Source organism: Megascapheus bottae, chromosome 12, assembly GCF_031878675.1.
Source record: "Megascapheus bottae isolate mThoBot1 chromosome 12, mThoBot2.hap1, whole genome shotgun sequence".
Classification (NCBI taxonomy): Eukaryota; Metazoa; Chordata; class Mammalia; order Rodentia; family Geomyidae; genus Megascapheus; species Megascapheus bottae.
The window spans coordinates 8637648-8759543 of NC_143520.1; the positions used below are offsets into that span (position 1 = coordinate 8637648).

At 37.2% G+C, this 121896-nt stretch overlaps 2 protein-coding genes, 1 non-coding gene and 2 pseudogenes across 4 annotated transcripts; 3 read left to right on the forward strand and 2 right to left on the reverse strand.

Moving 5' to 3' along the window:
- Positions 1 to 18011: 18011 nt before the first annotated feature.
- Atp5mc3 (ATP synthase membrane subunit c locus 3) lies at positions 18012 to 20813 on the forward strand. The gene is made up of 4 exons (XM_090342599.1): positions 18012 to 18098; positions 19175 to 19252; positions 19922 to 20115; positions 20555 to 20813. Exons 1-4 carry the CDS (start codon positions 18060 to 18062, stop codon positions 20667 to 20669), a joined length of 426 nt encoding a protein of 141 aa, XP_090198725.1. The 5' UTR covers positions 18012 to 18059; the 3' UTR covers positions 20670 to 20813.
- Positions 20814 to 30790: 9977 nt separating this feature from the next.
- Atf2 (activating transcription factor 2) lies at positions 30791 to 109637 on the forward strand. 2 transcript variants are annotated; one of them, XM_090342600.1, is made up of 14 exons: positions 30791 to 30924; positions 43203 to 43307; positions 51188 to 51262; positions 53990 to 54059; positions 63595 to 63691; positions 66319 to 66437; positions 66902 to 67030; positions 69915 to 70093; positions 70850 to 70964; positions 73378 to 73464; positions 86772 to 86921; positions 89307 to 89513; positions 100728 to 100833; positions 107118 to 109637. In XM_090342600.1, exons 3-14 carry the CDS (start codon positions 51231 to 51233, stop codon positions 107342 to 107344), a joined length of 1518 nt encoding a protein of 505 aa, XP_090198726.1. In that variant the 5' UTR covers positions 30791 to 30924; positions 43203 to 43307; positions 51188 to 51230; the 3' UTR covers positions 107345 to 109637. The 2 variants fall into 2 exon arrangements, with proteins under 2 accessions (XP_090198726.1, XP_090198727.1); XM_090342601.1 differs by lacking the exons at positions 69915 to 70093; positions 70850 to 70964.
- Positions 83967 to 84615, forward strand: LOC150056175 (replication protein A 14 kDa subunit pseudogene; annotated as a pseudogene).
- Positions 109638 to 118693: 9056 nt separating the features above from the next.
- LOC150056176 (large ribosomal subunit protein uL16-like) lies at positions 118694 to 119056 on the reverse strand (annotated as a pseudogene).
- A 52-nt stretch (positions 119057 to 119108) lies between these two features.
- On the reverse strand, positions 119109 to 119242 carry LOC150056177 (small nucleolar RNA SNORA70). Its single transcript, XR_016537365.1, has one exon. It is a non-coding gene; the product is annotated as a small nucleolar RNA SNORA70 (small nucleolar RNA).
- Positions 119243 to 121896: the final 2654 nt, after the last annotated feature.

Sequence of the window (121896 nt, forward strand, 5' to 3'; positions counted from 1 at the left end):
ATGGCCAGGGAATGAGACAACTCACCAGAAACAGAACTTGAGCACAAAAACATTAAAAAAAAAAAAAGCATTAAGGACAGACTCATGCCTATAATCCTAGCTACTCAGGAGGCTGAGGTCTGAGGATGACAATTTGAAGCCAGTCCAGGCAAGAAAGTCCATGAGACTCTTATCTCCAATTAACCAGCAAAAAGCTGGACATGGAACTGTGGCACAAGTGTCAGAGTACTAGTCTGAAGCAAAAAAAAGCCCAGAAACAGTGCCCAGGTCCCCTAAGTTAAAGCTCAGGAGTCTCTCTCTCTCTCCCTCTGTTTCTCCCTCTCTCTCTCTCTTTATCTGTCTCTCTCTGTCTCTGTCTCTCTGACTCTGTCTCTCTGTCTCTGTCTCTCTCTGTCTGTCTCTCTCTCTCTCTCTCTCTCTCTCTCTCTCTCTCTCTCTCTCTCTCTCTCTCTGTCTCACACACACACACACACACACACACACGCACACCATTTAGCTTGATTTTATGTACCTCTCTTTCCCTTGCTGATAAATTATTTTGCTCTTAATTTTTGTACAACCTAAACCCAAACATAATTTTTTGCCAGTCCTGGGCTTGAACTCAGGGCTTGAGCACTGTTCTTGGGCTTTCTCAAGGATCGTGCTCTTCCACTTGAGCCACAGAACCACTTCCAGCTTTTTCTATGTATGTGGTACCAAGGAACCCCAGTCTTCATGCATGCTAGGCAAGAACTCTATCACTAAGCTAAGGTTAAAGCCCCAAATATATAATTTTTAACTTAAAAATTATTTGTAGTTCTTGATCTTTTATTAAAATCTAACAACACATTTAACACATTTGGCCTGCCACAAAATGTAGGAATCATTAATGTTTTTAAGCAGTCACATAATAGCTTCTTATTCAGGCAAAAAACTAAGGTGTTCCTCAGACTTGGAGGAAGAAAGGAGCAATGCCCTGAGACATAGGATCTGGCTGTGTAAGTCCTATAGAGAAGACTGAACTCGTGAGCTGGCTCAATTCCAGCTCTGTGGGGCCTGAAGCTTGTAGGCAAAACAGGCAGAAAAGCTGCATTGTAGGTGCCCCCAAGTGGGTACACGTTGATGTGCACGCTGAGGATTTTCAGTCTCTCTAGCATTAGGTCACGTCTACACACTGTTCTTTAAAATGAGAAAGTGCATGGATTTTTTAGTGTACATTTGTCAAAATCATATATTAAATAAAATAATATTTAATGTCTGTTACTACAGATAATTTATTTTTAGCAAATATTTTAACTGAAAGATTTTTAAGTGAGGCTGCCTTATGAATGCATGATGTAGAAAAAAAGATAAGCTTGACTCAAAAGAAAAAAATACAAAGTTTGTGTTGAACACTAGTTTGACCAGTTATTAGTTGTATGATCTTTGGGAAATCTACTTAATTTTTCTTGCTGGTTATCTAATTATTTATTTTTAATAAAGTAGCAATATTGTAGGAGATGACCCTAATTTGGTAATATATGGTATTATTATTTTTGTTTGCTTCTTTTTAGTCAACTTTAGGATTAAGGATTTTAATCACATAAGAGGGTTTTTCTGTTTGGTTGGTTGGTTGGTTTTTGTTTGTTTGTTGCCAGTCCTGGGGCTTGAACTCAGGACCTGGGCACTGTCCTTGGACACTTTTTGCTCAAGGCTAGCACTCCGCCATTTGAGCCAAAGCACTACTTCTGGCTTCTTCTATGTATGTGGCTCCAGGGAATCGAACCCATGGCTTTGTGTATGCTAGGCGAGCATGCTACCACTAGGCCACGCTCTCGACTCACACATAAGGGTTTTTTTTACGCATATGTTAGTTGTCCACAGGGATTTCACTGTGATGTTTCCATACGTGTATTCAATGTAGTCTATCAAACACATACAGATATCACTCCGCTATCTCCTATCTCCTTCTTAGAACAATTTCAACAAGTTCAGTTTTATTTTCATAAATGTATATCAAATACTTTAATTAAATTCACTCTTTTTAATGTATTTAAAAATATCTCATGGGGCCGGGAGTTTGGCCTAGTGGTTAAAGTTCTTGCCTAGCATGCATGAAAACCCGGGTTCGATTCCTCGGTATCACATATAGAAAAAAGCCAGAAGTGGTGCTGAGGCTCAAGTGATAGAGCTCTAGCCTTGAGAAAGTCCAAGGACAGTGCTCAGGCCCTGAGCTCAAGCCCAGGACTGGCAAAAAAAAAAAAATCTCACAATGCTATATATTGTGTGTAACAATATATGTACTATAATAGGACAGTGTCCAGAATTTTGTCAGTACTTAGTAAGTACTAGTCATCATTATTATTTGTAAATAATACTGTTATATGCATATATAACATATTCAAAATTAAATATATGTATTATGATAATTTTATATTCAAACTATAGATGTTCCCCAATAGCTTTACAATAGATTCCTACTTTAATCAACCTGAAGTAAGTGGGAGCTGAGCAATACATATAGTTATAAGAGCAATATTGACTTTTATTCTTCAAAAATATCAAGTCATGATACATGAACCCCTTTTGCAACTATCATATGCTAATAAAATTTTACAATGTATTTTTATAACTTCATAATGCAAAAACTGTCACTATCATGGAATAAAGACAGGCTAATGAAATGTTCTAGATTATAATAATTAAAGAGATATAACTAAAGATAGTATGTGATTTTCCACTGGATCTTATATTACAAAAGAAAAATCCCATAAAAGACATTGTTTGAATAATAGATAAAATTCATGGATTACAGATTGGAGTGCTAGTAGCTCACTCCTTTAGTCCTACTTAGGAGACCGAGACCTGAGGATTGTGGTTTGAAGCTAGCCAGGTAAAAAAGTGCATAATACTCATCTCCAATTATCTCTAGAAAGCTAGAAATGGTGCTGTAGTTCAAATGGTAGAGCAATACCATTCAGCAAAAAGCCCAGATAAATTGACTAAGTCCTAAGTTCAAGCCCCAAGAGCAACACTCACGAAAAAAAGTAATATACTTTATATAAATGTTAAATTGTAACTGTACTGTAGAACTTATGGAAATCTTGTTCTTAGGGAACAGGTACAGAAATATTATGAACATGATGCAAACTATTTTCAAATGGCTTAGGAAAAAATTTTTGAAAATGTATAGAAGCCTATATGTATGTCTAAGATAATAGCTGCATAGATGTATATGAATACAAGACAATACTATATTGGGTATAGAGTAGACAGAGAAAGAAAAAATATTTAAAATGCAAAAAACAGTATAAAAAGAGTTAGTGAAGAATAAAAATGGCAGCTTTTGTTCTCTTTATGAAATTTTTAAATTTCTTAATTTAAAGATTTTAAGTTTGAAATCTAAAATTTTTAATTACAGAAAAAAATAGAAGATAGTAATCTCTGGGGAAAAAATTGCTAACTATACAGAATTGTGAGGCAGACCTGTAAAATTACTGTAAACTTTTCAGCAAATACTGTATGTTTGGTTACCATCTAATCTTCAAAAACAGTGAAATATATTATTTGAGGCTCATTTTTGAAAACTGAGAATTAAAAACATTACTAAACAAGAAAAGTTATAAACTATAAGCGCTTATAAAAGCTTAGTTTATTTTTTGTTTGTTTGTTAGAACAGGGAAGGTCTTCTGGATTTTGGTTTTGTGTCAGTACTGAGTCTTAAACTCGGTGCCTGGGTAATATCCATTAGCTTTTTCCACTTAGGCTGGTTGTCTACCACTTGAGCTTTTTTAGTCATAAACTGACCAAAATTTCTCAGATTTGTCTGCCAAGGCTAGCTTCAAACCCAAATCCTATTTCTCAATCTCCTGAGTCACTAGTGTTACAGACATAAATCCCCACTCCTGGCAAGAATGTAATTTGTAAGATACCATCTCACAGAACAGGGTCCAGATTTCTTTCAAAAATGGGAGTTTGGCCTAGTGGTAGAGTACTTGCCTAGCATGCACGAAGACCCGGGTTCGATTCCTTGGTACCCCATACGAAGAGAAAAGCTGGAAGTGGTGCTGAAGCTCAAGTGGTAGAGCTCTAGCCTTGAGAAAGTCCAAGGACAATGATCAGGCCCTGAGCCCAACCCAGGACTGGCAAAAAAATAAAATAAAATAAAGGGGGGGGGGGGGAAATGATCCAATTTCCCTTAAGTAAGTATTGCCCTCTCTTGCCTTATGGGATGAATCTTTCTGTCCTCATTTCCTGATGATTCAAAATTATATGTATCACTCATTGTGAAAGCTAGTAAATAAAGAAAATAACCTGCAATTTATCATGCTTTTTCTGTTCTAATTTAATATGAGTTAATAAAACTAGTTAACAACAGAAAATTATTTGTAAACTAATTCTAGCTGGTAAGTGAAAAAAGACATGATAGAAAAAGAGTACTGTTACTTTTAATTCTAATGAAATCATGTATTAGGCAGTAATCATCAATGAGCACTAAAATCACTAAGTGAAAAGTTATGGGAACTTGATGATAAATAAGGTTGACCTCACTGAAGCTGACATCAATGATCAATTTAATGCCAGAAGAAAAGCAATCAAATATTGTGTGTTTCCTAAATAGCACCTCCTAATGGAAGTGCCCCCATACCATCTGTGTAAACTATTTTAGCAGAGTAAAAGACCAAGTCTGACTAGGCTGGTCGATCTAACTACCAATTTATTGGAACTCCAATTAATAAATAGAGTTCTGAGAAACAGGTTAAATGGCATCATGAAGAAAAATAGCCAAAGTTCAGAATACATAAAATTATATGACAACACAGTTTCTTCAAGTCAAGAATTTAAAAGAGGAAAACAGGAGAAACTATAGATTAAAAGACAATTGAAAGATATAAACCAAAAGTATATATAGCCCATGTGTAGCTGTTCAGGAAGTTGAAATCTGAAGACTGTGGTTCAAAGCCAGCTCTAGCAGGAAAGCCTTGTGGGCTGTGTACCTCCAATTAACGACCAAATAAAATAAATAAAAAACTGAAAGTGGAGCTGGACTCAAGTGTACAGCCCTTGAGTGAAAAGCTCAGCAATGGTACTCAGTCCCTGAGTTAGCTATATGCTTACTGAGACAGAAAGTAGATTGTGGGTATCTGTATATGGTTCCGAGGAGATGCCTTGAGTAAATAACACATATCCTCATGATGTATGGAGTTCAGTATAGTGTTACTGATGCTTGATTCTTTTTTCCCACCAAGACACTCAACCTCTACTAAAGCAACAAATCTGAAATTTTCACTCTATCACTTAAATGAAATGCATTAGCTTTTGTCTTGTTTGGGGAGCACCACTTGTTTTGGGAGAGCTCCATTTTTACAAAATTAAGGGTCAGGGCTAGCTTCAAACCAAAATCCTCACTTGTCAACCTCCTGACTTTTTTAAAGATCTAATACTGTCTGATTGTTGGTTTGGGGTTGCATTGTTTTGTTTTGTTACAGTTTGACTATGTTATTCAGGCTGGACTCCAACTTCTGGTGGTTTGGTGGTACATACTTGTAATCCTGGCTTCTTAGGACGCAGATACAGGAAGATTGCCAGATTTGAGTATAGAATAAGGAAAATTATGACTGTCTCAAAAGACAAGATGAAGGAAGGAAGGAAGGAAGGATGGATGGAAAGAAGAAAGGAAGGAAGGAAGGAAGGAAGGAAGGAAGGAAGGAAGGAAGGAAGGAAGGAAGGAAGGAAGGAAGGAAGGAGGGAGGGAGGGAGGGAAGGAAGGAAGGAAGGAAGGAAAGAAGGAATCAAATGCCTTTATAAAGTTTCATTGGTACTTTAAGGCGTTACTCTGACAGGAAATCTGTCTGTGCTCCTTTGCAGGTAGGAGTTCTCTAACAGAACAAGTTGAGAGAACTCCCTTAAACAGTCAAGAAGGACCGAGCAGACAGAATCTGATTTAAAATAAAAACCAGAAACAATGGATAGAATCTACAATTAATAAACATGTGGTCACCCTGAACACAGAGCCCCTCTCCTGAAATCATGACCAGCTGGCTAAAAATAAAAAATAAAATCCAGATAAAACAAGCACTTTACAAGTGGGAATGTTCTTAACTTAGTGAAGGACTCAAACCTGCTACATTAAAGCCTTTAATTTCTAAATGCTTTACTTTGTTGTGGTTATTGATTGTGGATGTTCGCCTGTTCATGTTTCTGTTTCAAGCTCAAATATGTTTGCATACGTAAAACTTGCAGCATTTGCTTAGTTCTAAACAAGGAAGCCAACCCCAGCACCATCTAATTTGGCCCATAAACAAAACTTGATAATTCCACTTACACAACCTGTTTTAGAATGTTCCCTTTATTGCTTTGCTTCCAAAAGTGCATTTTCCATAAAATTTTCAGATAGCCATTATTACTTCAAGCCAATTTACTGGCTTGAGGATATGACGTAGATCAGAGATTCTTATAAAGGTGAGATGGGTAAGGAAGGTAGATTAAAAATCAGTCACAGAAAACAGTTGTAAGTGAGGCATGACTTAGTACTGTGCATGCATGTTTACTCCTTTTGAGGACCATGATAATCCAAAAGCAGATCATCATGCTTTACAATGTGGAAAGTAAAAATTCTCTAATTAATGTGGCAGCCTTATACATCATATAGTCCGAAGTCTCAAAACACAACCCTCAAATACTTCACTGGGTCTAGTGTTGAGGGAAAAAATCGGTACAGGAGTGCTCTGAAATGTTTTGTTACTGTTATAAAAATCTGTTATCTCTTAGCCAGAAGTTGAATATCTAGGTCTGCTAAATATAAATGGTCTTAATTTATTGAAGGACAATGCAGATTTAAACTATTTACTTTCTTTTGTAAAAGGTAAATGAAATTCATATAATGTTCTTATATAGATAAGTAACACCAGCCAAAATACATAGGAAGGTGCATGTGTGTGCACACATGTGTAAACACACACACACACACACACACACACTCACAAAGTGCTTTCAAATAGATGCCTATTTGAGCACAATTTGAAGAGCACTAAATAGGGCTATTACCTAAAGTATACCCAAGACCATCCTCAGAAACTGAAACAAAGCATTTAGTCATAATTACCTTTGGTTAAATAATGTAACCAAATGTTGCAACCAAGGGTTGCATTATAAATCTTATCAATTATTATGCATTACTAAAACAATTCCACACACAATGGTGCTTGTGTGTGTGTGTACCAGCCCTGAAGCTTGAACTCAGGATGTGGGCACTGTCCCAGGAACAGCAAAGAAGCCAGTGTTGAGGAGGCAGAATGAGCAAGGAGTTGTCTTTCTACACTTTTATGCAAACTATGCATTTGCTCTGTGTAATATGCTACCCACAATGTATGGTTAAAATCCTTTACTTTTTTTTTCCTTTTGCCAGTCCTGGGACTTATATTTAGGGCCTGAGTACTATCCCTGAGCTTCTTTGTTGCTCAAGGCTAGCACTTTACCACTTGAGCCATAGCTCCACTTGCAGCTTTTTCTGTTTATCTGGTATTGAGGAATCAAACCCAGAACTTCATGCATGCTAGGCAAGCACTCTACAACTAAAGCACATTCCTAGCCCCCACCCCTTTATTTCAAGTTGTAGAGATTGTAGAGTTTAAGTTTCTTCCTTGTTGTTCACTTGCCCTCAGCCACAGATAATAGCTGTTCCCACAGTACTATGCTTATCATTGTACCCATTAGAGACCACTCTGTGCCTCTTAAAAGACACCTCTCAGTGGTTAGCAACGTTTTATGTCAAATTGTCCCTGTTTTAATGTCAATGGCTTCTATCTCTTGATTGGTGCCTAGAAGACAAATCATTGAACAAGGAAGAAAGGACAGATGTAAAATAATAGGCTGTCCAGTTATGATCACAGCTCAAGACCAAACAGCTCCAAGGACAAAATCCTACAGAATTATTTTGTTAGATTTGATTGCATACAACAGAACTGAGCTCAGAGGCTTAACCAAATAGATGTGTCATATACTATTAAATACAATTAATAAGTAGCTATGGGCTGCTGTGGCTACTCAAAGGGGAAAAAATATTAGTTTCCACCTTTTCCATACTTAATGTGTGGCTATTGCCTTCCTCGTAGCAGGACTAGTGTTTCACTTCCAATCTTTGGATTCATATTCCAGGTAGAGAAAAGCAAGGGTAGTAGGACAAAAATGCATTCATCTCCTTTCTAAGATTTCACCAAAGAATTCAAGTCTTCTGTCATTAACAATTTGTAACTGTTAAGGAATCTTCCCTTTTGTGTGTGTGGGTTATGGGGCTTGATCCCTGGGCCTAGATGCTGTCCCTGAGCTATTCAGCTCAAGGCTAACACCCTACCCCTTGAGCCACAGCCCCACTTCTCATTTTCTGGTGATTGATTGGAGATAAGAGTCTCATATTCTTTAGTGCCCAGGCAGGCTTTGAACCTTGATCCTCAGATCTCAGCCTCCTGAGTAGCTAGGATTACAGGCCTGAGCCACTAGAGACTCCAAGATAGCTTCAGTCACATAGGTTTGAAATTCCATTTCTCTTTTATGAGGCTTTTTGGAGTTTTGTCCATTGTAATTTCTAAATGTTCCACAGTCTAATCCATAGTCTTTACATAGTGGCTGTCTTACTCAAAAAAAAAGGTCAAAACCCACCAAGACCTTTAGAGGCTTAGGCTTAGAGATATCATTGTCATTGCTGATGTATCCTTTGGCTCAAGGCAAGTCACATGGCCAGCCTAGCTCTAATGAGAATAGAAATAGACTTTACTGCTTGATGAAATGAGTGGCAGAGACATATTGCATTCGGATATAATGGAGGGTGGGTGCTCCGGGGTGGGGGAGGGTGATGGGTGCCAAGACATGTGAAAGGGTATCAATGTATGTGAATTAATGCACCTTCTATCTGGCAAATATCATGTAACCCTTCTATTAATTACAATAAAAAAATTATAAAAAAAGAAAAAAGGGTATAATGGATAAAACAAATGGATGGAATTATTTAGAAACTATCATATTTTTTTTTAGAAACTATCATACTAACCAGGTGAAAAAGTCCATAACACTCATCTCCAATTATCACTAGAAAGCTAGAAATGGTGCTGTAGTTCAAATGGTAGAGCAATACCATTCAGCAAAAAGCCCAGATAAAATGACTATGCCCTAGGTTCAAGCCCCAAGAGCAACACTCACAAAAAAAGTAACACATTTTATATAAATGTTAAATTTTAACTGTACTTTAGAACTGTATGGAAATCTTGTTCTTGGAGAACAGGTACAGAAGTATTATGGACATGACGAAAACTATTTTCAAATGGCTTAGGAAAAAATTTTTGAAAATGTATAGAAGCCTATATGTATGTCTAAGATAATAGCTGCATAGATGTATATGAATACAAGACAATACTATATTGGGTATAGAGTAGACAGAGAAAGAAAAAATATTTAAAATGCAAAAAACAGTATAAAAAGAGTTAGTGAAGAATAAAAATGGCAGCTTTTGTTCTCTTTATGAAATTTTTAAATTTCTTAATTTAAAGATTTTAAGTTTGAAATCTAAAATTTTTAATTACAGAAAAAAATAGAAGATAGTAATCTCTGGGGAAAAAATTGCTAACTATACAGAATTGTGAGGCAGACCTGTAAAATTACTGTAAACTTTTCAGCAAATACTGTATGTTTGGTTACCATCTAATCTTCAAAAACAGTGAAATATATTATTTGAGGCTCATTTTTGAAAACTGAGAATTAAAAACATTACTAAACAAGAAAAGTTATAAACTATAAGCGCTTATAAAAGCTTAGTTTATTTTTTGTTTGTTTGTTAGAACAGGGAAGGTCTTCTGGATTTTGGTTTTGTGTCAGTACTGAGTCTTAAACTCGGTGCCTGGGTAATATCCATTAGCTTTTTCCACTTAGGCTGGTTGTCTACCACTTGAGCTTTTTTAGTCATAAACTGACCAAAATTTCTCAGATTTGTCTGCCAAGGCTAGCTTCAAACCCAAATCCTATTTCTCAATCTCCTGAGTCACTAGTGTTACAGACATAAATCCCCACTCCTGGCAAGAATGTAATTTGTAAGATACCATCTCACAGAACAGGGTCCAGATTTCTTTCAAAAATGGGAGTTTGGCCTAGTGGTAGAGTACTTGCCTAGCATGCACGAAGACCCGGGTTCGATTCCTTGGTACCCCATACGAAGAGAAAAGCTGGAAGTGGTGCTGAAGCTCAAGTGGTAGAGCTCTAGCCTTGAGAAAGTCCAAGGACAATGATCAGGCCCTGAGCCCAACCCAGGACTGGCAAAAAAATAAAATAAAATAAAGGGGGGGGGGGGAAATGATCCAATTTCCCTTAAGTAAGTATTGCCCTCTCTTGCCTTATGGGATGAATCTTTCTGTCCTCATTTCCTGATGATTCAAAATTATATGTATCACTCATTGTGAAAGCTAGTAAATAAAGAAAATAACCTGCAATTTATCATGCTTTTTCTGTTCTAATTTAATATGAGTTAATAAAACTAGTTAACAACAGAAAATTATTTGTAAACTAATTCTAGCTGGTAAGTGAAAAAAGACATGATAGAAAAAGAGTACTGTTACTTTTAATTCTAATGAAATCATGTATTAGGCAGTAATCATCAATGAGCACTAAAATCACTAAGTGAAAAGTTATGGGAACTTGATGATAAATAAGGTTGACCTCACTGAAGCTGACATCAATGATCAATTTAATGCCAGAAGAAAAGCAATCAAATATTGTGTGTTTCCTAAATAGCACCTCCTAATGGAAGTGCCCCCATACCATCTGTGTAAACTATTTTAGCAGAGTAAAAGACCAAGTCTGACTAGGCTGGTCGATCTAACTACCAATTTATTGGAACTCCAATTAATAAATAGAGTTCTGAGAAACAGGTTAAATGGCATCATGAAGAAAAATAGCCAAAGTTCAGAATACATAAAATTATATGACAACACAGTTTCTTCAAGTCAAGAATTTAAAAGAGGAAAACAGGAGAAACTATAGATTAAAAGACAATTGAAAGATATAAACCAAAAGTATATATAGCCCATGTGTAGCTGTTCAGGAAGTTGAAATCTGAAGACTGTGGTTCAAAGCCAGCTCTAGCAGGAAAGCCTTGTGGGCTGTGTACCTCCAATTAACGACCAAATAAAATAAATAAAAAACTGAAAGTGGAGCTGGACTCAAGTGTACAGCCCTTGAGTGAAAAGCTCAGCAATGGTACTCAGTCCCTGAGTTAGCTATATGCTTACTGAGACAGAAAGTAGATTGTGGGTATCTGTATATGGTTCCGAGGAGATGCCTTGAGTAAATAACACATATCCTCATGATGTATGGAGTTCAGTATAGTGTTACTGATGCTTGATTCTTTTTTCCCACCAAGACACTCAACCTCTACTAAAGCAACAAATCTGAAATTTTCACTCTATCACTTAAATGAAATGCATTAGCTTTTGTCTTGTTTGGGGAGCACCACTTGTTTTGGGAGAGCTCCATTTTTACAAAATTAAGGGTCAGGGCTAGCTTCAAACCAAAATCCTCACTTGTCAACCTCCTGACTTTTTTAAAGATCTAATACTGTCTGATTGTTGGTTTGGGGTTGCATTGTTTTGTTTTGTTACAGTTTGACTATGTTATTCAGGCTGGACTCCAACTTCTGGTGGTTTGGTGGTACATACTTGTAATCCTGGCTTCTTAGGACGCAGATACAGGAAGATTGCCAGATTTGAGTATAGAATAAGGAAAATTATGACTGTCTCAAAAGACAAGATGAAGGAAGGAAGGAAGGAAGGATGGATGGAAAGAAGAAAGGAAGGAAGGAAGGAAGGAAGGAAGGAAGGAAGGAAGGAAGGAAAGAAGGAAGGAAGGAAGGAAGGAAGGAAGGAAGGAAGGAAGGAGGGAGGGAAGGAAGGAAGGAAGGAAGGAAGGAAGGAAAGAAGGAATCAAATGCCTTTATAAAGTTTCATTGGTACTTTAAGGCGTTACTCTGACAGGAAATCTGTCTGTGCTCCTTTGCAGGTAGGAGTTCTCTAACAGAACAAGTTGAGAGAACTCCCTTAAACAGTCAAGAAGGACCGAGCAGACAGAATCTGATTTAAAATAAAAACCAGAAACAATGGATAGAATCTACAATTAATAAACATGTGGTCACCCTGAACACAGAGCCCCTCTCCTGAAATCATGACCAGCTGGCTAAAAATAAAAAATAAAATCCAGATAAAACAAGCACTTTACAAGTGGGAATGTTCTTAACTTAGTGAAGGACTCAAACCTGCTACATTAAAGCCTTTAATTTCTAAATGCTTTACTTTGTTGTGGTTATTGATTGTGGATGTTCGCCTGTTCATGTTTCTGTTTCAAGCTCAAATATGTTTGCATACGTAAAACTTGCAGCATTTGCTTAGTTCTAAACAAGGAAGCCAACCCCAGCACCATCTAATTTGGCCCATAAACAAAACTTGATAATTCCACTTACACAACCTGTTTTAGAATGTTCCCTTTATTGCTTTGCTTCCAAAAGTGCATTTTCCATAAAATTTTCAGATAGCCATTATTACTTCAAGCCAATTTACTGGCTTGAGGATATGACGTAGATCAGAGATTCTTATAAAGGTGAGATGGGTAAGGAAGGTAGATTAAAAATCAGTCACAGAAAACAGTTGTAAGTGAGGCATGACTTAGTACTGTGCATGCATGTTTACTCCTTTTGAGGACCATGATAATCCAAAAGCAGATCATCATGCTTTACAATGTGGAAAGTAAAAATTCTCTAATTAATGTGGCAGCCTTATACATCATATAGTCCGAAGTCTCAAAACACAACCCTCAAATACTTCACTGGGTCTAGTGTTGAGGGAAAAAATCGGTACAGGAGTGCTCTGAAATGTTTTGTTACTGTTATAAAAATCTGTTATCTCTTAGCCAGAAGTTGAATATCTAGGTCTGCTAAATATAAATGGTCTTAATTTATTGAAGGACAATGCAGATTTAAACTATTTACTTTCTTTTGTAAAAGGTAAATGAAATTCATATAATGTTCTTATATAGATAAGTAACACCAGCCAAAATACATAGGAAGGTGCATGTGTGTGCACACATGTGTAAACACACACACACACACACACACACACTCACAAAGTGCTTTCAAATAGATGCCTATTTGAGCACAATTTGAAGAGCACTAAATAGGGCTATTACCTAAAGTATACCCAAGACCATCCTCAGAAACTGAAACAAAGCATTTAGTCATAATTACCTTTGGTTAAATAATGTAACCAAATGTTGCAACCAAGGGTTGCATTATAAATCTTATCAATTATTATGCATTACTAAAACAATTCCACACACAATGGTGCTTGTGTGTGTGTGTACCAGCCCTGAAGCTTGAACTCAGGATGTGGGCACTGTCCCAGGAACAGCAAAGAAGCCAGTGTTGAGGAGGCAGAATGAGCAAGGAGTTGTCTTTCTACACTTTTATGCAAACTATGCATTTGCTCTGTGTAATATGCTACCCACAATGTATGGTTAAAATCCTTTACTTTTTTTTTCCTTTTGCCAGTCCTGGGACTTATATTTAGGGCCTGAGTACTATCCCTGAGCTTCTTTGTTGCTCAAGGCTAGCACTTTACCACTTGAGCCATAGCTCCACTTGCAGCTTTTTCTGTTTATCTGGTATTGAGGAATCAAACCCAGAACTTCATGCATGCTAGGCAAGCACTCTACAACTAAAGCACATTCCTAGCCCCCACCCCTTTATTTCAAGTTGTAGAGATTGTAGAGTTTAAGTTTCTTCCTTGTTGTTCACTTGCCCTCAGCCACAGATAATAGCTGTTCCCACAGTACTATGCTTATCATTGTACCCATTAGAGACCACTCTGTGCCTCTTAAAAGACACCTCTCAGTGGTTAGCAACGTTTTATGTCAAATTGTCCCTGTTTTAATGTCAATGGCTTCTATCTCTTGATTGGTGCCTAGAAGACAAATCATTGAACAAGGAAGAAAGGACAGATGTAAAATAATAGGCTGTCCAGTTATGATCACAGCTCAAGACCAAACAGCTCCAAGGACAAAATCCTACAGAATTATTTTGTTAGATTTGATTGCATACAACAGAACTGAGCTCAGAGGCTTAACCAAATAGATGTGTCATATACTATTAAATACAATTAATAAGTAGCTATGGGCTGCTGTGGCTACTCAAAGGGGAAAAAATATTAGTTTCCACCTTTTCCATACTTAATGTGTGGCTATTGCCTTCCTCGTAGCAGGACTAGTGTTTCACTTCCAATCTTTGGATTCATATTCCAGGTAGAGAAAAGCAAGGGTAGTAGGACAAAAATGCATTCATCTCCTTTCTAAGATTTCACCAAAGAATTCAAGTCTTCTGTCATTAACAATTTGTAACTGTTAAGGAATCTTCCCTTTTGTGTGTGTGGGTTATGGGGCTTGATCCCTGGGCCTAGATGCTGTCCCTGAGCTATTCAGCTCAAGGCTAACACCCTACCCCTTGAGCCACAGCCCCACTTCTCATTTTCTGGTGATTGATTGGAGATAAGAGTCTCATATTCTTTAGTGCCCAGGCAGGCTTTGAACTTTGATCCTCAGATCTCAGCCACCTGAGTAGCTAGGATTACAGGCCTGAGCCACTAGAGACTCCAAGATAGCTTCAGTCACATAGGTTTGAAATTCCATTTCTCTTTTATGAGGCTTTTTGGAGTTTTGTCCATTGTAATTCCTTAATGTTCCACAGTCTAATCCATAGTCTTAACAAAATGGCTGTCTTACTCAAAAAAAAGAACACAAGCCACCAAGACCTTTAGAGGCTTAGGCTTAGAGATATCATTGTCATTGCTGATGTATCCTTTGGCTCAAGGCAAGTCACATGGCCAGCCTAGCTCTAATGAGAATAGAAATAGACTTTACTGCTTGATGAAATGAGTAGCAGAGACACATTGCATACGGGTATAATGCACAAAACAGATGGATGGAATTATTTAGAAACTATCATACTTTTTTTTTAGAAACTATCATACTTTTTATTGAATCAATCCTTTCTTCTTGACATCATCATCTGGCATTATCATGTATTAACAAATCATGAGGTGTTTTAACTTATGATTGTCCCCATTGCCCAAGAAAAAAGAAACAGAAAATTAGACAGTTCTCAGGCAGCCACTATGACCTTCAGCTCTCATACTTGTGAGTAGCTAGGATTACAGGTGTGAGTCATTGGCGTGCAGGTAAAATTTATTTTTTCAGGATACTGATGGCTCATGCCTGTAATCCTAGCTATCAGGAGGTTGATCTCAGGATCTTAGTTTGAAGCTGGCTGGGACAGGAAAGTCCATGAGACTTTCTGGGTTGTAATAATAAACCACTTTGTTAAATGGAAGCTCTACTGTACAAACTACTTAAAGTTAATAAAAGCCGGGGGCCTATAATCCTACCTACTCAGGAGGCTGAGATCTCAGAATTTCTGTTCAAAGCCAGCCAGGGCACTGAAGTCTGTGAGACGCTTATCTCCAATTAACCACCAGAAAACTGGAAGTGGCACTGTGGCTAAAAGTGTTAAAGTTCTAACCTTGAGCTAAAGAGCTCAGGGACAACATCCAAGACCTGAGTCCTAGCCCCAGTACCTATATAAATATAAATATAAATATATTGTCTTTAAATAGTTGTACAAAGAGGTTTTCATTGAACACATCAATTTATGAGTATAATGTTAATCAGCGTCACCTCTTCCATCATTTTCCTTCTCCATCTATCCTACCCACTTACTGACATTACCAAGTTCCATTTTCACATATGTACATGACTGTATTCATCCATCAGTCTTCTTTTCATTCATCTGCCCTTTCCCTTAAGACTTCAGACAAGATTTTGTTGTTGTTGTTGTTTCCTTTTAAATTTTATTGTCAGGGTGTTGTACAGAGTGGTTACAGTTACATATGTAAGATCTCTGAGTATATTTTCTCAAACACTGTTACCCCCTCCCATATTTTTCTCCCACTTTCCCTCCCCCAACCCCTACCTTTCCACCAACTTGTAACGTTTATTTTTTTATTAAAGAATTTATTAACATTGATTTTTACATTGTATTTTAAATGACAAGTTTAACAAACAAGTGTTCAGGGAGGGAATCTCTATTTACAATCTCTGGGACTTAGTATTTAGAACCTAATCAAAATTAGGCTAAGGGTTTATATGTCATAGAAAGATATTAATTTATGAAATAAAACATATGTCTATAGAGTCATAGATTTTTATGTCTATATAGTTGTTTATATTTCCATTACCATGTCCATAGCTTTGGGTATGCAGTTATTGAGTCTTCTCGTACTATTTGGATCTAATAGCCACGTATTAAGGATACCATGGGCCTTTTGTTCCTTAGGTCTTGACTTGTCTCACTCAACATAATTCGCTCTAGATTCATCCACTTCCCTGCGAATGCCATTATTTTATCTTGTCTGTTGGATATGTAGAATTCCATTGTGTATATATACCACATTTTCTGTATCCATTCATCTGCAGTAGGGCATCTGGATTGTTTCCATCGCCTGGCTATTGTGAATAGTGCAGAGATGAACATAGCTGAGCAAGTGTCCTTATCATATCTTGGGTCATGATGTTCAGGACAGATACCCAGAAGTGGTATGGCGGGATTGTAGGGAAGGTCTATTTTCAGTTCTTTAAGAAACCTCCACACTGCTTTCCAGAGTGGCTGAACTATCGCACCAGCAATGTAGTAGGGTTCCTTTTTCTCCACAACCCCACCATAACGTTTATTTTTAACATCATACAAGGCTTTTTTCTTTCTTTCTTTCCTTCTCATTCTTTCTCTTTTTCTTTCTTTCTCTTTTGCTTTCTTTCTCTCTTTCTTTCTTTTTTCTTTCTTTCTTTCTCTTCGGTTGTGGGACTTGAACTCTGGGCCTGGGCATTGCCTCTGAACTCTTCAGCTCAAGGCTGCCACTCTATTCCTTGAGCCACAGTACCACCTCTGGGGGTTTTTTTGGTGGTTAATTGGAGATAAGCGCCTCACTGATTTTAGTGCCCCAGCTGGCTTTGAACAGAAATTCTAAGATCTCAGCCTCCTGAGTAGCTAGGATTATAGGCGTGAGCCAACGCGCCCGGCTTTTTATTAACTTTAGGTAGTTTGTACCACGGAGCTGCCATTTAACGAAGTGGTTTACTATTACAACCCATCGTGACCGGTGTCACCCCTTTAACATTTTCACACCTCTTCCCTCCCCAATATGATACCTTAATTCTTCCAATTCTAGACATGCATGAAAAGCTTACCAACCTCACTTTGCCTAAAGACAACGATCACTGGCTCATACTTCTGTCTAGCCCTTCTAGTTGAGGTCCTCAATTAGCTAAAAGGATTAGTCATTATCATGGCTCCCCGAAAGAAAACATGTTGAGGATGCTAATTTCTTGTCAAGTATTAAAGATCAAGAAAGGGACCGTCAGGTAAACAGCAGCGACAATCTGTAGAAGGCCACAAATCGTAAAGTGTGAAAATAAAGAAAGCGGATCTCTATCGTCTACCCAACTCGGATATCAAAGGCAAAAGACACCGTCCTGTCCTTCCGGCACGGGCGAGTCTGTCCATGTCCTTTCCGGCAGGTTACCAATAAAGTTATTACAAAGTGACCTTGAGCGTCTTCCCAGCGCGCTCCACACCCCGCCTTCTCCATCCGGGTGCTGCGGCGCGGATAAGAGCCGGACCGCGCCTGCGCGCCCAGCCCCTCAGCTTCGACCTCTGCCGCCGCCGCCACCGCCGCCGCCGCCGCCGCCGCCGCCATCTCCCAGGAAGGTAAGTGGAGGGCGCGGGAGTCGGGCCTGGCCTGGGCGGAGCAGCGGCCCGGAGGGACCTTTCATTCGGCTGGCGAGTCGCTGGGCACGGGGCCCGGGCTGACAGGCTTGCACGGGAGTCCTTGGGGCCCGGGCGGGACGGACAGGCCCCTGGAGGGCACTTGACCTTAAGCCTCTTTACCTCCGCAGAAGGGGAGCGGGAGAGGAGCCCACGTTGCCTGTCACCCACATCCAGCCACCGCGCCTCTCGAGAGCCGAAGATGTTCGCCTGCGCCAAGCTCGCCTGCACCCCCGCGCTGGTGCGTGACCCGTGCCGGGCCTGGGGACCGAGGGCCCGGCCTCCGGGCCAGGGCGTCCACGCTGTTGAATGGGCAGCCAGCGGGCGGGCGGGCGGGGCGCCCTGCCCTCTCGGCGCAGCTCCCCCGTCACCCTTAGTCGGTGCCCTTTCCACTCGCTTCCACCTAGGCTCGGGGCACCTCGGGCGGCAGAGAGTAGCCGAGGCCTAGTTGTCGGCCCCGCTCGGGTCGGTCAAATCTTCCTGCTCCTCATCCGGAAGCCGCTCCTCCCCCACCGTTTCTGTCAGAGCCTCTCAGGGGCTGGGGGTCAAAGCGAAGAGTGGGGTCCTGAGTGATGGAGAAGAGAGGAGAGGCCGCCGCTGAGGCCTAGCTGACTGCGGCTGTGCGCTCTGTGGCCTATCTGTAGGTCAAACTGGCTGCTGCAGAGGGAGGGACTTGGGCTCACCAGCGTGGGCAGAGGAAGATGCGGGGCAGCCCCAGGCTTTCTCCCTGCCTCTGGGGTAGTCTCTCCATAAAGGTTTTGGAGGGTTTAAGTGAAGTCTACATCTCGAGGATTTATAGTAGGGAATCTGAGGGGAGTTCCTGTGACCTTAGTGTAGTGGACACTCAAGGGCAGAGAGTATCTCACTGAGTATTCTTAAACAGATGTAGAATTGCTCAAGCTCCTTTTTAAATTTTATGATTAGTGGGTTTAGAGGAATACGTGGGAATTCCTGTTAACTGATGGGCCATTTTTAATGCAGTGTTCATCCTGACATTCTTAATATAATGATCCACAGTAACCAAAGTATGTGGGGTGACAGACAACCTACGTGGTGGCACTATAGTAATTAAGATTTTAAGAGCAATATTGTGTATTTTTGATCAGAGTATTACAGGTAGTTCATATAACAACTTTTACAATTTCATGAGAATGAAGCTTTATTAAAATTGCTTCATGTCTTGAAAAATGGCCAAGCATGATTAAAGTTAATACATAAGTCTCTGAACCATTTTTGCTGCTTGTTGTTTTAGAGCTCATGGTTCAAGAAAGAACCTTGAGGTCTTCTCTTATTAATACTCCACATTTTTATTAATAGATCCGAGCTGGATCCAGAATGGCATACAGACCAATTTCTGCATCGGTGTTAACTCGACCAGAGACTAGGAGTGGAGAGGTGAGAACCCCTTAATAATAGCAATTAGGTAACACTACTTACTACACTTCTGAGGAGTATGTTTTACCATGGTTTAGACTGGGGATGGGGGAGGGATGTGTTGGATTGGAAGCTCATTAATGAGGGGGGTTCAGGGAGATTTCTCAACTTGTTTATGAAATAAAATATGTAGAGAATGACTTAATAAGAGAAACTTTTGAGGGCCAGGAGTTTGGCCTAGTGGTTAAAGTGCTTGCCTAGCATGCATGAAGACCCAGGTTCAATTCCTCGGTACCACATACGTAGAAAAAAGCTGGAAGTGGTGCTGAGGCTCAAGTGGTAGAGATCTAGCCTTGAGAAAGTCCAAGGACAGTGCTCAGGCCCTGAGCTCAAGCCCAGGACTGGCAAAAAAAAAAAAAAGAGAGAAACTTTTGAGTTGCTTGTATTTAAGATTAAAATAGCAACTTATTGAAAGCCCTACTCTATTGAAAAGCATATTTTCCTTCATTTTTTAAGTCTTAAAAATATACATACCATATCTTGCAGAATCAAAATTACTCTAAACTGCTTTTTTTAATGTGTTGTATAATTACCTATTCACACTCAGCTATAATAGTTATTTTGACAGTACAGTAATTAAAATAGCTGTGATTACTGGTTTGACCTTTGCCTTTATTTCCTGTTCTCTAGGGCTCTACGGTATTTAATGGGGCCCAGAATGCTGTGTGCCAGCCTATCTCAAGAGAATTTCAGACCAGTGCAATCAGCAGGGACATTGATACTGCTGCCAAATTTATTGGTGCAGGTGCTGCAACAGTAGGAGTTGCTGGTTCTGGTGCTGGTATTGGAACAGTCTTTGGCAGTCTTATCATTGGTTATGCCAGGTAATTGAAATGGTTAAGTTAAACAGTTGGAAATGGTGTTTATAATAATTGGAAACAGAAAGCTAATGAAATAATAGCCATTTTGTACTAAGTGCCTCCTGTGTCTTACATTATATTTTGAGGGATTTTGAGAAAGTACGGTGGTAATCCTAGCTACCCAAAACACTTGACACAAGAGGAGGATCACAAGTTTGAGGTCAGCCTTAAAAGAGCTCAGGACCTCTGATAGCAGATATAAATGGATGTAACATAGATATAAGAACATACAGATAGCTCCCCACCTTTATGCCATATATATGATTAGAATTCAGGAGAAATGTGAGAAGTAAAAGTAGACTTTTCAGTTTACAAACATCCTACTAGGAATCTGTTTCTTTAACGTTGACCAAAGAAATTGACATTATTTTAAAGTAACAGTCCTGTGTTGTATCTTTTTTAGAAACCCTTCGCTGAAGCAGCAGCTGTTCTCATATGCTATCCTGGGATTTGCCTTGTCTGAAGCTATGGGTCTTTTTTGTTTGATGGTTGCTTTCTTGATCTTGTTTGCCATGTAACAAATTACTGCTTCAAATGTTGGCATTCATGACAATTACGGATGTAATTCTGTGTATCTTACTGTGACTCCCAAAACTGTAGTGTTGGTGTCATGGAAATGTGCATTATTTCCAAAGTCATTTCATTAAAGATGAAAAGTTTAATTTTTTGCTGTGATTTGTACTTACCTAAATTTAGATCATCACAGAGACCATTCATTCAGGTAAATGCTGTCCAATTCAGAGGGCACTTCAGCAGTTGCCTTAGAACCTAATGTAATTCTTTTTAAGGTGCTTTGCACATAATGATTTCTGGGGCTTTTGTTTATCATATAGGAACATTTTCATCCTGTAGAATATTTCCATTCTGTAAAACATGATCAAGATAGTTGCTTGAGATAGGGTGTGTTTTTAAGGGTTAACATTAGAATACTTATAAAGACCTTCCAAGTTTACTTGGCTGAACTCACACAACTGGATCCAAAAACCATGTCTGCTTTTATGTCTTGAAACCTTAAACTGGGAGGAAATCGGTTTTGGGGGGATTTCTAAATTTTCATTGTTGTTCTTCAGTAAATCACATTAAGCAAACACATGTGTTTGTAATGAATTACCATCTGTCTTCTGAAAGTGGATTTATACTAACTAGCAACTAGTTATTTTTTTTCCTCTCATTTGTTTTCTTTTTTTTTTGTTGTTGTGGGGCTTGAAATCTGGGTCTGGGTGCTGTCCCTGAGCTCTTCAGCTCAAGGCTAGCAGATACTGTAACAATATGAGATTAACCAAAGGACAACACAACAGAGAAAAACATAAGACATATAGAATAACAGTCACATAATTAAGCTCTTGTTTCCATGTCCTGGAGGTCCATTAATTTGGCCTCATCCTATAAGGCCTTATGTATCTAGGGTTTGAGCTATTGTAGCCCTCTGCTAGGAGAGTTCTAGATGTGTACTAATTATTACAGATGAGGGAAACCATTGAGCCTATGTTCCTTTGGGTCTGGCTTACTTCAATTAATATTTTTTCTAAGTCTTTCCATTTCCTTACAAATAGCGCAATGTCATTCTTTCTGATGGTGGCCTAGAATTCTGTTGTGTATAAATACCGCATCTCAACTGAGGGACATCTGAGTTGATTCCATATCTTTGCTATGGTAAATAGTGCTGCAATCAACATTGTTGTGCTAGTGGATTTAGTATGTCCTTGTTTCTGGGCCAATGGGTAAGTGCCCAGTAGTGGAATTGCTGGGTCACAGGGGAGCTCTATGTTTAGTCTTTTGAGGAACCGCCATACTGCTTTCCATAGTGGTTGAATGAGTTTACACTTCCACCAACAGTGTAGTAGCTATCCCTCCTGGCCACATCCCCGCCAGCATCTATTGTTGAATTTCTTGATCATGGCCATTCTAATGGGAGTGAGGTGGAATCTCAGAGTTGTTTTGATTTGCAATTTCTTTCATGGCCAGAGATGTGGAGCATTTCTTCATGAGTCTATTGGCCATTCTTAGTTCATCAGAGAAGTCCCTCTTTAAGCCTTTGACCCATCTTTTAATGGGATGGTTTTTTTCTTTGGAGATTTATTTTGGAGAGATTAAATTTTTTTAGCTGTTGATATATTTTAGATATGAGGCCTTTGTCTGTTGTATGGTTAGTGAAGATCTCCCACTCTGTGGGCTTTCTATTTAACTTGCTACCTATGTCCTTTGCCATACAGAAGCTTGCAATTTAATGCAGTCCCATTTGTCCAAGCTATCTTTAATTTGTTGTGTTTCTGGATCTTTATTAAGAAAGTTTCAACCTGTGCCAGGGAGGCCTAGTGTATCTCCTATTCCTTCTTGTAAAGTTTTTAGGGTTTCTGCTTTTACCTCGTGGTCTTTGATCCATTTGGAATTAATCCTGGCATAGGGGGACATAGAAGGATCCAACTTTAGCTTTCTGCAGATACTTAACCAGTTCTGCCAGCACTACTTGTATGAAGAGGCTGTCTTTCTTCCATTCTAGCTTTTTGGCTCCCTTATCAAAGATTAGGTGGCCACAGGTCTGTGGGTTGATTTCTGGGACTTCAGTTCTTTTCCATTGGTCCTCAGATCAGTTCTTGTGCCAATGGCTACATTTTTTTTTTAAGAGTGAAAAATTGTTACGGCAGTGCTTATAGCTGCAGCTAACATGTTTATAGTTGGAATCCTAGGAATGACGGTTTGTTGAACAGTATTTTGTTGCATCTTAGCCAGATTTTCCTATTATAAGGAAGAAAATGGTACTAATTTAGAAAGATTGTATTTTTCCCCTAGCAATTTTTTTTTAATGTACCATTAGGTTGTCGCCTGTGGTTACGGTTTGTGGAAAGGTTAAGAGAATTAAGAATAGGACAATACAAATATTACATTTTTCTCATTTTGTGCCACTGCCTCATTTCAACTGAAAAAGAGTAACCAGACAAAAGAAAATCTTAAGTCTAGTAGGAAGGCCTTCTTAGTCAGAATCAGTTATGAGCTAGGTACCAATATGATTATAATCCCAGCTACTTAGGAGGCTGAGACCTGAGAGTCAAGGTTCAAAGCCAGCCGGGGCAGCAAAGTACAAGACTTGCCTCCAATTAACCACCAAAAAAGTGGAGCTATGGTTCAAGTGGTAGAGCACCAACTTTGAGCAAAAAAAGCTGAGGGATAGTATCAAAGCCCCGAGTTTAAATGCCAGTAACTGGCATAAAACAAAAACAATCACCTATAGTGCTTGTGAAAAATACAAATTCTTCAGCCATGAGATTTCAGAATATGCACTTAAACGTTTTCCCAGGTGATTTTTCTATATAAGAGTTTGAGAGGGGCCTGGAGTGGTAGAGTGCTTACCTAGCATACACAAAGCCCTGGGTTCAATTCCTTGGTACCACATACACAGGAAAAACTGGTAGTGGTGCTGTGGCTCAAGTGGTAGAGTACCAGTACAAAACAACCAAGAAAGCACAAGGCCCTGAATTCTAGTCCCAGGACAAACACAGGTATGTACACAGACACAGACACACACACAAGATTTGGTATACACTGCAAAGTAATGTAAATAAAAGTTCATAACAGCCATGTGCTCACACCCCTGTAATCCTAGCTACTCAGGAGGCTGAGGTCTAAGGATCATAGTTTGAAGCCAACCCTGGCAGAAAACTTCTGAGACTCTTGCTTCCAGTTGGCCAACAAAAACCTAGAAATGGAGATATGGTTCAAGGGACAGAGAACCATCCTTGAGCAATAAGTGAAAGTATGGCGCTCATGCTCTGAGCTCAAGCCCCAGTACCAGCACAGAAAACTTCACAGCACCGGTAAAGATGCTGCTCTACATATATAACAAATCTGTACTGAGCCTTACTAACCTAGATTTGTGATTTTTCTGGCAGTGTTGTAAAGTTTGTTAACACAAACTCATAGAAAAAATAGTTATTAGGGCTGGGTACTGGCAAAAAGAAGTAACAGGTCAAAGATATTGCACTCAGCAAACAATATATTGTTCAGCAAATTGGTATAAAAAAAAAGGAGGGTCAAGTGCCCAGAATTCTCTGAAATTGAAAAACTCTTTCAAGAAGCTAAAATGTGACCAAAAAGTTTAAAGAGTATCAGAGTTGAAGATCTTAGACTTAATGTAAGTTCAAGAAATGAGAAGAATGTGTGGCCAAATTGATGTACTGGGCTGGGAGCATGGCCTACAGGTAGATTGCTTGCCTTACATGCAGGAAGTCCTGGGTTAGATTTCCCAGTACCACATACAGAGAAAAGACCAGAAGTGGTGCTCTGGCTCAAGTGATAAAGCTCTAGGCTTGAGAAAGCCAAGAACAGGGCCCAGGCCCTGAGTTCAAACCCCAGGACTGGCAAAAAATACAAAAAGTTTATACCCAAAGTTGAATATAAAAACAAGTAATTGCAGTTAATCTTAATGAAAGATTGTATATAAATAATAAACTTACAAGAACAAAATTAACTATAGCTGTGCTACTGCTGGTATTTTTAAGTTGTGTTAGGTAGGGTTAGCTGATGTGGTTTGGTTTGGGTATTAGGGGTTTCATAACAACAAAAAAGGTATTGATACTGTATTACATTTGCAAAGCCTTTAAATATGTGATAAGAAATTTACGTGATGAGCATCACAATTTAGTAATATCTTATTACTCTACTGATAACATGATGTCCATAAGACCTAAAAATGAGGTCCATCAGCTACTTGTCCAATTCTTTACATTATTAAGGGCAAACTTTTTTTTTCAGATTTAACACCAGCATCCTCTCCCTCAATAAATGTAGTTGCATTCTGTGTCTGCCACCAGCAACATTATACCTTGGTTTGGAAATAGTTATAATATCCAAACCTTGTCATAGTACAGTATTTAGAATCCTTAAAATACATAATTTTCTTATGTATCTCTATCCTTTCACATGCTTACCCTCCACCCCCATTTCAGCCTCCCTTCCACATTCTTATTCTGTAAATAGGAAATAACTTTTAATAATAAACTTTTGGTGATGAATATTTCATAATATACTAGAGATTACTAATCCAAGCAAGACCCATGAATTAGGAACTCTGGGCATCATTTGGCACCTTGCTAGAAATGCTAGTTTTAGACCTTCATGCCAAACCTACTAAATCTGCATTTGAAGAAAGATCTCAGATTTTTTTTGTATAGTTATTAAGCTTAGTAAAACACTGTACTGGAGTATATTTCCTAGCATGCCATGGCCCAGACTCCTCTCTTTCAAAACACAGTCAATTCATTCACAGGGAAAGATATTTTCTTCTGCATTATAATGTACTACTAGTCCAGTGATGCTCAAACTATGCTCCGATGACTTCTGAAGGCTTTAAAACCCTTTCAGTAGTTCACAAGGTCTATTCTTTTCCACATAAAGAGATTTAATCATATATTTCACAATATCATATCACACAAAATTTTAAACATAGAAGCAGTTATAATAATGCAATTATCTTCTAAGCATAATATAAAAACTTAAAAATGGAAATGTCATTCTATTTTTGTTTTTAGGAAATACAAAATTTTTAGAAAATACAGGGTTATGATGTGCACAGGCATCCAAGATCTCAAAATCAGAAAATTGCTGACACATTAGTAAGAAAACAGGCCCTAATACATGACATTTCACTTATAACTCCAGAGAAATGTCAATTTTGTAAACCTATGGGAACCCTAGCTCCCTAGGTCACATTCTTTAAAATATCAATCTGCTTATACTCTAAAAATTGGCATGGTTTCCTGGCAAGACTTTATTTTTTTGTTCCTTAATGACATAAATGATGTATCTCATCTGAGACAGTAACAGATTTTTTTTTCTCTAGGGAACTTACTTATTGATGAGATTAACTGATATACTAAGAAGTCTCATAAATCCAAGGGCTTTTGGTTGTTCTTTTATCATAAACTAACACACTTTAGCTGATCTTGACAGAGAATCCTGGGAGGACCTGTGGCTGCTTTTCAATAGCATTTGGTCTGCACTTTCCAACCATGGAAATTCCATTTCTTATACTTGAGTCCCAAAGTTTGTTTTCTCAGATATCTACATAGGTTGTCTGGGTCTTTCAGCTCCCAATCCAATATTATCTCTCAAGATTTGTATGGAAAGAACAGTGAACAAAATTTTCCCACCTCTCTGGAGGTATCTAAACTGTCTACTATTCCTTTTTTTTTTTTTTGCCAATCTTGAACTCAGGGCCTGGAGGCTGTCCCCGAGTCTCTCTGTGCTCAAGGCTAGTGCTCTACCACTTGAGCCACAGCTCCACTTTTGGATTTTTCTGCTAATGGGGTACTGAGGAATTGAACCTAGGGCTTCATGCATGCTATGCAAGCATTCTACCACTGAACAACTTCCCAGCCTTAAACTGTCTGCTATGCTTAAGTTCTCTGAAATTATATAAAAAGAGCAAGTGTTGTAATATTGAGAATTATCACATACCTGGCTCTATTTTCACCATAGTATTTGACACTATTTCAGTTACCTTGTGGTTTATATAATTAGTGTATTCCCCAACCATGAGTCTCCTTAAGGGATTTTGTCTTATAGTTGTGGCTTCAGAGCTAGAAACAGTGTTTGGGATATTCATGCTTTATAAATACTGGAGCTTTATGAGTGGAGAGACAGCCTTCAGTTGACAGTTGACCTAAAAAGTTGTGTGCAAATAAGACAACTGTCAAGCGCAGTATGATAGTTAAGGACCTAGGAGAATCCAGGGGGACTGTTCTTGGTTTTCAACACACATGACCTTGGCATTAGGTGCATCTTAGGTTGACAAATTGATTTGTTTTATCCATGAAGAACAGAAACTGAAATGTTAGGAACAGTACTAGAAATTGTTCCATCTACTTTTATTGATAAAAATATGTGGCGATTCTATGAAGCCATTATACTGCAATACTAGACACAGCCCATTAAAATATATTTGATGGAACAAATATGTGTGTGCATGTATAGTACAGAATATAATGACAATTTCTCTTTCTAATGAGTTAAATGAGAGATTGGTATGAAAGGAAGAAGGATTAAGACAAGGCCCTTACAATCCATTTTCTGTTTCTCTGGATTGGTTTCATGAATTAATAAGATTTGAAGATGAATAGAGTATTTTGTTCCCACAATTTCACTTGCATTAATTATGAATTCTTCAGAGAAACCAAGAATTAAGGTTGCAGAGTGGCCACCCCTATACTTGAAATGTTCTAAACAGAAGTTTCCATAGTAAGAACAGGTGTTAAAAGATAAAATATATTCTGGATGCAGTGGCTCACATCTATAATCCTAACTACTCAGGAGGCTGAGATCTGAGGATCTTGGTTCAAAGCCAGCCTGGGCACTAAAAGTCCATGAGATTCTTATCTCCAATTAACCACCAGAAAATGGGAAGTGGTGCTTTGGCTCAAGGGGTAGGGTGGTACCCATGAGCTGAAGAGCTCAGGGACAGCGCCCAGGCTCAGAGTTCAAGTTCCATGACCAAAAAATTTTAAAAAAAGATAAAATATTTCATTAGTAGGTGGGAAAACCTTGGAATGTCAGAGGTTGGAAAAGAAAATGTACCAAGCTATACAAGCTAACAAAACATCAACAGAAATGTCTGTTCTTATTGGGGAGTTTGGCCTAGTGGTAGAGTGCTTGCCTAACATGCATGAAGACCCGGGTTCGATTCCTCAGTACTACATACATAGAAAAAAAAAAGCCAGAAGTGGTGCTGAGGCTCAAGTGGTAGAGAGCTCTACCCTTGAGAAAGTTCAAAGACAATGCTCAGGCCCTGAGCTCAAGCCCAGGATTGGCAAAAAAAAAAAAAAAAAAAGTCTGTTCTTATTTCTCAGATACCAAGAAAGTGATCATTCTTTCCTTTCTGCACCCTTTTTATACCATCCCTTTTATTCCTTTCTTGGTTGCATTATTAAAGTCCTAGTTATTCCAACTGAATTGGCCTGTCTCTGGAGTATAGCACAAAAATGTGAACACTCCTTCCCTGAGCTTGAGACTACTTGTGCAAGGCAGACACAAGAGGCTGTAGAGTTCTCTACACACAAATTCAGTATATCCCTTCCCATTTATAAATGAGATGATAGATACATAGATAGACAGATAGACAGTTAAACCAGGGTTTTAGGAAAGTTTTAATTAACAGCGACAGGCCGCTGTTTAGGTTGAAAATGGTGTTCATAACCATTGATTTCTTTTTTTTTGTATTTTATTGCCTTTATTTTATTACAAAGAATAATACATGCTGGCTTCAAGAGTTGGAAAAACAATGTATGAATGAGAAAGACAGAAAGACAGAATGTTATAATGCCTCATCTGAAAGGGACAACCACTGATAACAGTCTAGGGAATCTTGGTCCAGAATTGGTTTTTTTTTTCTTTTTTTTTATTGTAATTAGTAAAAGGGTTACATGATATTTGCCAGATAGAAGGTGCATTAATTCACATACATTGATACCCTTTCACATGTCTTGGTACCCATTACCCTCCCCCCACACCCTCCCATCCGTCTTGGTTTTCCCCCCTTCCCTATCAAATTTCAAATAACCAAATACAAATAAATTCAATATATCAGATAACAAAGTGAGATACTAAAACAATATGAGATAACCAAGGGACAGCAAAGGAGATGAGAGACAACATAGTACATTAAGGACAACAATCATTCGTTATATGGCTTTTGTTTCAATATCCTGGAGGTCCTTTCAATTAGCTTCATACTAAATGGCCTTATGTATCAAGGTTTTGCTCTATTGCAAATCTCTGCTAGTAGTGCCCAAGGTTTCTACTGATCTCATGGGGACTTTTCTGTCCAGATTGACTTTGAACTGTGATTCTCACATCTCAGCCTCCTGAGTAGCTAGGACAATGGGGGTGAGCCACAGATCCTCAGCTTGTAGTTGTTTCTTAATCCCGTTATTGGAGGGAAACATAATTTCAACCTGTTTTTGTTGCATAAATCATACATTTTTGTCTATCATTTTCATCACCAGTAAATACGAGCAGCTGAAGTTATGTTGATATAATTTGTGTTATACATTAATGCTATTACTATCATAGGATGGCAACTTTCATTTTAAGTCAAGAATTGAATTAAACAGTGTTAATTTGGCTTCTTTCAGATTTCTCGAGTAATTAAAACTGGTTTTAAAAGAAGATTGAGTTGGCTAAAATATTTGTTTACTGGCCAGAAACCTATTAAAAGGTCCAGTGCCATTACAATTTAACTTTCATGCCAGATGTCATTACTGAATGGCAGGTTCATTAACTCTCAAATGCCATCCTACAATCTTCCAACAATTTCAATTTCACTTTGGAAAGACTGAGGATATATTCTATGCCAATACATAAACTATTTCATTTGACAAATGGAAATAAATGAGGTATAGAAAAAAAACCTTGATCTTTTTTGACTAGTGTAAATTACCTGTCTGACATGTTTTCCACTCATGCCTATTTATTGGATAACTAACCTTAAAATTAGTCCTGAGATTCAGTTGTGCAGAGAATTGTAAAACAAAATTATGCAATATTTTAACCCTGTACTTTTCCTCTTTATGTCTTTAGGAGTGCACTGTGTCAGTTGCACAGCTACAAAGACGTCCTCTTTTCCTACATTAATCTGTTCGTTTTTCTTCTTGCCTCTCATTTTTTAAAAGCTACGTTCCCAGCTTAGCAGACATTTCCCTGGCAGTATAACCACCTTCCTAAGCAGCAGGACAGTACTGTGGGAATAGTGCCATTTCTGTGCCATGTTCTAACTTGTTCTTTGGTTCTAAAACTTTAATATGGGGTTGTTGGAAGATTTAAAGGATTGAAATGATTCCTATGAAATGTTCTTTTTCTTCATAACGAAGTTACTAATAAATTAAAATTGGCTGTAACATGGATAATTTTCTCAGAAAACTGTCATGTTTTTACAGTGACATAGTGGGAGACACTGTACTTCCTCTTGGTACGATCGTATGTAATACGCACTCACTGCCCTACAGCATCTGTAAAGTCGGAGGAAAAGTTATTTCATCGTGCATTAGAACTTTTTTTTTTTTTTGCGTTCCCTCTTTGAGGGGTGGACTGGGAGGGACGAGGGGTAGGTGGGTAGTTGCCGGCAAATCCTTTCTGTCTCAAACCTCCCCAGACTTGGGGTGGCCACACGGGGGGCTTCACCCGCACCCCCAGACAAGGCCGGGAAGTGACAGCCCTTTCCCGGGGCTGGCCTCTGAGGACGCCCCTGCCCTCCACACGGCCGCCAGCCCCTCTCCAACGCTGGCCGCCATCCCTTTCCACCCCCTCCCGCGTCCCCCACAGTCACCTGCTCCCGCGCCGCAGCACCTCCACCCTCCTCCGGCTGGCTACCAATCACCGCTTTCCACAGCAACCTGGCTGTGGACGCCGCCCCCTCCAGAACTACTTCCCGCCCTCCAGGCTCTTTTGACCAATCAGTGCCTCAATGCCCGTCGGTCCCCGCCCTCCCACGGGCCCGCCCCTTTGAGCCTGACGGAATCACCTGACCCGGAGGCGCTCCCCGCGCCGGCAGGCCAGAAGGGGGCGTGTGCATGGAGGGGAGGAGCACGAAGAGAAAGGAGGGATGCCGGGAGTGGGGCGGGGAAAAAGGTTGTCAGTCGGATCTCGCGAGAGAGGACGGAAGCCTGTGGGAGCCCGTGGCCTTTAAAGTGCGGCTCAGCCCTTTCCTCCAGGGTAGTTTGTAAACACCGCTGTGAGCAGGGCTCCCGGGTGGCCGCCAGCATCCCGGGTCTGTGACTGGGAGAGGTGAGTCGTGACGGGGAGAAGGCCACTGGAGGGGCGGCTAGCGGGGTACTGAGGACGAAGGCTCTAACATGGCGACGCCGCTTCCCACAGTCCCCACCCCCCGCCGCCCATCCCCTCGGCCCTCGGACCGTAGACCCACCAGCCTCCGGGTGGCCGTGGTGGGCCGCCCGCTCGGCGGAGCCCCGCCGTCGGCTTCGGGGCGCGGAGGGCGCGGCGGGACCGTTAGGTAACCGGCTTCGTTGTTCCGGCCCCTCCCTCGCGCGCTTTCTTAACCAAGAAAAAGGAATAACGGCTCCTGTCAGACCCCTCCTTCCGCCTTGTGATCGCCTTCCCGGTCGCCTAGAGGGCCCTGGGGGACCCGCTCGGTACCCGACAGACCCTTTCTCGTTCTCGAGGGCCCATTCCGGTTTCCCCGTGCAGGGCTCAGGCAGTTGAGGACCGTGTGTGTGTGGTGGTACGGGCAAGAGGATGGGGAAGCACCGCTGGAAACAGGGCCAGTGCCCCTGACTCGGATGGACCCTGATGAAGCGATTGGTATGGAGAGGGTGGAAGCTGCAGGTCTCGGCCTTTCCTGTCCTTTCTGCCACCCTTACACCATCACCCCCCCCTTTCCAGGTGGGGCGGGGCTGAGGGGTGGGTGCAGATTGATTCTGGTGTTTTCCTCATTTATTTTACCTCCCTAAGTAGACCGCAGACCTTCTGTAGAGCAATTATATATATATATAATATATATTATATATATTTTTTTGTAAATCAGTACCCTAGTCTTAGAGCTGAGCATTTAAGTGGAGGGTGTGTGTGTGTAGGCCCACTGCTTGAACTGAATAGGGAAGAACTAGCGAGTATTTTCACACCATAGTGTAGAGTTGTCTTTCCATAATTAGGGAAGCTTAAAATTGATGAGGCCAAAGCAAAACTACCTGAATATGATGGAATACAATGGAGTACTCCTGATGACTTTAGGCCTATCGATTAACCCTAAATTATAATGTGAGATTTATCGTTTCTTAAGCATCATAAATTATGGAGACAGTCACATACATTACATATATGTTATGAAATCAGGACACTTTTTTTTTTTAGCACTTTTTGTCTTACTTAAATCCTTAAACACTGACATTTGTCAGCAGTAGCTATTAGGAGGATATGATTTAAAACCAGATGGCCTTGGTCTGTTCCAAAATTGTAAGGTAAGAGAATAATTTATAAAGCTTGTTAAAGACTCAGCCTCACAGGGTTATGTGACCCGACATACAAACTGAAGAGCAATTTTGTTTTCTATTTGTTTCGAGGAATCTACCATAATAAACATTTTTTTTCAAAATTATAAGAACATTCTTGTAACACATGCTTTAAAAAATTGATAATCTGTGGATCAAGAAAGAATTAAGACAGTATATTTCAGTCCATCCTTCCTTTTTTGTAAAATAATTCCTGAGAATATTTCCAAGTGACACACACACAGACACACACATTTGCTCTCCTAAACTTTAATTTTGCTTTGAGGATGCTGTTGCAGTCAAATTTTTTTTTTTTAATTGTTTAAAATGTAACATTGTGGGAGGGGCTGTAGCTCAGTGGCAAAGTGCTTGCCTAAAAAGTGCAACTTCCTGGGTTCGGCTCCAGTGCCAAAAAAAAAAAAAAGATACAATTAAAAAAACCCCACCAAAATTGTAATGCTGTAATTAATGAGAACTAGGTTGTTTTGTACTTGATCAGAAAGAAGCTTTAGAGACTTTTTTCTTTGTGCTTAATAAGATACATAATATATTCTGTAGATCTGAATGCATTTCCTACAAAGGTATTTTAAAAGTATGTTATTAGAATGCAGTTTTGTATTAGGTGTTATGCATTAAATACATAGCCCAGAAATTCATGCATTTATTTTTCTATTTGGAATATTTTCTTATTTTAAACAAATAATAGAAATGGTTGTGTTAGCTCCTAAGTAATTGAAGGGGTACTTTTGATTTATATTCAGGATTTGGAAGCTATATTAGAATATTTTTGAAGGCAATAAGGTATCCATCAAACATCTTTATGCAAAGACTAGCATAAACTCTCAAAAAAAAAAAACCCAAAACATTCTAGGGAAGTGGGGCTTGGCTCAAGGGTAGGGCGGTAGCCTTGAGCTGAAGAGTTCAGGAACAGTGCCTAGCCTGAGTTCAACCCCATGACCCACCAAAACAAACAAACAAAACAAAAAACTCTACCTGAAAAAAAATATTTATATTTATTTTGTCAGTCAACTAACTTGTAAGATTAGGTATATAGTCCCACTATACATGCTGGTTATACTCATTTTGTCTGGAAGTTCTTTCTTCCAATATGAATACGTCTGTGAACTGGTATTCCTCCGTTATTCTATTGAAATGTGATTTGGAAAGATAAAGTAGTTGAGTCTGTTGTTTAAAACCAAAATTTCACCAGAACTTCCTGTTTAAACTCCACCAATTAAGTTATTTCAATTTATCTTTACAAAAATGATTCATATAGGCATTTGGAGTGTAGCCTAATGGTACAGTGCTTGCCTAACATTCATGAAGCTCTGGGTTTGATTTCTTCAGAATCATATGCTCAGAAAAAGCCAGAAGTGGTGCTGTGACTCAAGTGGTAGAGCACTAGTCTTAAGGTAGCTCAAGAACAGAGCCCAGGACCTGAATTCAAGCCCCAGAAGTGGCAAAAAAAAAAAAGAAAAAGAAAAAAAATAAGATCCATATAGAATTTATTATTCCCTACTTCACTGTGCATTCTTACAGCCTAATTTGACGTTCTTGTGTCTATCTTGAATTCACACTTCTTTCTTTTTTTTAATTGAATTTTGTTATTGTCAGGATAATGACAATAAAATATAGAGGTTACAGGTAGTAGGTGCCTTACTTCTCACACATTGATACCCCCTCTTAGGTTTTTGTCCCCATTTCCCTCTTCCCACCCCCTTTGAATTCACACTTATTTCTTAAGGCTAAAAACTTGTCTGAGATATGGTGGGATCTTTGTATGCTCTGTGTGTGTGTGTGTGTGTGTGTGTGTGTGTGTGTGAAGCTATGTCTTCAGTCATGCTAGATAACTATATCCTCTCATTCTCTCTGCATATTGATTTGTAATGTTGAAGTATTAGTGATAGTAATCAATCATATACACATATGTGTATATTTTAGCAATAATTGTAATAGCTCATACCTGTAATCCTAGCTACTAGGCTGAGATCTGAGGATTAATGTTCAAACCCATCCCAGGCAAGAAAGTCTGAGATTTTTATCTCCAATTAACTGCCAGAAAACCAGAAGTGGAACGCATTAGCCTTGAGCAGAAAGAGATCAGAGACAGTGCTTAGGTCCTGAGTTTAAATCCTAAGAATGACAAAAACAAAACACAAAAAACTTTTTAATACGATGCTTTGAACTCTAGATGCATTCACTATGTCTGTATCTTAAAGAATGTTTCAGGGGGCCGGGAGTTTGGCCTAGTGGTAGAGTGCTTGCCTAGCATGCACGAAGACCCGGGTTCGATTCCTTGGTAATACGTAGCAAAAAGCCAGAAGTGGTGCTGTGGCTCAAGTGGTGGAGCCCTAGCCTTGAGAAAACCCAGGGACAGTGCTCAAGCCCTAAGCCCAAGCCCAGGACTGGGGAAAAAAAAAATGTTTCAGCCATATTCCCTCTAAGGAATAGAAAATAATTGCAATATAGTACTTGCTTGCCCATAATAAGATTTATATAAGAAGGATATAATTGACAAAATACCAAATGGACCTTGCTTATTTTAGTACTGTGTATTTTAATACTGTATATATTCTCAATCTAGTTTACCAAATGGAGCCTATGTTTTTACATTCTAATTTTGTAGCTTTGTTCTCCAATTCTGTAGTGGTTGTTTTGTTTTCCTAATTTTACTTGTTGGGTCAGCACACTTTGTTTATTGAACACTTATTTGAGAGGATTCAAGATCAACTGTAACTTTACCATGCTGACAAATAAGAGTTCTTATTCTTTCTTCATTTTTCTTTTTTTCCCTAGTACTGGAGCTTGAACTCAGGGCACTATTTTTGAGCTTTCTCAAGGCTATAGCACTTACCACTTGAGCCACAACATTACTTCTGGTTTTTTCTGTGTATATAGTATTGAAGAATCCAACCCAGGGCTTCATGCATGCATTCCCGGCCCTCTCATTCTTTTTTTTTTTTTTTTTTTTTTGCCAGTCCTGGGCTTGAGCTCTGTCCTTGGACTTTCTCAAGGCTAAAGCTCTACCACTTGAGCCTCAGCACCACTTCTGGCTTTTTTCTATATATGTGGTACCAAGGAATTGAACCCTGGTCTTTGTGCATGCTAGGCAAGCACTTTAACCACTAGGCCAAACTCCCGGTCCCCCTCTCATTATTTTCTAATTTTGAATATATACTATAGTTTTTTTTAATAGAATTTTACTATCATAGATACATTTGTGTTTTATGTTTCTAGAATTGCATTTTCCCAGGTCATATAACCTCTGTGATGTTAGATGTTTATTTGACAATTAATTTTAAATGATTGTTTTTAAGTTTTGCCATTTGAGCATTGATTTGAATATCTCTGTGCACATACCTTCTTTTCGTTTGAATTGATTTGGTAGGATAATAATGTCAAAGTGTGTGAATGTTTCTATTGACTCCAGATTTTTGCTTCTCCCCTGAAAGAGCTGAGCAAGTTTGCTGTCAGACAAGTATGAAATGCAATAGCCTTGCCATTATTTTAGAGGTTGTTATTGTTAGTAAACCGTGATTACTTGACTGGGAATTATTTATGGGAATAAATAGTATTACCTTGTAGTTTTAAAATTATTTAGTTGGGGCCGGGAGTTTGGCCTAGTGGTAGAGTGCTTACCTAGCATGCACGAAGACCCAGTTCGCTTCCTGAGCTCAAGCCCAGGACTGGCAAAAAAAAAAAAAAAAATTTAGTTGGCCGGGAATGGTGGCTCACGCCTATAATCCTAGCTACTCAGGAGGCTGAGATCTGAGGATCAAGGTTCAAAGCCAGCCCAGGCACAAAAGGACCTGAGACTCTTATCTCCAAGTAACCTCTAGAAAACCGGGAAATGGGGCTCGGATCAAGGGTAGGTGGTAGCCTTGAGCTGAAGAGCTCAGGGACAATGCCCAGGCCCAGGGGTAGGGTAGTTGCCTTGAACTGAAGAGCTCAGGGACAGCACCCAGGCTGAGTTCAAGCCCTATGACCCGCCCCCCTCCAAAAAAGAAAATTCTTTAGTTGGCCATATTTTATATTTAACTATCAGTTGTCTGTGTGATGAGACAAATATTACATATTTTGTATTTTCTATCATTTCCCTGACTGTTTCTCTTACAGTTTAATGAAACTTTTGACAGTTCACTGGTAATAAGCCTAGTTTATGCCATTTTACATACTTTGTTCACTGCATGTATTATGCTAGATTTTTTTTTAGATTTTTTAAAAAGAATTTATTAAAGAATTTATTTTTACATCATATTTTAAATGACAAATTTAACAAACAAGTGTTCAAGGAGGGAATCTATTTACAGTCACTGGGACTTAGTATTTAGAACTTAATTTTTTTAGATTTTTTTAAGAGCTACTTTCTGAACTATAGATTTCATTCTTGCTGAATTCTTGGTAAGATTCGTAATGACAAATTTCCATAACTTCAAATTTTAAAAAGTGTATATTCTAGCCAGTTTGGCTAGAATTTTGGGGTTCTTTTGGTATCTTTTGGCACATAATATGTAATCATTGTTATGGGATACTTACAAGGAGTCATTTATGAGCTATATTTATATCTTAGGAAAATTAGATGCCTTCTCTGTTTCTGTTTCCTTAAAGAAGAATGAACAATTTTAACACATAGCCGTTTTGTAAGGATTCAAATAATGCTCTTACTAGCCTTAAAACTGTATCAGAAATGTAATAAGTACTTGGTTCCTGCTGTAGTAATTACTAGTGGTAAAGTTCAGAAATAATTATCCAGCATATCCTCAGTCAGGTTTATGATGTGGCTGGAAGACAGTGTAGTAGCTGTCCGTTTGTTAGCTTTTGCAATAAAGTTGGGTTTTCCCTAGAAACTTACAATTTATAGTGGGATATTTTCCTTAGAATTTTCATAAGTCCATTTAACATCATATAGTTTTCTGTATGTGCCTGTTTTCTCTCAGACTTCTATTTCAAATTCATGTAGTATTTTTTTTTTTTTTTTTTTTTTTTTTTGCCAGTCCTGGGCTTGAGCTCAGGGCCTGAGCACTGTCCTTGGACTTTCTCAAGGCTAGAGCTCTACCACTTGAGCCTCAGCACCACTTCCGGCTTTTTTCTATGTATGTGGTACCGAGGAATCGAACCCCGGTCTTCATGGATGCTAGGCAAGCACTTTAACCACTAGGCCAAACTCCCGGCCCCTCAAATTCATGTAGTATTATACGTATATACATGTCCATATTTTGAGGTGATGAAATGATGATACTGTAGGTTCTGTAAAGTTCTTGGATTAAATCAAAATGTCCCAACTCTAGTATTGGTTCTTTTGAAGGCAGATTATTTAATTACAATGATCAATTCTCAATCATTGTATTGAAAGTTACTGGTTATCTTTCTGTTTGCAGGAAGGGTTTTTGTTTGTTTGGTTCTCAGTAGTACCTTGCATTTGGTAGGAAGCATTCTGATGCTTGAACCATACTCACATGCCTTTTTTCTTTAGCCATTTTTCAGATAGGATCTTTGCCCAGGTCCATCTTAGCTAGTCCAGTGTGGAAGCAAAGCCTCCTACTTCTGCCTCCCACATAGTTTATATTAACCGGTGTATACCACCACACCAGGATTAAGATAGGTTCTTCCTAATTTCTTGGCCCAGGCTGTGCTTGAACCACTATCTCCTGTGTCTCCAGGAACTACATACAGGTATGAGCCACTGTGCTCAAATGTCAAGTAAGTTTTTGTTTTTGTTTTTGGGGGTCACGGGGCTTGAACTCAGCCTGGGTAATGTCCTGAGCTCTTCAGCACAAGGCTACCACTCTACCCTTGAGCCAAGCCCCACTTCCCATTTTTTAGAGGTTAATTGGAGATAGAGTCTTGGGTCCTTTTGTGCCTGGGCTAGCTTTGAACCTTGATCCTCAGTTCTCAGCCTCTTGAGTAGCTAGGATTACAGGCATGAGCCACTGTGCCAGGTAAATATCAGGTAAGTTTTAAATGGTTGAAATATGAAGGTAAGTTGAGGGTTATTTCCTATAGTAATAATACTTTTGCTCTTTCACTTACTTGAACGTCTATGTACGTTGAGGAGAAAATTGTACGTGTTGTAATGAGAATTATATTGTATAATAGGGTAAACTAACATGATAATTAAACTCCCTAATTTATCTTGTTTATATCCTCTGTAATGAAAAGGCAATGACTATTAACTATTGTAATGATTTTTTTTTACTTCATTAAAAAATAAGTTTTTGTGAGGGAATAAAAGGCAACATTGAGTATGTTTTACTTTTCTACCTGTAGCTGTTTTGTCTCATAGTTACAAAATATAAAATGACTTTATTGGTAAAACTTACACTATCACTTTTTTGGGGTGGGGGCATGTGTACTGGGGTTTGAACTCAAGCCTCATTACTTTCACTTGGCTTCACTGCTGGCACTCTACCATTTGAACCACCCTTTCAGGCCAGCTTATTTGGTAGTTAATTTGAGAGAGTATCTTGAGAACTTTTCTTCCCTCACTGGGAAAAATGTAGCAAAATCATAGTATTTAAATTTCCCTAATAAGAAATTCAAGTCGGGAGTGGTGGCTCACCCATGTAATCCCGCCTACTCAGGAGTCTGAGATCTGAGGATTGCTGTTCAAAGCCAGCCCAGGCACTAGGAGATTCTTAACTCCAATTAATCATCAGGAAACCGGAAGTGGTGCTGTGGCTCAAGGGGTAGGGCCGTAGCCTTGAGCTGAAGAACTCAGGGACAGCGCCCAGGCCCAGGGTTCAAGTTCTAAGACTGACCCAAAAAAAAGAAAAAAGAAACTTAAAGATATTTTATGAAGTGGTAAAGTCATGGTTATAGGTTCTTGGATTTAGATTTGTCAATAGGACCATATTACTGTTCCCAAGATGAGTTCTAGGATTATTATTTGTCTTTTATGGTACCTGACTAAAATATGAAAAGGAAATTCAGACACAAAGAAAACTCTGTAAGGTTCTGCTGCCCTTGAAATTATTGTTTAAAAGTCCATCTTCCTAGTACCCAAAAATATTGGCTCACTATAATTATGTTCTGTTTCTTTCTCACAGATCATCACATTCATGGCATCTTGAAATATTATAAATTTATTATCACAGAATTTTGTTGTTTTGATTTTTTTGTAAGCAAGGTGGGTTCATCTTGGGTCCTATTTTGGGGGAATTTGTACTTTTATCTGAGAACATGAAAATTGCATCTTGTGATGTATACATTGTATCACTTAAAAATCAAACATCTGTCTAACTGTAACTTAATACCTCTGATCAGCCTTTTCCTCTCACCCTCACTCTCTCTAGTCTCTGGTAACTAATGATGCATTCTAACTTTCTGTGAGTTCAGGTGTTTTGTTTTTTGTTTTTTGTTTTTTGTTTTTTGTTTTTTGTGGTGGTGGTTGTTTTTTTAGCCATGTATATGACATGATCATTACAGTGCTTGCCTTTTTGTGCCTAGCTTATTTTAGTTAACATAATGATCCCTAGTTTCATTCATGTTGTCACAAGTAACAGTATTTCTTTTTGTGCATAGGGTCTTAAAAGCCAAAATCAATGTGTTGGCAGTACTGTACTTTTTGGAATCTCTGGAGAAGAATCCACTTGCAAGTTCATTCAGGTTGTTGATTTTGGAGTTGTACAACTGTCATCTCTCTTTGCTTTGTCATTATCATTCAAATACTGCTTTGTAAACATTTTTTATTGTAATATATAGAGGGATTACAGTTACATTTGCCCAAATACTGCTTTTTGCTGTAATACTCTCTGAAATACTTTTCCTGTGTCCACCTCTAATAATGGCAGCTCAAGCCCTTCTCATGTTTCTGTCTGATTTTCTTTTTTGACTGAATCTCTAGCCCTGGTTGGGAAAGTACTCTGTTCTAGATTAAACCTACCTGGTAACTAGTACAGTCTCCCTGTTTTATGATCTGTGTTCTTGTGTACATCTGTTCATTGTTTTTAGTTTTGTGATTTTTTAGAATTTGTGGTATTTCTGGGGATTAAACACTAGGCCTCATACTTTCTAGGCAGATACTTTACCACTTGAGCCAAGTCCCCATTCCTTCTGTCTTTATATATCTGAAGAGCTGCTTCTCCCTCCCTCCCTCCCTCCCTCCCTCCCTCCCTCCCTTCCTTCCTTCCTTCCTTCCTTCCTTCCTTCCTTCCTTCCTTCCTTCCTTCCTTCCTGCTTCCTTCCTTCCGTGGGACTGAACTCTGGACCTCGGCATTGTTCCTGAGCTCTTCAGCTCAAGGCTACCACCCTACCCTTAAGCCACAGCACCACTTCTGGTTTTCTGGTGGTTAATCAGAGATAAGAATCTCATGCACTTTAGTGCCCAGCTGGCTTTGAACCATGATCCTCAGATCTCAGCCTCCTGAATAGCTAGGATTATAGGCATGAGCCACCACACCCAGCCTGAAGAGTTTATTTTGACATGTAATACCACCTGCCTGTTCACTGGTTCCAAAAATTAGAGCACGGACATTCTGAGAGGACCATTCTACCTACTATACTCTCCTGAAAATAAACTTTAGATAAACATTTTACATGTTTCTAGTTGATGCCTAAGTTTAAATAAGTCTAATATTTAGCTTTTCTAGTTCTGGATACTGTGTGTGTGTGTGTGTGTGTGTGTGTGTGTGTGTGTGTGCGCACTTATATATACAAATAAACTTGGTAACTGCTTTCTAACAAAAACTTAACTTTCCAAAATTTCTTCAGTCTCCTGAAACTCCCTCTTAGGGCAATATATTTTTTAATAGTATTTCAAGAATGAAAGAATCATTAAGTAATAATTGTTATTGTTCGATAATCACACTATACAGTACATATGAATTCAGAACATCTTGAACATAAAACATTGTTAAAAACCAGGCTTTAGGGGCCGGGAGTTCGGCCTAGTGGTTAAAGTGCTTGCCTAGCATGCATGAAGACCAGGGTTCGATTCCTCGGTACCACATACATAGAAAAAAAAAAGCCAGAAGTGGTGCTGAGGCTCAAGTGGTAGAGCTCTAGCCTTGAGAAAGTCTAAGGACAGTGCTCAGGCCCAGGACTGGCAAAAAATAAATAAATAAAAAATAAACAAAAATTTCAATGCATCTCATTGTTTAAAAAAAAAAAAACCAGGCTTTGTTTTTAACAGAAATACAAAGAGAATTAACCTGAGGTTAAAGGGATCTTGACCATGGAGAATTTAAGATACTCTCTAAATTATCCTTTTGTTCTGTGGAAGTTTTTGAAGCCTGGAGCAATGCATTTAAATAAGATTTGGAATTAATGAAAAGTAGATAGAGCATAAAAATGAGAACTGGCAAAATAGATGATTATTTTTAGGAAAGTTAAAAGCATACATGCTCAAGTATCCCTTGGAAAGCCTTTGTGTGCCTTCATTTATACATACCTGAGTTTGCTGCCTCCTAATTTAAGGACTGAAGCCAGTTTTTCTTAACCATACAGGATTGCCCTCTTCTGAGTTAGGCCCAGGAAAGGATTGGTTCCCATACAGATGCCTTTTGGACCTGTAGCACCCTCCAAGTAGCTCCTGCCCCTGCTGTGGAGTTAGTTAGGTCCATTATAAAAAATACACAGACAGTGGGTTGTATGGTGGGATAAAGGAGTGATGCCTTACATTTGTGGCAAAACAGGGTTTCCTAGTCTCTCTGCTAATTTTGGCCATGTGACTAAGTACTAGACAATAAAATGTGAAAAGTTTCCTTAAAGGGAGGCTGTTGCTAGTCTACTTCTTTTGCCATCTGATCACCAGATATGTAGGCTACAGTTTGACTTACTTTAAAACCATGGAAAAAAATGCTATTTGTTGAGAGTAACTGCAGCAAACTAGGAGGAAAAAACTAATTCCTAATGATGATTAACAATCATCTATCTGAACTGCCCCTGTATAAGAGTAACTTCTAAATAGTTTAGGCCATTATTTTAGTTTTATGCCATTAATAGCAGTACTTAATCCTAACATTCATGTTAGAAAGTCAGGTAGGAGCTATGTGCCAATGGCTCATGCCTATAATCCTAGCAACTTAGGAGGCTGAGATCTTAGGATTGTGACTCAAACCCAGCTTGAGCAGAAAAGACTATTTCTAAGTATCCAAAAAAGCCAGAAATAGAGCTATGGCTTGAGTGGTATAGCACTAACCTTGAGCACAGAAGTTCAAATTCAAGCCCTAGGATCAGCGCTAAAAGAAGAAAAGAGAAAATAAAGACAAGTAGAATTAGATGTCCCTTTCTCTCATGGATTTTATTGTTCAGCACTAACAGAAAAAACTGCCAATCTCCCAAAAGATGTGGTACTTAGATTCAGTACTGGCATTTCACCTACTTTTCTCTCTGCCCTCTGTTTATTATGATAAAAAAGTATTTGTTTTCTCCTTTTCATGGCCTTTTGTCTTGTTTCTATCTGATATAACAGTTTCAAGGGTAGAAATAGAAGCTACAGGACAAACAGGTCGCTGGAGCCTTGAAGATTTTAGAAAGAACCTGAGTTTTGTTTTTGTTTTTGTGTTTTGTTTTGTTTTTTCCCAGTCCTGGTCTTAAGCTCAGGGCCTGAGCACTGTCCTTGGATTTTTTTTCTCAAAGTTAGAGCTCTACCACTTGAGCCTCAGCACCACTTCCAGCATTTTTCTATGTATGTGGTACTGAGGAATCAAACCTGGGTCTTCATGTATGCTAGGCAAGCACTCTACCATCAGGCCAACTCCCAGCCCAAGTTTTTTTTTTTTTAATTGTAATGTATGGAGGGGTTACAGTGACATTTGTTGGGTAATGGGTACACTATTTTTAGAACCTTGATACCCTTCTCATGTAGAACTTGACTTTTATATTGAATAATATTAATGAAAGGAAAAATTAAAATGGCATTTTTAAAATGTGAAATATTTTAAAACTTTTGTATTCATTACCTGACTTACATAACTAACCCCTCTGTACCTTTATAGTGACAATAAAAAATTTAGAATATCAAAAGAAATTTTTACTAGGAGTTGAAATGAAAGAGGCTATTTTTTTCAGATTCTACATGGTAACAAATTAACCATTTTCTGTTTCTTTTTTCCATAGAGTTACTAAATGGAAACTTGAAGCACTTCTTACATGGTACATGGTAAGAGCTGAGTGATTCTTCACAGAAGAGTGAGTAAAGCTTATGGCCCACAAGTGAGAAAGGTAAAGGTAAAAGACAATAAGCAAATGCAAAGGTTTTGTTTGTTTTGACCATTCCTCAGATATCACTTGTGAGAAACATACTCAACTGTCCAAGCTTGCTGAATGAAATTGGAGACACAAAATACAGCAAAAATGAGAGACTTCAGTGGTTAATGATGATCTTGAAATATCAACTGTGTGGTAGACAGAGATACCCTGAATTATTGCAGTAGTCATTTTATCCTCCTAGTGCACAGGCCCTTCCCCTGCTTACTCATTGGTTAAGTACTAAGTGACACTTCCCAGATGTCACCCAAGTTTCATTATTTTCTATTTACTAATTTTGACACATGCCCTCTTGGGACTGGTTAAATTTTATAAGCAGGCTTTGGTAGTGTCTACTCTTTTCTTGTGTCAGGAAGGCTTTTCTGGGTCTATCCCTTTTGGTACACATATAGTTTTTGCTTTCTCCTTTCATGGTGATCCACCTTTCCTCCTAATTGGCCTTATAACATCCTGTTTACTTAGGTTGTTTAGTAAATGTTTAGTAAAAATATTTCTAGGGTCAAAAAATTTGGAAACGTCTTTTGGGTGAAAGAATGTAGGTCAACATGTAAAAGCATACTGAAGACTTATTTTATACAATGTTGGCTTATTCCAGAGATTCCTAAACGTACCTGATTAGCGAATCCTCTTTCACAAAGGTTCCCAATATAAACATCTTGATTCACCTGCCAGTAACAGGAGTTAATCCTGAGATAAATATCTTGGGCAAAATGTTAACCCACTAAAATGTCAAATTTATTTGCATGTGTATTAAATTTTTATCAAATAAATTTATTACATGATTGCCTCAAGTTAAACAGAAATATTAATTTGAAATTAAAGTCTTTTGCTTGTGTATTCTTTTCAAACATCTATGTGACAACCACAGTTAAGATGGTAGAGAAGTAGAGTTTCAAGCTGTTTATATATACTTTTGACATATAGCTCCTGAAAAGAAGGCAAGTTAGGTGCCAGTAGCTAGCTCATGCCTATAATCCTAGCTGTTCTGGAGGTTGAGATCTGAGGTTCAAAGCCAGCCCAGGCAGTAAAGTCTATGAAACTCCTATCTCCATTTAAACACCAGAAAAGCAAGAAATCAACCTGTGGTTCATGTGGTAAAGTGCTAGCCTTTAATGTAAAAGCTCAAAGACAGCACTGAGGCCTTTTAATTCAAGTTCCAGCACACACACAAAAATGATAACAATAAAAGAAAGGCAGATATTAGCTCAGTAAAATGGGTCTGTCATGTAAAATCTTTCAAAATATGGTAGTCTACTGGTAGACTTTGTCAGATACACAAGGAAGTTAACTATGTTACACTTCTATGTATGTATATATATATATATACACACACACATACACACACACACATATATATATTTTTTTTGTTGTTGTTGTTGTTGTTGTTGTTGTTGTTTTTGCCAGTCCTGGGCTTGAGCTCAGTGCCTGAGCACTGTCCTTGGACTTTCTCAAGGCTAGATAGCGCTCTACCACTTGAGCCTCAGCATCACTTCTGGCTTTTTTCTATGTATGTGCTACCAAGGAATCAAACCCGGGTTTTCATGCATGCTAGGCAAGCACTCTACCACTAGGCCAAACTCCTGGCCTGATACTACTTACTATATTCTATCAGGGGAACACGATTTTGCTTTTCCTTATTTCTGGTGATGCTTAGAGTGTTTTATTAAGATGATCTGTGGTAGGGTTTTGAACTGTACTTTAGTAATTAAACTTTATTTTATAGAAACGTACTATAAATATCTTGTTCCTTTTCTATCAAGCTGTTAGTTTATCCTTTTATATCAGCATGGATTTATAGAATCCTGTTTTATTCACAATATGATCTAATACTATCCCCCAAAATAACGTCAAAAGGTTGTAACTACTTTCTGGGCCAAATCTGGACCTCAGGTCTACTCATTTGTAGGATGAATAGCTAGGATTGTAAAATTAGAAGCACAGTGAGTGAAGTACATGATCAGAAATCCATACCTTTGTGTTTTTGGTTTTGCTGGTCATGGGCTTGAATTCAGGCTTGAATTCCCTGACTCTTTTGCTTAAGGCTAGCACCACTATTTTAAGCTCCACTCAGAAATCTGTATCTTAAGAAAGTTGGTGAGCTAGAGTTATAGCTCAGTTGTAGATTACTTGCCTGCCATGCACAGGCCCTGAGTTCAATCTATAACAATATACGTGATAAAGGCCTATGATCTATATTCAAGAGAAAAACTTTAAGCCTTTTTTTTTAATGACTGAAGGAAGGCCTCCCGTAGTGGCATACACCTATAACCAATCCTAGCTATTTGGAAGGTGGAAGATCTCACAGTTTGAGGCCACCTTCATATAGCAATACACTGTCTCAAAAAGTAGAGAGAAATAAATGGAAAAATACTGAAGTCAAAAGCCTTCCTAAATTGATACTTGTTTCTTTAAGACAAGATTTTTCCTGTTTCAGCTTCCCAAGTGATAGAATTATAAGCACTAACCACCACTTAAAGCTTGTTTGTATTTTTGAAATAAAATCTTGATACATTGTTCAAGCTATCCAGAACTCTGGAGCATAATTGCCTGTATACAAGTTCCTGGCTGTGTTTTGTTTTTCAGTGCTAGAAATGGGCTTTGCATCTATAAAACAAACATTCTATCAACGAGCTATCACCCAGTGTTCTTTACTTGTAAAGACAAAATCAGTAGTACATTTTGGTAATGCAAATTAAAGTGTTCAAAATATGCCTTCATTTTGACATAGCCATTTATCATCATTTCACAAAGATTTGTTACAAATATATATTCATAAATGATTCAAAGTCAGTTAACACCAAATTTATCTATTACTTCTGTATGATTTAATACTATGTAGTTAATAATACTGCTATATAGTATTATGGCAGAATTTAAGTAATTGCATTTGAAAGGAAGTTGTATTTATTATTTCTACAATTTTAAAAATATTACCTTTATATACTGACAAGACTAGTATACTTATTCTAGAATATTAATATTAATATTATATCAAAATGGTGATATTCTAGGTGAGTCTTATTTTCTTCCTTTCTTCTCCTTTGTGTTAGTCTTGGAAAAAATTAAAGCCTCTTATAATGTCTGAGTTGAGTAGATGATAAATTGTACCATGTAGTTTAGTTTATATAATCAGGAAAAATAAATGGTCTCTCCTTCAGAACTCCATTAGCATTTTAGTGTTAAGATTTTGGTTGTGCTGGGCATGGTGGCTCACACCTGTAATCCTAGCTACTCAGGAGGCTGAGATCTGAGGATCGCCATTCAAAGCTAGCATGGACACTAAAGAAGGTGAGACTCTTTATCTCCATTTAACCACCAGAAAACAGGAAGTGGTGATGTGGCTCAAGTGGTAGAGAGCTCCTGGAGCTGAAGAGCTCTAGGACACCAATAGCAGAAAATGCTCTGCATACATTGTAACAATTAACATTCAGAGCCAGATACTGGTGGCTTATACCTATAATCCTAGCTACTCAGCAGGAAGTGATTTGAGGATTGTAGTTCAGAGTTAGCTTGGGCAGGAAAATCTGAAACTCTTTATCACCAATAAACTGCTCAGAAAACGCTGAAAGTGGTGCTGTGGCTCAAGTGGTAGAGTGCTGGCCTTGAGAAAAACTCAGGGAGAGCATCCATGCCCTGAGTTCAAGTTCATGCAGAATATAATTTGAATGAGTTTGAGATTTCTTTGCAGCAATAAAATAGAGGAAATAAGGACGTGTGTGTGTGTGTGTGTGTGTGTGTGTGTGTTTCAGGAAACTGGAAAGAATCTTCACTTTTTTACTTATCTACTTCAACATCAAACAAATGTCAATTCACAGGCCTCTTGTGCATTTATTAATTATCCTATAGTGTATATATATATATATCCTTTGTAATTTTCAGGGATTTACTGTTTTCAATTTTTCTGTCCCACCTCTTTCTCAAATATTTGAAGCATTGTTATTGCTCTTTAGCTCAGAGCTGTCTTTATATTTCTCATTTGAAGTTTGAGAAAGTATTCTTGTGGAAGAACATATAACCTTTTCTGTATGTATCATTCATATCAATATTAAGTGAAATCCACACTTAACAGTTAAATGTGTGTGTGCGCGCGCGCGTGTGTGTGTGTGTGTGTGTGTGTGTGTGTATTTATTGTGCTCAAGAAGATCACTCTACCACTTGAGTCACAGCTCCACCTCTGGCTTTTTGATTGTTAGTTGGAGAATAGAGTCTCATAAACTTTTCCTGCCCAGGCTGGCAATCTTGATAGTTCAGATTCCTGAGTAGCTAGGATTACTGGGTTGAGCCACTGATGCCCTACCAAGATGTTAAAAAAAATTTTTTTGGGGGAGGGGGAGTGTAATTGACATGTAGGCTCATATTTGAAGTATACAACATATGAAGATTTAACTTACATTTAAATAGCTATGAAACTGCCATCATAATCAAATGCTAGTTATCACTACAGAAAGGTCCTTATACCTCTTTATAATTTCCCCAACCCATTCCTCCTGTTCCTGTCCCTAAACAACTACTTTTCTGTTCACTTACTTGTTTGTTTGTTTATTTATTGCTAGTCCTGGAGCTTAATCCAGTCTAGCACTGTCTATGAACTTCTCTTGTTTAAGGCTAGTGCTTTACCACTAGAGGCACAGTACCACTTCTGGATTTCTCTGAGTAGTTTATTGGAGATAAGAGTCTCACAGACTTTCTTGCTTAGGCTGGCTTGGAACTACAATCCTAAGATCTCAGCCTCCTGAGTAGCTAGGATAACAGGTGTGAGCAACTGGCGTCCCTCACAATAATTTTTGTTCTAGAATTTTGTATAAATATGCGTGTATGTGTGTGTTTGTGTGTGTGTGAGTGTGTGTGTGTGTGTGTGTGTGTGTGTGTTTAATATGGGCTATGGGCTATCTTCTATCATGAAGGTATTCTGAAAATTCTCAATGATGTAGTATGTATCAGTAATCTTCAAGACAGAGTCTACATTTAAGAATGAAGTTATTGGGGCTGAGAACGTGGCCTAGTGGTAGAGTGCTCACCTAGCATGCATGAAACCCTGGGTTCTATTCCCCAGTACCACTTACACAGAAAAAGCCAGAAGTGGTGCTATGGCTTAAGTGGTAGAGCATTAGCCTTAAGAAAACTCAAGGACAGTGCCCCAGCCCTGAGTTCAAGCTCCAGGACTGGCAAAAAAGAGAGAGACAGAGACAGAGAATGTGAATGAATATGAAGTTATCAAGACAGGTGCCAGAGGCTTATGCCTGTAATTCTTTTAGTGCTTGGGCTGGAACTGTGATCCTCAGCTCTCAGTAACTACAATTAGAGGCGTGAGCCACCAGCGCCCTGCTTATGCCTGTAATTCTAACTACTCAGGAGGCTGAGATCTGAGGATTGTGGTTTGAAGCCAGCAGGGGCAGAAAAGTCTGAGGTTATCTCCATTTAACCACCTTTAAAGCTGGAAGTAGAATTCTACCACTTGAACTAGTTGCCCTTTTTTTTTTTTTTTTTTGTCGTTTGTGGGCCTTGAACTTTGGGCCTGGGCATTGTCTCTGAATTCTTGAGCTCAAGGCTAGTACTCTACCACTTGAGCCACAGCAGCACTCCCAATTTTCTACTGGTTAATTAGAGATTAGAATCTCACAGACTTTAGTGCCTAGGCTGGCTTTGAATCGTCATCCTCAGATCTTAGCCTCCTGAGTAGCTATGATTACAGGTGTGAGCCACCAGCACCGGCTAATGTTATATTCTTTTTTTTTTTTTTTTTTTTTTTTTTTTTTTTTTTGCCAGTCCTGGGCTTGAACTCAGGGACTGAACACTGTCCTTGGACTTTCTCAAGGCTAGAGCTCTACCACTTGAGCCTCAGCACCACTTCTGGCTTTTTCTATGTATGTGGTACCAAGGAATCGAACCCGGGTCTTCATGCATGCTAGACAAGCACTCTACCACTAGGCCACACTCCCGGCCTAATGTTATATTCTTAACCACTCTGAAGGGTGAAAGTTTTTTAGATACAGCCAAACAACTGCTTGTTACTTTTCATGTTTGTGTCTGTATATAGTTATTATATACATTTTTTTAACTGAACTTCGTGTAGCTTTATTTTAGATACTATTTTCCCTTTCATCACAGGCGACATTGAATAGTTAGATATGCTGGAGAAATGGAATTCTACCAGATGCAAATTTGTATGGCGCAAAGAAGAAACTTTATTCTTCCTATCTCTTACACAGTAGACTCAAAACTGTAGCTAGTTACATATTTCTGCACAGAAATCATCCAGTTTTTCTAAGACATTCTTGAAAGCAAAAGTATGAAAAAGATAACTTTGTTCTATCACTACGAGCTTACTTAGATGAAAATATATTTTACCAACAGATGGGATTTCAGTCAATATAAGATAAATCATTGGCAGAGTTTAAAAATAGCCCACTGAACTGGGAGTGTTGTGACCTAGTGGTAGAGTGATTGTCTAGCATGCATAAAAGCCTTGGGTTCAATTCCTTGGTACCACATACAGAGAAAAAGCCTGAAGTGGTGCTGTGGCTTAAATGGTAGATTGCTGGCCCTGAGAAAGACTGAGCACAGTGTTCAGGCCCTGAGTTCAAGCCCCAGGACTGGCCAAAAAAAATAGCCCATATGCTCTGCTTGTATTGTTCTTAAACTAATATCGAATAATCAAATGGTAAAGTTATGAAAGAAGTAGTTTATATAGATTAACTATATTCTGGAACACATTAATTTTGATGGATTATGCTGAGATTCTGATCAAAATTGAATAAATACTAGGCAAGCATTCTTACCACTAGGCCAAACTCCTGGTCTCTGGTTTCCTTTTTATCTTGTTCTCTGTTCTTCACTCTCTGATTTTGCTGTGTATCTCATACTGGCCTCAAACAGTCCATGTAGCCTAGACTGGCCTCAAAATCACAGTTCTCTTGCTTCAGCTTTTCTAGTTCTGGGATTACAGGCACTACATCCCTCTTAGATTTTTGTTTCTCTTATCTTCAAAGTAGAAACTTTCATTCTTTTAATGGTTTCTCTTAATTATATCACTAAAAGCTAAAGATAAATTTTTTATCTTAGCCATTTGACAGAGTAAAGGCATTTCCTATTTTAGGAGCACTAAACTACCAATATAAAAATTCTTAGTAGAGCTGGATCCTAGTGACTCATGCCTATAAAGATAGCTACTTAAGAGGCTGAGATCTGAGGATCACAGTAGAAAGCCAGCTGGGACATGAAAGTCTCTGAGACTTACCTCCAATTAAGTGCTAGCCTTGAGTAAAAAAGCTCAGGGACGGGCTAGGAATTTGACTTAGTGGTAGAGTGCTTACTTAGCATGCATGAAGACCTGGGTTCAATTCCTTGGTACCACATACATAGAAGAAAGCTAGAAATGGTGCTGTGGCTCAGGTGGTAGAGCTCTAGCCTTGAAAAAGCCCAAGAAGAATGCTCAGGCCCTGAGTTCAATCCCAGGACTAGGGTAGGGGTTGGGGAGAAGCTCAGAGAGGGCATCCAGACCCTGAGTTCAAGCTCCATGACTCACACCTTGGGGGACTGAGATTCATGGTTCCAGGCCAGTGTGGGCAGAAAAAGTACAAGACTCCATTTCCAAAATAACAGATAAAATCAGTTGGCAGTGTGGCTCAAGTAGTGGAACCAGCTAAGCAGTCAAGCTGATGATGATGAGTTCAAAACCCCAGTACAGGCAAAAGAAAAATTAAAATTCTCAATAGTAAATGAAAATTTGAATGGTAGTAGTATCCCAGCACAATTTCAATGCTTTTATTTTTTACTATTTTCAAGAAGTGTTTTAAAGCTGTTTTTATTAATATGAAACTTACTTTGTTTTTCAGTGTCCTTGCCATGAAAAAGAGGATGTGATAAGTTGTTCAACTTATGAAATTCAAGTTGCATGTGAATTCAGCCAGGTATGTGAACAGTAGTTGGTATTTTTCAGCTTCTGTTATTTGTATTTCATATAAAATTGTCATAGGTTTTACTAGATGATTGTCTTTGTAGTGTATCTTTGAAATATGTTATTGAAAGCTGAATATGATATTTCAGATAACATGAACCGAGGTAAATGAGCCTTTGAAATTACCTAGCTAGGGAGTGGGTTTGTTTATTATTTGCTGTAACTATAGGCAATCAAATCTAAAATATTCTACTGTTGTCTTTCTCTGTTCCCCTTACTAAACCATACAGGACTCCAAATAGTTATTTCTCAAGCCAGCCTACATTGTGTCTCTGGCAATTAATCAGTTAAGAGTTTCTATCTCGTAGAGACCTTTCCATTTAGCCTCACCTTAGAAGACCTTATGTATCTAGGTTTTATGCTATTGTAATCCTCCAGGATAAGGAAACAAGAGCTTTATGTGATTGTTGTTCTTAATGTACTATGTTATTTTTCTTCTCTTTTGTTCTTTGGTTAATATCATATAGTTACTGTATTGACTTTGTTACCTGGAATATTGTATATACATTTATTTATTAATTTGAAATAGGAAAGGGAAGGGGTAAAAAGAGTTTCTGTCTCCTAATCAGGACTGAATGCAGCAGTAGGCTTCCACTCCCAATAAACTAACTTCGTTATCTACCCTTGTCCAACTTTGCAGTGTGTCAGTTTGCCCTTGAATTCCAATTCTCTGATATAGTTATAATAGTAGATGATTTCAATTTGTTCAGACTTTTTAAAATAGTAACTATTTACATTGTATTTATGTTGTAAAGATAGAAGTGATGACTTCCAACCTCTATGTTGAACCAGAAACCAGAAGTTCAGACCATTTTGTCCCCAAATCTCTTTCGATGCAATTTATGACTGAGAAAGGAGTCAAAATTCTCTTCTCAGACTTCACAGATTTTTATAAGTAAGGCTACTTATGACTACCTAGAACTTGAGTATTCTCAGTGATTATTGTATTTATGCATAAAACATAAAGTAGTATCTGCTGTGAACACACTTTTTTTTTTTTTTTTTTGTCATGGGGCTTGAACTCTTGGGTTTTTTTTGTTTTTTGTTGTTGTTATTGCACTGCCCTTGGGCTTTCTCAAGGCTAGAACTCTACCACTTGAGTCACAGCACCATTTCCAGCTTTTTCTAAGTATGTGGTACCAAGGAATCGAACCTCGGTCTTTGTGCATGCGAGGCAAGCACTCTACCATTAGGCCAAAATCCTTGTGGGGCTTGAACTCTTGGACCTCGGCATTATCCCTGAGGTCTTTAGCTCTACCCCTTGAGCTACAGCACCACTTCCTGTTTTCTAGTGGTTAATTGGAGAGTCTCGCGTTCTTTAGTGCCTGGGCTGGCTTTGAACTGTGATCCTCAGATCTCAGCCTCTTGAGTTGCTAATATTACAGGTGTGAGCTACCTCGCCCAGCTCACACATGGATTTTTTTAAGTATATAAATGCTTTGCCAAAATTTTTGATAAATTAGGAGGAAACATCCTAGAATGCTGGTTTAAAAAGAAAAATCCTTACCTCAGAAGGCTAGGTGATGATTCCAGCTGTGCTACCAATAGAAGATTAGAAATTTGAGGGTTTGAAAAGATCAGCAATAAAGAGAGACCCCTCTGATGCAACTTCAGGCCTAAATATGGTGAAAGTAAATAAATAAATAAGGCATTTACGTTGTATCAGGAATTTTAAGTAACCTATAGTGATTTAGAGTATGCAAAGGAAAGGATAACACTTTTTGTATTAGAGGACATGGGTATTTGCATATTTTGATATCTATATGAAATCCTAAAACCAATCCATCATGGACTGTATTGTTTTATCTCCTTTATCTAGGAGCATAGATTTCTGGAGGCCAGCATCTGTTTCTTTTATTTTTGTATATACCATCAAGATTTTTCAATAGCATATAAAGAGGAGTAACTTTCAGAAGATATTTAAAATTTTGGTTTTAGACAAATTCGTATTTTGGAAGAATAGCATAGATATTATTTGACAATAGATAAAACCATTTGACAATAATTTTGGACTGAAGATTAAAAATCTTGCACTATTTCTATAATTATATATTATAGCCTCATCATATAATTATATCCTCAAAAGACTGCCTAGTATGAATGACTGAAATGTGTTTATTTTACTATGTGTTTATTTTCTATTGAACTGGATATTTTTTCTGTCAAGCAAATTATATATATTGCGTGGATTTGTCTACTTTCATAAAAGTAAAGTAGAGGATAATTAAAATGCCAGTGTTTTATTTCATATCCACATAGAAACATTACTAAGGTTAGTGAAAATTATATCTTGAGATTTATATTTGAAATTAGTCTTCATTTAAAAATATATATCCCTGGGCAGTTGTGGCTCATGCCTGTTAGCTACTCAGGAGGCTGAGATGTAAGGATTGTTGTTTAGAGCCAGCCTACACAGTTAAGTCTGTGAGATTCTTTGTCTCCAATTCGTTACCAAAAAGCTGGTAACTGTGGTTCAAGTATAGTGATAGCCTTGAGCATCCAGGGCCAGAGTTCAAGCCCCAGTGTACCTCAGAAGCAGAGACATCAAGGTTCTGAGTTTCAAGTCAACGTTGAGGCCACAGAATGAGAGTACCTCAAAGTGTTTGTGAAGTATAATGTGTGTGTTTTATACAATATATATAGTGTAAAGCATTTCACTATCTCTTGGTTTTTGTTATAGGCAATACAAGGACCTGTGGAATATGAGTGATGACAAACCCTTTCTATGCACTGCCCCTGGATGTGGCCAGGTAATATATTTGATACTTTAAAAATATCAATTACTTTAAATCATGATGTGTTCCACTTATTACAACAGAGATGATGGAATGTAAGGATTTTCTTATAATCTTCAGGATTGAGTTAGAACAACAACAAATAACCATGAAACTTTAAAAAATTATTTTTCTTCAGTACAAGCTAATGTGGGGTAGTAGAAGGAGGGTATTTTGTAATTGAAAGGTGGAAATCATGATATAAAAATTCCAAGATTAAAAGTATATTGATTTGAAGCTGGGCGTGGTGGCTCACACCTGTAATCCTAGCTACTCTGGAGGCTGAGATCTGAGGATCAAGGTTCAAAGCCAGCCTGGACACAAAAGAACCTGAGACTTTTATCTCCAGTTGACCTCTAGAAAATTAGGGCTTGGCTCTAGGGTAGGGCAGTAGCCTTGAGCTGAAGAGCACAGGGACAATGCCCAGGCCTAGGGGTAGGGTGTAGCTTTGAGTTGAAGAGCTCAGGGACAGCACCTGAATTCAAGCTCCATGACCCATAGGGGTGGGGGGAAAGGTATATTGATTTGACTGATTATGGTGAAAATCATTGATAAAATGCCTGCTTTGAAATCAGAGATATCATATGTAAAGATACTGTTTTACTTATTGAACTCATATGAAAATAACATTTACCCCTAAGAGTATGTCACTAATATATTAATGTTCATAAGTCTAACACTGTTGATATATAGCATGTATTGGAGCAGTTTCAGAAAAGTAATATTTGACTTTTTAATAAGTCACTCAGCTATTAATCTTTGCTATTATCACAGTCTTAAAATAGCTATAGACACTAAGGAAAAAACAATAAACTTAACATAGTAAAATCATAAAGTACTTAAATATACAGACTATAAATTGTAAATATTAAAGTACTTTGTGGTTCTTATTTTGCTTAATTAGTATTTCAAAGTGAGATAATTGACATACAATATTATAATTGACATATTCTTATAGTATACTATTTAGTGTTTTAACATACTTTACATATATATATTTATATGGGCACCTTATATAGGCTTATGAAACTTAGCACTGTCAAAATAGTGAGTTACAATATTGCCACATACTCATCTGTAGCTCCTTTCACCCTTATCAATCATTGCTCTGGCTTTTATGACTATAGTTTTTTTATATTTTGTAGAATTTTATATAAGTGAAATAATACTGAATATACATTTGATTTCTTTCATACTGCATAGTATTATTTCTCAGTTGACTTAATTTACTCTTGACATAACTAAAAACCATAGACTGGGGCTAAGTAATTTGTAAACAAAAAGAGATTTAGTTAGGTCACAGTTTTAAACTCTCAAAGTTAGAGGGCCACATTGAGTGAGAGTTTTCATAGAAGGAATCCTGCAGAAATCTCTAGACAGGATTGAATATCATCTAAGACAGAGCAAGCTGACTAATTTAGATCTCTTTTCCTTTGTTATAAAGCTAACTGCATCATAAAAAACCTATCATCGTGACCTTATATAATTCTAATTACTGTCCTAAGGCCCTGCCTTCAAATACTATTAACAAATTACTTTCAGGATTAAGTGTCTATCACATGAATTACATGTCATATGATTAATAAATAATTCCTTTTCATTTCACTATTTTACAGTTATTCATTCATTCAGATTTTAGTTTAACACAAAGAAAGTTGATATGAATTAAGTCTTTGTATGAACACATACAGAAATGTATAATGTAATCATGTGATAGATCCATGTTTAACTTTTCAGGAAATTATCAAGTTGCTTTCCCAAACACACATTTCACATTCCCATCACTAATTTATGAGTTTAACTATGGCATATCATTGTCAGTGTTGGTATTGATAGCCTTACATTTTTATCATCTTTATGTGTGGAGATCTGTATTTTTCTTGTTGGTGTTGCTTAGCTCTCATTTATTAATGTAACTAGTAGCTGTACATAAATACTTTGTATAGGTCTACTTAATTGTTTTCTTTATCATTTTCATCTTTTGTTGTACAAAGGTGTTTCAATAATTGGTATTTCTTTTACTTTCTCTTTTGAGTGTGTTTGTGCATACACAGTACACATTTCTGGCTTTTTGATGTTTACTTGGTGATAAAAGTCCCACATAATCTCTGCCCAGCTGGCTTCAAGCATGATCCTCAAATCTCAGCCTCCTGAGTAGCTAGGATTACAGGTGTGATCCTCCTGGCTGTATATTTAATTTTTGTGTGAAGTATATTTTCAGATCTTTGCATTATTATTGCTTGAATCAGCCCTTCACTTCCATAGTAATATCTTTGGATGAGCAAATGTTCCTGATTTTAATAGTCTAATAATTGTGACATTTTTCTCTTACAATTTTTGTATTCTGTGAGTTGTATAAGAAACTTTTACCAGGCTGCAAGTTTGGTCTAGTGGTAGTATGTATAAAGCCTAGTATTATAAAGGCCTGGGTTCGATTCCTTGGTACCATATATACTGAAAAAGCCAAAAGTGGTGCTGTGGCTCAAGTAGTAGAGCGCTGACCTTGAGTTGGAGAGTTCAGGGACCACCCAAGCCCAAAGTTCAAGCCTCACTACTGGAAAAAGAAAAAAAGAAAAAGAAATGTTTACGTATGCTTACATCAAAAATGTATTTTTTTTCTCTGAAGGCTTGTTTTTTCATTTAGGTCTCTGTACTATCTTGAAGTAATTTTTGTGTCTTTCTTTGCTAATATGTTTTTTTTTTTTTTCAACTTGTTGAAAGATTCTTCTTTCTCCTCTAAACTACTTGCTTTCTTTCTGGAAAATCACATGATATTTTACACATTTCTGGGCTTTTATATTCTGTCCTGTTTACCACTCTAGCAGCTCTTATTCCAGAATCTTATTGTCTTAATCCCTCTACCTTTGCAGTAAGCATCTCCAGAAAGTTAAAAGACGTATAATTTGTAGATTCCATTGCAACTAGAATTCTAGGTATGATTCTAGGTTCCAACAACCAGATTTATTATTTCTTTTTTTTCATATATTTTTCATTGTAATTAATAGAAGGGTTACATTATATTCACCAGGTAGAAGGTACATTACTTCACAAACATTGATACCCTTTCTCATGTCTTGGTCCCCATTTCCCTCCCCCCACCCCTGCAGATTTATTATTTCTAATATGTAAGGTCATAGTTTAATTTCATGAATTTAGTACTGACTTAAATGGGAAGAAAGTTTATATTATTGAATTTATCCATTTTGCTAGTTTGAATTGAATGAGCACATAAGACTATAATTCCTGGATTATAACTGTTATTCACCTTCCTGTCACTTTAACAAAATACTTGAGATAATAAACTTAGAAAGAAGAAAGATTTATTTTGGCTCACTGATTTGTAAGTTTCAGTGTAATTGATTACCCTGTTACTTTGAGCCTGATACAGGAAAGCCCATCATGGTGGTAACAGAAGGTAGAAAAAAAACAAAACAAACAAACAAAAACAGCTTATACTATGTGCCAAGGAGTGAAGGGAATAAGGAAAAGACTGGAAAAGACTGGAGGCCCTCAGTCCTCTAGCAACCAAAGAACCCCTCACAAAGCTCTCTCAAAAGATTCCACACCTCCTATAGCACTTTCATAGGGAACAAGCATTTAACCCATGGATTTTTGAAGGGATACTCAAACTGTAGCAACAGCTAATAGAATATGCTTCTGCATATTGACAGTTTTGCTATTTTGTTCTGAGTGTTCTTGGAGACTTGGCTTCAAATAAGTCCTTACATGATTTTTTTTTTTTTTGGTAGAAAATCGTCAGAATGGGTTTTGTTGTCCTGTGATTAAACCCTTACTAATATACTAGTACTCATTATTATTATTATTATTATTATTAACTTAAATGTACTTAACTAGATTATTAAATAGCCAGGCACTTGTGGCTGTAATCCCAGCTACTCAGGGAGCCTAAGCTCTGAAAGATCATGATTTGAAGCCAGTCTGGGCAGGAAAGTTCATGTAACTCTTATCTCCAATAAACTACTTAGAAAGTCAGAAGTGGGGCTATGGCTCAAGTGGTAGAGTGCTAGCCTTGAGCCCAACAAGTTTAGGAATAGTACACACACACATATATATACATATATACATACATGCATAGAAGATAAACTGATTGCTGAACACTTTGTATATGTATATGTGTATCATAAGAGATTAAATTCTTAAAAGACATTAAATACATAATATATGGAAATATTAACAGGATAGAATTCTATTCAAGATTCCTCTGAGTTCAAAATAGCATTCTTCCCATTTCCATCTCCTAATATTTTATTTATAATATTTTAGCAATCAAAATTTTGTAACCTTATAAAAATAACTCCCCTATCTACATAATTTTATTTTGATATTAAAATATTAAAGAGAAGGTTGAGAGTGAAGAAAAGAATGAGAAAACAACTTTTGGGCAGTCTAGTATACCATGACAGGTTAAGATACAGCAGCCAGTGAGGGAAATTGAGTCCAGGAAGTTAAGTAGAAAAGAATGTTTCAAAATTAGTTATATTGTTAATAGGATATTAGAAATACAAAGATTCTTACCAAACTGGATAAAAAAAAATAACGTAAGTACAAGTAACAACTGTGTGAAGGGAATGGGATGAAGGAAGGGAGAAATGGGAACTAAAAGTTGAGACATTGTAAGACAGCTCTTTATTGGACTGTAGCTTAAAAGAACAATGGATGGAGTAGCTAGAGAAGGATGTAGAGCTGAAGATGGAGCTTTTTGATTGCCATGCATGTCAGTATAAGAATATCTCAGCATATTTGTCACCACACAAAGGGCCGTTGGAGGAGTAGAGTCCAGAGTCTCTATGATGGATGTAGTCCAGCGCTCAAGTGGAAGAACTGGCCTTAGATAGGATAATATAGGTCAATTATTCATAAGAACTGGGGGGAAGAAGTCTGGAAGATTTGAGTAAAGAAGAAAGCACATCAAAATTTAGACATACATGCATTCCTTCACTACAATATTTATTTCAAAACCACACTTCTGGCCTGATGCTGTTGACTCATGCCAGAAGTGATAGAGTGCTAGCCTTGAGCAAGAGAAGTTTTAGGGACAGCACTCAGGCCCCAAGTTCAAGTCCCAAGGATTTTCACCAGAAACATTCACTTTATATTGCTACTCTTCTGTTTTATTGGGAATTTCTTTGCTTTGATGTCATTCTCATTGAAGATAATTTCTTTGTGCTGGGATATAGCTCAGTGGCAAAGCGCTTTCCTAGTGAGTGCAGTGTCCTGGATTCTATCTCCAATAACCCCCCCCTCAAAAAAAAAAGGAAAAAACAAAGACAAAAAAGCAAATAATTTCTCTGGCAAAATAATTGAACATTACAACCTCTCTGTTTTAGAGAAGTGATATAGATGAGTTTTAGTCTAAAGTCTCAGTGGACTGGACTTTGGACTTTGTCTATTACTTCCTATATTGAATAGAATTTTTCAATAATAAAAAAATAGTAAAATATACTATTTTGAAGGCTGAAAACTTAATGATTCCTCTTTACTACACTAGCTAGAAATCGGTATAACCTGGATACAAGTAGAAAAACAATGGTCTCTTAGGAAATTCTGTAAGAGTAACAGAAGTTTGCAAACAGATTTCTCAGATATCTGTGCTTGCCTTAATTGCTCACAGTAATTTATTATGGGAACAATTAACTTTGATCCCATTTGTTATGTTTTTCTACCTTTTTTAGCCTTTTAAGAAAGATGAGTTACCTATTCCACAGTTACCTAATCTACCAAAAGCAAAAAAACCTTTCCCGTTGTTTGTTAGGCTATATAATGTCTTGTTCTTGTACATACCTTATGGGTTTTGCTTTGGGTTGCTTTGGGTTTGCTTATTATATGAATTTAGTGTGTTGATATTGCTAATAATATGATTATAATTTTTTTTTTTTTTTGCCAGTCTTGGGCTTGGGCTCGGGCTCAGGACCTGAGCACTGTTCTTGGACTTTCTCAAGGCTTAGCACTCTACCACTTGAGCCTCAGCATCACGTCCAGCTTTTTTCTATGTATTTGGTACCGAGGAATCAAACCCAGGTCTTTGTGCATGCTAGGCAAGCACTCTACCACTAGGCCAAACTCCTGGCTCCTGATTATAAATATTTTTAGAAAACATATTGTTTAAATAAGCCTGTTAGTTTAACCAGGAATCATCTCAAGTATATTCTGTATGACAAAGCTCTATTTTAGCATGTTTTTAATTGCTTTATTAGTATTCGTTGAAAAAAATACATATTGTATGTGTAAGTATCCCTAGTGACTATTTAACCAGAAAGTTTTCTTGTTAAAAGTAAATAAACTTTCTCAGTTGATAGTCAAGGTCAAATTCACATATATAAAGGGCCAATTTTGGGGGCTGGGAGTTTGGCCTAGTGGTAGAGTGCTTGCCTAGCATGCATGAAGACCCGGGTTCAATTCCTCGGTACCACATCCATAGAAAAAAGCCAAAAGTGGTGGTGAGGCTCAAGTGATAGAGCTCTAGCCTTGAGAAAGTCCAAGGACAGTGCTCAGGCCCTGAGCTCAAGCCCAGGACTAGCAAAAAAAAAAAAAAAAGATGATAAAATAAAGGGCCAATTTGAATGTATTTTGTCCTTCACATTGGAAATTATATCAGTCTGTATATAAGCAATGTAATCAATCCCTTTATAAAAGAACATTTATATAAATTTGATCTATGAATCCTATAAAGGAATTTATACTGCTTTTATTTTTCTTAATACCTGTGTGATCTCATATTTATTGTAGTCCTTCTTGCTATTTTTATTTAGGAGAATGGTTGATGTTTGTTTTGTTTTTTGTGGGTCATGGGACTTGGCACTGTCCCTGAGCTAGGTGTCCCTAGGCCTAGGTGTTGTCCCTGAGCTCTTCAGCTCAAGGCTACCACCCTTACCCTGGAGCCAAGCCCCACTTTCCGTTTTCTAGAGGTTAACTGGAGATAAGTATCTCAGGTCCTTTTGTGCCTGGGCTGGCTTTGGACCTTGATCCTCAGATCTCAGCCTCCTGAGTAGCTAAGATTACAGGCATGAGCCATAGCGCCTGGCCATTTTTATGTTTTATACAGAGTAAATGGTCTATACCAAAGATGGGGGAGAGAGAGAGAGAGAGAGAGAGAGACAGACAGACAGACAGACAGACAGACAGACAGACAGACAGACAGACAGAGTATTGGGATTGGGGTTGAACTTTGGGCTTGGATGCTTTCACTGAGCTCTTTTGCTCAAAGCTAGTCCTCTGCCACTCAGAGACACAGCTCTACTTTCAGCTTTTTGCGGTTAATTGGAGATAAGAGTTTCTTTTACTTTTCTTGCTGGATTGTCTTCAAACCTTGATTCTCAGATCTCAGCCTCCTGATTATGTAGGATTACATGTATGAGCCACCAGCCTCCAACTACAGGTAGTTTTGATGTTTAAGGCATGAGATCTTGTGGTTACTGAGGTATATCACCAGCCCTAGTCACTCTTTGATTTGAATATCTATGATTAAAATCCAAACAGAGAAGGTAGTGGTCTAATACAAATCCTAGAACTTTTTCCAAGTTCTTTTAATCTATTAATTTGTCAACTTTGCAACTTAAAAAGTAGATAATCTGGGCCAGGAGTTTGGCCTAGTTGTAAAGTGCTTGCCTAGCATGCACAAAGACCTAGGTTTGATTCCTAGGTACCACATACATTTAAAAAAAGCCAGAAGTGGTGCTGAGGCTCAAGTGGTAGTGTTCTAGCCTTGAGAAAGTCCAAGGACAGTGCTCAGGCCCTGAGCCCAAGCCCAGGAATGGCAAAAAAAAAAAAGATAATCTATACCAAAATTAATTTATTTACTCATGTTTAATGATTGCCTTCAATGGAAACATACCACATTGTAAGATTCTTTGGAACCTTAAGGTATTTTTGTTGTGAGAAGTGGTACTGTGTCTCAAGTGGTAGAATGATAACCTTGAGCTGAAGAGCTCAGGGACAATGCCCAGCCCTACAACCAACAACAACAACAAAAATCAAAAGAAAAAAGATGTTTTTATTGTGTGGAATGTAAAACATTAAACATTTTAATATAAAATTATAAGAAGTAATAAGATAGCTGGGTGCTTTGGGTTCATTCCTGTAATACTAGCTACTTGGGAAGCTGAAATATGAGAATCAGAGTTCAAAGCCAACCTGAGCAAGAATGGCTTTGAGACTCTTATCTCCAATTAACTACCAAAAGCAGGAAGTGGGGTTGTAGCTTTAATGGTATGGCATTAGCCTTAATCAAGAAAGTTCAGGACCAGTGCCCAGACCCTGTGTTCAAGCCCCAGGACCAGCAAGGGGAAAAAAAAAAGCAATAAAATAATATCAGCCCTGCAGTAATATTCAGTCTCTAAGAAAAGTATTCCAGCAGTCTTCTGTATTAAAATGAACTGATTTATTTTATTGGTTGCTAATTCTTTGCTGGATTATAACAAAGATGTTTTTTATTTATGTAGTAATATAAAGCTTAATTTATTTCTTAATTTGACCAGAATGGGTATTTTTAAGGAAAATTGTTATTTAAAAAGTGCTGGGGCTGGGAGCATAGCCTAGTGGTAGAGTGCTTGCCTATAATGCTTGAATCCCTAGAGTTTGATTCCCTGGAACCACATACACAGAAAAAGCCAGAAGTGGTGCTGTGGGTCAAGTGGCAGAGTACTAGCCTTGAGCAAAAAGTGTCCAAGGGCGGTGCCTAGGCCCTGAGTTCAAGCCCCAGGACAGAAAGAAAGAAGGAAGGAAGGAAGGAAGGAAGGAAGGAAGGAAGGAAGGAAGGAAGGAAGGAGAAAGAAAGAAGGAAGGAAGGAAGGAAGGAAGGAAGGAAGGAAGGAAGGAAGGAAGGAAGGAGAAGGAAGGAAGGAAGGAGAAGGAAGGAAGGAGAAGGAAGGAAGGAAGGAAGGAAGGAAGGAAGGAAGGAAAAGAGAGAGAGGGAAAGAAAAAGTGGTAAGTAAGGGGTAGGAGTTTGGCTTAGTGGTGGAGTGCTTGCCTGTCATGCAGGAAGACCCAGGTTCAGTTCCTCGAAAAAATAGAAATTGTGTTGTGGCTCAAGTGGTAGAGCTCTAGCCTTGAGATACCTCAAGGCCAATGTTCAGGCCCTGAGTTCAAGCCCCAGGACTGGCACAAAAAAAAAGTGGTAAGTAACCTTAAGTCTAGGTAAATGCAGTACTTTCTTTGAAGGTTATTGTACCAAGAGTATATATTTCTACTCTGATATTTTTTTAATGTCCATTTTTATGGATAAAGTTTACATAAAGTTTTCTTATCTCAGGCTTTATTTTCAAATAATTTATGTTACCAGTAATATTCTAATTGGTTTTGCTTACTCTTTGGTAATGGGTCTGTGATTTAGTTGAAAATCTAGTGTGTTTATACCAATGGTAGACTTTTTTAGTTTTCAAACTGCTATTTCACTGTTAGTGGTGTTTTACATGTTGTGGAAATTAATTTCCTTATCATTTTACTATTTGATCAAATGAAAATCTTAACTATATTTTAAAACTTTTTGCCACAGCGTTTTACCAACGAGGATCATTTGGCTGTCCATAAACATAAACATGAGATGACACTGAAATTTGGTCCAGCACGTAATGACAGTGTCATTGTGGCTGGTTAGTATATGCTTTTATTAATAGCTTATATACATATTTCACCTACTATGTGCACAATTTTTGTGTATTCTTCATAAATATTATAGTCTGGTGATATTCCAGTGACATCATTTACAGTAACTGTAGGCAACATTATTTTGCCCATCACATGTCCATGTTTCCTTCTCACCATTTCATTTTTTTGTGTGCTTTTCAAATATAGATTTCAATGACAGTTTAATTAGAATCCTTGGAATATCTGTAGCATCCATAGATTTTATACTTATATGAGAACTGAAATAGTGTGGTAGTTAGTGTAAGGCTGTATTAACATGGAAAATGATCATGTTTTTACTGTTTAGAGATAGAGCAAAGTAGTATTTATGTAAAAAGTATTAAAAATGAGTCTCAATAAGGAAATCTAAATTGAGTCTGTTTTATGTGTGTGACCCCATGACCGTACCACATCATCAGAAGCAGATAATTGTTTTTCATAAAAGTGAAAAAGAAATGGACCTAATGCATGCATTGATTAGTCATTCCATGCTGATTAGCTCTCTGGTATTTAGATACATATACACACATCCATGTGTATGTAAGTATATATATTAGGTATCATTTTATATACTTAAATATTTTCTAAGTATTATAAAAAAAGAAAGCCTATATCATTTTATATAAAATTTAGAACTGTTTCTGCCTAAGTACAGATTTACATATCATAAAAAATAACTCTAGACATGAAGGTTCTTGTTTCCTACATAGTTGCTTTCTTACAGCATTTTCTTTGTAAAATTTCTTTCTTTTTTTCCCCTGTAAACTTTTAACTCAAGAAATATTTTGAAGTTGGTTCCTGGGAATAACTTTCCTATCTAATTACATTTAATACAATATAAAAATAGAGCATATTCTAATAGCACTTGAACATGTTTTACTAACATATTAAGATTAATAGTATATGATGTGTAAATAAAATGCGGGTTTATAGGATATATTTAATGATCAGTCATCATATGCATTCTGCATTTTGAACATTTATACTATATTGACTTCTCAAGTTTGACAGTTTCACTAAATATCAATAAAAGTAATTTTTGCTTGTGAATTTTATTTTTAGACTTTTCCCTCCCATAGCATAATGTAACGTAACATAGCATGGCATAACCACGAGACCCTTACTATCTATGATTTTAGAGATCATTGGAGGTTAGGGACTAAGAATAGAGCATATATTAAAGATTAGTAGGTAAACTTATGACACTAAAGGCCCTACAGTAATTCTGGTATTACTAATATATCTGAGACAGGCCAACATGGTGTCTAATATGTATGACAGATGTGTCATTTTAATATAAACATGTTTTTATATAGTAATGATACTGTTACAGTATAGTAAAAATACAATACTATTAGAGTATATTAAAAATACTATTACTCTGGGTATTAATATTAAATAAAGAGGCAAAGAAAAAATAGTAATACATACTGTAGGAATACTGTACTTATTTAACAAATGGGTATTTTATCTTAAACAATAAATCTTTCTTAACAGAGTGCTTTTTATTTAGTTTAGATTAGATTAGTGATATAACCTATAAATTGATTTCCTAAAATATATAAAATGCAACCAAAGTGTTAATGTACTACCAAAACTAAATATGAACAAGTAGCCTTGAAAATATTAAGACTAAATTATCAAAACTTGTAAATTTGCTGTTTTCCATTCAACATGGGCTTCATTTGGTGAATACATATGTATATGAATTCATATGTTAATGTACATAACATTTCAAAAAATATTTTAGGTCAGTATAGTTGGTATTTTTCCAGATAAATTATCCATATTATTTTTTGACGTGACATATATTTCTCTGAGTAATCTGATAAAATAAGATAGGTTCAGTAAATAATAATAAACAATGTCTCGTTTTTATGGCTCATGTTTTAATTTTTCTTCTCTTTACTGTTGTTCTGATACATGTTTTATATTATGCTTACTTCCAAAATAGACTATAAACAACTAACTAGAAGCCAAGCTTAAACAAAATACATGCTCTTAAGCTTCCCAAAGTTGCATTTATTTATTTAAACAATTATATTTAATACTGCAAATTAAGTGAGATGCCAGTGGTTCATGCCTGAAATCCTAGCTCCTCGGGAAGCTGAGATCTGAGGATTACGGTTCAAAGCTTGCTCAAGCAGGAAAGCTCATGAGACTGTTATCTCTAATAGCCACCAAAAAGCAGGAACTGGAGCTATGGCTCAAGTGGTAGAGCACCATCCTTGAGAGAAAAACTAAGGACAGCCCCCAGGCCCTGAGTTGAAGCCCTATTACCAGCACAAAATAATAATTCTTTAAATTTATAATCATGTTATATCATGCAATTCATTTCCTACAATTTATGTCACTCTATTCAGAGAGAAGGAGTGGACTAAGAAGCAAAAGAGGACCTTTTCAATACTCATACTGTTCATGATGTTGGAACAAACATTTAACCAAGAATTGTTTACCTTAAAGGGAGAAATCTTTTCAAAGAAATTACAACTGAACAGATCTGTTAATTTATAAAATAAAAATATAAAATACTAGTTGTATTTTAAAATATGAAATTTAAGTCTGTATGATTACTTCTCAAAATTTATTTCAGATCAGACTCCCACACCAACAAGATTCTTGAAAAACTGTGAAGAAGTGGGTTTGTTTAATGAGTTGGCAAGTCCATTTGAGAATGAATTCAAGAAGGCTTCAGAAGATGACATTAAAAAAGTATGTTGGTTAGAGATTCCCTTCTTTTTTTTTTTTTTTTTTTTTTTTTTTTGCCAGTCCTGGGCTTGAGCTCAGGGCCTGAGCACTGTCCTTGGACTTTCTCAAGGCTAGAGCTCTACCCCTTGAGCCACAGCACCACTTCTGGCTTTTTTTCTATGTATGTGGTACCAAGGAATTGAACCTGGGTCTTCGTGCATGCTAGGCAGGCACTCTACCACTAGGCCAAACTCCCGGCCCAGAGATTCCCTTCTTGAACACTTGTTTGTTAAACTTGTCATTTAAAATATGATGTAAAAATCAACGTTAATAAATTCTTTAATAAAAAAAGTATGTTAGTAATCATGAAATTAACCACAAGGTTACTTATGATGGAGAAATAATAATTTATTGTTTATGCTTTCTTAATTTAAGCATTGTGATTGATTGATTGTGAACTTTTAATATTTCTTTATTATTTGCATTAGATGCCTCTAGATTTGTCCCCTCTTGCAACACCCATCATAAGAAGCAAAATTGAAGAATCTTCTGTTGTAGAAACAACTCACCAGGATAGTCCTTTACCTCACCCAGAGTCTACTACAAATGAAGAAAAGGTTAGAAATGCTTTTGTGTAGAAGAAAAGAAACTTAAGGGGCAAAACTGGTATCTCAAGTAAAGATTTAACAATTTCATTACCATAACACATTAAGGTATTATATATATGTATATGTATATATAATTAGTATTAACCTGTAATATTTTTATGTTTAAAAAAAACTGAATAGTTATGTATTTTAGAAAGAGTCAACCTTTATAAACATTGTTTTGTGCCAGTACTGGGTCATGAATTCAGGGCCTAGGCACTATCCCTTAGCTGTTCCACTCTACCATTTGATTACAACTCCACTTCTGGCCTTTTGCTAGTTAACTGGAGATAAAAATCTCAAGGACTTTTCTGTTCAGGCTTGCTTAATCTTGATCCTTAGATCTCAGCCTTTTGAGTAACAAGGACTATAAGCATAAGCAACAACACCTACTACATTTTTTTGTAACTTTTTATTTTCCAGTAGTATCTTAAAACACAGGCACAAGTATAACTATACAAAAAAAACTGTTCATTTTTACATCCTATCCTATCTGTTTTTAAAAGTATAATTTCTATTTACCATTTTTTTCTTCTTAAACTTTTGTTTAAAACTAAGGCACAAATAGATCAATTAACCATAGTGCTACATTTGAGCTAGAGTCTTCATTATATTGCTGTCTTCTATCCCTGTATCTTATTCCACTGGAAGTTCTTCAGGAGCAGTGACATGTATAGAGTTACTATCACTAATGGTAGTAATGATTTCTTCTGAATCCCTACCTAAGAACTTGCCTGAGGCTCTTCGTGATGATGTCAGAATTTTCAGAATTTCCTTAGATCCCTAAAAGCTTCTGCCAATCCGTGCACTAAAAATCCCCTCTCCCTTTCCTTCTCCCCTTTCCTCTCTCCTTCTCTGCATCCTTGCCTCTCTCTTTTCTCCTTTCCTTCCTTCCTTCCTTTGACAGAGTCTTACCGTGTAGCCCAGGCTAGCTTGGAATTTTCTGTGAATTCCCAACTGGGCCCAAACTCAAAAGTCTTAGCAATTCCTTTTCTTTTGCCTTTTCAGCTATATGTTCAGTAGGCAATTGAAATTTTTCAGCTTCATTTATATTCTTAGATGATCACCACCATTTTGAGGTATGTTTATCAAAACTTACTATGTAGCATATGACTTCAGAAAAAAGTAACTTCTTACTAAGAATAGACACATAGAATTTAGGTTGGTTTTATTTTTCGTGATTATAAAAGTATGCAATCTTTATGAAAACCTTAAGAATCCTGATACATATGAAGGAGACAAATGACAAATTACCTATAGCCCACAGTTGAATGATTAGCATTACTAACATTTTGCAGTGGTTTTTTTTTCTATGTAAATACATAAATGTTATGCATATAAATATATGTTATGTAGGTTAGATGACTACAAAGAAAGCTCCTAGCTTATTGTTAATGATTGTACTCATATTATTGTCCTGATGTTGTTACAAACACTATTAAATCTTTTTTCATTTTGTATTTTTTGAGCTTATTCTGGAGCTTGAAATCAGGACCTGGGTGTTGTCCCTGAAGGTTTTTTTTGTTGTTGTTTTTTGTTTGTTTGTTTTTGCACAAGGCTAGTGTTCTGTTATTTACCTAACAGCTCCATTTCTTGATTTTTTTTCTGTATGTGATGAATTTGAGATAAGAGTCTCATACTTTACTGCCTGGCTTCAAACCAAGATCCTTAGATCTCAACCTCCTAAATAGCTAAGATTATGGGTATGAGCTGTTGGCTCTTGGCTTCAATTTTGTATGTGTCTATGTGTATGTGTGTGTGAGTGTGATACTTGGGTTTGAACTCTTAGCCTTGAACTTGTTAAGCAGGAACTCTTACCACTGAGCCATAACTACCCTTATTATTAGTAGTTAGAATAATGAATATATGCTGTTGGATTTATCTTTTGTTGAAAAGAGGACTACTAGTCATTTTTCTGTCCATGCTCACCTCAAACCATGATTACAACAATTCTTACCCCCCCTCCCCCCAAGTAGCTAGAATTCTGTAGGCATGAATTCCTGGCACTATGCTTTGAGATGAATCTTTCTTTTTTTCCTATCGACAATTCTAGTTTCTTCACTATTAATGGCTACTTTAATGTCATTAAAGGGTATTCCTTCTTACCATATTCTTTTTCATTAGCTTCAGAGTCATGCCAAATTGTAAAAATCTTATAACAACTCAAGTTTTCCTCCAGATCATATTTATATCATATGTTAACATGACAGTCTAGTATAATGAGAGAAGATTTAGACATTGCCTTTCAGATTCAGTGTTCTGTTGATAACAATGTCTTGGCCAGGTGTCACCGACCAAGCGACTGAGACCTGAGGATTGAAGTTCAAAGCCAGCCTGGGCACAGAAGTCCCTAGACTCTTATCTCCAAGTAACCACCAGAAAACAGGAAGTGTTGTTGTGGCTCACAGTGGTAGAGCATTAGCCTTGAGCTGAAGAGCTCAGGGACAATACCCAAGCCCAGAGTTCCAGCCCCATGACTGACCAAAAAAAAAAGAAAAAAAGATTCTATTTGTATGTTTTACTAAAATAATCATCAACCTAATTTATTTTTGGATTGAAAGGAAAACAAGCTATATTGGAGAAAAAAAACAGATTTATAAAAAAGTAAAATATTGAGTATTGAACCTTATAGTTGCTTTTAAAATGAACTCAGAGCTTACTAGGCAAATCACTCTACTATTTAGGCCATGCCTCAAACCCTTAAAATCTTGTCTTAATTTTTCATTATAATTTTACTATTTCCTTTTAAGTATTATCCTCTAATGCCTTTAAGAAGAGTACGTCCTGTTCATTAAGGTACATGAATTGATTTGTACTTTAAATGCCACCATTTCTTTATCTCATTATTAAATAGGATGTACCATTGGCACAAACTGCACAGCCCACATCAGCTATTGTTCGTCCAGCATCTTTACAGGTTCCCAATGTGCTGCTCACAAGTTCTGACTCAAGTGTAATTATTCAGCAAGCAGTACCTTCACCAACTTCAAGTACTGTAATCACCCAGGCACCATCCTCCAACAGGCCAATTGTGTAAGTGATTGGGTCAGTCATTGATTCTATGTTAATTGTTAAGTCTTTAAGATTTTCCTAAGTTATTTAATTGCCAAAATTATGACCTTAGGGGTGTGTGTGTGTGTGTGTGTGTGTGTGTGTGTGTGTGTGTGTGTCTGTGTATCTGTGTATTTGTGTCTGTCTGTGTCTGTGATACCTGCATGGTTTAATTTTTAGAACATAAATATTTTGTATTAAAAATATTACCTAATAGTTTGGAAAATAAAAATCTAAAACTTAGTTTAAAAAAACATTAACCTAGAATGTGAATTTAAGATGGACCTTTTATGGTATTTCACACACATGAAAGAAGTTACTTCATCACAAGATGACATTTTTTTTACTTCTTTCAAGTAGATCCTGAGACCTTTCTTTTTTGTTCATGTTTTCTTTTTGTTTTTGAGAAAAGATCTTGATATGTAGCTTAGATTATTAGCCTACATCTCAATGTAGTCCGGGCTGGCCACACTCGCCTTGCTCCCAAGAGCTTTCTGATAAGAATTTTTCTCATTACATGAATTGGAAAGTATCCCTAGGAAATCTACAAATTTCCTTTTTTTAAAATCTACATAGATTATACATGTAAGATAAAAATAATTAAAAATTTTAGTTTGTTTTATAGTGTCTAGTATTGTTTTGTAGTGTCTAGTATGATTTTTAAATCATAATACGAGTAAATTTACCTTTTGAGAGATGATTGGTGTAGATCTATTCCTTATTTTTTTTTTTCCTTAGTCCTGTGCCAGGCCCATTCCCTCTTCTATTACATCTTCCTAATGGACAAACTATGCCTGTTGCTATTCCTGCATCAATTACAAGTTCTAATGTGCATGTTCCAGCTGCAGTCCCAGTAAGTTGGAAATTTAGATATTTAAGTCTTTATTACAAAGCTGGTTTTTGTAATGAGGATATAGTTAAGGCTACATGATTGACCTTTTCTGTTTGTTAAACTGAATTTAATGAAATAGTTATTAGTGGTAGGTAATATTTACTGATATCTATGGTAATAGAATATACTGTTGAAAGCTAAGCTCTGCTGGCTCATACCTGGAAACCTAGCTACTTGGGAGATTGAGATCTGAGGATTACAGATAGAAGCTAGCCCCAGTAGGAAAGTCACTGAGACTCTTATCTTCAGTTTACTACTTAGAAAAGGCTAGAAGTGGCACTGTGGCCCAAGTAGTAGAGCTCTAGCCTTGAGCACAAAGAGGCTCAGGGACTGTGCAAAGGCCTTAAATTCAAGCAAAAAAAAAAAAAAAAGAATATTGAAGGCAAACATGTAGGAAATACTTGTCAGCTAAGTACTGGTGTCTCATGCCTGTAATCCTAGTTGCTCAGGAGGCTGAGATCTGAGGATCACAGTTTAAAGCCAGACCAGGTAAGAAAGTCCATGAGACTTATCTCTAATTTTCCATAAAAAAAAACCTGAAGTGGAACTGTGTCTCAAAGTGGTAGGGTGCTAGCCGTGATCAAAAAGAGCTTAAGGACAGTGCCCAAGCCCTGAATTCAAGCCCCATAACTGACGAAAAAAAATTTTTTCTCCCTACTTCCAGCTTGTTTTCTGTATTTTTTGTTCTAAGAACTATATCTGTATTTGATCCATTGCAAATTGAATATCTTTGAATAATTCAAATATTTCAGATGTCTGATATTTAAAAAGACATTTTTAGTAGAATTCTGTCAAAAGAACTGAGGTTTGGCTTTATTAAAAATAAGATTGTTGGGTCAGGCTTGCCTAGCATGCACGAAGACCTGGGTTCAGTTCCTCAGTATACTTCATACATATAAAAAAGCCGGAAATGGTGCTGAGGCTCAAGTGGTAGAGCTCTAGCCTTTAGAAAGTCCAAGGACAGTGCTCAGTCCCTGAGTTCAAGGCCCAGGACTAACAAAAATATTAAAAATTAAAAAAACACCTTTAGAACAATATGTCATCTTTACTTTTTTTCCAACTAAAACCAATAGAATATTTTTTATCAGACCTATTTCCAGAGTATATCCTAAATCTTAACTCTTTAAAAAAAAATCTGGTTGTATCACTAGTAAGTCATCATCTTTCACTTGTATTGTAATACTTTTTCTTTCAGTGTTGGGAATTGGACCAAGAGCTTCAAGTATAAACCCTACCACTGAGTTTTAGTCCTCATCCCCTTTGTTTTCTTATAACAGACAGGTCTTACTATGTTGCCCATGTTGGCCTCAAGTTCATAATTTGAGGCTGAGTCCTTGGTTTCCCAAATTGCTAGAACTATAGGACCACAACATCTCAACAGGCTATTACTATCTCTTCCTTACTAGACTTTTCTTAATAGACTGCTTCTATCTCCAGGATTTTTATTAAATCTTACCTCAAGTTTTTTTTAATCTCACAGATATATATTGCTGTTTGATATGCCACCATTTTTGAAGGAAGAAACATTTCTTTCCTTGCTGTGTTAATGAAAGTAACCATGAAGGAAGAGATAAGTTTTTTTTTTGCCAAAGTCAAAAACCAAGCTGAAAAAAATTGTTCCAGATTATTATGAGAACTTGTTAGAAATGATTAACTTGTCACTGTGCTATATATTAGTACACCAAAGAACTCATAAATTTTACAAATTTATATGCATATTTTAGAAAAGTGGAGTTAATTGTTAATTAGTTCTTGTGCCGCATTGTTACAAGTTTTGAAGTCCTTAAGTGCAAAATGAGCTAACAGATGTGCGAAAATGTTTTCATCACCTTGAATATTATCAGTTTGTGTAAGAACGAACCATTTAAAAAGAAATTATGAAATGGTATCTTAGAGAAACTGATGAACTTTTGGAAGTCCTAGCTCAGGCCCGAAGGCCCTGAATTCAAATACCCAGTACAGTAGGCCGGGGGTGGGGGGGGAATAACTTTTGAATGTTAAGTCAGGATGTGATAATAATAAAGATTTGGTGTAAAAATACAATCAACTGGAGAAAATGTAATTTTAGTTACTTATTTTACCAGTTTTGTGGCTTTGAACTCAGGGTCCAGGCACTGTCCTTGGGCTTTCTCGAGGCTAGTGCTCTATCACTTGAGCCATAGCATCACTTCTGGCCTTTTCTGAGTATGTGGTACTGAGGAATCAAACCCAGGGCTTTGCACATGCTAGACAAGCACTCTACCAATAGGCCATGCTCCCAGCCCCCAAATTTTATTAAAGTTTCAAATTATTATAATAGTCATTGTGCAAATAAAAAATAAATATCATTTGAGAATATTCTGTAGAAACTAATATTTTTGATATCTTTGTACAGCTTGTTCGCCCAGTCACCATGGTGCCTAGTGTTCCAGGAATCCCAGGTCCTTCCTCCCCTCAACCTGTACAATCGGAGGCAAAAATGGTAAGCAAAATTTTATTCTACACATTTATTTCATTTTTATTTGTTTTTTAATCTATTATTAAGTAGTTGTATGAAGACATTGTACAATTTGTAGTTGTACAGATTTCCTAAGGTTATGAGTACAAGGCTTCTTGATCAGTGTCACCCCTTCCATTGTTCTTCCCTACTTTCCCCCTCCTATCCCTATCTTCAAGTTATTAGTTCATTTTTTTATATAATGCACATCATATATAATGACCCTTCATCCTTCCATTCTTGTTACTCCTTTTTTTTGTCTCCCTTTCTCCCCAAACAAAATGAATTGAGGTGTTGTTTGTTCCCCCATTAAAGACCTTCCAACTTAGATTATAACTTTTTATAGTTTTGAATTCTATTATAATGTAGAAAATTGGAAAAGGAAAGTTCTATTAGTATAGTGACTGATACTGATACTTTAAATGGATGAATTACTGAAGTTCTACTTCTAGGAATTATTTATATAGTTTTAGCTGTGAATAATCAGTCTGCTACTCATCTGGTGGTTGCTGGGGGTATTAAAGCTGAAACTAGATGTGATCATCTGAAGACAGTATTGAGTGAATGATTTTAATGCCAATGGGGCTTAATGTTGGTCAGTCTAGTGGGACAAAATTGAATGTCTTGTAACCTTTCAGTAGAAACAAAATTGGTTTACTAGAAAGTTGTACATGATTTTGGAATTAGCACTTTTAGAATCCTAGTTCTGCTAATATGTTAGGTTATCATTTTATCTCCCTGCTAAAGTAGGAATGTTTACTTCAAGGCCTCTTCTGGAGAATAATAGATTAAGTAACCACATCATTATCTTACGGATCTATCCCAGAAAGAGTAGTGCTAATAATTTATTAAATAAGTGGAGCTGTTAAAAAAGAATTTTTAAATAATATACACATTAGCAAACATTGTATGTGATACTTAAAAAGAAAATTATATTTTTCTATTGTTTAAGAGAATGGGCTATAGATTAGTAACTGGAAAATTTGGTGGTGGGGGGGTGTTGGGTGTTGTCTGTCATAGTGCTTGAACTCAAAACCTGGGCACTGTCTCTGAACTTCTCTGCTCAAGGCTAGAGTTCTACCACTTTGAGTCACAGCTCCACTTCCAGATTTCTGGTGGTTAATTGGAGATAATAGTTTCACTCACTTTCCCGCCTAGGCTGGCTATTCATTCACTACCCTTAAGCTACCTTTTTTCTAAGATTGAATTTTTTTTCTCTTATCATGCAAACATTAGGCTTTAATTTCACTCTTAGCCCCAAATCTCATAAGCTAACTTTCTTTATAGAAGACTAAGTTGCTCTTTCATTCTTTTCTTTATTATTTTTCCATTGTACCAATCCTGGGGCTTGAACTCAGGGCATAGAACCTGTCACTGAGCTTTTTAGCTCAAGGCTAAGTACTCTACCAGTTGAGCCACTTCCATTTATTTTTGGTAGTTCATTGGAAATACGAGTCAGACAGGATTTCTTGCCCAGATTGACTTTGAACCACAGTCATCAGATCTCACCCTCATGAATAGCTAGGATTATAGGCACGAGCCAGCCACTGGCGCTTGGTTTTTCTCTTGTTTTTGAAATTAGCTTATAGTAGGTAGACAGGAAGCAGTTTTATTGTAACTTCTCTAGACATATTTATACTGTATTCCAACCAAACTTGTCCCCTTTATCCCTCTTTAAATCAATATAATCTTCCCTTCTATGTCTAATAATATTGCAAGACCATTTCTTACCATCAATTAATTAATGTATCCTAAAGAAATAATAAATAGTAACTTCTAGTTTAGGTACTATAGAAATACAAATTTGTACATATAAAAAATTGGAATACACAAACTTTTTACTTCTGTTTTCCATTAGAACAAATCTGAAATGTGTACATTATAATCTTTTAAACAATAAAATAATATACCATCTGAATGAAGAATAAAAATTAGCTCACTTTATTGATTGTGGTGAGAAAAGAATATAACAGCTGGAAGTTGAAAGTCTTTACCTAATAACATGCAGACCAGACTTTTGGAGGTTTTTTTGTTTGTTTGTTGTTTTTTTTTTTTTGCCAGTCCAGGGGTTTGAACACAGAGCCTAGGTATTGTCCTTGAGTTTTCTCAGGGCTAGCACTCTACCACTTGAGCCATAGCACCCCTGAGGATGTGGTATCAAGAAATCAAACCCAGGGCTTTGTGCTTGCTAGGCAAGCACTCTACCACTAGGCCACACTCCCAGCCCAACATTTGGAAATTTTAAAATGAATCTTAACATGACAGTGGAAGTACTTCACTGGGGTTGTTTAAATACTTTCTATTTAAATATAGTGTTTTTAGTGAAAGAAAAAATTAATTTGCCATGCAGTAATAACTAAGTCGAGTAAAAATAAGAGGCAGAGAAATCCTACTGTATATTATACATTTCCTTTATGGCAGTATTAGGGTTTAAACTCAGAACATTGAGCTAACTAGGCTAGTACTTACTGCTCAGTTATAATCTAGCTGATTATTTGAAAGGGATCTCCCTTTTTGCCTTGGAATGTACCTAGACTGCCAAATCCCTATTTTAGATTTTAAACAGTAGCTATGATGGCCTACGTTGCATCTACATATGGATTGAGATGGGACTTGAGAACTTTTTTGCCTACCTGGTCTCAAATCACAATCCTCTTACTGTTGCCTTCTGAAGTATCTACAATTATAGGTAAGAGCCACAGATCTGGATTCAAAAGGAACAAATTCTATTTAAGGAATTTCTTTGGGTATAGGTAGGCTACATTTCTCACAGCTCTTAAATGTCACACTAACCTGAATAACTTTTTTTTAGATCACTGGGAAATTAAATTTTAAAATAGAGATATTTTAAATACTTGTATGTTAAGACCTGTCAAAACTAACTTTCATAGCTTTATATATGAAAAATAATCATTAGTTTAATATCCAAAAATAACGTAAGGATCAAATTGTCCTACTTATTTAAAACCCAATTAAATTTCTGATTAGAATTTTGCTAATGTAAAATAGTCACATTTTTCATGATTGCCTATTTTAATTGAAATATCAAATAAGATTGCTTTTTATTATATTAAAAGACTAAAATTATTCTACTTCCTTTTTTTATCCTTCCATAATGAAATATTTTAAAGAGACAAAGTAAACAGGGTAACATAATGAACTCCCATGTCCCCATCATCTTGCTTCAGTAATTTACTGCCATTCTTGTTTTATCTATACCTGTGTCTTACCTCTGTCTCCATTTAATTATTTTCCTAAGTTTTAAGGTAAGACTTGCATACATTGAAATGAACCAGTTCTTTTTGGAGGGTTTGTGTGTGTGTATATGTGTGTGGGGAGGGTACTGGATATTAAAATTAAGACCTCATATTTGTTAAGCAGGTATTCTACTACTTGACCTGTACCTCCAGCTCATTTTTGCATTGATTATTTTCAAGGCTGGGCCTGGATTTATCCTTAGCCAACCTCTTACTTACGCTTTACCATGTTGTTAGGCCAATCTTTGTTTCAGATAGTCTCATGAATTTCTTTTATACCTGCACTGGTCTTGAACCATGATATCCCAGTTTCCTTTGAGTAGGTGCCTTGCAAAATGAACCAATTTTAAAAGTAGTTTTGATAAATACATTCACTCACTCCCCCACTTATATTATGATAGAACATTTATATCTACCCACAAAGTTTTTGTTATCCTTCCCCATCAGTACTTTTCCTTAGCAGTTCTACTTTTGCCACCGTAAATTCTAAACTGTATAAATGGAATCAGCTTAACATTAATCTATGATATTTATTCATGTTGTTAAGTACTTTATACTTGCTTATTTTATTGCAGGATATTATTCCATTGGTTTCTGGTGTTTAGCTGCTATGCATATTTTTTTTTTGGTTGTTGATTTTGTTTTCTTTTGCTTTGCTTTTGTATTTATAATGAATGCCAGGGATTGTTATTATAGGTACTTGCACATGATAGAAAATCCTACTACTACTGAGCTGTATACCCAACCCCCGCCACTGAGTACCTTCTTTTATATAGAACTCTTTGTAGTCATATGTTTTTATTTTCTTTGACAAAGAATGCAATTCTTAAGTTAGAGGATAGATACATATTTAATTTATAAGAAATTGATGAATTATGCCAAGTTTTATATTTTCTAATATGTGGAATTCTGTTTGTCTTCACATTCTTGCTAACGTTTGTTTTTCTCTGTCTTTTTAAATTGTAACCATTCTAGGAATATGTAGTAGTCTCTTATGGTTTTAATTTATATTTCTTTTTGGCTAGACTTTATGAAGTCTGTTGTCTATTTTTATTACAAAGCCTTTATTTTACTACCATTCTGTAGAACTTCTTTGTATGTTCTAGTTAAAGTTTATGTTAGCTCTATATGTGTGTTTGAGTTCCCATATTGATTACTTTTTTGGCCAGTGGATTATTTAGAAGTATATTATACAATTTCCAAATACTTGAGGGATTTTCAGTCTTTTTTTTCTTTTTGGTCTTTTATTTTTTGTTACTGGAGATTGAACCCAGGTCATTGCACTTGCTAGGCAAGTGCTTTGCCATTGAGCTATGTCTTAGCCCTCAACCTTTTTTTTTATTTTTATTTTAATTACACTGTGACTTAGAAATATAATCGTCATTGGTATATTGTGCCTGTTGTATATTGTGCTTGTCATCTTTGTCATGTTCCACTTACCAATAGATCCTAGTGGGGTGTTTGCTTATTTCTTTTTGTTTTTGAATTCAAGGCTCCTTCTCACCCAGCTGTTTTGCTCACTGCTGGTGCTCTACCATTTGAGTCATACCTACAACCTTACTTTTTTGCTGATTAACTATATATAGACAGAGTCCCTTGGGTTTTTCTGCCCAAATTGGCTTTGAACTACAATCCATATCTCAACCTCCTGAGTAGCTAGGATTACAGGGTGGTCCATAGCTATTTATTTTGGCTCATTTGTGAGAACACTAGTAGTATACTGTTTAAGTAACAAGTAGCAGCTTCAACTGTCAATTACCTAGAATTCAAGCAAATTCTGATTAATGGACATTTTTTTGTTGTGTAATACTTAACTCATTTACAGCTCAATGTTAGATGTATACTATACGTGTTTATACACACACACATACACACATACATACACGTACACACACACACACACAACCTAGATAAGTAGGTAGACAGATAGACAATTAGATAAATCAGTCTAATAGAAGGAAATTGCACAGAGGATCAAATCCAAGGCTTCATATATGGCCAAGCAAGTCTACTGTCACAGTGCTGTATCCTTAGCCCTGTGTCCTCCGGAATCATTCTTTAAGACTTGTGTATCAAACTGAGAAATATCTTTGTACACAGTGGGTAGCCAGTAGGTTTTCTGCAGCGGGTTTCTACTGAGAGCTTACGGAGGGCATCTTGGCAAATGTTCAGAAACCTATATAATCTTGGTTGGGCCCTGCATGGAACCCCATGTTCAGCAGAATTCTTCTGACCTGCCTCTGCATGCCAAGCTAATCAGCAAATACCTAATGAGCCCGCACCAAAGAAACAGACCTCTCCCAATCTACTTCATTTTCATATGTTCTCTAGGGGTGGGGAGACAAGACTTCATGAGGACTGATGATGCTGCAAAGATCACAATAATGATAATTAACTTGCTGAATTTAGAAGATTATGCTGTTAATTAGTTGCAAAATAAAGATAAGTAATAGAGCAGCAGATGGTAGGATAACACCCAGGAGAAGAAGGGTTATTACTCTGATGAGCTTTTGTGGCACATATGAAATATGGATCTGACTTTTCATAAATTGTTCTAGAGAACATTATCTTTTCTTTGAACTATGTTGGAGTAGTTTGTTCCTACCAACTTCTGACAGATGTAATTTATTTTCTAGGGTGCCACACTAACATAGAACTTGAATAATAGTTTATTTTGAGCAATTTTTTTTGAGAAAATGAATTGATTTGGATTGGTCAGAACAAGAAACTATTAACCCATTAATTGGCATAGCTTGTCTGTGTCTCTAACAGAAAAAGCTTGCAATATAGTAAACTTTACCTTACTGAAAAAATTAACTCTAAACATTAAAAGAATACTCTGCCTCTTCAAAATATAACTATAAAGGCATTTTAGTTTTCTACCAGTTTATGTCTTTTGACTTAAAATTATCTTTTATTGTACATGTTAGAAATTATAAACTTTTGAAGTCTTGGTGAAATTTTCTTGAGTACTTAATACTTTACTGAATAATGAAATTTTGTATACTTGCATTAAAATTTTCTACTAGAGAAATTTTAGTCTCATTATAGGATGACCAATATTTGATATTCATCTTAATTGATTTCTTGTATATTTAGAATACTTAATGTTAAGGCAAAGCTATTTTTGGTAAATGTTTTGTTTAAAATATTTTCAGCCAACTGAAAGTCAATAGAATTCCTAGTTTTAGCTCTTCTGCTAACTCATTTCATGGTTTGGGGCAGTAATCACTTTTTGGAAATTTCATTTTCTGTAAGATGTTTATTAGACTGATTCCAGTATCCCTGCTAGCTCCAAAAATTTATTTCTAAAATAAAGGTCCATTACATTTATATTTTTCATTAATTTTTTATTTTTTATTTTTATTTTATCTTTATTTTTTTTTTTTTTTTGCCAGTTCTGGTCTTGAGCTCAGGGCCTGAGCACTGTCCTTGGACTTTCTAAAGGTTAGAACTCTATCACTTGAGCCTCAGCACCACTTCCGGCTTTTTTCTATGTATGTGGTACCAAGGAATCAAACCCGGGTCTTCATGCATGCTAGGCAAGCACGTTAACCACTAGGCCAAACTCCTGGCCCTGTTTTCATTAATTTTTAAACTGAAATATTGGCTTTCTTTAACATACTCTTGATAAATATATAGGAGAGTATTATATATATCCTTATATTAATTATAAAAAATGTTATTTTTTTCCAATGGGCAATTCAGAGCAATGTTAATTAACCCTTTAAAGTCTCATTTTTACATTTTATACTCAGTGGCACACTTTCCAAGTCAGACTCACTGTAATCAATGTAACAGCATGGAGCAAACATTAGTGCTTCCCCACTGGATGAGTACTGTATACCCTAGGGCAGTCAAGGGAGGATAATGAGTGAATACTGATGTTGCTTTTAAGTGTTCTATAAGGTAGTAACTTGCCCTACTAAAGCTTATTCAAGAGAGTGATGTTTATGTACTTCAGACTCCCCTATGTGCAGTTACTGTATTTCATTAGTTCTAAGAGTTAAGCTCTTCTCTATAAAACTTTAAATGCTCTTCAATTCTGTGTTTTCTGCCTAAGGACTTAAAATGTTTTACCAACATATAATTTTCCAAGCCTCACAGCTCAGCCTCTAGTTATGTTCATACATATTTTATATCCAGAAATGAAAGCCCAAATTTAGATTTGTAGATTAAATTCTATTTATTGCATTTTGATGTCCAGCATTCTGTATATAAAAGATACAATTTATTTAGATTAATTACCACCGTAACTTTCCACTTTTGTTTTGTTTATAGGACCTGCACTTTCTCAAATTTTTATTTTACTAATCTCAATTGTTGGTCATTTTCCTAAGAATTCCATATTCTAGTGGTATGGCCACTTATCAAATTTCAATTGTAGTCCATCTATTTCATTATTTTCCCTACAATTACTAATGTCGTAGCTGGTAATGTATTTGTTTTTAGTAGCTTTTGAGTTTATCTAGTGTTGGGAGCCAGAGTGGAATCAAACTGTACCTTGATTTGCATCAGACAATGGCTTTATTGTCTTACTGTTTTCTGGCCTTATTCTGTTTAAATGACCTGAGATTTACCATATGAATGTAACACCTGGAAGTTCCCTGGTTTCAAGGAGGGATGGAAGCCTGGAGTGGAGAATAAACCAGGCGGCAGTTTTTACCTAGGCTGCAGACCTCCCGACCCGATGTGTTTGTCTCTCTTCTATTTTTTCCAGTCCCTGCCCCCTATTTCAGGAACCCCAGTTTGCTGCCAGTAGGCCCCGGCAATCTAGAATCTGAAAGATGCCATGTGTAATGTGGTCTTGAACATATTTTACATATAAAATATGAGGCTAAGGCAGTGCTTAAAAATGGCATTTTAAAAATATAAGGCTAGTCATTTACAGGGACATGGATGGACTTATGTTAAATGAGATAAGCCAAGAGACAAATGGCACATGTGTTCTCTCATATGTGGAAGTTAAATCTAAAATATAACTGGACATGATAATCTATACGCAACTCTACGCATTCACACACAAAGGAGGATACTAGTAGAGAGGAAGCCAAAGTCATAACTCTACTGAACATGTAAAATACTATTTATTGAAATAAATTCTAGGAAAAGGAAACATGGGTTATTTATATTGTTTGTGGTAATGGTATAATTGTTTGTGGGAATGGATTTTTCATTTTTCTCCTTGGACAAAAGAGACATAGAAAAGGAAAGAAGACGGGTGAACAAATATAATCATGGTATTCAGTATACACTATGTGCAAGATGAACTATGCAACTTTTGGGCAGAGACAGGAGGGTAAAACAAGGGAATGCCAGGGAAGAGGTGATATTGTCCAAAAGAGAACTGTATATATTACCTGAAATATGAAACAGTAATCCCCCTGTATGACTCTTTAAAATAATAATAAAAATATATTTCAAGGAAAACAAAGAGTAATAGAACTTTTGGTCAAAAAAGTCTGTTTGAAAAAATAGCAAAAGTATGGAAACTTCTGATTCTTCAACACCACCCCTCCCCTATACTAAAAAATAGAAGCGTAAAAGCTATTCTTGAAGAAGAAATAAACTGTCTTCGAGAAGTCCTTTTATGAATATATATAGTTTATATGTATTTATTTGTGTAGATCATATGAATATATAAAATTTGTATACATATATACTATATATAGGATACAAATATATATATATATACTATGTATAGTGTGTATATATATATATATAATTTTCTCTTCAACACCTGCCAGTCAAATCACCAATATTCTATTTTATAGATGAAGAATCCAAGATTCAAAGTTATAGTTTAAGACAGTTAAGTCCCAAATATGTCTTTTCAGTTGGATAAGACATCATAACGCTTTATATAAACTAATCAGTGAAGAATCTGACTTTACAGATACTGTGCTTTCTATAATTCATAAAGTCTTCCAGAAAAAAAGGGGAAGGACATTTCTGATCCTAAATGGTTGGTATTCTCAATCCTTCATAGCTATCTTACATATCATTAACACATTTAGTCTCATCATCTTCCTTGCTTTTGTTTGTGTTTTCTGATAGTGCTAAGGATAAGGTATGCCCTATCATGTCATGGCTAAATTGTATACATACAAATAAAGCGATCCCGGTTCAATTCAGTATTTGAATTAGTTTAATGGTTAGATGACTTCAAACAAGTAATCATTGATTCCTAATCTATAAAATGAAGATTCAATCCTATTAAAAACAAATTTAGAAGATGATTGATAATGCAACAGCCCGGATGAATTCTCAGTGCATTATGCTAAGGATATACAATGTTATGTGTTCCAATTAAAATGTTATTCTGGCAAAACTTTTGGAATTAGATAACACGTTGGTAGTTTCCATTAGCCAAGGATGGATAAAGAAAATAACAAGAAAGGATATGAAGGCATCTTAGGGATAGAACTAAGTTTTGATCTTGATTGTGGAAGAAGTAGCAGGAGTATCTATGCTTCTTGAAAGTCAGAACTATATTCTAAAGAGTAAATTTACTGTATGTAACTTAATCCTCTACAAAATGTTTTTTTTTTGTTTTTTTAGGTTTTTTTTGTTTTTTGTTTTTTGCCAGTCCTGGTCTTGAGTTCAGGGCCTGAGCACTGTCCTTGGACTTTCTCAAGGCTGGAGCTCTACCACTTGAGCCTCAGCACCATTTCTGGCTTTTTTCTATGTATGTGGTACCGAGGAATTGAACCTAGGTCTTGGTGCATGCTAGGCAAGCACTCTACCACTAGGCCAAACTCCCAGCCCTACAAAAAGTTTTTTAATGACTTTATTTTAAAAATAATTTTATACTCCACAAGGATTAAGAATAGGGAGAACATGTCCATTAACAAGTATTATTAAACATTACTGATGTTCACTAATACTTGTATATTATACCTATTATTAATATCCAGTAATACGTGGATATTGTTTATCTTTGCCTCAGATGAAATCCAATGATCTTTTTCATATATGCTTTATAAGACATCTAGATCATCTGTAATACATAGTAAGAATATAAACATAGATGAAAATTTAAAAGTTAACTAATTTTCAAATACAAGTTTGTAAATTATTTAGTTGGAGTAAATGAAAGGAGCTGTACTGGAATTGTTTACGGGTCTTTTTTTCTAAAGCTCTTTTTTTGAGTTTAATCTTTTATATACTAAGAAAGGGGGAAAAAATCAACGAATCTGTTTCTAATATCCAGTTAATTGATTCTGTGAGCTTTGGGAAACACTGAATAGACTACAACACAATTCTTGAACACACACACTCACACACACACGCAGAGCAGGGGGAGTTTTTGAAGGTAGAGTTCTTTCCCCAGATATACATCTGAGTATGTATCTTAAGAAAGGGTAGAGGCTGGGGGTGGGCTCAGTGGTAGAGTGTTTATATAGTATGTCCAAGAACCTAGGTTCAGTTTCCAGCATTACAGTCAATCAGTATGTAAATTTACACAATTTGTAAATAAATATAAACAATGGAATAAGTCATGGTGGGCCTCATGGAATTGCTGAAGTGATGCATCAATGCCAGTAAGGTACCTCAGTTCATCTGCTGATTGTTTTGCTTCGTGGGACGGCTGGAAAAATGTTTATTCTATCAAGTGGGACGGCTGGAAAAATGTTTATTCTATCAGATGGAGAAAGGAAAACTGGAAACATTGAGTTTGATGGAGCCACTTAGTGACGAAATCTCTGGAGTTTTGGAAATAGTTTGCAGATTAACCCCAAGGCAACAATCATGTACATCTTTCATCCAGTTTAAAAAAGATATTCTTCCTTTTGATCTTGGGTTTTACAATGAAGCTTTGAAAATTATCCATGAAGTTTCCTCTTTTTTTCCAGTAGGGACTGTGGAACAGTTGTGATCTTGATTTGTTCTTGTTTTATGATTTCAAGTGAGTTACATTGAAGGGCCTCATCTTTATGTTGGAAGGAAAGAGCTGAGTTTTCATTGCCATGCTTTTATTAACCTTTCACTTACTGAACCTTAGATACTTCAGAGTTAGTTTTTGATGAAATTAGAATATGGGCAGTCTTTTTTTTTTTTTTTTTTTGCCAGTACTGGGCTTGAGCTCAGGGCCTGAGCACTGTCCTTGGACTTTCTCAAGGCTAGAACTCTACCACTTGAGCTACAGCACCACTTCCAGCTTTTTTCTATGTATGTGGTACCGAGGAATCGAACCTGGGTCTTTGTGCATGCTAGGCAAGCACTCTACCACTAGGCAAACTCCCAGCCCCAGTCTTTTTTTTTTTTTTTAAACCAAAGTCATTTTATTTAAAGAAGACACTTCAATATATGGTCAGATAAGAAACAAGAACAAAACAATTGTCTTGAGTTTGTTTCTATTTTATTAAAGCTTTAAATGGTGTTCACTAAAAAGAATAAATAAATGTAATGAATGTCTTTCTGATTCAGATATTTATAATAATACTTACATAGGGTTTTAGGCAGCACCTCAGTTATTATAAGCAATAATGTCCCAAATCTTTAAGGTCCCTAAAGTCATTTCATTGTTGAGATACTACAGTGTGATTACTTTGTGTTAATTGTTTTGTGTTTACAGATCATAACAAAATTAAAGATAGGTGCCCATTTTCACTAAGAAAACAGTTTCTGTCGATTTGCAATTGTTTGTTGTGCTAATCAAGAACCAGCTGCTGAAAAGAATATAAAGAAATACAAGACAATATCTACTCTTGCTGGGGGAGCAGGACTGTCTAGCTTGAACTTAGAGCTCTGTGGCTATTCGGCCAGTGCTCTACCTCTTGAGCCATGTTTCCAGCCCTGTTTTTTGTCCTGGTTATTTGGAAATAAGAGTTTCTCAGCCTTTGATGCCTAGGCTAGCCTTGAATCATGATCTTACAGATAACAGGTAGGAGCTATGTGTTCCAGCTAAGACCGTCTCTATTCTTAAATAGCTTGATATTTGAAGCCACATGCCAGTGGCTTGCCTCTGTAATCCTAGTTACTCAGGAGGCTGAGATCTGAGGATCACAGTTTGTTGTTAGCCCAAGCAGACCTGTCAGAGACTGTTATCTCCAGTTAATTAGCAAAAAGCAAGAAGTGAACATGTGGCTCAAGTTGTCATGTACATGCCTGCCTTACAGGAATGGGGTCAACTTACTGGTCATACATACATACATGTGTTTACTGGTAGCACAACTTCAATATAAGCCACGTAGAATAAGCCAAATAGCTAAGGCCTCATTCTCATTAGATCTATTACACTTTAAAAATCTTTCACATCCCAGTTCAGTTTGACTGAAAAATAGAACATATTTAAAAAAAAAAAAAAAACATGGGCAATGGAGAGACCTTTAGGTAATAAGCTCAAATAGCTGTAAGATTGATTGATTGATTGATTTTGTTGGTTATGGAGCTTGAACTCTGGGCCTGGGTACTGTCCCTAAGCTCTTCAGCTCAAGACTACCCCTTGAGCCATAGTACCACTTCTGATTTTCTAGTGGTTAATTGGACATAAGAGTCTCACTTTAGTGACCAGGCTGGCTTTGAACTGCAATCCTCAGATTTCAGCCTCTGGGTAGCTAGGATTACAGACATGAGCAGCTTAGCAGTAAGTTCTAAAAGTGAGTTTGGTCCGGTCATTGTCCAAGTAAATATTGCATTGCATTTGGAAGCAGACATCAAATGGGCCCATATGGAAAAGTATAGGAATGAGGTAGAAGAAAATAGGTGATAGTATATGTAATAATTGTGTTACACATTTTAGTTGAGAAAAGCTAATAACTTTCAACTGTTTTTTAGCTCTTTCTAAGCATTTATTTAGGACAACAAAATATTGGCTTCTCTAGTATTAGTACATGAAATGTCAGGAAGCCTTCCGAAGGTCCTTTTTATTAACATATTGGTATTTGTAATAATACAGTGTAATAAGGGAAAACTGAATTTCAAACCAAATATATATTCATGTGTTCCTTAGAAAGTACTGTATTAACCCAAAGAGAATGTTGAGACTTAAGTGTAAAACAAAACTTTTTTATAATGGTGTTTGCATTTCAGAGATTAAAAGCTGCTTTGACTCAGCAACATCCTCCAGTTACTAATGGTGATACTGTCAAAGGTCATGGTAGTGGGTTGGTTAGGACTCAGTCAGAAGAATCTCGCCCACAATCATTACAACAGCCTGCCACATCTACAACAGAAACACCGGTATGTATGTTTTTATCATTTATTATCCTGTGATCCTCAATAAATGCAGTATGATTTATATGACTTCTTTATAAACTATAAGAACCTAAGAAATTACATTAGGGTATAAGTATTTGGTACAAAAGTAAAAATAACAGATGAGTTATTATTGTTCAGGGTACCCTAAAATGTTTATGCATTTTTAAAAATATTTGTATTAGTGTATATTAATTATGCCATGGGGCTTTTAATTATGATATTTCCATACATAACATGTTAGGTACTTTGATCAAATTCACCACCTCTATTATTCTTTCTTCATTTTAGACCACTTCTTAAAATTTTTAACAGGTTTCATTTCTTCTATTTCATATATGAGTATAAAATACTTAAGTCAGGTGCAGGTGGATCAGACCTTGTACTTACTCAGGAGGCTGAGATCTAAGAATTGTAGTTCAAAGTGAGCCCAAGCAGGAAAGGCTGTGAGACTCTTATCTTCAATTAACCACCAGAAAACTAGAAGTGGCATTGTGGCTCAAGTGGTAGAGTGGTAGCCATGAGCAAAAAAAACCTTAAGGACAGCACCCAGACCCTGAGTTTAAGTCCTATGACCAACCAAAAAGAAACAATAAACCAAAACTTAAATTATCTTCACTCTCTTTTTCCCCTACTTCTTCTCACTGTTTCCCACCCTGTGTGATTTTTGCATTCATACTCATATGACACCACAGGACAATAGTTTTGTTTTTTAATGAAGATTTTCTTTTAATTATAGTCACTAGTAAAACTTCCTATAAAAATGTTTATTCACATTAAACATTTTCACCACTGCAAGATTTGACTTAAACTGTGCCCTGTATAGCTTTATTTAAGTTATAGAACAATTTAGTATGTTATAGACAATAACAATTTTGATATTGTTGTAGAATATAGTATTAAGAAATAATGTTCTTTATTCAAGTAGCACAACCCCAACCTGTGTAGAATCTTCTTGGATCTCTTTTTTGAAATTATCATTGATTTCTCTATTTTCTAGGATGCCAAATATTCATAATTAAAAGATATGGCATATTGTATAATCATTTAAATGGAGAGACCTACTGCTCAAATGGTTGAGCTGCAGATTTTTTTTCTACTCATTCCTGCCTTCATTATTTCTGCCTTCAGTACATCTTCACTCACTGTAAAGCAATTTATCTTTTTTAAAAATTTTATTTTTTTGTTGGGGTGATGTACAGAGGTGACACCATTACATTCCTCAGGTAGTGGGTACATTACTACTTGAGCATTTTTACCCCTTTCCATGTTTTTTCTCCCACTTTCCTTCTCCCTCACCCCCCTCCCATTGGTTTTGTTTTTCCCTTACCTTCTCATTTTCAAATGCACAAATATTTATACAATATATCAAATACCAAAGTCAGGTACAATATCTGTGTAAGTACTCTTACCTTTAAGGAAATCAAGTCTTCAAGAAATATGTAGAGTACATATGCATGCATATGTCAGTATTACATTACTAACATAAATAACTTAAGGAATCATCACAAAAGAGCAGCTATGCTGTGTGACAGCTGTTTTACTAGGGATCCTTCTCACTAATCTCAATTTGTTTGATATTTCTGTTTACAGAATATTTCTACACTAAAGGATGCAGTATTTCTGTTAAGAATTTCAAAACTACTTAGTTCTTTTGTATTCTTTATTTGAAAAACATTAGCATTGACACTAAAAGGCAAAAGTTTCTAATTAAAGAAAACAGGTAAACAGTAAGTCTTAAGTTGCCATCTAAACACAGATATTAACTACCATAAAACATAAGATAAAATGGAATGTACTGGTGGTTGTTACCTACTAAACAGTTTATGTATGTTTTAGTATTAATTCCAAGGGTTAGTAAACTGGTTCATGACCCAAATGTAGCTTTTTGCTTTTTCATATGATCTGCAAACTAAGTATTTTTTATGCTTTAAAAGTGTTTTATTAGGGGCTAAGAATGCAGCTTAGTGGTAGAGTGCTTTGCGTAGCATGCATGAGGCTCTACCTATATATCCAGCAAGACTTAGAAAATAAACAGAATAAATAGCTCTCCCCTTTGTGATACCTTATCCTGCTAGGTTGACCTTTTTTTTTTACTTTTTTTTTTTATTGTCAGGGTAATGTATAAAGGGGTTACAGTTGCATTCACCAGATAATAGGTGCATTACTTCTCACATGTTGATACCCCTTCTCATGTTTTTATCCCCATTTCCCTCCCTTCACCCCCCTCCCAATCATCTTGTTTTTCCCCCTTACCTTTCCTATTTCAGATAAACAAATAGACATATACAATATGCCAGGTAACAAAGCCAGATAGTAGGTTGACTTTTTAAACACAAATATAACAAAATTTATTTGTATTTGATATAGGCTTCTCCAGCTCACACAACTCCACAGACCCAAAGTACAAGTGGTCGTCGAAGAAGAGCTGCTAATGAAGATCCTGATGAAAAAAGGAGAAAGTTTCTGGAGCGAAATAGAGCAGCAGCCTCAAGATGCCGACAAAAAAGGAAAGTCTGGGTTCAGTCATTAGAGAAGAAAGCAGAAGATTTGAGTTCATTAAATGGACAACTGCAGGTAGGGTACATAAATGTGAATTTTGTTTTATTAATTTCTAGTAGTTATGAATGTGGCTTCCCTTCCTGCCTTCATGTATGTCTCTCTCCTCTATATCTCTTTCTTCTTTTCTATCTCTCTTGCTCTCTTTTCCCTTCTCTTTTTTCCCTTCTCTCTTTTCCTCCCTCCTCCCCTTTCTTTCTCCCTTCATCTCCTTTTCTCTCTCCTTTCCCTCTCCTTTTCTCTCCCTTTTTCTCCCTCTCTCTCCTTCTTTCTTCCTTACTCTCTCTTTCTCTCTTACAGTTGACCAGACAACTTAGGATATTATATGTGGATTCCACCCAATGTGGAATCATAGTTTTGTAAACCTTTTTGTATTCTAAAGTGACATAAAATAGAACTTTCAGTACAGACACAATAAAGAAATTTAAAATAGAAATGTTTACTTGTGTAGTGCACAAATACCTAAACTGTCTTGAAGTGTATAATAGGAAGTTCCAAGAATTTTAAAATTTAAAAAGTATCACTGGTATTTCACTTTTGTTGCTTAATTTTTTGTTTATATCATAACCATAAACTTCAGCAAGTTTTTATTTTTAAATTCTTTCATTTGAATTACAATTTTATTTTGTTTTGTTTTATTTTAAGTGAATGTAGTGCTCGTGAAAGGTGCCAGATTGACAGCTTTGGAAACTGAAGGACTCTAATTATCCACAGAACAGGTACAATATGGCCAGTGGCAGTGCAAATCATTTCATACTGCCCTGCCAGTGTGCCTCAAATACATTTTAGGACCTCATATGGCATAAAAGTTCTGAGGCTTCCTCCCTGTTCAGTCTTTGGTAAGATGTCTAATGACCATATCAGGCAGCATCAAATGTATTTTCTTCCTTCTGTTCTTTTCCTCCCTTTTGTTTGTACTATTTTGTTTTTAACATTGTGAATATTCTCTGCTAAAATCATCTGAACTGCCAATTAATGAATATCAATTAGAAATCACTGTTAATGAGTTGTAATTGTTACTAATATAAGTCAGTATAGTTTTTGTTTGTTTGTTTTCTTGGAGATTGAACCCAGGGCCTTGACTAGGGTAAGCTAGCTTGCTACCATTGAGCTGTAATGTAGATTTTTTTAATAATTATTTTTCTCTTGAGATAGTGTTTTACTAAATTGCTTCAAACCTGTAATCTTCCTACCTCAGCCTTTGGAGTAGCTGGGATCACAGACCTGTCCAGCTAAGTCAAGGTTTTGAATTATATATTTCCAGTCAAAATTCAATGTTCATATAGAGTCTTTTTTTTTTTGCTGACTTTAAAATGATTATTCTTAAGAAGGTATTTGCTTTTTATCCAGTTATACAAAGTTCTTAATATTTCTTTGGCAATGAGATATAATGGAATTGATGGTAAGAGAGACCTCTGTTCTTTAAGTCTGTCTATAAAATATAACTATGTTAAAAATACCACCATCACTTCATTTTTAATGGTTAATAATGTGATTTTTAGCCAGTAATTACATCAGCAATCCTAACTACTTTAAAGTTAGTAGTCTAGAGAATCCTGGTTCAAGTCCACCCTGGGCAATAAAACCCAGGACACTCTCTATCCAAAATAATCAACAGAATGAAAGGCTGGAGGGCATGTTTCAAATGACAAGAACACCAGCTGAGAAAGCAACCTAATTAGCATGAGGCCCTGAGTTCAAATTCAAGTTACTACCACAAAAAAATAAAAATAAAGATTATAAGTACTAATTTATGCCCAGTACAAAAATAACTGTTCTTAGCCGTGCCCCTGGTTGCTCACACTACTTAGGAGGCTGAGATCTGAGGTTGAGGTTCAAAGCTAGCCAAAGCATGAAAGTCCTAAGACTCTTATCTCCATTTAACCACCACAAAAATGGAAGTAAAGCTGTTGTTCAAGTGGTAGAGTGCTAGCCTCAAGCAAAAAAAATCTCAGGGACAGCACTCAGGCCCTGACTTAAAAGCCTGAAGATACACACACACACACACACACACACACACACACACACACACACACACACTAAAAAAGGAAAAGTTGGGCACCTATGGCTGGCACCTGTAATCGTAGCTAATCAGGAGGCTGAAATGTGAGGACTGCAGTTCAAAGCCAGCTCAGGCACAAAAGGCTATGAGGTTCTGATCTCCAGTTAATCACCAGAAAACTGGAAGTAGCTCTGTGGCTCTAGTGATAGAGGGGCTAAAGCCCAGAGTTCAAGTCCCACAACTGACCAAAAAAAAAAAAAGAAAAAGAAAGAAAGAGCAAGCAAACTGAGTATTTATGTTCTATTTAACAAAGTTACTTACACAGATATTTGTTGTTTTTAGTTTATAAAACTTTCTGACTAACCTGATTATTTTAAAATTGTGTTAGATAAACCCAATATTCAATGGCCTTAGTTATCTTACTTGTAGATAATACTTTCTGGTCCTACTTCCCTAGATTGTATAAATCAGTCAAAGTTAAAGTGGTTTTTCTAAAGAAAAGTTTAATTTTCAAGACAAATTTACAAGTATTTTCCTTTCTACTTTGGCCTATTGCTTAGGAAATGAAAGTGGTATAATATTCATGAATAATTTAGATGGGGCCAGTTTTCTGCCTGACCCAAGTTGTAGCAGAAATAAACTGTTCAGATGAATACTGCCATTTCCTGAAGTATGATGCAGTACTGTTCACCACTTACTATTAATTACAGAAAATACTGTCTTCATTTGTTTGGGGGGTTGTTTTTAATTCGTTGTTAATTAGTTCTACAAACAGGGTTCAATTTCACATACCAGATTATGCATTCATCTTGATGAGTGTCACCCCTTCCGTCATTCTCTCCTACTTTCATTTGTTTTATTTTTTCTGCTGTGTAAAAATATCATTATAATAATACTGTGCCTTTTCATTTTTTTCTAACGTGGATAAAAATTTCTTGATTGGAAAAATAAAGACCAGTATTATCTAGGTTGACGTTAGATGACATAATTTTTGAAGCAGAAGACTTCAATGAAAGGCAAATTTAGAGCACTACTGAAGTAAGCTATACAATTTAACTGTCAGATTAAAAAATCCTTCATATTACAGAATATCTAAAATCCTTTTTTTTTATGATACTAGTTTGAACTCAGAGCTTCATGGCTGCTTAGCTTTCTGCACTAGCACTCTACCACTTGAGCCATGCCTCTAGCCTTGCTTTTTTGATGGGTATTGTAGAGATCAAGTCTTGAAGACTTTTCTGCTTGGACTGGCTTTATACCTTGATCCTCTAAATCCTTCCTCATTACCTATAATTACAATGAGCCACCAGCATCCAGCTGAAGTAATCTTTTCAACCATTACAAGTTGAATGGTGATACTATCCTTTTAGAACTCATTTAACATCATTTATTAAAAATACTCTAAGAAGTGCTAAAAAGTAAAACATTGGAGATTTGATTCAAAATACTTCTCAAAAAAAAATATTTTTAAGCCAGGCACCAGTAGCTCACACCTGTAATCCTAGCTACTCAAGAGGCTGAGATCTGAGGATCATGGTTCAAAGCCAGCCTGGGCATGAAAATCTAATAACCACTAGAAAACTGGAAGTAGTGCTGTGGCTCAAGTGGTAGAGCACTAGCCTTGAGCTGAAGAGCTCAGGGACAGGGCACAGGCCCAGATGTCAAGCTCTGCAGCCAACAACAACAAAAGATTGTGCTAGTCCTGGGGCTTGAAATCAAGGACTGGCATTGACTTTGAACGTCTTTTGCTCAAGGCTAGCACTCTACCACTTGAGCCACAGCACCACTTCTGGCTTTTTCTGTTTATATAGTATTGTTGAATCGAACCCAGGGCTTTGTGCATGTTAGACAAGTATTGGTTCAAGTGGTAGAGTGCTAGCCTTGAGCAAAAGACGATTAGGAACAGTGCCCAAGCCCTGTACTTAAGGCCTAGAATGGGAAAATAAATAAATTCACTTATGCATTACCATTCTTTTTTTTTTTTTTTTTTTTGGCAGTCCTGGGGCCTGAACTCAGAATCTGAGCACTATCCTTAGTTTTCTCAAGGCTAGAGCCCTACCATGTGAGCATCAACACCACTTCTGGCTTTTTCCATGTATGTGGTACCAAGGAATGGAACCTGGGTCTTCTTGCATGCTTGGCAAGCACTCTACCACTAGGCCAAATTCCTGACTGTATTACCATTCTTTTGAAAGTTGCTGGAAACCATCGAAATGTCCATAAGGGATGAACAAATAAGTTATAGTACATATGTACTTTAGAATATTATCCACTCATAAAAGAAATGAAGTATATATTACATCATGGAAAAACTTCAAAACGTGAAAGGAACCATTAAAAAAAAAGCAGTAGTTGCACAACCCTATAAATGTGCTAAATACCACTTTGAACTAGTTGTGTTTATGTTAGTGAATTTTATCCCAAATTACTAAAAATGTTACTTCTTTAAAGATGTAGCATATTTTTAATTAAGCGTTTATAGATAGATAAATGTACAGATGAACAGGGGTATAGAAATGACTCCTTGAGTATATATAGAATTTTATTAATGACATGTACCAGGATATAAACAATGGTAAGGAAAGGAATGAAAAATCATAGTTTGTGGAGTAAGGGAACTTTAGTTATGACATTGTAGAATTGCTCCAAGTCAGTATATGTATTTTATTTTTTGTCATTTTCTTAGTTGTCAAAAAAAACCAGGTGTTTTGTTTTTAAGTGAAAGATTGTAGTTTTCATTTCGGAATGTAAACAGGTAACACAGAATCGATTTAGGGAGCAAAAATTTCTTCCAGACTGTCAACCGCAAAACCATCAACTGAAGAACAGAATGACTTGTAAAGAAACTTAAATGTCTAAGAAATAATTGCACTCCATTGGAGAGCATTAGTCAATTCTATACTTCTTTCATAATCCTTCATATGACTATAAGCTTAGCAAATCAATGTAGTGGTCAGTAATGACCCATGTCTACTCACATACAGTCAAAGGTTTAGCAGGTGTTGATATATGAAAGTTTATGTTTCATCAAGTTTATACTTGATTTTAACAAATAATTATGCAACATTATTGCTCCATTTACTGCATTAGTAAAAACTGAATAAAATTTGGAAAGATTTTTGTGGATTTTACTTTAAAAACTTTGGAGCACAGCTCAAGTACAGCAAACGTGAGACACTGAATTCATTATGCTGACACAGAGAGAAAGAAGGTCTTTTAAATACTTTCCACGTCCCTTACACCATTTCATCTTCAGAATGACCAGAATGTACCTTCTATCTGATGAATCTAATGTAACCCTTCTATTAATTGCAATAAGAATTATATGAAAAAATAAATAAGTAAATAAAAAAAAGAACCGTAACATATTCTGCAAGTACTAACAAATAGTAGATAGAATAACCAGAAGGGCTTTGGAATCTGAATCAAAATAATCCACAGAGTAGATGATAGAGGTAAAAATATTTCTTTTACAGCAATATTAAATCTGTTTATAGCTAACATCCCCTCAGATTTTTTTATGGGGGGGGGGGGCGGGTGGTTAAGGGGCTTGAACTCTGGGCCTGCATGCTGTCCCTGAGCTTTTCAGTTCAAGCCTACCACCCTACCTCTGGAGCTGCACAGCACCACTTCAAGTTTTCTAGAGATTAATTGGAGATAAGAATCTCAGGGACTTTTGTGCCTGGGCTGACTTTGAACTATGATTCTCAGATCTCAGCCTCCTGAGTAGCTAGGATTACAGGTGTGAGCTACAGTGCCCAGCTCCCTCAGATTTTTTTTTTTGACTTAAGCAAAGAGAAAGAATAAAACGTTTCTATTTTTATTTAATTTCTGTGTGTATAAGAGTCTTTACATAATATTTGTTATATAGCAATCTCTCCTTTTGTCTTCTGATTGTTATAGGAAATTTTCATAATTAAAATCATGACTTAGGGCCAGGAGTTTGGCCTAGTGTACAGTGCTTGCCTAGCATGCACAAAGACCCGGGTTCGATTCCTTGGTACCACATGCATAGAAAAAAAGCTGGAGTGATGCTGAGGCTCAAGTGGTAGAGCTCTAGCCTTGAGAAAGTCCAAGGACAGTGCTCAGACCCTGAGCTCAAGCCCAGGACTGGCAAAAAAAAAAAAAAATGTATATATATATATATATATATATTATATATATATATAAATATATGACCTTTCTGAATTGTATATGAGACAGTTCTTGAATTTATCGAAACAGTATTTTTTTTACAAATGACGTAGAAATCAGTTTGACTTTATCTTGTTCTGACTGATTCTGTTACAGAGTTTATTTGCATGATCCTGCTATTTCAACCTCTACTTACCTGATCTTGACTACCACAGTTAGACATTAGTTAGCACATTCAAGGTCTATTAAATTCCCTTCCTTCAAGGCTTGGCTTATCTCATGCCTAACCTGTATTCCAACTGTGTTTGCATTGTAGTATTTTAATCCCAGTCTGTGCCCTTTTCTACTGTCATTCTAGAGCTAATACTTTTTTTTTTTTTTTGCCAGTCCTCGTGACTGAACTCAGGGCCTGAGCACTATCCTTGGGTTTTCCTCAAGGTTGGTGTTCTACCACTTGAGCCACAGCACTACTTCCAGCTTTTTTTTTTTTCTATGTATGTGGTACCGAGGAATCGAACTTGAGCCTTCATGCATGCTAGGCAGCACTCTACCACTAGGCCAAACTCCTGGCCCTAAGAGCGAATACTTTTTAAATCAATTATTAGGGAAAAATTATTTGTAATGCAAAGTATATCGGATTTCACCTTTTCACTCATTTTTGAGCTTGGAACTATTAAGAATACCTGTTAACATTTTTAAAGTGTCAGTTACAATGATACAAAAGATTGGACTGAGGGCTGAGATGTAGCTCAGTGGCAAAGCGCTTGCCTAGGAAGTGCAACGTCCTGGGTTCGATCCCCAGTGCCAAAAAAGAAAAGGCAAAAAAAATACAGCTTAAAAAAAAAAAAAGAGAGATTGGACTGAGTTTGTAATGCACACAACCTTGAAATTAATGGTTTGTTGGCGTTTTTTTTCTATCCTTTCTGTCACACAAAAGGTGCCAGAAACAAATAGGTTATTTGAATCTTAGGTCAATATAACTTAAAGCACATTTATTTGCTGTGTCTTTGAAATACATGTAAATTTATATAAACATGCAGATATATGCACATATGTATATTGTATGTGTATATACATATGCACGTATCCATTTTATCTTCACTTTCTCCTTTTTTCCCATTAATTAGTCCAAGTATACCTCCAATTAAAGTTCAATATGCTCGAGTATACATTGCAGTAAGAATGAAGTCCTTAGTGTTCATTACTCATCATGTTATCTTCACATTTGTTTAGTTACTAATGGATCAGATAATTGAATTCGATCCATAGCTACATTGCCACTTGGTAAATTTGAAATATAGACATTGGTGTCCTATTCATCAATTTCAAACCTGTATTCAAGAAAGGATTTGAATGAATTTGTTTTTATTTGAGTGCATAAAAATATTACCTTTTTAAAATTGTGATTGGTTGGTTGGTTGGTTAAGGTTTTGAGATAGGGTTTTGCTGTCTAGCCCAGGCTGGCTTCAAAGCTGCTATTTCAGGTTTCCCAACTACTTGGATTATAGGTATACATGGCTAGCAATATTTCTTCCTCATAGATTACTTTAATCGTATATTTTTAATCAGTCAGCTTATAATTATTTTCACTGAGTTTATCACTACTGTAGTTTGTTTCATAATTTGGTTTATGATAAATGCTTGTGTAGAATAATTAAGACAGGGGCTAGGAGTTTGGCCTAGTGGTAAGAGTGCTTGCCTAGCATGCATGAAGACCTGAGTTCAGTTCCTTGGTATCACACACATAGAAAAGGCTCAAAGTGGTGCTATGGCTCAAGTGGTAGAGCACTAGGCCTTGAGAAAGCCCAAAGACAGCACTCAGGCCCTAAGTTCAAGCCCCGGGACTGGCACACACAAAAAAAATTTAAGACAGAAATTAGTTGTGATTTTTAAATTTTTGTACCTTACAAGATTCCTTCGAATGTGCCAATTTTCCTTTCATAACTGAGAACACTATCAGTGTAACTGTAATGGTAGTAGTAATGGTGGTAGTGGTGGTATAAATAATGAAAATTGGAACTTTAGACTTCGTACTAATATTATTTAATGCTATTTTATTTCACCTCTGGTAATTTGTATTGCCTGAATATAGAGTTACTGTTTTCACTAAAATATAACAATTCTGGCTGCGCTAGGCTTTGTACTCAAGTCCAGGGATACTTAGAGAATGATACTCTTCATCCTCAAGAAATTCCCAATCTAGTAGATGGGTCAAACTGATAAACCAAAGATTGTAATCTCGAGTGATAAGTACTGAATCAAATGGCTTTTTTCTAAACATACACATGATATTAAGTGAAGTAAGCCAGACCCAAAGGAACATACGCTCCATGGTTTCCCTCATTTGAAATAATTAGCACACACCTAGGACTCGCCTAGCAGAGGATTACAATAACACATAACCTAGATACGTAGGATGAGGTTAAATGAAAGGGTCTCCAGGATATGGAAACAAGAGCTTTATCTTGTGCGATTGTTGTTCTTAATGTACTATGTTATTTATCTTCTCCTTTGTTGCCCTTTGCTTAATCTCATATTATTACAGTATCTGACTTTGTTACCTGGCATTTTATATATAGATTTATTTGTTTATTTGAAATAGGAAAGGGGGGGGAATGAGATGATTGGAAGGGTGTAGGGGAGGGGAATGGGGACAAAACATGAGAAGGGGTATCAATGTGTGAGAAGTAATGCACCTACTGTCTGGCAAATATAACTGTAACCCCTGTATATATTACAATAAAAAATGGACTAGTGATTGAAAGAGCAATGAGCTGAAAATGGTAAATATGGACATATTTACCAAATTATCAAAGATTATGGACCAGGTAGGATGGCTTGTATCTATAATCCTAGATACTTAAGAGGATCACAGTTCTAGTCAAAAAGTTTGTAAGAACCCATCTCAACTTATAAGTTGGGTGTGATAATTCAAACCTGTCATTCCAACTACAAAGGCTTAGAATGGATCATATTCAAAGCTGACAGGCAAAAATAGGAGATCTTACTTGAACAGTTAAAGTGAAAATGAACTGGAGATGTGGCTCAAGTGAAATAGCATCTTGTTAGCATGTGCAAGACCCTGATTTCAAAACCCAGTATTGTGCATATGTGTAGATATGTTATATGTTAGTGGTATGCATGTGTGCATGCACACATACACATTCTCAACTAAAAGTAAATACCCCTATTTCATATTATAGAAGTTAATGAGATAAACATAGACATCAGTGTCAAATCAGGCTGAGAAGATGGAAAGTAGGGGAGCTTGGATAATGTGTATTGGATTGATTATAACCTGGCTTCTCATCATTTGTGTTATTAATGAGGTATATTGCAGTACTGACGCAGTAATTACAGTATTACAAAAAATTTGTTTTCTAAATAATTGCTTATCTTTTAAATTTTACCTTTTGTACTTTGATCACTGTTCACCTATTCTCTTTTTTTTTTTTTTTTTTTTTTTTTTTGCCAGTCCTGGGCTTGAGCTCAGGGCCTGAGCTCTGTCCTTGGACTTTCTCAAGGCTAGAGCTCTACCACTTGAGCCTCAGCACCACTTCTGGCTTTTTTCTATATATGGTACCGAGGAATCGAACCCGGGTCTTCATGCATGCTAGGCAAGCACTTTAACCACTAGGCCAAACTCCCGGCCCCACTGTTCACCTATTCTTTATTAGGGTTTGAAGTTATATGTATCAGGTTTTTTTGTTTCTTTTGCTTTAATAGAAAATTGTATTTCACTGTTGTTGGAATGGGTTTATTATTTGGTCAAACAGCTTTTAGATTGACTTTTATTCTTTTGATGTTTATGTTTCTATCATTTAAGGAGACTCAGTGAGCTTAGTAAGAGCCTTACAGACTTTCATGCCTGGGCTGGCTTCGAACCCTAATCCTCAGATCTCAGCCTCCTGTGTGGCTAGGATTACAAGCATGAGCCACTGGCGCCTGGCCTGCAAAACTATTTTCCCTTCACCTTTCTGGTTGAGATCAGATGGAAAAAGGCATGCCTAAGCTTTCATCTATATTCTGATTTACTTTGAAGTTCATTGATGAAAATCTAAATAAATAGAAAAGTCCGAATGAGTAGAAGTTTGTAAAGATTTTTAAAAATGTTGCCAAATTACAAAACTCACTTTATTTATAACTCTTGGTTATTGACAGTGATCAGTAATTTATGTTTGTAATACTTGAAGGTGATATGTTAAAATTAGTTGAACTTAGCTTGGAACTTTTATGTAGAAATTACAAATTAATGCATCCCAAACAAAAGTCCAGGTACTTGTTCCATGGTAAAGATTAGAACAAATTGCTACTGTCTTTATTTATTCTTAAATTCAGGTGTATATAAATTGCCAAGATTAAAGATGGCTAAGCCTTTTGTTTCTGTTACAGTACACAACACAGTGTTTTGCAATGAAGTTAGATGTCCATGGTTCTTTGTTAACTGAATTTCCCCTTATGTAACATTTCCTTCTAGGACACTAGAAACTTGGTAGGTTGAAGTTTTAATTTTCAGATGGATGAAATCAGGAAAATTCATATTGACTCTGTTGACATTATCAACTTTTCATTAATCAAAAGAGCATGTGATATGTAAAAATAAAAATACCTTAACCAGGGCCAGGAGTGTGGCCTAGTGGTAGAGTGCTTGCTTATCATGCACGAAGTCGTCCTGGGTTGGATTCCTTGGTACTACATACACAGCAAAAGTCAGAAGTGATGCTGTGGCTCAAGTGGTAGAGTACTAGCCTTGAGAAAGCCCAAGGACAGTGCCCAGGCCCTGAGTTCAAGCCTCAGGACTGGCAAAAAAAAATTACACACATACACACACACTTTAACCAGGAGTCACAAGGCAATGGTAATGTAAAACCTTTGCAATATGCTACTCATAATAACATTGTCTTATTTAATATTTTTATACAAACTGCAGTTTTTGTATAAATGCTAACTTATAAAAACTGGTATATACTGATTAGACATTTAATATTCTATGAAAGATGTCCAATTTTCATGTCTAAATCCTTGCTTGTTTTAAATGGTAAAAGAATACATTTAAGTCTAATGTTGGTAAGGTATATGAGTTGTTTCTTCTCCAGAGTGAAGTCACCCTGCTGAGAAATGAAGTGGCACAGCTGAAACAGCTTCTTCTGGCTCATAAAGATTGCCCTGTAACAGCCATGCAGAAGAAATCTGGCTATCATAGTGAGTAATGTTCCATTACCTACAGCCTTAGGCTACATCAGTGAAATACTGCCAGAATGAGCAGAGGCACCATTAAAAAAAAAGTGAATACTGCAGTTCTAATATTTTAAGATTAAATATCAGAATTGCTACACAGTTATGGAATGGTGTATGTATGATATACTTTAGAGAATCTAAAGTTTTTGATTATGGGATAGGGATATTGTTTTTAAAATCTAGAGGATTTTTAAGTTTTTTTACTTAAGATTAGTAAAATTTTTTTTAATCATTAAGATTAGTAAAAATTTTAAATACACTGTGAAGTACCAATTATATACTTTTGTTATCCTCAAAAAATAACTGTGTCCTAGATCAACAAGGAAAAATACCACTTCTTTTTTAGTCCTTATTCAGTTTTCTTTTAATTAGCTATCTTTAGTTACCCAAAATGTAATACCTATTTACAGTATTGGGTCTTTTGCTCTCTCTTAGCTAATATCAGTGTTACATAGTATTTTTATTCCCATGAAACTTTATGTGCAACTGTCATAATTTTTAGTCATAAAAATTATCTACTTATACATTTCTTCCCAAATGTTTTCCCCCCAAAAATGAAATTTTTGTTTCAGCATTTCACTGGTTATGTTTTTTTTCCTTTCTGTAATGTTCTCCTTTTTTGATAAGATGCACAATGTGGGAACCAGCTGTTCTCTTGAACAAATGGCCAACTTTGTCCTTTGTACACAAATTTGTAACAAATGACAGTTAGGAATGCATTAGGCAGCATTCATAATCTATAACCCACAGCTTTTACTTTTATGATTTAGTGATATTTCAGGATATTTGTAAATGTGAAGATGGTTTATACCATATGTATCCACTTCGTTTTAATTTGCTAGTGTCAGTAATTCAAAAGAAGGAAACATTTTGTAGTGGATACAAACAGTTCCTCAGGTGCTCACGATAAAACTTAATGGCTACCATCTTTACTTGTAGTCATTGTAAGCAGTTTCATCAGAATGGGCAATCTTTTTTAATTTAAAAGATTCAGTAGATTTAGCAACTCTCAATGGCCATATATACTTGGAGCACGGATTTTTGTCAGTTTTAAGTCTATAAATATCAGTTATTTAATAGCTCATCTTTTTGACAGGACAAGGGAACACATTGTAGAGTAAATTGGAACCATATAGAAATAAGTTTGGGATTTATATTAACAATGATTGCTGCAGGGATAAGGCTATTATGATTCCCATCTGACTTAACAACATAATTTCCTGTAGAAGCAACCAAGCTCAGCATTATGCATAAATGATTTTCTTCAATAAGAAAACTCTTGAATTTCAATTATTTAAAAGGAAAGGAGTGTTTATATAAATTAGAAGGAAATTAACTCTTATCTCAAGTTGCATTTAATTTGAAATAGCTATTATTTTAAAACTTTGATCATAATGGATAATCCCAGCAGTTTTAACTGTTATTAAGACAGTATGTGTTCAGTAAATACCAGTTAATTATTCATATTGATAGGAGTTTTATAAAGATGCTTTAAATATTTTGACATGTCAGTTTCTTTGCTGTTAATTACTAAAAATCTAAATTAATAATTTCTCAGTGAATATATTATACTAGCTTTTGACAATGAAAAAAAAGAATAAGGCTCATTTGTTTATATATTTATTTTGCTGGTCCTGGGGCTTGTACTCAGAACCTTCAGGCTGTTCTTTAGCTTTCTTGCATAAGACTTGCATTCTACCACTTGAGCCACAGCTCCCCTTCCTTCTGAGCTGGCTTCAAACTGTGATCCTCAGATCTTTGTCTTGAGTAGCTAGAATTACAAGTGCCTAGCCCAAGGTATTTTTATTGTTTAGGAATATACTTAAGTGTATTTCTGTCTAGTCATTTAGCTGAATTAACTGAAGTAAATTAATTCTCTGCAGTTCTTAACAGATAATTGGAATGTTTAGGAACTTAAAAGTAATTTAAATTATAAATTTGTAATGTTTGAAATTTGATTTCCAATCTGTTAAATGAATAAATCTCCAAGAAAGTCCCACATTTCATTTTTTAATCATATTGTAGCATAGAACTCTTGTTGATGACCTGTACTGATAACTAAATCCTTTAAAACATATGAAAGAAAACTAAGTCTTAGTAGAAATTAACGAATTTCACACTCTTGCAGGTAGAAGTGACATCACAGCTCTAAGATGTCATGCAGCCCAGTCTCAGCTGTGAAAGCTCTATACCACACGGTAGAAAACACCTCAGTGACTATCAGTCACTCTAAATGCCTAATATAAAATCTGAATCAAAATAGTAATGCCTTTTTAATATTTAACTTCCATGAGTTTATAATCTCTAGATTTGACCATATATAATCAGTTATATTACTGTCTCTGTAGTTGTAAAAGGAAAGAAAGCTTCATAGTCCCTGACTACTAATAATTGCATTATTTGTGAACATGTGAACATAGGTAGGAAATTAAATTGTCAAACATCTGGTTTCTTTTAGCTTAAGTAGATGTGTTTTAAGCTTGAAGCGATTCTTTGAAGTAATATGACACTTACCTTTCATGTGATTCTGATTATACTGGAAAATTTTCTCCCCTTGCATTCTAGAACAAGGAGAGTATAAATATATCACATTACAAAGATGATCTATATGTATAAATTATGATTACTTCATTCATAAGTGACCACTGATTGTTTATACCACCATAGTTTACCTCACCCTCTGAAAAAAGCAGCCTAGAAGTCAATGCCTGGCAATTGATTGACCATTAGTATATTTCATTAGTTAATTAAAGTTCCTTATCTCTATACTCTTAAATATGCTTCCTTTGAATAAGGATTAAGTTTGGCTCAAGGCTGTTAAAATGTGCAGTTGTAGGAAGTGTTCTCTGCCTTGTTTTATGCCTGCCCTGTGAGGAAGCAAGCTTCTGCTCAGCATGTAGCTGGGAGAGAGCTACTGTTGTAGTAGACAGCACCAGCACCAAGTGTGTGTCAACAGACCTTACTGAGATGGTCCTCTCTTTCATGACTTCATTCAGATGTTCTTATGCTTCTTACTCAAAGCCAGTTGAAAGGAAAAGGAATACACGTACTCAGTTGAAACATCTTAATTTTTTTTTCTCTATGGTCATTTTAAAGTTACCTTGCAGGAGACTTAAAGTTACACAGGAGACTTCCTTATGCTAGCTTAGTTAACTGAGGCTTCTTCTGTAATTGATTATTGTGAGTTTACTGATTTAGGGAGAAAGAGACCGTTTCAAAGTGGATTACAATCAGGACACCATGCTATAGCAACTCCATTTTGCTTTAGTCAGTCCTAAAATTGGCTGCCAAGTTCAAACTCTTTTCCTTCTTTTGTTACAGTTTAGGCAAGTCCTCCTGTTCAATTCTATTTTCTGTGAACCCCAGTGCCTATAAATATTAACACAAGTTATTACCTTTTCCCTTAAAAAAGAAAAATTAATTTTGAAAGTCTGCAGATAGCACTTTTTCATTGTATTTACTGCATATATTGAACCATTGTCTTCAGAATATATTCATACTTAATACAATGCATCCCAACCAGCATCTTTGTGAAAGCTGATATATTTCTAAGACTTAGCATCCAGGAAAAGGTCAGCTTGTTTTATTGAAGAATAGTGGTGAAATAAACAAACAGTACTATCTTTGTTTTCTCTTCAGTTAAACTGTCACTGCCTGTTTACTTTTCTTTAAACATGTAACTATTGTATTGGCTATTTAACTGGCTTATAAATGTTTGCTAATAATCATTGCTTAATCAGAAAAGTATTTTTTCTGTTTTATATATTTTTAAGGATTTCTAATTGTGATTTGAAAGTAAGAATCCTATCTTAAGGTTAGGTTAGATCCAGAAGAATTATTCTGCATTTATAGCTTATTATAAAAGAAGTAAGATTTTCATCTCATTAATATATTGCAGAAGTACACAGATTTGAGAATTATAAAAAAACTGCTTGTACTTCAGAAAACACTCAAAATGGGGAATTCTGTTTGAGCTTAAGTTTTGCTTGTTAGGTAACTTCCCTGAATGTCTGTTGTAATTGTTGACTTTTTTTTAAGGTAGAAGCTTTAAAAAGTAAATGAACCTAAATTTTTTTAAAAATTAAAGAAAGGGCACTGTGGCTCAAACTGGTAAAATGCTAACCTTGAGCAAAAAGGTTCAAGGACAATGTCCAGGCCCTGAGTTCAAGCCCCTCAACCAGGAGCAAAAAAAGAATACGTAGCTTAGGCTGACTGGAATTTGCTGTGTAGCCTAGGCTGGACCCAAATTTGTGTTCCGCCTGCCTGTGCCTTTTAAATGCTGGGATAAATACAAGTGATTAGTGCTAAGTCAAAAAGTCAAGCTCAAAAGAATATGTTTGATATGATAATATTTTTATAATATTTAAAAGTAAAGCTGGACAGGGGCCAGGAGTGTGGCCTAGTGGTGAGAGTGCTTGCCTAACATGCACAAAGCCCTGGGTTTGATTCCTCTACATCACATACACAGAAAAAGCTGGAAGTGGAGCTGTGGCTCAAGTGGTAGAGCGCTAGTCTTGAGAAAACTCAAGGACAGTGCCCAGGTCCTGTGTTCAAGCCCCAGGATGAAGGAAGGAAGGAAGGAAGGAAGGAAGGAAGGAAGGAAGGAAGGAAGGAAGGAAGGAAGGCAGGCAGGCAGGCAGGCAGGCAGGCAGGCAGGCAGGCAAGGAGGAAGGGAGGGAGGGAGGGAGGAAGGAAGGAAGGAGAGAGGGAGGGAGGAAGGAAGGAAGGAGAGAGGAAGGGAGGAAGGAGGGAGGGAGGGAGGGAAGGAGGAAGGAAGGAAAAAAAAATAAAGCTGAACCATGATGACTCACATGTGACACTGGTAATCCTAGCTGCCGAGATGAGGATTATGGTTCTTAACCAGCCCTCAGAACTCTTGACCAAATCCAGCAAAAAGCCAGAAGTACAGATGTTGTTCAAGTGATTTAGCTCTAGCTTGGAACACACACACACACACACACACACACACACACACACACATACACACACAAAAAGGTAGAGCCAGAGGCACTAATTCTGGTGCGCACACACACACTCACAAAAATAAAGCTAAACTGTTTTAAAGGGATATATGGATATATATCATATGTAAAATCTACAAAGTAAAGACAAGGGGCTGGTTGAAGAAATGCCGAAATAGTGATTTCCTGTCACAAGGACACAGTCCTGGAAGGAGCATTATCATTGGCAACATTCCCATGATGTCCACTGTATTTTTTTTTTTTTTGGCCAGTCCTGGGCCTTGAATTCAGGGCCTGAGCACTGTCCGTGGGCTTTCTCAAGGCTAGAGCTCTACCACTTGAGCCACACCACCATTTCTGGCTTTTTTCTATGTATGTGGTACCGAGGAGTCAAACCTGGGTCTTTGTGCATGCTAGGCAAGCACAAGGCCAAACTCCCGGCCCAGATGCCTATTGTATTTTAAGATTTACAGATATTGTGAATATTTGTGTGTGTTGCATTAACAACTTTTTCAGTAAATAAAACTACTGAGTTATAATCTGCTAAAATAAGGAAAATGGCAGCAATTTGTTACTCAGGTGTGAACATGGTAGATTTATTTTCATAAATACTTAGAATGCCCCTTCCTAAATACCCTTTCAATTGCAATATCTAGAGTTTTGTGTGGATTTTATTTGAATCTCAATTAAGTCATGCAACTCTAGCAGCTAGTGGCATTTAGACTCTTAACTATTGTTTATTCTCACGTGTTTGTATTATTAGAATCAGGTGTTGTAATCATGTGTGGCTCAGGATATAAAGTCAGCCAGACTAAATAATTTTGGAGAATGCAAAATAATTTGGAAATATAATTTATATGTAAGATCCCTTTTTTCATGTAGTTATAAATTCTTTTTTATGTTTAATAAGAATGACATGTAGGCACAACAGAGTGGTTTGTTAAATATGTTGCTCAGTGAATGCTTGATTATCTCCATAAGAGGCTATCTCCTAAATTCCTAACTCATTTTCATGAACACTCTTCAGCAGATATTTCTTAGCTCTTTTCTGGGAGGTACTAAGCACTCAGATGTTCCCCTGTCCATGGTTATTCTTTGTTTGACTTGTTTCAAGTACAGTTGCCTGCTTCATGACTTACACTCAGTTACTCACCCAATTGCAATCATACCATCATGTCTTAACCAAACAATTTTGTATAACATCTTCTAACTTTTGACTCTATGTATTGCCTCGATTGATATGATTTTACTTTATGAAAATGAATAATTTTTCTTTTTTCTACTTAGCTGCTGATAAAGATGATAGTTCAGAAGACCTTTCAGTGCCAAGTAGTCCACATGCAGAAGCTATACAGCACAGTTCTGTCAGCACATCCAATGGAGTCAGTTCAACCTCAAAGGCAGAAGCTGTAGCTACTTCAGTCCTCTCCCAGATGGCGGACCAGAGTACAGAGCCTGGGCTTTCTCAGATGGTCATGACTCCTTCTTCCCAGTCACAGCCCTCGGGAAGTTGATCAGAAATCTGCAGTATACTCATTAGTGACTTCACGGGAAAAATCAAGGAAAGACCATTTTCCATTTATGCAAAATCGGTGGTTGTAAATTTTTTTTTTACTTGAAATTAAATTTGGCTCTAAAGTTGGTGTAGCGACAGTAGATGATCAGACTGAAAGCAATTTTTAGTGTCTGAAAAAAAGACTGATTTTGCTTTTCTTTTTTATAATGTTAGATTTATTATTTTTTCTGTGCTCAGTGTGTGAATTGTGTCATAATTCATTGTGGTTTATTTCACTTTTAATTTGATGGTTTTAATAAATGGGGGTGTTACTAAATCTCTCTTTCCACTTCCATTTCTTTTGCCCACTCCTTAACCCTCAACTGTGATGGTGGTGTTGTTATCATTTATACCAAAGTTCTGCATAGTCCCTATTGGCTTTGCAATGTGAACCAAGTCGTAAAGCACTAGGCAAGAGAAAGATAGAAATTTGATTTTAATTGTTTTGCCTTTTATTTTGCACATTATTGCAAAAGGAAGAATATTAGAGAACACTTTCTTTTAAGTGAGTGAGAACATTAAACAGTGCTTTTATGCACATTCTTTAATCAAAGCATTCATAATACTGCATTTTTAAAAAAGATTTTAAGTAGACAAAAATTGTGGAATCTTCAGCATTTCAAAAATGACTTTATTTTTTAAGTCTTAAGCTCAGTATTTTAGACCTATGTTTTGAGGCTGAAAATATGAAATTATGTAATATACGATACAGGGTTATCAAATATCTAGTAATTTTTGAAATTAGCTCTTGTTATTTTTTGAGGGGGTTGGTGGTTTTTTTTGTTGTTGTTTTGTTTTATTTTTCCAGATTTCAGGTTACAAACTGATAAGTTTGTGCATAATCAAGTATGGTATGGTTGCCAGAAAAGCCTAAAATTACTACTTAGAAATTTTCGGACTGTTTACCCCCATTGTCTTGTACTTGCAAGCCAACTTGTACTGATTCTTGTGAAAGCACTGTCATCTTTTAGTAGCAGATTTTGATAATGTTTCTCGTGGGGAAAAAATCAGTATCTATCTTTAGAACAATGTAATTATAAAGTGGATATATGAATGAGTGAGAGTGCGTGTGTGTTTTGCGCGTGTGTCTTTCAGTAGTTTCAGCCAGCAATCTTTGCTTGAATGTTTAACGATGCCTTCTGTGTGATGCTGGCCTATATGATTGCAGTTTAAAATGTCATTACTGTGCAGGCTTGGATAACTAACATTCCATGATGTAGCTTGTTTCTGATGAGATGATTGTAGGTACATGTTCCTCATTATCCAGTCATCTGTGGGATACTGAGTTTTCTAATGTGCCATTACCTATTTTTATTCTGCAATTATGTTCAAGATACAGTACAATATTTTAAATAGAATAAATTGTTAAACATAAAAAATTTAAAAGTAGTAAGTGTGCATAAGAAACCTTTGTAAAATAGTTGAGTCTTACCCAGTAGCAACTTCTGGCGTTCAAACACAATTCCATTATGTAAATATCTGTGATGCATTTATAAATTGTGCAGTTTGTTCTGCATCCATACCACATTATTTGCTAAAGTCTCAATGCCATCTCCTAATGAGACTTGACATTTTAAAAGCCTGTGTGGAATATACTTGTTAATTCAAGAGAATATCCCACCTGCCTAAGTTCCAAACTGGGAAAGATGCAAATTACACAAACGACATTTAAGGATTTTTAAGTATGAAGATAATACAGTTTTTTATTGTTTGGCTTGTTAAAATTGAAAGAATTAGTGGGTTATTCTAACTTTATAACTGATTTAATAGTTTTAATCAATTTCTAATCCTGATTTTGGCATAGTTATGCTAAGGAGTTGATCTCAAAGGCACAAAATACAAGAATACAAAATTCTTCAAGGCTATATTTTATTGTAATTCAGCCTCAATTTTCATTCTTCTAAGTCCTTCAGTGCATTTCTTTCATCTTATTATTTTTGCAAATTCAAGTTTTTTGTTAACAGAGTTCTTGCAACTGTAAAATAAAAGTACATAGATGTAAGAAGTCATGTAAACAGTTAATGAGCTTACCAAGGTTAGCAAAATTTTCATTGTAAATCAGTCTGTACTCAACAAATAAAAAACATTATTAGTTGTATAAACACAAATTCCATTTTGACTTCCAGGATGTCACACTACTTCTATACCTAGCATTTTGAGTCCTTATATTTGCAATGTTACACAAACTGTACTATTTTCTTTTTGTGCAGTTTGCATGAGTAAACCATCAGAGAATAAATTCTATCTTTAAATTATGTTCATAATCTGCCTGTTTTTACCTGTCTTTTATGGTGTTATCTGTAATGATTTTCCCTTTCCTGTAAAACCCCAGATACTTTCTTATTTGAGTTTCTGTGACTTTATTCATTCCCTCTGGAGACCTTTTAACTGCATTGTGTTCAGACTTTGTTCCTCTTGTCTGACTCACTTCAATTCCCATTCATATACAGTGACCTTTAACCATACGTCCCCAGCCTGGGACACTCCCTGGATTTCAACCTCATACTCACCTGCCCACTCACTACCTCTAACATTCTAGTTTTTTCAAAATGAGACTTAAAAATCTGAATTACTTTCTCAAATAACTGGGAAATAATTATTGTGTTCAAAAATTTTATTTCATGGAACATCTTAAATGCAAATTGACAAAGATAGAATCAGGGAAAAGCATTATGATCAGGACAGGGTTATGTACCAAAGGGACTGCAGTAGAGGTGAGGACAGTCTTTCTAGAAAGCTGCTCCAAGAGCCCAGTGGTGGCTTAAGCCTGTAAACTCAGTGATTTGGAAGCACAGATGAAGAGATTGCAATCCACAGCCATCTCAAGGGGGGCGGGGGGGGGGGAAGACTCCATCTCAACCAGGTCTGGATGCGATGATAACTCCCCTGTTTTCCCATCTTCAGAAGTTGGGCACAATGGAGAGTATCTTTCATCCTCAGTAACAAGGCGAAGCAAAAGTAGTGAGACGAAAGCCCAGATCAGGCTAGAGAAAAAGTAAAAAAGTTGGACCTTATCTTGAAAATCACCAAGGTAAAAAAGAGCTAGAGACATAGCTCTGAGTGCTAGAACACCTGCCTGACAAGCTTGAGGCCATGAGTTTACTCACTAGTACCATCAAAAAAGAAATGAACATTTGAAGAAAGAACAGGCAAACCATTGGCCATTATTGAACATCTGGCTTGATTTCTGTGGTAAGATTCAAGACATACAGTACATTCATTTTTTTGTTGTAGGTTCTAAAGTCAATTTCAACACTGCCTCAACACCCAAAATGCTAAGGGAAATGTTCAACATAAGTTCCTTTGATATTCATCAACTTCTGGACAGATATTTTTAAGTAAAAAATTAAAAGGTTTAGCTAGGGATTTTGCTTGATGGAAAAGCACTTGCCAAGCATGTGCAAGGTCTTGAGTTCCATCCCCAGTACTTCAGGGGGAAAAAAGGCATTAATGATAACTAAATTTGAAATTTGCATATAAATATTAAATAGGACAGATATTATTTGCCTTTACCTTTTCTGTGCAGGGAATCAAACAGTCTTGAACATGCTGTGCATTAAATACTCATTTTAAACTGGACTGCTTGGGTGCTACAGGCTCATGTCCATGATCGTAGCTACTCAGGAGTTTGAGATTTGTGGATTGCAGTTTGAAGCCAGCCCAGAGACTATCACCAATAAACTACTCAGAAAAAGAAAAGTGGCACTGTGGCTAGAGTGCTAGCCTTGAGGACAAAGAGGTTCAGGGACAGCACCCAGGCCAGTTCAATCACCCAGACTGGCCAAATTTCTCTCTCTCTCTCTCTCTCTCTCTCTCTCTCTCTCTCTCTCTCTCTCTCTCTCTCTCTCTCTCTCTCTCTCTCTATATATATATATATATATATATATATATGGTTTCACTGTGACATTTTCTTACATGCACATATTATGCACAGTATGTTAATTTTTGAGCATGGATTCCCAGACCATATGGTGAGTATGGCGAGTGCACTTTTGAAGCTCAACTGCACAGGGTAGTTGGGGTAGAGGTCCACTTTTTTTTTTTTAAAGGAAATTTAGGTAGGAACAGACAGGCTTTCTTTAGAACTTGTAGTTCTAAAGGAGCAAATAGTCTCCCTTTTGTATTTCATCATGGGTGTGACTTTTCTAGTGTGTCAGCTTGATGTTGAAGTGGAATTCCAAATTCAGAAGCCCCATGGTTTCTAGACTTTTCTCCCAACTCTATGTGGGAAATAAGATTTAAGTATTTGAAGTTATTGTCACTAGTACCAATCGTTATCCATTCAAAATGTTCCTAAAGGTCATGAAAGATTTTTATTTGCCAAATCAAGTAGCAATTTAATTAAATCTTCATACTCTATTTTTATTTCTTTTTGCAGTCCTGGGGAAGGAAATCAGGGCTCTTGCACATGGTAGATAAACAGCAATCTGTCTCTGAACTATATAGAATTCCCAACTTCCAAAAACTAAGAAAATTCCTTTTGTTCTGCATTCATATCTTTTCCCCCAATGGATGGTGAATGGCATTCTCTCTTTAACAGCCCAAACTGACCAACCATCTTGATTAGGACTCGGCTTAACAAGTTACCAGCTCATTTTCATGTAGGCCATGCATTGTCGGTAACTTGAAAGTCAATGGGCTATACCAAATTTCTAATCTAATGCTTCCACGGTCCCTATATAACTTCATTTTTCACCACTAAACTGCTTCTTGTTTCCCCAACTATCCTATGAATATAACACATTTTTTTAAAAATCCAAACTTTGGCCTTTATGTTTTCTTTCCCCCCCCTTTTTTTGGGGGGGTGGGTCATGGCGCTTGAACTGTAGGCATGGGTTCTGTCTCTGAGCTCTTCAGCTCAAAGCTACCACCCTACTCCTTGAGCCACAGCCCCACTTCCCATTTTTCTAGTGGTTAATTGGAGATAAGAGTCTCTCATTCTTTAGTGCCCAGGCTGGCTTTGAACCTCAATTCTCCGATCTCAGCCTCCTGAGTAGCTAGGATTATAGGTATGAGCCACCATGCCCAGCTACTTTTCCCCAAATCTTACCCATAACTTCAGAAAGTCCTAAATCTAATAGTTATCGTCAAGCTTTTTAAATTAAGAAAACCTGGTAAAACTTTCTTAACAATTAATATACACTAATTTAGCAATATACCAAGTACGATAGTCTCTATAAGTGAACATTTGCACAACCCAATTAGAGATAAAAGAAAAAAAAATTCTGCCCCACTAAAAATGGGAAAATATTTAAAAAGGAAAAAAGAAAAGTCCACAGTAAACTATGGCAAACCAATATACTTCTTCCTTTTAGATTGATTCTCTCAGGTATTAAGTTACAGTTATAGAAAGCTGACAGGAAGCAGTCAGGTTTCTGTTGGTTATGAGTATTGCGTATTCATAAGAAACTGGTCAATTGTTATCCCAAGTGCACCATTTTGCATTCCTACCAGCAACATGTTAAAATTCCAGTGATTAAATTTGTGTTTGGGGGTTTTATGTAGATAAACTCATGAAGATTATTGGTTTTTAGTTTTCTTATAAGATTTTCTCTGGTTTTGAGTATAAGTGTAGGATTGTCTATAACAATCAATTGACTCCACTATTTTAGAGTTTGTGAATTGTTTCTTCCTTAAACATAATATGGAAGTAATCCCAATGGATTGGGTGTGACTAGGCTGGGATTTGAGGCAAGGGGACAGCTGGAGTAGGCAACGCAAATGCCATGTGGACTGAGAAGGGTGTTTTTGTTTTGTTTTGGGGGCTTTTTTTTTTTTTGTCATGTGGCTTGAACTCTGGGACTGGGTGCTGTCTCTGAGCTCTTCAGCTCAAGGCTACTGCCCTACCCTAGAGCCACAGCACCACTTCCTGGAGCTAAAAGTCTCATGGCCTTGTAGTGCCAGGGCTGGCTTTGAACTGATCTGAACAGTTCTCAGCCTCCAGAGTATCTATGAGAAGGGTTTTTTTGTTGTTGTTTGCTTTTGTTTTTCTTGGATGTGAGTGGTCTGGGATTTGAATTGAATTTTTTCTTTCTTTGTTTTTTCCCCCTGCATGGGATCCTCCCATACCTCCACCCTCCTTTATTCCAGGGCCTGCTGTAAAGTCTTATTTAGGCTTTTTGTTTGTTGGTTTGTGCCAACAAACCAGGGCCTGGGCTATCCCTAAACGTTTTTGCTCAAGGCTAGTGCACTTAAACTACAACTCCAGTTCCAGCTTTCCCCTTTCCCCCACCCACCTGCCCCAGCAAACTAGAGATTAGAGTCTCGTGGACTTTCTTACTTGGGTTGGCTTCCAACTGCAATCCTCAGATCTCAGCCTCCTGAGTAGCTAAGGTGGCAGGTATGAGCCACTGGCCTCTAGCTTAATTGGGTCTTTTTAAGTGTTCTTAACTGGTCTCAGCTCTTTGAAGTAAGACGAGATCGAGACAGTGCATAGAGGGCAGCCATAGCTGGAGAACACAGTCCTGCAGGCTAAGGTGCCAAAGACACTGAGGCCTCCTGGCACTCTCTTTGGATACTAATCTTGGACAGTGTCTGGTCCTGTGTGCTCTATGTGGTCAAGTAGTCTCTGCAGTAACATGACCAAAGATGCTTCTAATCCACAGCTCACCACTAGCCTCCCTTCCTGCTCAAAGAGGTCAGGACCAGAGACTAAGGCTCTCTTTAGCCAAATTTTGTACAAGTGGTGTTTATGGTAGAAGCTAGCTATTGAGATAGAAGAGTTCTTTATGAAAAGCAGCTGTGGATGTACAGGATGTACACCCTAAATTTGCAATCTCATCAAAGAAGCTCTGGGTTGGGGGGAGAATTGTGCTCAGAGTCCTTCAGTTTGTTTCTTGTCAACTACTCCCAAACCATCTACTACTCCAGCTTCCAGTGGTGGGATCTGAAGGATGTTAATGTCAGTAGAACTGAAGAAGGTAAGCGATTAGTACACATGTGGGGTGCAGGAAGTCATTTTATGTCTTTGCCAACTCCTTTAGTTTCCCCATGAAATGAGACGGTTTTGCCTCCTGGAAAACAAGAAGGGACCGAGGACCACAAGCTGAATTGTCATGGTGCTCCAGACAGACAGTGAGAACTGGGGAGCTAGGAAGTTGGACGTCCAAGTGGAGATGACAGACAGTGGGTGCTCACTTGGCTTCAGGAAGCAATAACTATGGACTGGTGGAAGGCTATGGGGTCCCTGCTCTGTGTCCCCTTCTCTCCCCCACCCCTTCCCATCACCAAGTGCTGCATGTGTTCAAAATTCCGAGAACAACTGAGAAGGTATGGCACTTTCTGTCTGGATGTGAATCAAGTTTGAACTAAAGCCTAGGTTCAGGAGTGGCAGAAAAAAAGAGTGGGTGGGAAAGCTTTGGGACCCAACCAGATCTTGAAATTGTGTCCAAGCCAAACCTCACCAAAATTTTTAGAAGAACTCAGAGGTCCTGTGTAATAAATACCCTACAGATATTTCTTGTGGTGGCTGGAAAATTAGCTTCATGTCTGGCTTGCTGGAACACAGCAGGAAAAGGACTCCATATTTAAACTAGCGTCCACCCTTCGTGGGTTTGCCTTTTCCTTTCAGATATCACAAATTGAAGAAAGAAGACAGCAGGAGTTTCAGGACTTTCCAGTCTCTGGAATAATAAGATCAAATGAATGTTTCCTTTATAAAATACCAGGTATTCTGTTCTGGTAGGAGTAGATTTTGGGTTTACACTCAGGTTGAACATAGAAGGAAAGGAAGGCTTTGATTTATCACCTAAAACCCTTCTTTGCATCTGTAATGAGCAGAGACAATTGTTTTATTGAAATAGTTGTTAGTTTAGCTGAAAGTACTTTCCTAAGTGATCCAAAATTAGGTAATTTGTTTTGTTTAATGAAGGGATTTTAGTAATGGCTTGCAACACTAGCATAGTAGTGGTAGAAACATTAAGGTTAAACTGTTAAAGGACTTGAACCCAGGACTTCATGCATGCTAGGCAAACATTCTACCAGTAGGCCATGCTCCCAGCCCCTAAATGACTTTTTTAAAAGCTTTTTTTTATTATTTCAAAAGAAAATAAATTCAAAATTTTCTCTCAGGCAGGTAAATACTCATATTTTCTGATGTGAGGTTTGTCTTTTACATCATTCCATTCCCCTGCTCTTTCTAGAGGGAGAAAAGCAGAGCTGGAGATGTGGTTTGTGCAGCAGTATGCCTGCCCAGCAACTACAAAGTCTTGAATTTCAACCTTCCTACCACCAAAAGAAAAAGAGACACACATTTTCATCTCCCTTATAGAGCTTGAGAAGAAAGAAGCTCTCATTTATTCTGTGGCTGACCTAGAAAATTGAAAGGAGTCAGAAAAAAAAGACCAAAATGCAGCCAGTTGTATGTTTACTTTTCAGTATATGTCCCTCCAGAACAGAAATCAAAAACTTTTACTATTGAATTAATTGAACAAAACACCCCCTAGTGGTAGTTGAAAATTCTTTTAAGTGAAGAAAACATGTGTTTCTTGTAGAAATTTGGTGATCAATTTCACTATCAGTTATTTTACCAGGTCACTGTAGTTTAATATTAAAGTCTCTTGCTATGGGGTTGTTGGTTTTGGTGTTTTGGCTATTATTATAAATAACTGCGTGCATATTCCTTTATGTATTGGTGTCAAATACCATATAGATAACCAGTGGAATACATACAGGCTCAACTTTGAAGTCTCCAAAACATTCTTTCCAGGTTTGACCATTTTTAAAATATATAGTGCTAGTGTATCAGTAAGCCTTTATCTGTGTAGCCTGACCGTTATCTCTACTCTTTTTAATTTTGTATGTCAGTGCAAGGACTTGAACTCAGAGCCTCAGCTAGTGCTCTACCATTTAAGTCACAATTCCAGTCCAGCTTCTTCACCAGTTGCTTGAAGATAGCATCTCTTAGAGTTTTTTCCCTCAGGCAGGCTTTGCACAGCAAGCCTCCAGATAATAGTTGAGTCACTAAGATTAAAGGCATTAGCCACTGGTGCTCTGCTCATCATCACTCTTGCAAAATTTATAGCCAGGTTCTCAGCTCCCTGAAAAAGGTGGCTCAGCCACAGAAAAGAGATGCCCCCACCTCAGCTTCCTGCTCCTAAATCTGTACACTAACTTGCACCCGCACCTGATCTACCTTCTCCCATCCCCTCCTGTTAGGTAGAAGAGGTTTGTTCTCCTGAAGAAGGGGGAGCCCAGTGCTTCATCTGAGGCTGGACATCCCAGGTCTCCTCAAGATTCTCTCTTTAGGCTCCTTCTGCAGAGCCCCGGACCTCTCCACCTTCCTTTTCCCCTTTCTCTTGACTCATTTCTAACTTAGAAAAACTGGCTTAGGGGCTGGAAGTTTGGCCTAGTGATAGAGTGTTTGCCTAGCATGCATGAAGACCCGGGTTGGATTCCTCGGTACCTCACATACATAGCAAAAAGCCGGAAGTGGTGCTGAGGCTCACGTGGTAGAGCTCTAGCCTTGAGAAAGTCCAAGGACAGTGCTCAAGCCCTGAGCTCAAGCCCAGGACTGGCAAAAAGAAAAAAGAAAAACTGGCTTATTTCTCCCAGCCTAGGAGCAAACAAACCTCAAACTTATACTATGATTCCTTCTGCTTTTAGCCCTACTGTCTTTGCCATCCATTCTTAAATAGTCTGCACTTGCAGTCCCCAATCCTTCACATCCCACAATGGGGTTTGAACCCAGAGTCTCTGAGCTTGCTAAGCAGGCTCCACTTGAACCACACTCTGGCTCCTTTTGGGTTTGGTTGTTTTTCACATAGGGTCATTTAACCTTTACCTGCACTCTTCCATAGAGCTTCACATTGCCAAGATTTCTGATCACCTTCATATGTTAAATCTAATAAGAATTGTGTGTGTTTATTGCATTTGGTGCATTGGTAGTATGTTGTATTTTGGTTTGGGGCTTAAGTTTAAATTTACCACCAAATTCAACAAAAGAATTCAAGTAATCTGCTACCATAGGTAAAGAGGCAGATTCTCATGACTTCTTCATATTAGGCAAATATTTTGCAAGCAGAGTCAATTTGAATTATTTAAAAAAAAAAACAACTCTGGCACCTCCAACTCTTCTAGCTGCCGTTGCATATGCAGGGCTCTAACATAAAAGCCCTTTAGGTATGCCAGTGCATTTATTTATTTGCATGTATTCCCTTCTTTAAAAATTATTTTATTATCTTTAAGTAGTTGTACAAAGGATTTGCCATTAAACAAAACAGTTGATCAATGGGACCCTGTAAAGATATTTTATACCACTCGCTAGTTTTTCCTTGGACACTTTTTTTTTTTTGCTTAAGTCTAGTGCTCTGCCACTTGAGCACCACTTCTGGCTTTTTCTGTGTATGTGGTACCAAGGAATCAAACCCAGGGCTTCATGCATGCTAGGCAAGCACTCTACCACTAGGCTACACTCCCAGCCCACGTTCCCTTCTTTTCAAGGCAACCTCTTCTGATTTGTTTATTTATTTATTTTTTTTGTTTTGTTTTGCCAGTTCTAGCACTTTAACTCAGGGCCTAGGCACTGTCCCTGAATTTCTTTTGCTGAAGGCTAGCATTTTACCACTTGAGTGAACCACAGTACCACTTCTGGCTTTTTCTGTATATGTGGTATTGAAGACTCAAACCCAGGGCTTCATGCATGCTAGGCAAGCACTCTACCATTAAGCCACATTTCTAGCCCTCTTCTTTTGATTTCTAGGTCACTATACTCTTCCAGGGTCACATCTGGGAAAGGGTCAGGCTGACACTTGGTAGGTAGAAGTCTGTTACTAGACGCAGGACAGCTTTCACTCTGAAGTAACCACCTAATACTATTGAGAAAATGGCTTAAAGTCTCCCTTGCTCCATTTTTCTTTCCCCATTACTGTTGTTGTGTTTTATTTTAACTTCATTCAGTATGAGTAGAGGTTATTAGGGATTTGGGAATAATGGTGTGGAGTTGGGGAAAAGTCACAGGATCTAAGGAGCGATTTGGAAAGTTGGATTTTCTACAAACCCACACTATGGAATCATTCAAGGAATTTCCTCTACCTTAAAAATCAACTTTTATATCAAACAGCTTAACTTATTCTTGCTATAGGTTCCTTTCCTTAGTGAAAGAACTATGAAATCCCTTAAGCAACAACAAAAAAAATGGTGATCTTCTAGTTAGAATGACCTTTGTAAACCAACCACTTGCTTTCTTTGGCAAAGTAGAGTCTGGTATCAGGGCTCCCTCAGGAGAGGCATCCTGTTGGCTAGCCTGGTTCTCAAGGTGCCCCAGCCCTTTGTGGGGGCAGTTGGGATTACGAAATAAGATTTGGGGGGGGGGATACAATGCACGTTTTATTGGTGAGCATGGTGTCAGCGGGGTGGGTGTGGTGATGTAGCTCGGTGGGTGGGGGTCCTCATGAGTGCAGGGCTCGCCACTTATGCAGAGGACCGCGGTTTGGGATATGCTTGACTCCACAGCCGTCAGGGATGAGGCGCTTCTCAGCTACCATGTCTTCAAACTCATCTGCATTGAACTTTGTAAAGCCCCACTTCTTGGAGATGTGGATCTTCTGGCGACCAGGGAATTTGAACTTGGCCCTGCGTAAAGCCTCAATCACATGTTCCTTATTCTGCAGCTTCGTGCGGATGGACATGATGTCCCCTGGGGCTTCCCAAAGGCACCCCGCATACCTGTCTGGAGCCTAGATAGGGGGACAGCATGAGATCAGAGGCTTGAAAACACACGGGATAATTGTGTCCAAGGTCCCTTAGGGCAACCCATACAAGGAACAGGCTGCGTACACTACCAAGGAGCTTGCTGTTTGCAACCATTGCACACCAAGGCCCTACAAGTAAAGAACCTGGTCGGCTTAATTAGCTGCAGACGAAATAAGCTTTATGCATTTCCTTGAAATGTTGCCTGCCTGTGCCTTTGGCTTTCTGATGCTAGTGGAGTGCCGGGCTGGACTGACTCGCCTCCTTCTTTAAAGGAGATGCTGAGGGAATGGGCTCATCTACCTCCGTCCAAAAACAAGAGACTCTTCTCTTCTTGTGTAATGGAATATCTACCCAGTAGGGGAGGAAGGAGGAGGTAATGGTATGGGAATGGGTTTACTGTGACATTTTTCTAAAGATTTTAGTGAATAATAAGTCAAAATAATTGTGTTAAAATGAGATACATAAATACTACTAATACTGTTGGTCCATATGTTATGAAGCTCACCTTCCTAGAGACAGGGGCCTGACATAGGTCAACATTCATTTATTTCTATTTTACTCTCAGACCTAAATTAAGAATATTTACTTGCTAGATATGTCAAAAAGACAAAATCAAAAGGCATATAACTAGACTACAGTGCAATAAATTATAAGAAAATCACGAGTAATTAATTCAAAATGTGAATCTCTTATATAAATGGTATAAATTATGGAATGGGAAAAATAAATCTCTATATTAGAGAGTTGTTTTGAAAATTAATAAACTGCAATTCCTAGCATATGGTAGGTAGTATTTTTTTTTTTTTTTGCCAGTCCTGTGGCTTGAGCTCAGGACCTGAGCACTGTCCTTGGGCTTTCCTCAAGGTCAATGCTCTACCACCTGAGCCATATCACCACTTCTGGCTTTTCTATGTATATAGTTTTGAGGAATCGAACCTAGGTATTCATGCATGCTAGTCAAGCACTCTACCGCTAGGCCAAACTCCAGCCCAGTCGGTAGGTACTATTTTAACATTATCGGAGCATCAGTTATGTGTTACTCACTGGATTGCTATAGACAAAGCTAGATGGTTTTATAAAGTAATCTTTCTTTCTTTCTTTTTTGATCAGTCATGGAGCTTGAACTCAGAGCTTGATCCTGGTCCCTGAGCTTTTTCACTCAAGCCTAGCACTTTGAGTCACAGCACCACTTCCAATTTTGTGGTGGTGTGGTGGTTAACTGGAGATAAGAGTCTCATGGACTTTTCTGCCAGGCTGGCTTTGAACATGTTCCTCAGATCTCAGCCTCTGCCTCTTGAGTAGCTAGGGTTACAGGCATGAGTTAGCTTCTTCTTTATTTTTTTAAGATCCTAGAAGTTGCATTAACTTCTACATTTTAGAAATTTTACATACTTAGTTTACAGAATCTCTCTGTCTCTGTCTCTCTCTCTCTCTCTTTCTCTCTGTCTCCCCCCCTTCCTTCCCCTTCTCCCCCCGCCCCTTCCCGGTCTTTTCCTCCTACTCTGGGTTAAATTTTTTAAAGTGATCTCATTTCTTCAGTAAATTGATGGCTTAAGACTAAAAGACTGAAAACTACATTAAGGAAATCTAGCAATTTACATTGGGAGCATTAGAGCCTAGAAAGGCAAGCTGGCTGCACTTACTGCCGTCTGATACACGTGCGTTCTGACACAGCTGCCAGGCCTGCTTTGTGTCTGGGCACAGAGTGAAGAGAGGGGGACGTAACGCGAATTAAATCGAGTCTGCCCTTGAGAGGCAACGCTAGGGTGTGGGATACAGAAGTGAAGTGAAAGCTGGGCGTGGAGAAACCTTCTAAGTTCTAGAGGCTGCAATCGGGAGGGGCTGCGGGGAGGACGCGGCAGGAATTCTCCCCCCCTTGGACCGTTCCCTTCCCAGGCACACAGCCCCAGGAATCGTTGCTTCCCAGGCAAGCACGGAAGTCACCGGCGGCGGCGTCTAAAGGGCCGGGCCTTGGGTTCCAGGCTCTGGGTGTGAATTCCCTGAGATGGAGGGAGGGGCTCACAGTCTCCCTCGTTGCCTGACATGGGGGGAGAAAAAACAGGCTTTTCCCCATTGAGACTCACCCCACGTCGAAAGAAAGAAAGAAATGGAACAGAAAGAGCCGAAGGGCGGCTTCTCAGCCTGCAAAGAAGGGCGGCTCAGCGCCTCGGGAAGGCTTTACATGGCCACTGGGCCCCCCGGGTCTGCCCAGCCCCGCTTCACCTAAGTCGGGAGGGCAGAGGACCCAGATGCCGCCGGGAGGCGGCGTAGCTTGGACTCTGGGTCCACCTGCTGGTGCAGTGAGAGGTCAGCCTGGCGCCGCAGGTTTGCAGCCCTGCTCACCCCTCCCAGCAGGGTGCAGTTGGCAAATGGGCCCGAATGCAAAGCCCAAGTGGGTACTCTGAAGTGTGAAGGTAGGAGCCTGAGAATACATTTCTCTCCTCCCCTCTCCTTCCAGGTCTTCCTCCCCAATTCCCCTCCCTCGCCCTCCCTCCTCTCATTAGGGGTGGGACTGAGATTTGATCTCAGGGTCTTCGATTGCTAGGCACTCTGTCACGTGAACCATTCATTTCAGGGTCTTTCTTTCTGCCTGGGATAGCCTGGACTACATTTCCTCACATCCTGCATGGCTAGGTTGACAGGCACATGCCACCACACCCGGCCTTTACTGGTTGAGATGAAGTCTTGAGACCTTTTCCCCAGGCTTTCCTCGAACTGCAGTCCTATTGATCTCAGCTTCCCAAGTAACTGGGATTAGTCACTGTCCCTAGGGTGAGAAGGTGTTTGTTGGTAAGTTGAGATGGCAGCCTGGAAACTGGG

Excerpts from the sequence above, each read along its gene's own strand:
- Atp5mc3 (XM_090342599.1), top strand. The coding sequence starts at position 18,060 with ATGTTCGCCTGCGCCAAGCTCGCCTGCACCCCCGCGCTG. Across the intron at positions 18,099-19,174 it reads TCGCCTGCACCCCCGCGCTG|ATCCGAGCTGGATCCAGAAT; the intron begins GTGCGTGACCCG and ends TTTTATTAATAG. Across the intron at positions 20,116-20,554 it reads CTTATCATTGGTTATGCCAG|AAACCCTTCGCTGAAGCAGC; the intron begins GTAATTGAAATG and ends TATCTTTTTTAG.
- Atf2 (XM_090342600.1), top strand. The coding sequence starts at position 51,231 with ATGAAATTCAAGTTGCATGTGAATTCAGCCAG. Across the intron at positions 54,060-63,594 it reads CTGCCCCTGGATGTGGCCAG|CGTTTTACCAACGAGGATCA; the intron begins GTAATATATTTG and ends TTTTTGCCACAG. Across the intron at positions 63,692-66,318 it reads TGACAGTGTCATTGTGGCTG|ATCAGACTCCCACACCAACA; the intron begins GTTAGTATATGC and ends AATTTATTTCAG.